Here is a 144,179-nt window from a genome sequence, read left to right as displayed (position 1 = left end):
TGCATTGTGGTAATGATAGTAAAGGCAAAAGTGACAAGTAGGAGATATAGCAAGTGACTCACTGTAGCCCAGGAAATGAGAGAAATGCAGGTCAGCGATTTTTCACAGACCAGTGTTAACAAACAAAGCTCACTCTATATTGAAGAAAATACTTCCAGGCTGAAACTCAACACATAACCTCGATTGATTCTCAGTCATTGAAACATGATTACGCTTTGTCTATGAATCTGGAAACCTGTATTCATATGCTAATTATTGAGTAACAAAATATGCTAATAAAATACTAGAAAGTGAATCAGAACAGTACTTTTCAATTTTGCTTCCTTGGGGGATATTCCTTAAGATCTGGAAATATTTTTGGTTGTGATGAATGGGAAGGTGGGACTGGTATCTGGTGGATAGAGTCCATGGATGATGTTGATCATTCCACAATGCTTAAGGCAGCTTCCTGTGATAAATAACCACCCTTCTAAAGACATCAGTAGTGCCAAGCCAAGAAACTCTGAAGTAGGTGAACTTTCTCCCAAACCACCTGACCCAATGTTCTACTTCACAGGATTGAGCTCTTTTTAATTCCACAGCCCAAGTAGGGCAACTGATAAGGTACTTAAACATCACCCAGGGAGGGGTAATGAAATGACACCCTGAACCTAGTCTCTTAGCTCCCAGTTCAGTGTTCTTCCCTATAGTCCTGCTCCATGTGGTCAACAGGGAAGGACATTAGAACAACTGTAATGATTTTTAAAAACAACATCTGATTCTCTGTTCTTTCTTTGCCACTTGACACTACTGAGTTGTGCAATTAGAATCTTTCTCAGGATAGAAAACCACGTTTCTGCATTTTTTAAACTCCGATATTAATTCACAGAGGCATTTGAGCCCTGGATTAGGCTAAACACTTTCTGTGCACCAAGAATTTTTCATGACACTGGATAGAAGCAATAAATATGTAGAGTAGAATGAGAGTTTCAAAAAGTTTCTTTAATTATGGTCCCTACAAAAAGTTTCAAAATATGGACTCATGAAACAGTAAGTCCTGTGACACAATTATGTTTTATTTGTTCTTTTTAGGTATACATGATAGTAGAGTGTATTTTGACATATTAAACATGCATGGAGTATAACTTATTCTAATTAGGATCCCATTCTTGCAGTTGAGCATCATGTGGAGTTTCACTGGTCATGTGTTCATATGTGAACATAAGAAAGTTATGCCTAATTCATTAACTATTTAATAGTTCAAAAAATGTTAAAAAATAAAATCAATTAAAAAATAAATTAAAATATTTTGAATATCTGAATGTCTAACTGAGAGGCTAAAAGAAAACTGGGAGAAATGTTTAAGGTGGCCAATTGTAAGAATATTTAACTTATAACCATAATCTTTATTTTATTCCCTGGCCCATTAATTAACAGAAAATAATATGATTTCTTGTCATTTGTTTGTAAGTTAATATTAAGACTAAACCAAATGAAAGTAATGGGGGAACGTACTGCTTTGTTTCAATATTACTGCTTTTGCCCCAGTTCTTTTGCAGAGACTCTAATGAACTGCCTGCTTTGAGAATCACTGATTTAGCGGATGGGGGGTAAGAATATTCCATGCCAGGCTAAATAATGTGCAGTTGGCAGTCACTGTATTATTCTTGCAACCTCCCTGTGTGTTTGCAGATTGCCCCTGCTAAGTGGAAAGGGTGCTGAAAGCAAATTGTGTGGTGATTTTTGATGAGTGCACAAACCCTAGAGGCAAACAAGTGAATTTCTTTGGGAATTCTTGTTGTCCAGTGTTTGCAGACTCAAAGATATTCACATTTTCTAAGAACACTGATAACATGCACATATTATAAGATCAGTATAAAACTTGAGTGGGTGAGAAATTCAGATGGTTCAATCTCCTATTAGTTACCCCAGGTTTGTATCCAAGGCAACACCAACATTTCTTACATTTACTTTTGTAATGTGAGAGTGAAAGATTCCTTCCACCTGAAAGTGAAAATTAAAAAGAATGTATTTTAGTTATACAAATATATACTTAAATTACCTGAATTCCATAAAAAATAAAACTCCTTAACTATTTGTCAATACAAACTTCAGTCATAAAATGCAGACAAATCAAGCAGTATTTGGAGTAAGACAAAATTATGTTCATGTTAATTTTGATTTTTTAAAGAGTTATTTGAAGTTTACTTTAAAAAGTAGATTTAAGGTTCAAAGAAAGTCATGTGTTTATACGTGGTGGCTATGATGATCGCTTATCTATAAGGTAGGAGCCCATGAATCAGTGATTCTCAAACCTGTCAGGGAGGAGAATCAGCTGGGAGATTTTACAAAACACCCGTGCCTCTAGCTTTAGCTCCAAGATTTCAGGGTAATTGGTATGTTGTGCTCCCGGTCAGGGGAATTTTAAAAAAAAACCCTTTCCAGGTGATTATAATGTGCAGCTGGGGTTGAAAGTCACTTGTGAACAGAAACTTTTCTAGCTCTGGTATTTTACAGTTATCATGAAGCTGTTAATGGAATGCAAGCTTCTTGCTCTATTAACGATCTTCTGCCAGCCATGCAGGGAAAAAAAATCGGCCTCTGCTTCAATAAGTGTCATCTGTATGGACCAACTTTAAAAAACATTATCTCTTAATTAGATTCTAACCTCTGTCGTTTCATTTCCCTGTGCAACTGGCAATGAATAAAGGGCAAGGGAAAAAGAAAAGTCATGTGGGTGACTAAAAATGCAAGGGTTAAAACTACATAAATCTTTACCTGTGGGTCAATATTTTGATAAGTGGTAAGCAGTATTAAAGAAGGATTTACAAATAAAGATTGTTTGAAGTAGTTGTTTATACTTGGTCTTGGAGAATGTGGTATAAGTGTTGTTTAAGCTGTTTTAAGCCCTCTGTGTGGTGAGGAATGCTTCAGCTGCATGTTTTATGATCCTAGGCTGAATACATTTTAAATTCAAATATATAAAGGCTAGAAAACTCTTCATTTCTTTTATCATCAATACATTGTAATCAATATGGAAACCCCAGTGAACAAAGTACTCATAAGATCAACCCTCTAAGGATTTTAATGAAGAACCCACCCATGATGTGACCCAAAATTCTTATGTGTATTTATTTACACACACACACACACACACACACACACACACAGAGAGAGAGAGGCAAACATGGATCTCCATGAGAGTGCACACTTGATTTACAAGTCTCATAATTGCTTTTTCCTTTTATTTATATTACAAACATATTGGTTTACTGTTTATTACCAAATTGCTTATTTTTACTACTCTAATGAGAATAATTATTTTTGGTCTAAAGGGAATAATATGGATGCAAAGAGCTCAACTTTAAAAGTGTCAGTGGTGTTTGTATGACAGGTAATGAGGCAATTTGGCAGAACATCAGAAACTAATTGAGCTCAGCTCACATCAATGAGGCTTGTTCAGCTGAGGCTGTGCTTCCCAAAAAGAACAGTGGAATTAAATGAGACAATGTGACATGTACAATTTTAATTGGAAGCTCTAATTTAAAATATTTAAAAGCATGTTTAAAATAATTTGTGAATCCATGCAGATGCATCCTTCCCCAACTAATTAAGAATATTCAGTGGGTCATATAATGTCTGAATGTCAAAAATATGAATTATTGAAGTCCCTGCACATATAAGTATACCTGCACATTTAGGCAAGATCAAATTTCGTTTAACAGACGGAAGAGGGAAAGAAACAACCCTCAAGACTGCAGAAGGGTAGGTGATTTTTAGCATGATATTTTTAAAACCATTGAAATATCACACATATTTTGAAAAAAATGAAATTTGTTTTACTATATTTTGACATAAATCATACAGATGAAACAAAATGTAATTTAGAGGTGTTTTGGGGCACTGCTATTTTGATATATGTATTCTTTTTATTTGTTTTGTTTGGTTCTGGATCTACATGGTAAGCCATGATTCTAAAGACAGTCTTAAATAACCCTGAAATTCTTATGGTTTCTATTAGTGCTTAAAATCTGTGATCACTGATTAACTAGCAATTACTTGCTATGCTGATTTTTAAACAATTAAGGGTAAAATTGATAAATAAATTTCAATTTTACTTTTTCATGAATTAGTAAAAAATAAATAAAAATAAATCACTGCTAAGAAAAAGAAAAACTTGTAAAACTGATCCCTGCTAACTGAAAGTATAACAGAAAAATCACAATATATTAATGACTTACAATAGCACTAAAACAACTTTACTGAAATTGTAACAATGTAACACAAGTTACTCCAGCAGGTTTAAAGAGATTTCTTAAAGAGAATATTACAAATTGAAATGTTTAGTCACATTTTTCATACATTAGTAAATGATATTGACAATGAATTATTAGAGAACAAGGTGTTTTGCCATGGATTGTTATTTATTTTGTTATTACTATGGGCTTCCAACTGTTAACTATGTAATGGATCAGTTTCTAAAGCACTAAAAATAGAGGACTTTTTAGAAAGGGAGAAATGCTTAATGAGATAAATGGAAAATTCTCAGGAAAAAAAATGTAAGAAAGTGAAATATAATAAAAGAAGCAGAGCTGGGGTGGATGAGAAAAGGCAATGACTAGAAGTGATTTCATTTTTACTGGGGTCTAGAAAAGTGAATTAAGAAGACTAAAACATACTGGGAGAAAAATAGGACCTAATAACATGAAAACAGACAATTTTAAGTGAAACATTTATCTCAAAGCTGGTATATTCTTGCTCTTAAAACTGCAACAACTTGGAACATTATTTTGTACAGTATATATTATCCAGGGCCTTTCATTTATCTGGCAGAATTGCAGAAGGAAGCCAAAACTGAGGAAAAAATGGCATCTTCAAGGAAAAATAGAATGGAAATTTAATTGATTATAAACATATATACTTACACATATCATACAAAATTCCTACACCAGAGAGACATCAGGTATGCCCACATGCAGTGGACTACATATATATTGCACATATATCTTCCCCATATACACACAGACATACATATATATGGCTACTTCAGTCATGCCTGAATGTTCTGAAGGAAGGTCACACTGACTCCATTTTTTTTTAAGTCAGGGTTTCTACATGGTACCAAAAGATGTTATTACTCTACTGACTTAATATTTATTCTTGATATAAATATAAGAGCTACACTCAGATATAATCCTATATATTCTATTGTGAACAGACGTGAAAACGTTCCCACTTTATTTCTTCATGAAACACAGCTTAATGTTCCCTCATCCCTGAAAGAAAATGATTAATCCCTCCCCCCAGGTTTATATTGTCCTGCCAGGTAAGAAACATAAAGACCAGGCAGCATTAGTACCCACGTGTCTTTGTCATGATGTTTTACAGTTAGCCTAGATTTACATGATTTTGGAAACAAATAGATTGAACCTCAGGAAAAACTTTCCTATATTTAAAAAATTAATGCTTCTTTTATAGCTCAAATGTTTTTCATATAACCACAACTCCATCAGGGAATCATTACCTTTGTCAATCATCTCTAGTGTTACCTGTTGTAAAAGCGAACTCAAAGAATAGCTCTTTTATTTTTGTGAATAAGCTTCTAATGTTCTTCAGTCATCTTTATAAATAATTATTATTGCATATACCAGTACTCATTTAAAAATGATTTATACTTAATCAGCATGTAACAATCCAAGGATTCAGAGGATGTAAATAAATGCTGGAAGTGAACCTCCAAACATATGGACCATTGGTCTATTAAGTTCTGATTCTTTTAGAAAAATCACATATGGTCCCCTAAGACAAAGAAATCCCATCATCATTCTATTACTATATAAATTCTTAGAAACTGTAGGACTCTCAATTTGACATACCTTAGTACATTCTCTGTTCTTTCTGTGTACACATGCAATGTCTAGTTTTACAGATATTATGATATTTCAAAATACTAGCCTTTTGGGTTCTGTGATTCGAAATGTTTCCAGAAAGAGACAGAAAATGTTGTATAGTGTTTTATTGGTAAATTTTGTTTTGTTGTAAACATTTCTATATATTTCAGTGTTTTATCCATAACTGTGCATTGAAAGAGGTTAAACATAATTCCTTTCTATGCTAAAGGGAATGTAATTCTAGGTATAGGGAGAGGAAAAAATATCATAATTGAAAAATTCTCACAAAATTATTTCCTTATGTAGTTCTAGAATTAACTTCCCATTCCTTAGAAGAATCATGTAAGGTGAATTAACAATAGTATCTATTTCCTGCAATTATAATTTTGTGATACCTTATATTTCATGCCTCTTAACAAGTTAGGAAACTAAGTGGTTAAATTTCATAAAGTAAAAATAAATATAGCAAATTTTATCTTGGGTTTTGACACTCCTCAAAACTTTCCTTCTATCTCTTACTTTACACCTCTGCCTAGGCTCAGTATTGCCAATTACATTATTAACTCCTAACATGGCTTGTGTTTTCAGTTTTTCAAAAGATCTGAAGATAGGCAATTGACAGATGAGATGGTTGTTAATATATTTATAAACAGATGAGATTAGTGAAGAGCAAACAAAACATATCAGTCAAAATCAAATCAAATTTTATGTGAAATATTTTTTCTAACATGTCAGGCTACACAATTTTGTGATGTGAATAGATACTGTTACAATCTGTTATAACTCCACCAGATATGCTTAGTGTTTCCTTATTTTGACATTTAAACTACTAGTTTGATTATTCCAAATTGAAGACAAATGTGCTCTTTTAAATGAACAAAAAGAATTTAAAGTTAGCTTTTAGCCAAAAAATTTTCAGGAACCAATGGGAAACGAGTTTAGTTAGCATTTAATTGTAGGATACAATGGTTAAAGCTGAAGTGATTTAGAAATATAATTAAGATATTTTAACTATATTTGCCTGATTTCATTGTAAACTCTCAAAAACTTGTGGTGCCTAGCTGCAGATTTATATCAGTATATAAATGTAACTGCAGCTTGGCAAACACTAACTTTTCCAGAAAAGTCATCTTGTGTTAGAGACTATAAAGTGTGTCCAGTGAAAGATGATTTGTGTCAGCTAAAACTGTAGCCTGGAGCCACACTTGGTGTGTTATTACTTTAATCTAGTTATTGCAGCCTTGAAGTGTATCTTAGCAAGTCCAAGGAAGAATGTCAAAAACACAACCCAGCCTGATCATTAAGAATTTCTAGGAATAACCAAAACCAAAGCCAAAAAATAATAAAGCATCCACCACCAACACCATCATCAACAACAACAAAAATCCCCACTGACATGTATTCTTCATTTGGGGACATGTAAATTCTCTCTCTCTCTCTCTCTCTCTCTCTCTCTCTCTCTCTCTCTTTAAAAAATATTTCTTTAGTTGTTGATAGACCTTTATTTTACTTATTTTTAATTTGTATTGAGAATCAAACCCAGTGCCTCACACATGCTAGGCAAATGCTTTTCCACTGTGCCATAACCCCAGCCCTAAATTCCTATTTAAGATATAATATTCCCTAATATAACAGAATATTTATAGAGTTTAACTTAGTGTAATACAGCCTTCGTGATGAAGCCTGTGAGGATTTATTCTAAGTGAATAAAAACTAAAAATGTAAGCTCAAATGGACCCTTAAATACTGAAATGAGAAGATATATAATGCTATTCTAATGACTTATGCTGTGGATTACTAAATATAAAACAACTTTAATCATCACAAATGTTAGTCCATGTATAATTGCAGATAATTCTAAGAAAATAGTTATAAATACATTAATATCAAAGGCATATCATGGGTTAATATTAAGTCATAAATATTTGAGTGAAAAATAAATTATAACCTGGTATTATTTAAAGATGGATATTCAGCAACAACTTGTGAGTTTTCAGCGATAAATTATGAGTTTTCTTGATGAAAGCAGACATTCAGAATTTTTAGCTTTTTATATAAAAAACTTATAAAATGTACTCATTGAAAACATAATTCACAAAAATAGTAAAATCTTATTTGATATTTGAATTATAAACAGCATAATGTTTGCTATTTGTGTTCTATTTTTGTTCAAGATACTGAAATATCTTTTGTTTTATTTCACAAAAGTGATATTAGCTAGGTTATTTCATAATATTTGAGTTGAATTCTTAAATTTGGAAATTAACTCACTATATTGAAAATGCTCATCAAAATTACCAAAAGAATAAATCAGTTTGCATACTCAAATTCATTACTGTAATATTATATTAATAATTTCATTATATTTATATACACTGGTATAATATTTTATATTATAAGGCATATTAAACATTTTCATAAGAAATACAAAATCAAATATACTATTGGTTAATATGAAGATAAAATTCAAATGTGACTTTATTGACAGTGATAAGCAATTTATTAGCTACTTATAATAATTGTATTAAGTTAGAGATACAATTAAAGATGGTAATTTTATCAGTCTGAGATTATAGTATGATGATAATTATATTATATAAATATATTGTGAACATAGACCTACCATGAAATATTAAACATTTAACAAATAATTCTTTATATGGGACAAATTAAACAATGAATAAATAAGATAAGAAGTCCATGTAAGTTCATTGATATCTAAAAATAAATTGTGATCATTTTCTCTCTTTCTTCATGAATAAAAGGGAAATTATTTATATGTTGAGTTGATAAGGTTAATTAATAATGTCAAAACAAATTTTGTTTCAAATACAGGAGTCTCAAATGAGTGTCTCTTTTATGTTCATTCATACAAGTTTCCAGAACAGCCACATAGGCAACATAAAGACATTCTTAAATAATATTTGCTTAAACTAATCAGACCACATGAATGGATAACATGGAAGCATTTTGGGTTTTATTTTTTTTTATTGGTTGTTCAAAACATTACAAAGCTCTTGACATATCATATTTCATACATTAGATTCAAGTCGGTTATGAACTCCCATTTTTACCCCATATACAGATTGCAGAATCACATTGGTTACACATCCTCATTTTTACATACTGCCATATTAGTAACTGTTGTATTCTGCTACCTTTCCTATCCTCTACTATCCCCCCTCCCCTCCCCTCCCATCTTCTCTCTCTACCCCATCTACATGGAAGCATTTTGAAGTTGACTGTAAAACACTTTAAAATTGCTTTCTGAAATTGAAGAAACTAGAAATTCAGAGAAATTCAGTCATTCAACAGAAAATTTCCCAAACCCTCTCTAGTAAATATACAATGTATGCAAGTGATATGGTGGTAAGAATTTTTTTTCAGTGCAATACTGTATGGACTATTAATTGAATTTGGATTAGATTTATAATAAAAAACTGCTTCAGTTTCAAATATTGTGTCAGAATATTATCTTGTATTCTGTTAAAAATAAAAGAAAATATTTGAAAGAATTCTAATTTCTTTCATCATATTGCATGTTTTAATTATCTGCATATCTGTGAGAAAGTAAAGGAAAAATAGTATGTCTATTTGAAAAATCCCACATGGTACTTTTTAGTTTTATTGTTATATTTAGCATGATGAGTGAATAACACTTTCAGTTAGATTAAGAAAAGAAATTCTCAGTAATAAATATGTTCGTGAGCAATAGAATGACAGAATAATCTTGTACATCACTGCCTACACATTTTTAGTTAATTTCTTCTCACTCCTTCTATTATAGTAATCAAAAAATTTTAAAAGCTTACCTATCAACATCCCCAGGAAGAATTCATTACGTATTTAGCATTACGATGTTCCATATTTTATTTGTAGCAAGTATTCTGAGATACTATAACCTGAGGGGAGACACCTGGTGGGGTTAATTAGATTGCATCTGGTAAACAAAGGATAAAAGTTGAAGCAGCTGTTATAATCTGGGTGACTTCCATTGTATTGAGAGAGTGCAGCAGAAGATTCCTGACCCTGAGAAACGATGAAGAGCTCTTAGAAAGAATTAGAATGGGCTGGGATTGTGGCTCAGTGGTAGAGCACTTGCCTCATTTGTGTGAGGCACTGAGTTTGATCCTCAGCACCACATAAAAAAATAATCAAACAAATAAATAAAATAAAGGCATTGAGTCCATCTACAGCTAAAAAATATTTTTAAAAAAATTTAGAGTACTGAAGGATGTTTGAAAATAGTTTTGTGAGGTTGCATCCTACCTGAGTGGATGGGAGCCAGAATGAAGTAGTGAGCATTTGAAAACTATGTATACATTGGAGTTCTTAGTATTCTGGTGATTTAAATAAGTTCAAAACCCAAGTAAGAATTTAAAGAGGTCAAATTCGCTTGGTTGCCCATCAACCTCAATTGTTCTGTGTGTGTATTATTATTTCATTTTGCATATGTTGACGCAAGGATAGAAATTTCAATGTTATATACATGCAACTATTTGATGCCAGAATCTGTATATATACATTTTATAAAGATCTGGAGTAGTTTGCAGTATTTGGGGAGTTCGGGGTAGATGATGCAGAAAGTTTTAATTTGGGTTTTCATTTTTAAAACAGATGATTTTGTGTATAATCTGCATAATTATAAAATGCCCAAATTTTTCTTCTTCTACTGTACCATTCTTCACTCTTGCCCTTTGCCAAAACTTGATTTGTGTTCAAGTGTGAGTTGTTATTCAAATCAAATGAATCTGTTGAGATGAGCATTGTGATCTAGTTTGTTGTTGCTATTATTGCTTTGTCTTTAAGTAGAAATGTATCAATCATTTGGGTTGAGAAGTTCTGATGTATTGAATGAGAAATAATCATCATCATCAATATTTCCTTTTCTTTTCCTGTCTCTCTTTTACGCACATACTCTCATATACCTACGGTGAAAGACTGCTGTCTATAGAATCTTGTTGACATGTGAGTCATTTCTAAAACTGACAATGTTCATCTAAAATCATTTTTCTATATATGCAGCTGGAATACCGCCCAAAGAAACCCTTACATATATGACTCAACATTTACCTAATTAAATTCGTGACTAAATTATGCCATATGTTATTGCTACAGATTAGTCATATGTAGATCAGATTATCACTTGTTCTGCCTTCTAATTTATTTCCCCTGCAAAAAAAAACACTTAAAATTAATTTTGTAGAAGCAAAGTTAATTTAAGAGATGGAGTGTTTCCATCAATGCAAAACGTGATACAAGGCAAAGAACTCTGGTTCAGCCCTGTTTAAAAAAACTTTCTGCAATAATGGGACTATTCTCTTGCCCTGACCAATAATATGGTAGACACTTATCACAGGTGGCTGTTGAGCACTTGAAATGTAGCAAGGGTGACTGGAGCACAAAAATGTTTATTTTAATTTGATGTTCATTAATTAGAGTTTAAGTAGACTAGTGTGGTTAGTGGCTATCATACTGTCAGGGACCTAATTCTTGACCTGAACTAGACGTGGATACAGGTACCCTATGAGGTAGAACCACAAAGGAAGTCAGAATATCATTGTTTCTTTCATGTTTGCATGTCTTCTGATTTATTTCCATTCTCCATTCCTTGAAAACAGGAGCAATGCCTTATCATTTTTTTATGCATTCAAAAAATAATTTCTAAATTGAATTTAAGGAGTTATATAAAAAAGAGAATGTGAGGAGGACAATGTGTTGTATGGATAATAATGAGTGTAGAGAGAGGCAAATGAAGGAAAAGGAGAATAATTCAGAACAATAGGAAGAAAGGTTTGCAAGTCCAGGGGTTTTTCAGAGTTGTTTCTTTATCACAAAGTAAGAGAAATTACATCCTGTTTATGGCTTTATAATAGAAGAAAGGAGCAGGATTTTGCATAGTGGAGAGATTTAAGTTTGGGACCAGTGTCAGCTACAATAGCAAATTGCAGCTATACCAGGACAGCAGATCAGGGGGATTCTGAGAACACCACTCTGATTCTTCCTGCTGCTCTTAGCCAGACACACCTCCTGAAAAGCCCAGGCTAGTTCCTCTGGCTTTAGAAACTGTGTCTAGTTGACAGACAAGGAAAGGATGTTTTAGTCAGCTTTTTCGCTGCTGGGACTAAAAAACCCAACCACAACAATTTTAAAGGAGAAGAAGGTTATTTAAAGGTTCATGGTTTCAGAGGTCTTAGTCCATAGAAGACCAGCTCCATTCCTGGGGGCTTGAGGTGAGGCAGAACATCATGGCAGAACATTGTAGCAGAGAGAAGCAGCTCACATGGTGATCATAGAGCAGAGAAGAAGATCTCCATTTGCCAGATACAAATATATACCCCAAAGCCATGCTCTGAATTCCCTCCTTCTTCAGCTATATTCTGCCACTTCAATTATCACTCAGTTGATCCCTGTCAGAGGATTAATCCACTGATTGAGCTAAGACTCTCACAACCCAATCATTTCTCCTCTGAAACTTCTTGTATTGTCTCACATGCAAGCTTTGGGGGGACACCTCATATCCAGACCATAACAAAAGGCTAACCCATTCTGGGTAATATTGAGGAGACAAAAGCTAGTATAATTGAGATAATAAGTAGCTATGATGATGATGATGATGATGATGATGGTGGTGGTGATGATGATGATGGTGATGGTCATGACTTTTACAAGTTGGAAGTTATACTTTACAGATTAAAGAAAAGAAAAGAAGAAAATTATACCAGACAGAGTAGCACACGCCTGTAGTCCTAGCAATTTAGAAGACTGAGGTAGGAGGAATTCAAGTTTGAAGCCAGCTTGGGCAATTTAGCAAGACCTTGCCTCAAAATAAAACAAAACAAACTAACTAAAGTAGAAAGGCTGGGAATGTAGCTGAGTAGGAAAGCATCCCTGAGTTCAATCCCCATTGCCAAAAATTAAATAAATAAAAAATAAAAGCTAAGACAGTTTGAGCAGTTATTATCTACCAATCAGTATGTTAAGTCTTTTACAATGATTAGTTCTTGTCATCCACAAAATAATCCAATATGTAGAAATTACGAACCAACCAATGCCCAGTCTATGGGCACAGCTAACATTCTGTTTTGATTTCTTAGGAAAAGAGATTGATTCATATTCCCAAAATACAGAGCAAAATCACAGATTTCACTGTATGTAGGAATAGTTTCTGAATTTGAGAAATAAACTAAAGGGGATGATTTTCCAAATAATCATTTCTTTAAGAAATATTTTGGGTATAGTAACCCATGCTACATCATTTGGCTTGATCCTGTCAATATTCTGTTGAAATTGCTTCATTTCCAATCACAGCTTTGACGTGTCCACAGAATCTTCTGGGACTATGCACACATTTGAAAAGGCAAGTTTGTCATTAAACTGTAGGGAACTGTCATTATTTCTCAAATTTGCTTCAAAAAAATGTTTTGATCTTCTCCATTGCTAAATCTGGAAAGCATATTAAAATGAAGATTGATTTGTTTCATGAAAGGAATTTTAAATTTTAAAAAATTTTGGAATAAAACATAAATTAGAAATATTCTGCCTCTGTTCAATCATGTAGGACAAATGTCTATCACCTCAGAAGAGTAGAGACCACAAGACATTCAGGAGATTACAGGGTTAATACATCACAAATGCACACTGTCTCTCCACTGTCAGAGAAGCTCATTACTTAATTAAACAACTGAACCAAAAGTTGGATTTTTTTTCATATATTTCAATAGCAAGCCTACTACTGAAAAGTTGTTATAAAATAATTTGAGTGTCATGACTATTCTAAGAAATACCTTTGAGATCATCCCCTCTGCTTTTTTTTAAGAGATGTAGAAGTTGAGGCTTAAAAGTTTGAGAAGTCACAGACAAGAGTTAGACTGGCTAGAGTCAGAACCCAAACCAAGTGGTCCAGATTGGCTGGAGGGGTGCTTCTGCCCTCCACTGGAATAATTCATCTTTCCTGAAACATTACTTACGTGCTTTTTCTCTTCTATGGAATACTATTTCCTTAAATAGTTGAGAGAGAGAGAGAAGATTCTCAAGATTTCTGATCATCTAATTATTTATAGAACATATAATATTAGAACTCATCAAATTTCAATATTTAAAATTGAAATGTATTTTTATTTTCAAAAAAATTTCAAACACTGTACTATAATAGTACTAACATTTTGTGATACCTTTCACAAAATTTAATTAGAATATCAGTGTGGATATAACCTCTAATTTGAAAGCATGTTTAAAGTTTGGCCATTTTGATGACTGAAAAAAATATAATGATATTTTATTAAACATATAAATTATTTGCATTTTTGATATGCTGATTTTGAAGTTTTTCATGTAATCTGTATTCAGTTGCCCTAATTTAAGTGGGATTTACTGGGGTAAAAGAATAACTTTTTATTTTACACATTATTGTGAAAATAATTAGAATAATTCTCTTCCTATAATCAGAATTTAGCACAAGGTAATATATTGTAAGCCATCCAATTATGCTGTTTAGTAGATAATTTTGCCCATTAACATGATATACTGCCATTTATTTTCTGCTTGGGCATCTGTGTACCCTCTGCAGAAGCTTCAATATCTAACTTGCCTAGTAAAGATGAGGATCATTTGTGAATAATATATGAGGTAAATAATTGCTGAGCCTGGCACAAAATAGGCACTCGCTTACTGGGACTTATTATTATTAATATTTCTTTTGTTGTTGTTATATGAAGGTGAAAATTTCAAATATATTTAACGAGTTTTTGTTCATTACCAAATTCATGTATGCTATTTTTCCTAAGACAGAGATCAATCAGCAATCTCCAGAATTTAGAAAGACAGGATGGAGAGGAAATGCAGAAATCAATAACTGATTGAGTCTTCCATAATAACTCTTATTTCCTACTTTGGAGATAATTTCCTTTGCAAGTTAGATTTTTTTTTCATGGCAAGACCTAGAGTCTTAAGGCAGGTATTCCCAAAGCATTTCTTTATAGGTAACTGAAAGAGTGGGACCTAGATTTTTATTGTAAGGTACAGAATGGAAAGTCTGCACTCTATGGTGTAGGCAATTGCCTATTTTGCAGGAAATGATAGTAATAATAAAAAAAATTCTTCCTGTGGAAGGGGAAAACCTGGAGATATGGAAAGGAGACACTGAGACAGTCTGTAATGCTTCCACTGAATCCTCTGGAAATTGCATGTAGGCCTAAGTCAGGGTAAGATGCAAGAACCAAGGTTAAGGCAGACATCTGAGTTTTTGCGTCTGTTTACTTGGTTCTTAGGTACAAAGCAAAAGGATAATATAGTTTCAAATACTTGGAAAAAAACAAAAACACTTCTGATATCCTGCCAGAGTGGTCTTCCACTTAGTTTTGGATTGGAGTAAAATAACCTTCACACAATTGGATGAGATGATCATGTATTATTTTTCAGTTTTTTTTTTCATGTGTGAGATTAAAACCAGGGCCTTGCACATAATAATGGTGCTCTATCACTGAACAACACCCCCATCCCACCTCCTGTATACTTTTTAAATGACATTTAAAATAGATTAAAACATAAAATGCTTTTCCAGTGATTTTGCACTATTGCCTGTGTGTGTTAAGCTCGTACCTCCATCACTGGTTCAATTCAGGTGTGATATTAATTGGGAAGAGAATTAAGTACCACTTTACAACCCTTGGCAGAGTGTATGTTGAATTAAGTGGTTAAGTACCATTTTATGTCCTATGGCAGAGTACATGTTTTCACAGATAAAAAGTGCAAATAGATTACTTGGTTTAATGATATAGTCAATACAGATTTTCCAGCAGTCAATATGTAAGATACAGGAGGATGCATTTCCTGCCCACAAGAAACTCACTGTCTGGCAAGGAAGAAAGATACATGAATGCAAACTGCAATGCAAGTAATATGATTTATAACAGATTTAAGTGTGAAATCCTACAGGAGTATAGGAAAGAAATTATTTCCTCTGCCTGGGAAAGAAAAGAACCAACCCAAGGGAAGTAACTTTTCAAATAAGGTTTGAAGATGTGATATGGGTATATCATAGACTTGGCAATGTTTGAAATGTGATTTCACTGTGTATTTAAGGTCTGTCATTGGGAAGACATGAAGGGGTTTGAATTCTGATGACATCAATTTTAAAGGTTCTCTTTAAAACGGGAGTATAGCTCAAGAACTCCTCTTGTCCTTAATTTCCAGGAATGGTTTTGGGACCCACAGGGGAGGTAGGCTCTTGAACTCATGCATGAAAGTATTTCAAAAGACAGATGACATACATATCAAGAGTGATTCTGGAGCCAGACACAGTGGTGCACTCCTGTAATCCCAGTGGCTCTGGAGGCTGAAGCAGGAAGATCTCAAGTTCAAAGCCAGCCTCAGCAAAAGTGAGGTGCTAAGCAACTCAGTAAGTCCCTGTCTCTCAATGAAATACAAAATAGGGCTGGGGATGTGGCTCAGTGGCTGAGTGACCTTGAGTTCAATCCCTAGTACAAAAAAAAGTGATTCTGGAATACATTGTGAAAACAGGGAGAAGAACACTAAAACAATGAAATATAGGCTTGTAAACAGATTAAATTATGCAGTATAAAATAAAGAGAGGGCATAGGAAACAAGATTTACATAAAAATTAGTAAAATACCACAGATTTCTTTTTGTTATTGTATGTTTTATAACACGTGACAATATTGTTTTTATCATGGGGAGATGAACACCTTCACCAAAACTCAGTAAACTGCCCCTACATTAAGAATAGAAGAAAGGTATTCCCCAAACCATGGCAATGTTCTTACAGACTTGACATTGGTAAAAATTTGAAGTTACATGTGTCTAAATGTAAGGCAAACATTCCATTAATATGTTAAATGCAGTAAAAGCAACAGTGGGGTTTCCACGATAATGTTGCCATTTTGGTGTTCATGGAATGATTATTAACATGTCTCCATGCATGTGACATTAGGCTAACAATATATTCAAATACATGGAAAATATCAGATATGTTATTAAAATAAAAACCAAAATCATTCTATAAATAAGATAAATCACATCCTAAATACACAGTAGAATGTATATATAAAGTTTCTATCCTAAATAATTAATTGTCTTATTAATTGTCTTATTGCAATATCAATTATAGCAAAATTGCAAAGTAATCTATTTATCCAGAGTAAATGGAAAGGGGTGGACTGGGCAGCCAGGAGGATCGACAGTTGTCAGTATTCTGTGCATAGTGCCATTTGAGCATCGCAGTTGCTCAAAGGGTAGAGGGAAATTGGGTTTCTGCCAAAGTATGCAACTATCATGGGAATACGGTGATCTGTAAACCCACCTCCTCTGTCCAACTGGTTCAGTAAGACTAAGGGAAGATTGACACATGAGAATGTGAGGCTGTATCTATAAGAGCCATGGAAACCATTCTACTGGTGTCTGAACAGCTGGGACTCCCAAAGCTGCATGGTTTATGAGAACTTTTTGACAAGCTCTAGTCAAGATTCCTTGATTCCTTGGTAAATGAATAGCTTCTTTCTTTTACCTGTAGCACAAAGTAATGCCAGATAGACCTTACCTGACTGAAGGAACATATACTACAATATGGAAACATTGCAATTCATTAGAGCATATCTATTTTCTAGTCCTTTTTAAAAAGAAAAATAAACTAGGAAAATAGTTAGTCTAGAAACTATCTTCAATAAGTCAGTTTCACCATTATATCTAGAAAGATGCAAATTTAAGGTTTTAAGATCCAGTTGAATTAACTACCTGTCACTGAAAATTCTATCAAGGCCCAGTCCATCATTTACTCTCAGTGCAATAAAGAAATATGGTAGTGCTATAAACACTTGTCATATGAGCCATTTTAGTCTCCATACTAGAGGCATTGTCAAAACAGTGGATGTTGGTTAGCATCATGATGATGCATTTGACAGAGAATCACAACAGAAATGATCCATTTGCCTCTTCATGGGAAGGTCCTGCAGATCCTAGTGTAATCCAGCAGTTCCTATGCAGTGAACCAGCAGGGTTTTGAAGAAACTCAGGAGACCAAATGCTACTGGTTGATTTTTCTGCTTACTGTTTCTAATTCTGGATTTGTGCTGTCAACAGAAGTCTGATAAAATCTTCTTGGGCTCTAAAGAACAGTCTTCTCCTGCAGAAGAATTTTATGAAATGTGCAGGAACTGGCCTTTAGTCAGTGGTAGCATTTAGTCAGATGTATTCTTTATTTTCATTGCAATTACACACAACTACAATGGGAAGCTGCCAAGAGCTTTATATTTTTGTAAATTTTCTCTGAAGAAACTGTCTTATGACTATACATGGATATGAGTCATATTTTGACCAAAACCAATATGGGATGTAATGTAGAACTCAAAGAGTCTGACTTCTAAAATCTGTGATTTTTTTTGTATGAAAAAAAAGATGAGAATCAATGACTTTCAAGCTTTAAGAAATAAACATAATAAATCTTATAAAATAGTTCTCCTTAAAGAAATTTTAAATTTTCATTAAAAATGACCCCATAAACTGTTTTTATACATTCTTATATATAATGGGATTTTTCAAAACAATGTTCTTAAGTAAATACAAGTCAGTGTTTTCTAAGAGCATTATCGTGTGTTCGCTTCTCATAAATTAGATTCTGACACTCTATAGGCTGATTTTACAAGACCTAGTAAATTCAGGACTTTATCTTTTAAGTTATCTGCAAGATGTACTTCTTTGAAAGCACATATGCAGTAATACAGGCATATTGTAGGGCAATTTAAGGCTGGAGAAGTAGTTTAGTTATATCACTTTACTGACATCATTTCAGTCATTATCTGGACTCATAGAAGTTTTTAGATATGAAAGGAAAAGGACTCGGCGATCAAGTCAGAACTCCATCATTTTAGAAGTGATAAAATTAGTGCTTCTGCAGTGATTTGCCAAGGCCACACACAGAGCTGTCTAAGGATCTAAATCCAGACCATCGGTCTACAGGTTCCCTGTCCTTTGCTCTAGAAATTATAAATAGATAGTTCCTGTCATGAAAATAGTAGAGTACTTTCACAAAATTATGTATTCAACAAAATAAAAGTTCTTAATTTAGGAACTTAATTTATCTTTGTTAAATATCCTCTTGTCAGTTACTGCCCGTCACTCCATCTGCCAAGATCTTTTTCAATCCTAATATTCTCATCCAATGCATTAATTGACTTGGTGCTTAGAGACACTAAGCTGTTATATTTATCTTCCTTTTTTATCTTTTAGGCATAATTATTGTTACTTTCCTAAGATACTGGCAATTATAGCAGCAGAAACAACAACAGAGATGAATTCTTGTTTTCTAGATTTCTACTCTCTGAATATTATCCCTATTTACTAAACCACCTGCTTAATGGTTCACTTAACCTCATCTCCCTATTAAAATAGATATTTCAAGCTAGAATACTGTCTAAGAAACAGCTCCCTGTTGAGGGAAATAAAGCATGTTTGTGTTGACCTTCACATATTATTAGAATGAGAAGTTGACCCAGAATTATAGTTTATCAGAAATGTCACATAACAGATAAATGAAACAAAGATGGGTCACCTTTGAATTGTTCATGTAAACAAGCTATTCAGGGACACATAGAGTTGCAGAAGGCACTATTGTGTTGATTTTGAATTTATGGCTTATAATGCACGTAAATTATCTCAAGGTTTTAATAATTCCAAGTTAAAAAGAAAACATGCTATAAGAGGAAATATAATTTGAAAGTGACCATATTCTACTCAGAAAAGTGATCTAAATAATGCACTTCAAATGACTCTGTACCTCAAATGCATGCAAAAAGTGAAAAGCTCAAGTATTTGTCAGCGCGTTGAAGGAACACCTGTACTATGCCCTTGGTAAATGCTTCAGTTAACAACCATCCATTCAGAGTGAAGCCAAATAGCTTCCTCATTTAGGGTCAGCCTCTATCAATTGGTAATTGTTGCTAGTCCTCTACTGAGAAGGACTTTGTGCCTGCACTAGAGTTCAAGGAAAGAATGCTATGATTATTGCAAATGACATCAAGAAATACAGGAAAAATACAGGAAATACAGATGTGAAGTCTAATGCTGTCATTGGTCTTTTCCTTAACCACCAGAATGCACAGGGGCAGGGACACAGAGTCAAGACACAGACACCGGGAACTGGTGAGAGCAGGCAAGTGTCAGACCTCCAGCAAACTCCTTTAATATGGAAGAGGTTACAACTGATATAGGGTGTATCCTCCAATCATACATAAGCAAGCAGGTTACCTAACATTTAGAAACCAATCATCTTATGATCAATCTAACCGCACTATGAGGAAGCTCTAGATATTGCTATATAATGGAAGGCTGTCTGGAAGGATCATTGTCCCTATGAAAGGGGGCCTTATGAGTTGGGGGAATCATGCCCTGAGGCCTTTATGGTTTTTATCAAATTGTTCACTAGAGCAAAGTGCCCCATCCTGCAAGTGTGCTTTGTCAGGCCTGTATGAACGTAGGTTGTCCTAGCACTCTGAGCTACTCATAGCTGCTATCTGCAAGCCGAAAGTTACGCCCACAATCTAATAGGTATCTGAAACTCACCGCAGCCAGCTCCTGCCTCCTGTTTCTCCCTGATCTCACCACACACCAAAACTCAGACCCTGCAGATTTCTCTATCACCTATGGGATCATCCTGTTAACTCTAACTAAAAATAAAATACTTCCGACCACTTTGTGCTACATAAACAAAACTATGATCATCTCTTACCAGGATTAACAGAATAACATCCTGACTAGTCTCCATGTTTCCCTTTTTCTTTGTTTTAAAGTCCATTTTGAATAGAGCAGCCAAAGGGATTTGTAGAAAATTATTAGACCATGGCCTTATTAGACTTTGTCATTTCTATACTCAAGCACTCTTGGTGGCTACCATTTCCATTAAAGTAAAAGGCAAATGTCCGTTTGATGGTGCATGGGTCCTTTCATGATTTACCAGCCTCCTCCACCATCTCAGCTCTCTTTTCTTAATCTTCTTTCAACTTGCTGTCTTTAAAGCCTTTTTCCTGGTAACTCTTCACCTGCTGACATCTTCTCTGTTGTATTTACATAATTATCTCCTCACTTCCTTCCAGTCATTGATCAAATGTCTTTTTCTCAATAAAATCTTCCTTGGCAATTCTATTAAAAATTACAGTTACACTCTCATTCTTTTCCCCTAATCTACTGATCTCTTTTAGCTTATTCTGTTTTTCAAAAAACTGATTTCTTTCCAAAATGCTTATACAATTTATTGTTTATTATGTTTATTAAATGTTGTCTTCCCCTATCCAGACTGCAAGCAACAAAAGGGTATTCTCTTTTGTGTTGATATACAGTTGTTTGAAAACATTTAACGAAATGTTTCTAAGAAACATGTACAAAACTTCTTTTCAGGAAAAAAAATTATATGTTTTTTAAAATATAACTGATATTTATTTTTGAAAATATGAGTGGAAATGAATTGATAACATTCAGCTGTGAGGAACAGGAAACACTTAGAATCTTCCTGACACAAAAAAGGTAATGCTTCTCATATGGGAGTATGGGGTGAGCAGAAATGCATCATGCATGAGAGGATGCTCCTATCTAGCTCTTTTGAGGACATCACTGCCTGTCATTCACTCAGGAGCACAATAAACTACCATTGAGCACACAGGTACTGCATGGTGCAGTGGAGCACACCTATAATCACAGTGACTTGGGAGGAGCATCAGCAACTTAGTGAGGCCCTAAGCAACTTAGCAAGACCAGAATCAAAATAAATAAATAAATAAATTTTTAATAATTTTAAAAAAATTTTTGTTGGAGATATGGCTCATTGGTTAAGGGCTCCTGGATTCAATCTCTAGTACAAAAAAAAAAGCAAATTTTCACTAAATAAATTAGACCTTCAAACCCAGACTAATGCTAAGAAGGTATTTTCTAGTTTCTCCAAAATGCAGTAAGATAGTATGTAGCATATCTCAGGAATTTATTAACTATTTCTGCCAAGAATTTGCCATCATTGGTGGAGATTCCTAGAGAGCAGCACACATGCTCTCAATGATTAAGGTATTAAACTTTTTAAGAGTATATTAGATAACAAGTTAAATAGCAAATCACTAAAATATTCATGTCCACCTTAGGAAAATTAGAGAGGGGTTAAGCATATTCAGGGCACCATCTATCCTATACCTGGCCAGATTCAGCAAAGTTAATAAGTAACAGGCTTTTAATTTTCAAAAACTCACTCCATATTGAGCACTTTCTTTTTCTAGAGGTGTTCAGTATCTAGTGGCTAAAACACAAGGTGAAGTTAGTTATATTTCTTTCTCATCACTTACCAATTATACAACTATCTGCAAGTTGACTCATTTACCATGAATCTCTATTTCCTCACTTGTAAAATGGAATTGATCATCTAATTATTATTTAAAAATGAAGATGAGATGAGAAAAAAATTAAGCATTCATAGTATAGTCCCTGACCATAATAAATATTTATTTGAAAACAGCTATTTTCTGGAAGAAATTAAGCCTTTTAGATAAGATTCACAGTGTTGAAGACAATTTATTATATTATCTCCTTTGAATGACTCAATATTACTGTGTGTTTGAGTTTGTCTAAATCTGTTGACTTTAACAGTATTTGTGCCTCCAAGTCAAGTACTTGAGGTAATTTAAAATATATTGAATTAAGTTATGCAAAAGATATTAAAATGGAAACATACAGCATTACATGAAATTCTTCTCAGTGATAAAGTGACAGGATCAAAAGCAGAGTCATGAGACCTGTGGTAACCAACGTGATACATAATTTTCTAAATAAGCATTCAGAAGCTCTTAAATTATTGTATTTTGAAAGTAAACACATTACAATGATTTTCTGTACCACTTTTTAAAGAAAAGAAATTAATACTCATTTAAGAATGTGAACTTTCCAAATGTTTGTGAAATCGGAGAACTTCAGAAACTATTGGTTAAGAGGAACAGTTCCCTAAACCCATCTGTAACGTGTTGAAGGGGGAAATGAAACAGACAAGCCATTGTCATACCATTTGGGGACCAGCATAGCTTTGATTATCAAGCAAGTGAGAAAGTTCAGTCCTGAGTTTGTGTCATTAATTCAGTGAGTGCATTGCATGTAATTTCTTTTAACAAGGAAGGTAGCCTTTGGCTTGGTTATCATGTAAAGAGTGGCACATAAGGTATTCTGTTAGAAAGGTTGATAGACAGTCCTGTCATCTTCCCCTGCCCTCAAGCCCCTCTTACTCAGAGGAACTGCAATAAACAAAGAAGCCCTAGGCAGGCCTTTTCTTTATAGTCATTTCTACTCCTGTTCTTAAGGTAAAATAAACACATCAAAAAGGAAAATGTGAGTGTAGCAAACCATGTTAGTGGAAACTTTCTGATTCCTGATAACAGACCTTCCCAAAACCATTAATACTACATTTTTAAAAATTCTTTCTTACTTTTTCCTATCAACAGTAGTGACAAAATGAGAAATAAGAAAGATCCTAATAGTGTAGGTGTCTTAATAATAGCAAAATAATTCACATTATTATGATGTTTCAATTTTAATATATTGAAAAGCTTGTTTATTTTCTACCTGCCAAATTAGAATTCTTTAATTTTTTTTTTTGGTAACTTCTAGAACACCCATTGTGGTTTTTAAAAGATAACTTTCATTAAAATAAAATTTATTATGTACTAATATTTTGAGTAAGTTTCGAAACATATAGAACCTTAAAGTTTTCAACTTAATATCAGAACATGTAAAAATCAAAGCTATAGGTGAACTTTGAGACAAAATTATTATTAGAAATTTATTATCAGAAGGGTATGTTTATAAATACAGAATTAGTAGGACAAAAGCAAGGAATCTGTCTTTTCCATGATAAAAAATGACATAGATACAAATGTTTTTTCAAAATGCTATCAAACATTATTGGCTTCATCATTAGCATTGAACAGAAAATAGAATGGCTCATTTATGTGACTATTGGTTTCCTTTATTAATAAAATAAAATTGTCCTATTGGTAATTGCTTCATGTAAATCTAGAAATCCGAGTTCTCTTGAAAAATTATACAAAGCAACATTGTACTTCAGCATTTTTATATTTAATCTCTCTATATATGAGACAACAAAATGTTTTAGTTAATTGACTGTTTTCTAAAGTTTTCTATTTTATCTTTAGTCATTTTTAAAGTATTGGGTAGAATGGGCAGTCAACCACTGAGCTAGACCCATAGCCCTTTTTGTGTTGTTTCTCTCCAGAGTAGCTAGGATTACAGGCATGCACTACTGTGCCCAGAAGTCATTTGCTTTTTATTTTGTCCCTTCAACAAATATATATTCACTGTCTGTCAGAAACCAGGTTTTTTTCTAGGCACTAAGGATACTGAAGAGAGAGAGAGAGAGAAGAGAGAGAGAGAGAGAGAGAGAGAGAGAGAGAGAGAGAGAGAGAGACAGGGGTGAGAGGAAACAAAAGAGAAGATTTCTTTTGCTGGACATGGTTGTACATGCCTATAATCCCAGCAGCTCTGGAGGCTGAGGCAGGAGGATATCAAGTTCAAAGCCAGCCTCAGCAACTTAGCACGGCCCTAAGCAACTTGATGAGACCCTGTCTCAAAATAAAACATAAGAAGCGCTGGGGATGTGGTTCCGTGGTTAAGTGCTCCTGGGTTCAATCCCTGGCACTCCCCCAAAAATGTTTTGGTGAAATGTTCATTCTAGTAGGAAAAATAAATAGCAAAAAAAGTATAAATAAATAATAAGACTGAGTTATTAGTGAAGGAAAGAAAGATAAATTTGTTCAAAGAGAAAGAAACATGTTAGGGATGCCTTTTAGAGAGGAAAATCAGAGAATTTCTCTCTGAGAAATTATATGAATGATGTGAAAGGAATAGCTATGGGGAAATATGGAAGAAGGTCCCTGGGAAAGAGGGAGAAACTGAAATACCTGCTGTTTAGAGAAACTGTAGCACAAGGTGGGGTCAAGAGGCTTTCCAGACACCAGTTCACATAGAATCTTGTACCTTATGGTAATGTTTTGGATTTCATTTTCTTATGGTGATGAGAAGCCACTGGAAGATAAAAGACATGTGAGTGACTTAACATGACTCTAAAAATACAGTTTTATTGCCACCTATTGAATAAAGAGTTTGGTTATAAATGCGGGTTTCAAAGCACCGACATAGGGGAGGGAGCATTTTTTGAATTAGAAGAGCTCATGATGCCTAATGATATGGTGGTGGTAGTCATGGCAGTATTTAGGAAAGATTGAAAGCTAAAATGCTTACTGATGGGTTCAGTGTGGAGGCTGAAGAAAAGTCAGGACTAAGGGACAAACTCCTAGTTTTTTAGTGAGAACAACCGAATGCATGGAAGAAGCTCTTAACTAGAAGGTAGTGAGGACAGAAGGCTAGGGGATGAAGGGTATTTTTAACCTATTCAATTGAAATGCCTGTTAAACATCAGAGCGTATAATCGAGATACTATTCGAGACAGGCACTGATAAAAATATGGAAAATCAATTGTGGACAAGAGATATGATGCTGTGTGTATAAATAAGATAACATACTTCTTTGCATTACATCTTAATAAAAAGGTCTATTACTACATTCAAAAATTTTTCTAATTGTGTCACATTCGTTCATATTTTGTGATGAGATTTAGTGCTATTGATGTGTATGATATTTTTCTTGTAAAGTGAAAATCTGTGATTATTAGTAAATATAAAGCTATATAGATGATAGTTTCAGATGAACTATTAGTGAGTTGTTGGTAGAACTGTCAGAAAATAAGAATGATTAGGGAGTAACAGGATATGTGCAGAAGATTTTTTGATTCCTTCTCATTAATTTCTGTGAGTATATTTGTGTTGAATTTCTTAGATATTTGATCATTTTTCATTCTTTCAAATTTTCTAAAATTCTTTAGCAATCAGTATTAAAAGGAATTTTGTTGTTGAACTTTGCAGTCAATTCATTAAAGCAAACACAATGCATGAAGGTAGAGGGGATTTTCTTGCAAGAAATAAGTATTTTGAGTAAGAGTTGCCAGTGTGGGCTAAATGCATACAAGTATGTTTTAGGGTGTATTGCTTCATGATCAAAAATAGCTATGTCAGAACCTTAGCTGAAACTAGGAAACAGTCAAGAAATACTTCTTCATGTTTCTTCTGAGCAATGCTGGACTGGACTTACTATTGTCTGAGTTCTTTCACTACTCTGTAGAGGTAGAAGTTAATTTGTAATTTTTTGTGCAATGGAGATGGAGATAATTTTATCAGATGTAACAGATAACCCCAAATGTTACAGTTTATGCCCTTGTTGGACATCAACACCTTTTATATATAACCCAGACACTTTATACCAACATTGCCTATAAATGCCTAGTTTCTTAAATGCTCTTTTGACCAGTTTTAACATTCCAAGTTCCATCAATAATTTAGTTGCATGAAAATTAAACACTGTTTCCTCTAATAGTCATATGAGAGTTCTGATTTTGTCTTTTTGAAAAATTATATTTTAACTGCTTATAGACATCAAAAAATTTTCTTCCTGCAAAATATTGTAAAACATAATACCTAGTTTCATTATATGTTTGAAAACATAGTTCATCCCTGAGTCCTGACTTTTCATTATATGTTTGAAAACATGTTTTTGGTAATGACTTGTAATTATTCTTTACTATACAAAAGATTTAATACACTAATATAATATTAATGATGGAAAATGCTAAAGCATTTCAAGATAATAAATAGGTTCAACATTGTACCCAAAATATAAACATGCTTAAATTTGTATGCTTCATTTTGAAGGTAAGCCCTGCAAACATTTTAAGTTATAGAAAACTTCTTTTCCAAAGTTACTTCAAAGACATGACTGGAAGCATACCTGACAAAGTATATATGTGGTAAACTTTTATAATTAATATAAAATACATATAAAATTGTTTTGTGAATGACTGAATTATTTACTTGTCCTTTTTGAATATTCTCTCTGCTCTACATATTTAAAAATAGTTCAGGTAAAAAATTAATTTCCCTTCATGGTCCCCTCCTTCCCATGCCTTTTACCTGAGTTTATGCTGTTTTATATTCTTCGAGAAAATTTTATAGGGCTTTGTTGTTTGTTAGATTCTGAATTACTCTTAGACTCAATTTTCATCCAGATATAATGGGATCAGAACAAATTATTTAATGTCCAAAATGATAATATGAATAATATTCATTTTTAAAGAGGGGTATAAATGTTTTATAAGAGAAATGAGGCAAGAAGAATAAAAGGTGAAAAGATTGCAGATAGTTTGCAATTAAAAAACTCTGAGGTCATATGCTAGCTGTATTTAAATCTGGTGTTGCCCCTGTCTTGAAATACTGTCCCTGCAAAGCCTCAGGGAAACCAGAACAGGTCATTGGGCAAAGTGTTTGCTCCCAGGGGCATCACAAGTTGTGAGAGGGTTTCATGGGGCAAACTATCTTATTGTCTTGTCAATTATGTGATAATTAGGAGTCCCAGAAAATGGAGAAAGTGTCTGACAGGGGAATGCTTGGAAGCACTAAAGACTATGTGTTCAGGGGCTGGGTTGTGGCTCAGAGGTAGAGCGCTCGCCTACCATGTGTGAGACACTGAGTTCGATCCTCAGCACCACATAAAAATAAAATAAAGATATGTGTCCACGTATAACTAAAAAGTAAATATTAAAAAAAGAATATGTGTTCAGTATGACTGTTGCTATAGAAACTCTATAGTCAAAAGAGAGCAAAATGTGTATAAGGAAAAATAGAATCCAAGATAGGCTGGGCACAGTAGCCAGCCCAAAAGATCACTTTGAGATCTGAGGCAATGCTGAGGAGCTCTTAGAGCATAAGTTATATTTTTAGGAAGTGTAGTACATCTATATATTCATTCATAGAGGATTCATTTATTGAAGGTCAAGTACCATAGGCAAAGGCCTGTGTTAGAACCCGTCAAAAATAATGGAACACAAGAGCATATCTACAATAAGTTTCTCCTTACAATATTCATTATTATTATGGCTAGCCTTTATTGCGTACCTGCAATATGCCATGTACTTTGCAAGGTACTTTACATTATCTATCACATTTAATTTTATGGGTGAGAAAAATGAAGACTTCAAGAGGTTAAGTAACTTGAACAAGCTGTTATAGTCCACAAATGGCAGATCTATCTTATTTCAAAATCTTGATCTTTACATTATGCCAATTCCCATAATAAGAAAAGGTTTCTGTATGTGTGCATGCACTAGAGAGAAACACACACACACACACACACACACACACACACACAGGGAAACTGTAAAAAGCTATTATTAACACATTGCAAAATATTCTAAGTTTGAAAGTTATGCACACAAAGTTTCTTGGAAATTCATAGAAGAAAACTTATGTTTAGGTAGAAAGATTAGTAAATATTACTTGACAATTAAGGTATGATCAAAACCATGATAACATATAGGTGTTCAATTTTCTGAACCAGAGACCAGAGTAATTCAGAGGGGGGGAAAAAACCCCTAACTCAGAGATAAGACATGTTTTGGAAATGTTATGCAGCCCAATTGATTGAGTGTGGGTGTGTGTTAAGGAGGAATGGAAAATAGGTTGTAGCTCATCGTGGAGAGTCTTTAATAAGTGCTAAGGGAGAAGGAGTGAAAGTGAGATAGAAGGAGAGGAAATTATTGCAGAATTATAAAAAGAACTGAACCTGAAAGGTACAGGCATATAAAGAAAGTGGCTTATCCAAATCATGAAGTAAAACTATAAGAAACTGTCTGATGGTACAATAAAGGATAGATATGAGACTTCCAGTTTGGAGGACTGGAAAAAATAGTGATGCAATGAGAAGCAATGAGGAGAAAATAAGAAGGAACTACTCCAAAAGCCTGTAGAGCTTGCTCTAGTGCATGCCATAGTTTTATCTACGGATATATTTCAAACTTGTGAGTTGTACAAGGACAGAAGCTGTGTCCTGCTTAGCTTTGGATCCTCCAGGAGAGCAGAGCATCTGGCTCATACTGGATTCATTATCCAAGGATGACAGAGCTAGACTGAGGCCCAGGAGTTCAACTTCCCGTAGGATATTCATTCATTCGTGTGTGTGTGTGTGTGTGTGTGTGTGTGTGTGTGTGTAGAGAGAGAGAGAGAAATACTACATGAAATTTGAAATTCATGACTGGTTCATAGAAGAGAAATAGATATCTAGGTGTATATTTTGGAGTCAAACACATAGAGATTATAGCCGAAATTCTAAAGGCAGTAGATGAGCAGGAAGTAGAGCAAGGCAGAAAAAGAAAAGGGATAAAAGTGAGAAGCAGAACCCTAGAGCATGTCCATTGGTTATGGGATGAGATAAAGGTGAGGGGATAAAATCTAACACCATAGAAGGTCCTAAATGAACTCTTCAGTGAGAAGAGAGCAAGTAGAATGTAGTCCAACAGCAACCCATCATAGGAGAATTTTAGATGCTCTAGCTGGTGCCATCGTGTGGACTTTCAGAAGGTATTTGTTTGGATAACCACAAACAAGGTCATTATTCACTACTGAAAAGTCTTCAAAAACCTCAAAATGCAAAGGGTTAAGGAGTAAGTGGAAACTTTTAAAAAGACATACTTTATCTTACTTTCAGTGATAAAAATCAGACACATTAGAACGGTAGCATGACATGTATGGTTGGTATAAAGATGAGAAATTACAGGGTTCAATGATAGGTTGATTTTCACCTTATTCATTTGGTGGGAGAAACTGTTTCACCTCATTGATTTTTCAGTGCTAAACAAGTCATGTTCGCCTGTTCATTAGAGATTGCTTCATTTCTTTTCAATTCGTTTTTTTTTTTCATCAGTTTGGCAGTTCTGTGTGTTAGGGCTCTGCTGCATAGCAAGTGTAATTCCCAACTATTGATGGATGTGACATCCCCACTCTGAAATATGAAAGAGTACAAAATGCAACATCATCACAAGGAACACAGATGCAAATTCACTGGAGTAGACTGAATGGTTATTTGGTTTCACTATATTTATCAAAGCCCTTATAGAATAGTTCTCATGTCAAGATATGAAATAACAATAAATATTAGGGAAATAAAGATCTATACAAGCATTTATTTGAATACAATAAAAAGAATAAGTACAAATCCCTTAGCTTACTATAATTGTTTAGTGGCTAGAACAGATATAAATGAAAGCTTTGCCAAGTAGTCTTAGCAGCCCACGCCACAGTTTCTGTGTTGCTTGTTCTGTTCATTTCTCATAGCTTTGTTCTTTGGCATTTGTATTTGGTCAGGCATAGAACTTGAGGTTAATGCCCAATGGACAGGTCTGAATGCACATTCGATACCATCATTATAAGCATGCTTACTTATGAGACACAGAACAGATGAAAGTTCCACCCTGCCTTTGCCCAGGAGCCCTTAGGAAGATGGAAAAGGATGAATCAGTCCCTTGTTTGCAAAAAGTGTGACATTAATCATCCGACATCGTGAACCACTAGACAGGTGTCATTTGTTTTTTAAAGTTATGCTATGTTGTTTGTGGAGCTGCATAAATCTTCAGGTTCTTTTAAAATAGTCTCCATAGGTACAGCAAATGGGAAGTGAATCTGTCATTCTTGAAAATGTTAAAGATCAGCAAGTGCAGAGTTACTGTAGAGTTGACCTTCCTCCTTCATTACCAACTGCCACAGCTATAAGTGCAGGAAAGATTGAGGACGTTAAGACAATGGAGTGAACTTCATATCATGCCTGGAAAGGGTCACACTCATAAACCACAGCATTTATTTAGGGATTTTTTTTCAGTAGTGTGTTCAGTGTGGATCACCAAAGAATGCAGTAGTGTGTGTTTGTGTGTGTGTGTGTGTGTGTGTGTGTGTGTGTGTTCCCGATGTTTTGTGTAAAGGAATAGATTGAGATGTCACCTCAGAGCAATTTGTTATATAGTAGGGCTTTGTAGTAGAGAAAGGCACCCTTAATAAATGAAAAGAGAACAAGTTTCTAAGAAAGGCTGACTCAGTTGATCATTATTTGTTTTAATCACCCTGTGGTTTCAGGAATGTTTTCAAATAGCCTTGGTTCAAGTCCAGAGCACACAATTGTCATTTGGGCGGCAAGTGTTTCAAATGTTGTCACAGTGACAGCGTTTCAAGCATTCATATACCACAAAATTAAATATGAAATTGATGTTTAGTTATTAAGAAGAGGAACTGAAGGATGGATTCTCAGAGTAAAACCTTAAAGAATTTAAATTAGACTGGGTTGGTGAAAAGCATGCACTGGAGCCCACTAGAGTATATTTTCACAGAATCCTGGGTAGATCTAATTATTAACTTTAAATTGCCAACATACATAAGTGAAAATCATATCTCAATTATCTCATTACAAGATGAAAATAAGCGAATCTATATGTTCATAGAGACAAAGCCTAGCAACCCATTCTTTAGAGTCTAGTTATCAGTGGCAGCTAAGGTTATCATTGCTGAATGAAGTCTAATGTTTTCCTTTCAAGTTTTGTCATGGACATTTTAAGCTCTGTTAATCACATTGCTATGTATCTTTTAGGGTGACAGATATAAAATTTCATTATAGCTTATCTTATACATGGATTAGCAGTTGCTAGGGTTTGAACATCACCTTCAAAACTCTTGTTGAAATTTAATTGTCAACGTTAAAGGTATTAGGAGATGAATCCTTTAAGAGGTGATTAGGTCATGAGGGAGTCTGCCCTCATATTTGAATTAACACTAAAAGGGGTGCCCTATCTTGACTAGAGTCCTGGTAAGAGGATATTTCCAGCCCTGACCTTACTCTCTGTTTTCTGGGTTGGCATGCACTTCCACCATGGTATGATAAATCATGGAGACCCTTCCCAGAGGCAGCCTTTAATTTTCAGCTTTCCAACTCTAGAACCATTAGCCAAATAAACTTCTACTACTTATGATTTATGCAGTCTCAGGTATTCTGTTACAGCAATACAAATTGAACTAAGAGAGCAGCCCAGGGAATTCGGAGTTGTTTAAAACTCTTGTTTTAACTGTTAAAATGCTTTTGACTACAAGTTACGGAAATTCTAATTTCAGGGGGCTCAAGCAATCAGGGGATTTGTTTTATACTTACCAGGAAAACTAGAGGTAAAGCAGGCCAGAGGATTTTCTGTTATTCCCCCAGTGATGCTACCAATGCCGTTTCCCTTTCTCTGCACCCTGCCCTTCTATGTTTTGCCTTTCCTTGGTCTACTAGCAAGATAGTGATGGCAGATGCAAATGTCATTTCCAAACAACTAATCATTTAGGAATAATGAAGAAAAAAACCCCACTTATTCTTGTTTATCTTCTCTAGAGGGAAAGAAATAATTCCTAGACTCCCCCAAAAGAAAACCCTTCACATATCTTTGGCAAACGTTCTATCCCATGTCCATTCTTAAGTGACTGACAAGAGACACAATATTAACCTTAGAAAAATCAGGGGAAAAAATCAGAAACTACCCTGAAGCAAGAGCTGGAGTCAGCTATCACAGGTGCATTTTTTCCCCCTCTGGGGAAAAGAGTAAGGATTAAAGCAAAATCCAAGATTCTGTTTGGACTGATAAAGAAGGGATGGGTAGGAGAAAGGCAGATAATAATGTCCATTATTCAAGGTTAATTTTATTTGTCCATGTTAATGTGTGTGTATATACACAAACAAAAATTGAAGATAATGCAATCAACAAACATATTTGGAATTAATTGCTGAACTCTTTGGGGGCCATTGACTTACCATACTGATTGTGTTTATGTTAATATCACAGTAAGTTTCTTTATGGTAGACTTTATAAAGAAGCCTACCTAAAAGCAGTGGATGGCAGGATGTAGCAGTCTGGGATTAACATATATGTTAAAAATTACCCACAAAGTGAATCTTGCCTATATTGTAATAGCAAGTTAATGTTAACATGTATAAAATCTATGATGGGGGCAATATTTAGGCATGTTTATTTATAACCAGAGTACTCTTTTGCCTTGTTTCTGGTATAAATAGGCTTACGAAATAGTCCACAGAATGCAATAAGCTGGTGATTTTCTATGCTAGTCATATGAAGAAGACTTTTCTCCTTCAGACCCCTCTTCATCCACCATAAATATGGATAACTGAAACCTTACTACTGTCTCAAGGGAGAAAGTTTTATCCGATTGATTTGTTCCCTCATGGTATGCTAATTACAGTAAAGGAAGATTGCTTCTGACCAGATATTGACTTTGGTCCAAAAAGCTCTGGATGTGAAATCTCAGGTATGTCTGACCAGAGTCTGTGAGAGCCAGGGGTTCCAAAAACAGTATGTGGACCCAGTGGCAGAAGCTTCAGAGAGATGGGGTGGGGTGGAGTTGGGGAGATTCTTCCAGATAAGCACAATGATGGTTGCTCCTCATTAGACTAAGCAGCCCTCCAGTCTAGAACACTTCTAGGCCTCATGCAATCACTTTCCTGGAGGACTGGATGACCTGGTGGGGTGGAAATGGAGGATGGAAGACTCCTTGTATGAGGCATACCAAAAGCTGGGAGGTGGAAATTTGACAACTTAGACTAATGCCACGAATAATGAGAGGAGTGGGGGCATGAGCAAAGCTGCTGTCATTGGAGAGGCCAGATTGCTCAAGGTGAGAATTTGTTCCCAGGTTTAAATGTGTCCCAAGTCAGGGAAGACTAAAAATGAGTTCCAGGGTGAATGAACCACCTTATGTCTCCTTGAGATGACTTCTGCCTCCAAAGGGCTGTATTAAGTGCTCTCATACTTTCTGAGGTACATGTAAAAGTACTTGGCTCTCTTTAGCCATGTCTTGAATTTAAGAATGCAATCTCTCCTTCCTGCCTTCCTGGGAGTTCCTTTCTTTTTTCTTTTCTTCCTTCCTTCCTTGATTATTTATCCTTAGCTTTAAAAACATCTTTTTAGTTTGGCTCATTATTTTCATTTACTTACTAGACAAAGGAAGAAACAGGTACTATATTCACTAATAACGGAGGGCCCTACAGCCTCTGGAAATAAAGATTAGATAATCAAAGAAACCCATTCCTACAAAGCCAAAAAATAAAAAAAAAAAAGTTGAATAGGTTTAACAAGATTGTTTTAATGAAATACCTGAGTTTCAAGAAAGAAAGATAGAAATTTCCCAAATAACAAGGAAACTGAAAAGCTGAAAGGAGCCATATGAACTCTGGCTGCCCTGAGGGGCATGCACCAGTCTCCTTAACAAGAGCCATATTTTTTAGGATGATGTAGGAAAAACACACAGGCCTAAGAACCTTGCAAGGTAGAGGGGAGGGACTGAGAACTCCCCAGTGTACAGCTATGATCCTTAAAATTTATACTCTCAAAGGAAGAAAATACTAAAAAAAAAAAAATAACTTGCTGGCCTGCAAAAGAAAATGTATAAGAAATATGCCTGCCTGTACTCTGATTCAGGAGAAAGAATCCCCTATTTTACACAGAAAATTCCTCAATGCTCACTACCTTCACATTGGCCTAGAGTTTAAATTAACCAGTCAGTGTCCATGCTGAGCTGAGAAATGAATTGAAGTGGTCCTATGATAGTAGTGTTACAAGAAGCAGTTGCAAGTACTTTCTGGAGTTGCATGTATTCAATCTAACTTACCCACAGTAAGGCCTAATCAAAGATGAGCCACAATTATAAAATTACAAAATTAAAATAAAGCTAGTGATCATGTATAACACTCAGCTGAAACAAAGAAAAATCCAAGATAATACCCTTAGGATAATTCAAAAATAGATTTATTTGGAATAAAAGACATTTGTTTTTAGTAATAATTAAAGAAGTAAAATATGAAATGGAAAACATAAGAGCAAGATACAATTTTAAAAATCATCAAGAAGGAAAAAAAGCAATGTTAAAAACAAGACCCTGGGCTCAGCATGTGGCTCAAGTGGCAGCACACTCGCCTGGCATGCGTGAGGCACTGGGTTTGATCCTCAGCACCATATAAAAATAAAATGAAGATATATATATATATATATATATATATATATATATATATATATATATATATATATATATATCTCAAGACCCTGAATGAAATAAGTTATGTTTCATAATGTAACTAATAAAATATTAGTATAAAACATGTTTAAAAACTCATTCAAATCAATAATCAAAGGATAAATTATACTTTAGAAAAAAATAAAAAACAAATTTTGATGAGACTCACATGGCCAGTGCACTTAGGAAAAACATATTTAACTTCATTAGTCAACAAGATAATCGAGATAAAAATCATAATAAATTTTTTGGATTTGTGATTTTTTTCAGTATTGGGGAATAAACCCAGTAGCACTCTACAACTGATCTACTTACCAGTCCTATTTTTTCTTTTAAAGAGCTACCTTGCTTAGTTTCCCTAGCTATCCTTAATCTCGCAATCCCCTGTTCCAGTCTCCCAAGTAGACAATGAGTTATTTTACAACAACAAAGTTGGCTAAAAATAAAAACTGAAACAATTTTTTATAAAGGTGCAGAGTAGCATGAACTTACACTGGCATTGTCTGGTAAAGTAGAAGATTATATATATATATATATATATATATATATATATATATATATATATATATATATATATCTCCAATGACTTATCTGTCCTAGGGATGGATATATACATGAGAAAGATTTATACTATAACATTGACAAAACTATAATTTGTAAATATGAGAGAGAGAGAGAAAACACAATTACTGATGAAAAAATATCTTACTGTATTTATAAAATGATATACACCACTAAACTATCACTACATCTGTCAACAGGAATCAAAATGTTTTAGTAAAAGAAGCAAGTTGAAAACAAAGAATAGACTATTATTTCTTTTATATGAAACACAAAATGCAAACTAAAATACTGTACTAATTAGTGAAAAGCACATATATGTGAAAACTATGGAGAAAAGTAAAGGAGTGATGCACATAATTCATGGCAGAGTTAGAGAAAGGAAAAGGAATGAGAAAATTGATTAGGGAGGACACACAGAAAGCTTCAAAAGTATTGGCCATTTTCTGTTTCTTAAGATGTGTGGAAGTGACCTGGTGAAGTGGTGCACACTTGTGATCCCAATGACTTGGGAGGCTGAGGCAGGAGGATGGCAAGTTCAAAGTCAGCCTCAGCAACGTAGCAAGGCCTAGAGCAATTTAGCAAGATCCTGTCTCTAAATAAAATATGAAAAAGGCTGGGAATGTGGCTCGTGGTTAAGTGCCTCTGGGTTCATTCCCTGGTACAAAAAATATATAGATATATGAAAATGAGCATGGATTTTTATTTTATTTCTCTTTAAATAAGAGAAATAAGGCTTACATAGGTTATGACAAATAAATATTTAAAAATCAATGTTTTAAAATGTTAAAAAAATAAAGAGAACCACTGAAACCATATTAAAAATGTGAAGGTGAACTAAAACAAAATCACATGGAACTTTAAAATATGAAAACTAAAATGACTAATTAAAAGATTATTTTAGCCACATATGTTAAAGAATCTGAGAAAACAATAATTTTAACAAAAAATAAAGCTGATGAAATGTAAATATCTTTGCCTTTCTATGGACTAAAATTATTTTCATCACTTTATGTGTCTTGAAGAGATAAGCAATTAGCTTAGGTGGGTAAGGAAACATTTTGAAGGCATTTTTACATAAAGTTTTTATTACACATTTCCTAAGCAAAGAATCTTGTTTTCATACTGTTTAAGTTGCAGTAGGGCTGATTAAAACTTTGGTGTAGTTGCGACCTTAGATAAATGGTTTGATGGTCACCCTGCTCCCTTGTCGCTTACCTGTCTGTGCTCCATTGCTGTGGTATCCATTGGCCAGTAGCACTGTGTGGAGATGGGAAGCCTTTAAAACAGATCTGAGCAAGATTTGCTATGATATTTGTGACTCAGATTTCAGTATAACAGTTCTTACATCTTGAAGGTGTACATTCAAAGGAGTTATTTTGTGATATGTAGTTGGTGGTTTCAATGAAATTTAATAGCAAATGAAGTCTAACACCAAGCATATTATAGCTTATGGGATTATAAATTGATTTTCATCTTGAATAAGACAGATTCAGATTTATATTATCATTTGCTAGAAATTTTATGTTAAAGGTTTTTCTCTTAAGTTGGAGATCCACACATACATTTATAAGCTATTTTAATTTTCTAGTAAGTAGAGAAAAGCTCAGAGGAAAAAAATATTTAGGTAAATATTTTATAATTATATATTTGCATAAATTTTAATACACTTATGACATTTAAAAAATTTTTTAGTTATAACATGGACACAATATCTTTATTTAGTTTATTTATTTTTCATGTGGTGCTGAGGATTGAACTCAGTGCCTCACATGTGCAAGTCAAGTGCTCTGCCACTGAGCTACAACCCCAGCCCTACAGATAACGTTTTCATGATATTTATTTAAAATAATTGCATGGCAATGATTTTGCATGTAAGCTTTTCAATCATTTTAGAAGTACAATATCCCAGAGGACACATTTCATGTTTCCTAAGCCCAGTGAAGAATAGATTCAATAATACAATTGTCCTTGAATTGTCTGTTTGAAACTCAACCATCCTCATTAATTTAGTTCCAGTATTTGTCCAAATGTATATAGTAGGGGGTACTTCTAAGTGGGAAGAAATCCATGTTGATGTTTTCTACTCTTGTATATAAACCTCAAATGAAAACATCTTTCAGGTATGTTAGACAGTTAGTAATAGACATTAGATTACAATTTTTTAGATTAAGTATAAAGGAATTAGATGACTTTCGCCTAAATTACAAACAGAAATAGAGTAGAACTCTGAAATTTTTGTAGTCTCAGAAATTTGTAAGGGAAACCTAGAAATTGAAAAGCATTAGGTCATGATGTTTATTAGTTATGTGACTTTTGTGAATGTTCACAGTGATTTTATCAGCATTAATTTTTACTTAAAGGTGGTTACAAAGCTAAGACTATTGAGTAGATTTTACTTTACATGACTGTGGATTTAGTCCTTCTCATACTTTTTTATTTAGGATGAAGGTTGGGGATTATATGTTTCATGAGGACCTTCACGCATGAGAAAAAGCAGCAAACAGCCTAGCCTCTGTCAAATGTGCATGGTGCTCAGTGGGCTGGGTACCTCTAAAAGACACATCTGTTCCTCTGTTCACAGTACTTTCTCAGTTCTCTGCAGACACCAATTGAGTGTCCCACAGCTTAATTCAGTTCTGACACTGATGACCCAGAATTAGGAGATTAAGGGCTCAGTCTCACAAGACCTCCCCACCTCCAGTTTCAGACACCAACGGTGAGTACTGGATGCCTGTTGTACCCAACTACCGCCCCACATGGCTACAAACAGGCGTATCCCACAATACCTTTCCTGTTTTTTTTTTTTTTTTTTTTTTGCTTTGCAATAATGATGCACAGAACTTGAGGAAATACTTCACTTAGATTTACTAGTTTCTTATAAAGGATTTAAAAGTTATAGATGCACAGCCAGATGAGCAGACATGTAAGACAAAATGTGAGGAAGGAGCACTCCTTTGTCCCAGCACAAGGGTTTGTTTGCCACCTGGGAATCTCTGAACCCTATCATTTAGGATTTTTATGGAGGACCTATTATGTAGGAATGACTGACAAAACATTGGGTATTGGTGATTAACTTGATCTTGGCTTGCTCCCCTTCTAGGAGGTTGGGAAGTAAGGCTGAAAAGTTCTAATCCTCTAATTGTGTCTTGTTTTTTCCTGGCCACTAATTCCCTCACTGAAGCTATCCAGCAAACCCACCCACCACCAGTCATTCTATTAACATACACAAAGACATTGTTATCACTCTTGAGATTACAAAGGTTTTGGTTCCTTTCTTCTGTGGGGAATGGGATTAAGTCCAAATATTGTAACAAATTATGCTTCTATCACCCTATAATTCAAGAAATTATAAGGCTTTTAGGAACTTTGTGTCAGGGACCAGGAAAGAGACCAAATATAAATTTCTTATTATGTCTACACACTTCCTAACCTGGAAATTTGCTTTTGTATGCTGCTTTATATTGTTGTCAATCTGATGTATGCCATGGCAAAATGACCAATTATTACTTAACCTGCACCTTTAGGTGGGGACAAAAATATTTGACACAGGTTAACTAACAAATACTATACATGACAATATCACGAGTATACAAATGTGTTACTAGGACAATTGTTCAATTAAACAAGTTAAAAACATAGAAGGGCCCAAATTATCTTTAAACCACTTCATCCTGGAAACAAAAATAATTTTTACCAATAGATACATTTCTTATTTGCTTAAATTTTCCTTGTTGAGTTCTACAACTAGTTTTTCTAGTTTTGTAATTTTTTCTTTTTTCTTTCTTTCTTTTTTTTTTTTTTGTGTGTGTTGGTACTGGGGATTGAACCCAGGGCCTTGTGTATGCTAGGCAAGTGTTCTACTAACTGAGCTATATATCCAGCCCTAGTTTTGTAAATTTTGGAGTTAAAAAGATGCTAAAGCATCACAAGGGAGAGGTGAAAGTGAATACCCAGATTTGTAAACTTGGGAAGTCTTGAAGTTTTGTAGCAGACTAGCATCATATCATTCCCATCCTTGTTAGAACACAACATAGTACAAGCTTCTGCTTCACCTCTCTCTGGATGCCTTCAGCTCCCTACCTGACATTTTTTTTTAAATCAGAGGAAGCAATTAATTTAATAAAATCATTGATAATATGAGTAAAATTTTACTTAATAAATAAGCAAAAGTAAATGGACACTTTGGCTAAAATGGAAGGAGGTTTGTCCTTTTCCATTGTTAAGAATGCTATGACCCATTCAAACCATTTATCTCTCAGGGTCTGGACACATTTCCATTCTCAATGCCTAGTAAGGCCCTTGGCACAGAAGCAGAAAGGTGGTGAAATACTTACCATGTATTTCGCCTATAAATTCTTCCCTTGTTAAATCCTTGACCAGAGAAAGAAATACATTTTGCAGTGTGGAAACTGCTTTCTGGCAGTTGGAAGGAGGAAAACTGAAAGAAGGAAGAGACCTGGGATCCCAGGAATGGATGATTGTATGCTTCTGTCTGGCAAAGGAAAGATGTAAGACTTCAATCTATTCAGCAATAAACTCCACTTAGCTGGGTCCTGCAACCAGGCAGCAAGAAGAAGAGATTCCTTTTTCATCCAGTGAAACCAGATAATGATTGATTTACAGCTAAACCAGATAAATAACTGATGTAAACTGAGGATTTGGTCATGTGGTTCAACCGCCTGCCCTCCAGGTTAATGTTTGAAAATGGAATCACTCACAGAAGTGCTATACTGAGGAAGGAACCAAAGAGAACTCATCCACACCATTATGCACAGACTTCCCCTACTCAAGAATGATTCAGATAAGGATACACAGATGTTCTGAGAACACTGAGCACAGGACTTGTACTAAACAGATGTTTATGAAACAATTTATTGAAGAATGGAAATTAAGAAACATTTAATTTTCATTTTTTAATCCATTAAAAAATAAAATAATATGTCTGCATGTGAACAAATTCTACAGTAAAAATGGAAGGAAAGCTAGGAGATCATGCTCCTTCATTCTTTTCCCCACCCCACATCCCAGAGACAAATTTGAGTCTGATTTTCTGTTATTCCTTGTGTCTAGGTTCACTTTTATAGCTCTACACATTCTAGAGTTTCTGTTTCAATTATCTATTGATTCCCATTTATGAAAGATCAGGGTTTGGTTCACTCATTACCTGCCCCCCCAATGTTTAATATTTATATTGGTTCTATCAATAATCATTATAATTTTAATAATCTACTTAAAATATATTATTTTTCCTTAAATGAGTATTTATGGTGAGGAGTTTCTGGCTATATTGAGTTATTGTTAAATCAAACGCAGTGGATGAAATATCAAGGGTGGTCAGATACAAAGAGTAGAGAGTCTTCAATAAACTGAATTAGTAGGATTCTTGCTCAAACTGGATTCCATAAGGAAAGAGAAGAAAGCCCAAATTTAGGCCTAGGCAGAAAGGACCAGGAGCTTGACTGAAAGTTTGGTCAAAGGAAAGAGTCTGACACAGGGAAGGATTTTTCAAACTGAGGAAATAGTGATATAGGGCCCAAGATGGAAGAAAAAAATGTAGAGGAAAATAAAGATGACATATCTTGAGTAATGGCCAGGGTATTTGCAAATATGAGAAAGACTTAGAAAAAGCAGATTTAGAATTAATGAGAGACATGTAAGATTGAAATAAACTTAGATATCAAATAGAGATACAATATAGGCAGTTAAATATATCAGTTTAACAAGAGGGCAAAAAAGTGGAGACACAGTGTGTTCAGTTGGTGCCATGGACTAGATAGGACAATGCAGGGGAAGAATATAAAGAAAAAGAGGGGTCTAGGTCCACATCTGAGGAACTGCAATATTTAGAAGTATGGTGGACAGAAATGACTCTACCAATAATAAGAATGAGCTATGAGTAAGAATTCTTGAGGATTTAAAAAATCCTATCTGTTCTACAAAGTAGCTATTCAGGTGCCTTGCTTGGTGATGTGCACAGATTTATCTTTTTCCTTTCCTGATTCTGGTTGTCCACATGCCCAGTGATCTTTGGTTGTATTTTCATATTTAAGAGAATAAAACTGGGTAGCTGACCTGCATTTGCTCTAATGTCATAGAAAGAGTTCTGTTGTCCTCTTGAGGGAAAGATATTCAGGGATTCAGAATAATTGCACTTTGGGCTGGGGCTGTAGCTCAGAGGCAGAGTGCTTGCCTTGCACATGGGGGGCCCTGGGTTCGATCATCAGCACCACATAAAAATAAACAAATAAAATAAAGACATGCTGACCATCTACAACTACAAAAAAAATTTAAAAACAGAATAATGGCATTTTATTTTAGCTGCTGTCTCTTTGATTTTTAGCCCCTCTCTAAATGTTTACACTGCTCAATCACAAATCACGTGCAGTTATAATTTCTAAGCAGGCTCAGGTAGCACATGCATTGAGGGAGAAATAAAAACTTAATTTCATCTATTGTCTATAAGCATTATGACCAAAATAACTAATTTATTAAAAGCCACAAATTGAGTAGAACAGTAAATAAAACATCACAGTTGCAGCTCATTTCATATGCTGATATTTTTATACTATCACTGATAAAAATGCAATTTGAATGATTTTAAGCACTTTTCTTTGATTCTGAAGGTAAATCTAAAAATACAAATGGGGAGAACAGTATGTAGAGAGAATTGACTTACTGCTGTTGACTTGCTCTATTTGCTTATCAATGGATTGTCATTTTATGGAAAAATTCATATGTGTTTAAAGCAAGTGACAGAAAAGCACAACAGGGATTTTCAAAACAGTCAATCTGAATGTATTCCATTAGTGCAATTCTTGATAGAAACATACATTCCAATGTTGATCTTGCCCACTATTTTTATTTTGCTGTGTTAAAATTTTATTTTGTCAAAGTGTACTTTTTATTTTTTCCTAGAAAAACTACTCAACCAAAACAAGTCCAAGTCTTAGACGCCACAATTATGAACTCCAGCAATTATTGATCTCAGATGTATTTAAAATATGAGCTAATTTTGTTATTAACAAAGTTCAGGTTCAAAATGACAGCCTCAATCATCAAAGCAAACTTGTTTCCATCCTGAAGTAGTACTTATCTACATTAAGAGAATAAGAAATAGGGAAACATTTCCCCTTATAAATTGAAATCTCTCTAATTTTAAAATTTATTGTTCTGTTGGGTTTTTATTTTTGGTTTGAAGCCATATTGTTTAAAAATAATAATAATAAAAATAAAAACACAAATACGCCTTTATCCTTGACCCCAGAGCACACATGACACACCAAATCAAAGAAGGCTTTTCTTTGAGGTCTATTTGAATTTGTGAAATATTGGTATGTGGGATTACTATTAGAATTACTATCCTCATTTAGCAAACTCTTTGCCATTCTTCCAATTGTCTTGAAGAGGTTCTTCTTACCTGCTCGTACAGTGTCTTGATGAGATGCTGCCTGGGCACTTTGGGAGGAATTGGAAAGTGTGTATTCTTTGTAGCCTCTGGGAGTTTGTTCCTTGTTTTTATTTTCCACAAGGAAAATTTGTTGGGTACTATATCCTCTTCCCAGGTTTATAGCTTTCACATTTTTTCCTCTTTGTATAAGAAGCCCTGAAGATAGGATTAAATTCAAAGGCTGTGCTGGCTTGGACTTGTGGTTTCTTTGGTAATGTAATTACCTTAGCATCCAATAGACTCCTCTGCTTCCAATAGTTTCTATGTATCATTGACCATGCACAGAGTTCAAGACAATTCTCATGACAGATTTTTCCTTTTGGCCTCCGCTTCCCCCCAGCTTTCCTCATTTGGCAGTCAAAGGAGAGATAATAGACTTGGTAGAAATCTACACATTTTAGTCTGATTGGAGTCCTGTTAAGGTCTTAATGGACTTTGTCTTTCAAAGCCTCTTTAATCTTTACTACTTATTATTTGAGTTCTGAAACAATTGGCTTTTCGAGATCTTAAAGCTTCCATATTTCTAGACTCTGAAGTTCTTTACATTCTGCTTAGAATTCATGCCTCAAATCATTCTTTTCTTGAGATACTTGGCTAAAAACCGAAGTGATGCCTACACACTGCCACTATGAGTTTTTCCATTCATTTCAATGGAGCTATCTTTATTTTGCTTTCCCAGTTATCATATTAGCCACTCTGACACATGGCTGTATATATTTCCCACTTCCTGTCTTCATTTCCTGTTAAGATAATATCATATATTTGAAGTTTAGCACAGTACTTTAAAGTACCTATTTCTGTTTTACTTAAGATATTACTAGCTGCTGTGCATGGCAGTGCACGCACATAATCCCAACAGTTTTGGAAGCTGAGGCAGGAGGATCACCAGTTGAAAGCCAGCCTTAGCAATTTAGTGAGGTCTTAGCAAGACACTATCTCAGAATGAAAAATAAAGAAGATTGGGGTTGTGGCTCAGTGGCTAAGTATCCTTGCATTCAAATCACTAGCTGCTGGAAAAGATAAATTCCAAAATTTCAGAGTCTTAAGAAAATAAAGGTATAACTTTTTCCTCACATAAAATCCAAAAATTACTGTTCCTGGTCATGGACGGACCCTCCTCCACATTATAAATTTGGGGGTCCATCACTTTCCACCTTTCAGCTCAGTTACACTCAGCATTTAAGGAATAACACAGAATGTACTCCTTTTAATAGGTCAGGGCTGTGAGTGCTGTACCTTACTTCCACTTACAATCTAATACTATACCTTATTGAGAAGGAAATTGTAAGTTAGGCTGTGTGTTCAGGAAGAAGAGGTGACAGCTTTGGAGATCAGTTAGCATTCTGGTCCACACACTCTGTGTCTCAGTCTGTGTAATTTATAATAGAAATGTATCAATCATATTTCTAGAAGCTGGGAAGTCTTAGGCTAAGGAGCCAGCATTCTGGTGAAAGCTGTCTCTGCTTCATAGATGGAGACTTATTGCTTCATCCTTGCAAGGGACAAAAATTGTGTCCTTATGTAGCAGAAGGCAAGAAGGACAAATGGCACTAGTGTACTCCCTTCAGCCTCTTTATAAGTGGTTTATAATCCTTCATGTGAGTGGCATTCTCATGACTGAGTCACTGCTACAAAGACCCTACCGTCCAATACTTTGAATAGCATGTTCCACCCTATACATTTAGAAGGAATGTATTCAAACGTATTCAAACCACAGCTTTCTGCATTTCAAGTCACTGAACTAGGGGCAGAATAATGGCAAGATAATTGCAATAATGTTACCAATTGAATTTCTTCATATTTACGTTTATCCTGATGAGCATTTAACTACAAATGCTGCAGTTATATATTCAAATAGCAAGCTGGTATTCCCTCGTTGAATTAGATTTCAGATTCCATAGTAAAGTTTATATATTTAAATATGTTCTCTGTTTTGAACCTCTAATTTTAATGGAGCTTAAGGCATCTTTTAAGGGTGAGTCATGATAATAAACATTATTATTTTGATTTAATTGTGTGATGGTATCTACCTTTAGTCTGTATTATAGAAACCCAGGTTTATTGCTAAGGAATCATCTGAGTAGATTGACAACTAGATTCCAAATGTACTTAAAACAATTTTTGTATGTGTGTCTGTGGTGCTGGGGATTAAACCCAGGGTTTCTCTGCCACTAGACTATATCCCTATCTCTTTTTATCTTTCTATTTTGAAACAGGATCTATATAAAGTTGCCAGACCCTGCTAAAGCTAGCAATCCTTCTGTCTCAGACTCTGAAGTCACTGGGATTATAGGTGTACACCACCATGCCCAGATAACATGTACTTTAAATTGATATAAAATTTATTAATATAATATATTTTTGATGAGTCTTAGTTCATGAAGACGTAGAATTGGCCCCCTTTTTAGGCTGTTTTCTTTTGCTCTGTTTTAGAACAAAGACTCAGAATTCTCAAAAGTTTAAGATATCTCCTGTTTTTAAATTACTTTCATACCACCAATGCACTATGACAATGATTGTTTCAAAACATTATCTTTGATTTAAAGTAGTTATTGTGATTTTTACCTAAATTTTTAATCTGTACTTTCTAGTAAAGAAGGGAACATTCTAGAAAGATGTATTGACCTAGAAACATGTATTGATTCTAGTAAGCAAATGAGTTCCAGAGAAATATGGAAGAAGACAGGAAAGACAAAACAAAGAAGGAAGGAGAAAAATTTATACTATCTTACACTAAGTATAATCATGCTTGATGAAAGAGAATTAAGAAAAAGCTGGCTGAGTAGCATCTTGGGATTTCTTCCTTACTGTCTACCACTTTTCTTGTGAGCTAATAGTCAATAGTCATGGGAATATTGACAATTAATAAATATGTGAAAAACTGAGAAGTCATCTAACCTAAATCTTACATTTTCGAAGACCTAAAGATGTTACTTATCTTGTGAAAGCCCAAATGTATTCTTACTTAGTACCAAATTGCATATTTTTTTAAAAAATATTTTCTTTGTAAACTAAAGTCAAAATGACCTTACAATATATACATTTTAAATGATTTATTAGGGTAATACCATTATGCATGATATTGAAATTCATTTTGATATAATCATAATGCATGAAATACAATCAATCCCTAGTATTTACTTTTCCCATCCCTTTTTTTACCTTCTCTTCCTCTTCCTCTACTTCACTGGTATTCTTTCCATTTATTTGTATATTTTTAAAATTAGTGCTTTATATAAAGGTGAAATCCACTGTGGTATATTCTTATATATCTGTAGAATAATTTGGTCAATTTCATTTCACCATTCCTCTCTTTCCCCATGCTTCCTCCTTTGCCATCAATCACCTTCTTCTGCTTCACTGATCTTCCTTATTTTCATGGGATTCCCCCCTCCAACATTTTTGCCCCTATTTTGGTCTAGCTTCTACATATGAACAAAAAATTCAACCCTTGACTTTCTGCCATATGACCCAGATATCTCACTCCTTGATTTATCTCATTCTTTGATTTATCCTAAAGATAAATCAACATTCTAAAATCATCATCCTATAGTGATACAGGCACATCGGGGTTTATACTAGCACAACTCATAATAGCGAAGCTCTAGAACCAGCCTAAGTATGTATCAAGAGATGAATGGATAAAGGAAATGTGGTATATATACATGGTGAAATTTCACTCAGCCACAAAGAAGAATGAAATGATGACATTTGCTGGTAAATAGATGAAACTAGAGAAATACTTTTTTGTTAGTGGATATAAAATGCCTATACTTGCATATTTATATTGTCATTAATTTTCTCTTACTGTAATTTTGCTAAAATTTCAGAAATTACACAATTCCTTGTGTACAATATTTTGCTTCTTTAAAGAAATGTTGCATGAGAGCAGATTTGTGGCTGGTCACCAGAGTCACTAAAGTGTAGCCACGGCCCAGACACACAACGAAATGACTCTCAGTCAACAAGGAAGCCAGAGGAGCAAAGCTGCAGTGGGAAAGTTCCAAGGATATCCTCATGAGGTGACAATCTCAGACTGGTAATGGCAGCAGTGTGATAAAGGGTCATGAGGCTGCACAGGAGGGATGGCTCTCCTTTGCTTGCAGAAATGCTCTCACTCTGAATTTCCAAAGAAAAGAAGACATCATCAACACATCCTTCTTTCTGAGTTGATGTTTCTAGAAATCTTCCCTCATACTCTTTGTCAAATGTTTAGTGCATCTTCTCTTCAAAGCTACTCTGATAGGAGCACCCTTGACTAGTGACTAGTGCTGGCAATTGTTTCCCAAATACCTTCAGTAGAGAAAGGAAGGCTGGTGAGCTGGGAGGAAGTCTCCAGTTGGAAGGACTCTGTCCATGTGAGTAGATAGGGTCAGGTTCATGAGCTGTGCTGCAGTTTTCTGTTTCTTCATTCTGGAATTGCTTGAACTGGAAGCCAGTAACATCAGAGGTGAGGGCTTTGTTATACACCCAGCCCTGCTTATGCCTTCCCTGTGCTGCTGAGAACTTGTCTGAACATTGGAATCCCTTGTTGCCTTGAGCCTAACTGCTCCAGGCATCTCTCTTACCTCTGAGTTCCCAACCCCTCACTCCAGCTGGCTTCAGAGAAACTCCCAGGCCTGTTTCCTTGATGAAGCTGTTTGATATTACTGATAACTGACAACTGAGTTCATCCTGCCTTACAGAACCAACTACGTCAGGCATGTGTCACAGTGACTGGGTCTCCAGTCACCTTCCATTATTTCTCAGGCTGAGTAAAAAATACAGGCCATTAACTATGTGTAATGTATTCTAGGATTAACATTTAATTCTTACCCAGAGTGTGATAAAATGTATTATTTCACCTTTGGAAATATTCCATATACTGTCTTAACTTTAATAGAAAGCATATGTCTACTTTATGAAGCTTGATTCTCTGGCACATTTGGTATCATATAAGTCATATATGCTGATGTGGCAGATATGCTAAATAATGCAGATACTAGCAAAATTAAAGCGAATCATTGAAAATTTGTATGAGAAGTTTGCTAACCCTCTTGTATAAATAAAATCAACATGCAGCATATCTACCTTATACTGAACCTTGAATTTATCACTTTTATCACTTGCAGAAGATGAGCATTTGTTAAAATAAATAAAAGACTATGTCAACAGTAAGAAAAATCTAAATTTTGAAGTCTTTCTTATCATAGCGTAATTCCTTTTAAGAATAAATAAGTAGCACATTGTATTTGTACAACTAGGTGGCACTGGTGCATTATCCTTTCAATCCTAGAAAAGTAAATTCAAAACTCATCTTCTGGATTTCAGTACAGTGGTCAAACATGCATATGATTTTCAGCTGTACATTTCAGTGGTAATTTAGAAGAGACTCATGAGTGAATACTGGAAGTACTGTCAGTCTACAGAGAGCACTAAGAACTCTCTAGTCTACCATTGGTGTGTTGTGGATATGGACCTTGAATTCCATATTTATTTTTAAATTTTCTATAAAGACTAGCATTCCTCTTACAGTAAGAAGGATTTTGAATTTTAAAAAAGTCATCTTTGGAAATGAAGTCACTTTCAGACACCAGAATATTAAAAATAGGTTATTTAATGCAATTTTGTTACCAGCAGAGGGATAAAAATAAAAATTTACAGTCTGTAGCCAAAGGAAGAAGTTTAACTCTTCATATCCTACACAAAAGTAATATTTAACTTTTGAACATAGACATGAAAAGTTAATAACACCAAAGAGTTGTGTAATTCTTATGGCATCAGGCACTGATCTAAGTGCTTTGGATATATTAACTCACTTATTCTCTTCAACAACTTTTGGAGTAGACACAATGACCAACTCCTGTTTTTGCGTGAGATTACTAAGAAACAGAGAGAAGTAGTAACTTACCCAAGTCATGCATCTACTAGTTGTGGCGCAGAGTTTCAAGTTCAAAAAACTTGATTGCTGTGCTAAATTGCTCCCCAAAGAGCTGTCATAAATACTACTTAAATAGATTTGAATATGATGCAGATGCTTAAAGTACAAATTTAAACATAAAAGGGAAATTAGATGAATCTCATTATTTGTTTTATATTAACATGATAGCTACAAAATCAATAATTTACTTCATTGAAGTACTATAGAATTTACAATTTACTTGTATATAATTTAGATATATTAGGAAGAGTGTGTGAGACACATCAGGAAGTTTATTAAGGTATCTTTGAACTGGGTTATTTAAAATCTGAATAGCCAAAAGAAACCAGCAGTGGTGCCCCCAGACTGTGATGTCGAAATGTATTTCTTGGAAGTTTTGCTTATCCTTATTTTCTTCAGTGGGATCCATGACAAATAATGTAAAGGAAGCTTTTCTTAAAAGATAGGTAATGACTTTTAAGAAGTAGTGCAACATTTCAAGGACAGGCATTGAGCACTTATAGTAACTCAGGGACTGTACCATGGAGTGCACCAGCATTAAAAAGAAAAAGGCTGTATTAGTTTTCCTGTTGTAGCATAGCATCTTATCATACATTCAGAAGCTTAAAACAAAAACTGTTTCTTAGCTCACAGTTCTAAAAATCAGAAGTCCAAAAGTTCTGGATCCTCTGCTTAGGATCTCACAAAGCCAAACTCAAGATTTTGACTAGCCTGGTTATCACATGTCAGTTTGGGAAGAATGGCTTAATCAGGTTGGTAATTCCTTACAATTGTAGTAGTGAGGTCCCTGTTTCTTGCCCAGTGTTAGCCTGTGTTGTTGCCAAATCTAGGAACTTCTCACATCCCCTGGCTTGTGGCCCCTTCCATCTCTACAATCAGCAGTAGCACATCAAATCTTTCTTTTATTTGAAATTCTGTCATTTCCTGTTATGCCTATCTTGTCTCCCTTTCTAAAGACAGTGTGCTTGTATCAGGCATGCGATACTTAATTGCTGTATTTAAGGCCAGCTGTCTTGGGACTTTAATTACAACCACAAAACTTTTCCAGCCCATTGGTAATAGTTTGATTGAGTATCCAGAAGAGGAGAATCTTGGGGAGATATTTGTAGAATTTTGCCTTGTATGTTGACCTGTATCATCAGTTTGTTCCTCTTATGAATTCTTGTCAGCGAATATACTTTGCCTAATGCCAAGGTGAATTTTAACACAAATAATAAATTTAGAAATTAAACAAACAAAAACACAATGGTAAGCACCTGGAATTCAGAGCAGAGAAGATGCCTGGCAGTGGTAAGACATTTCCCCCTTTGATCCTCACACACCACTTCAAGTACAAACTGAGCTTCATAGACTTTCTGCAGCTTGCTAACATCAGACAACCAGTAAATGAGAGAGCCAAACTTCAAGATGAGAGCTGTCTTGCATCTGTGCTTTTTGCAGCCCAGCATGAAGGAAAAGGAATCTAAGAGTCTTGTCCTTGAGAAGAAAGTTATGCTTCAAGCCGAAAGATTAAATAAAATTTGTTATGCAACATCAATATGATTAATGATTCATTACAGATAGTCATAGATGATATTCATATGTATGTACCTGTGATTCTGTAACCACTTTCCCACAATAATTAAAGTCTTCTGTATCTAGGCTTATGTAGTACATATAGGAAATTAATTCAAGGATGACAGATTTATGTAATAATTATTGAGATGGGACTTTATCAGAAATGGGGAAACATGAGGAGGGCCTAAAACATTAACTTCTGGATATAGCGGCTTTATATTTATTCATTCTATCTTCAAACACTATTTTTTTTTAAGGGAACCACTTTAAACCGAAGTGTCATTTACAGCACTTTTTTTTAGAAAAAGAAAGTAGCACCTCAGCCAATTGCTAAAAAATGTTTGGTGTAATTCCTCTCATACTGATGGAAAAAACTTTTTTCTATCAAATGTATGAATTACAGAACCATAAATCTCCTGCCAAAAGATTCTTTTTTAGATTGATGCTAATGATTGATCTTATTCTTCAGGGAATGGTTCTTAACTAGTAATGATAAGACAACCTTAGAAGATGTGGAACATGAAGAAGTCCAATTGGGAATCTAAGTTCTAGGAAAATAGAAATATTGGTCATTATGACTGCTGCTACTGGTGTTTATTAAGTACTTATCTAGGCTATTTGACTGGGTTAGACAATATTTACAAATCATTATGTGAAAAATAACACTAACCGTATTTTAGACATAAGGAGGCATGAGATGGAGGAACAGTCTCTTGAGCTCTGACAGCTACTGAGGGACAAAGCTGGCCTTTAAGCCCTAGCAAGGTGTTCGAGTTCTCCAAAAAGTTGTTGGTCTTTCTCCCAGGCTGTCAGGACATTCCATAGTTCATCTATATCCAAGAACATCTAACATCTGGTTACTGTTGTGTGGTTAGTGTATGTCTCACCTAAAAATTACTCAGTTGTTTTCCTCTACTATGAGCCACCTGGTGGAAAATGTCATGCATTGGTGACACCAGAGAACAGAATCAGAACTTGGTTGTGGAAAATAATATTTTGGGTGAAACCAAGTGATCAAACTGATTATGATCTTATGAACCCAAAGCGTCTTCCTATATAATTAAATAGCCCCACGTGATTGAAAATCATTTGTTTCATTTTAAACTAGCAGTGATTAAAAACAGTGTGGTGAAATTATTTCTTATTAATCATTCCAAATATCCAGTTGGGATATGAAGGAAAACATGTCTAGAAAAACTTGTGTGAAGTAAGAAGAAAGAGTCTCATTAGGGACACAGCAGAGGTGGGACACCAGCAACCCAAATCTCTCAGGTGAGGAAGAGAAACAAATATTACTGTAGGACAGCTTAAAGGTGAGGCAATGATCCATCGTTTAGAAACACTCTAAGAAAATTAGTTATAAATTATGCAGTGGAATGAATTAGTCTAAGGTTTAATAAACTTGTGACATAATGGTCTCAGGAAAGAAACCTTTATGTTCTTATTTTCTAAATATCCTTGCCATCAGCAATAAGAAGTTATAAAATAAAGAGCTAAATGTAGTTTAAAACTTTAAAGCATTAAGGAGGAGAAAATTAAAAAGAAGCAGTGAAGTGCTGATTAACAAAACGATCATGCTTGGCACTGGTGTTCTGCCATTGTCTACATTGCCTGGCCTCTGGGAACCATTTGATAGCTCAGTAAGTGCTTTGAAGAAGAATTTTGGTACGTGAAGTAACTTCAAGAGGAATATCTTAAGGAGATCTGGAGGCTTGGGAAAAGCAGGTCTATGTTAAAGAGATATGTATATATATATTTTCTCTACAAAGAGAATGAGGTATCATTCATATGTCAGTGAGGGTAGAAGAGGGAACCCCCAAAGTGGAGAAATGTCCCCCTTTTGCAAATATCATGGTTACCTGTATGTTTTCTATTCTAGAGGAAATGCTGTTATTTCATGGGGTTTTATTGCATATTAATCTGAATATGGAATATTTTAAAATTTGTAGAGCTTATTTCTTAGAGCCATGTTAGGTTTATAGAAAAGTTTAACAAGAAGTTAAAAGATTTCCCATAAGTTCCTTATATACTTCTTTCCCTATGCTTTCCCCTATTATGATCAACTTATGTTGGCACAATACATTTGCTATGACAAATGCACTAATTTGATAATTATTTTCAAGTTGATAGTCTACATTAGGATTCACTCTTTGTATTGTAGAGTTCTATGTTTTTGTCCAAATGCATACTATTACACCGCTACCATTATGGTAACATCCAGAATATTTTCAGTATCCTGAAAATCCCCTGTATTCTACCTATTCGTTCTGTACCTCCTCTCTTAATCCGTAGCAACCAATGATCTTTTTACTCTTTATAGTTTTGCCTTTCCTAGAGCATCATTTAGTTAGCATAATATAGTATATAAAATTTTCAGACTGACTCTTTTCATTTAGCGTTGTGCATTTAAGACCCCTTCATGTCTTTTCCATGGCTTGATAGCTCATTTCTTTTAATCACTGAACAGTTATTCCATTGTTGAATATATATGATTTGTTTATCCATTTACCTTCTGTAAGAATCCTGGTCTCTTTCCATTTGGGGAAATTGCAAAATGTACTATAATCCTTCATGTGCAGGATTTTGTATGAACCTCAGTTTTCAACTCATTGAAGTAAATCCTTGGAGTTAAGTTGCTGAATCATGTAGTAAGATTGTCTTTCAAAGAGGCTACACCATTTTACATGGCACAGCAATGAATAAGAATTCTTGTTCTACTGTGGATCATTTTTAACAGTGACAAATATAAGCTCTATATTTTTATAAGTTTCAATCTGCCTATTTGTATCAGTAGTGAAGAAAAAGTCATAATTATACTTTGTGATACTATGTCATATCTAAAAATTATAGCAATCTCACAGATTATATTGTTTTTCTTCCCAGAGTCTTTTATATGAGAATAAACTTACCAATGAAGAAGAATAATAAAACAATTGATTCTACAAACATATCTAAATTTAAACACATTATCTAAAATAAACCAACTGATTTGATAAATATTCAAGTATTGTAAGAAATGTCACATAAATTTGAGTAATACATAGACTCTCGATATGAGTGTCACATCCTAGTGACAAAAAATATAGATGTCACACATGTATAATTGGGACAATTTAGATAAGTTACATAAATTTTGGCTATAAAGCTAGTTATGATAAGATACTGTTTAAACATAAAATCCTGACATCAAGAAAATACTGGGTATATTTGGTTCAAGAGTGAGAAGTTGGCTGTGTATGGAAAATATCATTCTTAAAGGACAATATTATGGATTAGTTACTCTGAAGAGTCTAACTTTCATTAGTTTAAGGAAATCTACTAAAGAATTTTAAAATAGTGGTTTGAAATAGTGGCCTAATCAGAGTTTTACTTGAAGATTGTTTTGAGAAGGAAATCAAGCAAAATTTTGAAAGAACAAATATGACTTGGCAACTCGTTAGAGCTGAATAATTGCCAGACTTTTACTCCTGTAAATTAGAAAGAGGGTTCATTTTTCAAGACATCATTATCATCTTCTGGAGAATTTAAGATTACTATAGTGTACCCAGTGCCTCGCATACAGAACAGTGCAATTGTGTGCAAAGCTCTTCTCCTTAAAATCTTTTTATTCCCTCTACTGTTAAATAAGTAAAACTGGACCACCAAGTTTCTCTGTCTATAGGTTCTCTTTTGAATTTTTTTCTACTCCATTGCTTTAATTATTATCTGATGTAGGTATATCCAAAATCCCTGCCTATACCCTTGTCATTTTTTCCCTCTTTGAAGTTTAATTCACCAGACTGAATTTTCCTATCCAAATATCTCCAAGCTTAACTTATCCAAAACTGAATGCATCATCTTTCTAACTTCCAAGTAGCTCTCAGTGACTACTGCATCTGTTAGTAGCTGCACCTTTCTTCGGGTCACTCTGTTTTCAGGCCAGAGTTTCCTCCATTTAACATCACTCTTCATATTTGTGTAGTGTGTGAGGTGCTCAAATTGAGTAATACACACTACACAATGGGTACCAACAACATCATAGCACTGCAAATTTTCATAACTGTCTGACAGTGTCCTGGTAGAGGGTGGCATATGTTGTCATGGAGACCACTGATTTTCACTGGCATAAAGGTCTTAGTGACACTATTGTGGGTAGATTCCAAGAAAGTGGAAGCAATGAGTGCATAGGTTATGGCACAAATGTGTGGTCACTAGTGAGTCTAAGCCACAGCTATTAGAGAAGATTGAGGCATCTAAGTGGAGTACACATACAATGAGAGACAAAAACCTAATTAAATGTGTAAGAATCTGAGATAGAGACAAGAAACGATTTAACAACACACTTAATGCATAGGCATTGATCATGTTTTATATTAGTGAAGAAAACAATATGATAAGCTGTATCAATAGTAGTCCTGATTTTCTGCTTATCCTTCTCCCTGAAATATTCTGACAAGAGTTCTCAAGGACAAATGTGTACTCAGAGTCCCAGGACCATGGATCATTGAGATGGTCAAAGACCCTCCTTCCAGTTTTGTTCCACTAAATGAATTTTGCAGAAAATTTGCCAGAGGCCAAATGGGGAAAACATTCACTTACTACAGTGTCTCAAATCAAAATGGTAAATGATTGGAGTTGATTGACAGCTATCATCATATCAGTACACAGGCTGATGACACTGAAAATAACATCACCAGAACTCATAAGATGCAAAGTGTTTCTCTGCACACCCCATTAGTTTCTCTACATGGTGTTCATGGGGAAATTTTTATGCGGATTTAGTTCTTTGAGTGGTAGGTGCTGGCAGTGGCTGCTGTCTCACAGTAAGCACAGATTGTCTCAGGTTGCAGAAGCAGAAGTTGCTACTATGACTATAAAGACAGGGTCATGGTTCATCAGTATTCCAGCAAATAGAATTATGTGAAAAAAGGGTGAGAATATCAATGGAAAGTGATTAGGTCCTCAGAATTTTAAACATATTGAAAACAATAGTTATTATATGTATAAACCAACAATTTTTGCTACTTCTCTATGTTCAGGCCTCTATCAAAATAATTCTTATTTGTTCATTACTTTATACACATGAAAACAATCAGAAGCAGTCCCATGTTTGATTTTAGAACAGTGCCATGTAGAAAAGGCAAATTGTATTATTCTCATTTGAGAAAAGAGGCAAATGGCAGGGAGATAAAATTATGGAAGCACACAGATTTTTGCCCCATTTCGAGATTCTTTCAACAAAGACACACTGCCTCTTTAAAGGGGACCCTGTAAGTTTTCTTTGAAATAAATAGAGAGCAACTCCTACCACATGGGTCTAAAAATCTCCATGTCACACCATGGCAACTTGCTCAGCTAATATCAGGCTGCTGCATAGTGGATCTGATCTAGTAAGCCAATTTCTATTTCTCTCCTACTTTGTTGTCACTACTCATAGATTTCAGCACACAAAAAATTCTTATTCAATAGTGTCATGTGGATACTGAGACTTGACATCATTAAACATAGCACATTATATGTAATAAACTGAAAAAAAACCCTTTAACTTGTTCTATATGAAGAACTTGTTGAAATGAGTATCTTTGAGGTTTCCTTCTTCTCCTTTGGGAATGCCAAAGCTAGTAAAATTTTACTGTTCTTTGAGAGGTACACTGGAATCCCACTTTAAACCACCATATAGGTTAAACCATGCAAGTAATTCCATACAACAATAGTCTTTTTTATTCTTCTATAATTGGATATATTTGAATAGAGTCCAAGGCACTCATCCCTTCCCCTACCCCTCTCTTTCCCATGATTCTAGTTTTAAAGTGAACTGTTTTTCAGTGAGTTTTTCGTATATATCTCCTTTGACATAAAATATGCATACTATAAAAGATTTTCAATTATATTCTAATCTGAATTAACCAGACTCTGGTAGATATTTAATAAAAAGACAGTTACATAAAAGTTTAATGTGTTCATGTTCCAGGTTCCTATTGGGATGTAGGTTAAATCTATATTTGCAAATGGGACCAGACAGAGCCAATCTATTTTGTAATACCATGAAATCATATTTATCATGAGGTTCTTAAACTACACACTGATTCTTTTATTTACATGTGGACCATTTGTTATGCATTATAATGATGAATTTTTTTTACTTTGAGTGTATCTTAGAACACATGTATATATTGCACATATGTAAATATAGCCTCAGTATTTTGAAATGTAAAAAAAATATTATTTGCCTGTCACCTTATTTTATACCAATTAATGATTCCTTTGCTGCTGATTTGGTTTATAAGCCCTGAGAAAACAAAACGTAGACTTCCTTTCCTCTTTTATTTGTATCTAAGTATTTATAATTTTTTAACTTAAGAGATAGTTAGCTATGATATAGTATTGGTTTAAACCAGATTGAGAGACAGAGACATAAAATTAATAGGTGTGGGCATAACATATACTAAGGCGTATTTAATCTGAAGCTCATGACTGTAATTCATTATCTGATGGAAATACATCTAGGCTATTGATTTCCATAAGATGAAGACTTTTGGTTTCTCTAATCTTGTCCATTAGTTTCCTCCAGACAGATTAATAATTTTTCACAATTGCTAATGGCAATTGTAGGCATTTAATTTTGCTTCTATCCTGTGTACTTGCTACTTGGCAGCATATTTGTGCAGTAGTAGATAAAAAATTATCCTAAGGCAATAAAAGTCTTCATTTTTTATAGTACTTTGTTTACAAAAGCATCGTTAGAAGCACTTCAAAGTACAAAACCTTTCTACCTACTATCTTTTAAATGAGAAATTTACTTTAGACTTTAAGACAATTTCGCTACCCAGGGGACCAAACACTGATTTGCAAAACCGATGCTACCAGAGAATATTAGCTGTTTTAGTTTTCTTCTGTTGGTAAGTCTGAACAATGTTGCATTTGAAGAGAATTATAGTTCTTTTTAAATCCATAGGTAAAATTTTATAGATGTATATGATTATATGAAAAATATATGTATCTGTGAATTATATAAGTGATATGTGTATATTAATTTCTTTGGGATTATTTTAAAATTTAGCTTTATAATTATTTTAAATCAGGTATGTCTATTCTCAGATCCACTTAATGGTGTTTAATTGCTGAAAGATTATTTTAGAGAATTTCTGTTGTGGTGCATAATTCCATATAGACTTCTACAGAGAAAGATGGTCAAAAGTCCCCAACCTCATGGTAAAAGTGACTGCAAATTGATTTTCAGCTCTAAACATGAGCTTTCATCCAAATAAGATCTCTGATTGTTAAAAGTAGCTCCAACATTTTTCATACATAACTGTACATCATTCCTATACCCTATATATATTTTTCTGAAATTAAGGAGCCTATTAGATAATATGTCTGTAATAGCTATGAACATATATCAACATATCTATTGCCATGGCATTATAACAAGCTTTTCAATATGGTCAATATGATATTAAAGAGTTAGGTTAGGATACAAAATTTCAAGTATCCTGATGTAGAAAAATAGTATAATATATAACATTGAGTCTATTTAAATATTTAGAAACAACTTTATGAAAATTCTGAGAATTTAAAGAGAGCAAATTAGTTTCACCATTTTTTTCATGTCTTGGGCTTATTTTACTCACAATTATTTAAGAGTATATCTAGTTAATAAGTATTTTGAAAATTTATATTGGAAAGAATTCACATAAGATTGAGGGTAAAGACAGGATCATAAGAAAAACAACATTCAACAGGAAGAAGATCTATTCATTAAAGAAGTTGAAACATGTAAAATAAATTCCATTTTACGGAATTTAAGGAATAGATTGAATGTGGGATGCAAAATATGGATTTTAGCACAGATGAAGCCAACTGAGAGTTCTTGGGAGAAATTCAAATTTGCAGGATGAGGAAATGGAAGGAAGTGGAGTCAACAGAGAAAAGGGCAGGAAAAAGTACTCTCAATATTTCCATAGGAGAAAAAATTATTCCTGAAACTCTAAAGTACCAGTACTTGAGAGAAGTGATAAGGTGGGAAAATTGAAAGGTTGTAGGACACAAAGACTGAGTGAAGGAGAAAATGCCAGTGTTTTAGTTCTTTGTTGTATTTGTTTTCTTGTCTGCTTTAGAAATATATATATATATATATATATATATATATATATATATATATATTTTTTTTTTTTTTTTTGGTGGGATGCTATGGGAGAAAAGTCTGAAACCTTTTCCATAATTTCCCTCTAAATTTGTTTGAGTACACAAAAAGTTAAATAACCTTGCATATAAGTTATATGGCATGTTTACCATCAAAATGCTTTCATTCATTCATTCAGCTGGTAGATTAAATATGTAGTATTAAGCATGGGCTTGTGCTAGATTTTGATTATTTAATGGAAATCAAGAGAGTTTCTGAGCTCAAACAACTTCCAATTTACAGGATAAAGACGCGACTCTCATTATCTTATCAATGTGTTATTATAAACTGAGTTCATCACACTCAATGAAAGTAAAATAGTTCCTAAAAGTATATAGCAAATAGTCTGGAGTGTCATAACAAACTTCCATGGGGGACTAATGTTTGTCTTGGGATTTAAAAGATTAAGAAATAGTCTAAATTTTGAAGAAGAGACTTCCAAAGGGAGGAAACAGCAGGTACTAAGACCCTGTAACAGAAAAGAGAATGAATCCTACAGCAAGCTAAGGGATACCCATGCCTACCAGGGGAGATACAGGCATGATCCAAACTATGCTCAGAAAGTCATTAGAGGGTATTTAGAAAAAAAAGGACTGTTTTCATATTGGATTGGATATGATGCATAATGGATTTTGTCAAAATTCATTAAAATGAAGACAGAAGGAGACAAAGCTGAAGTGGTTATTTTTTTTCAACATTTTTTTTGTAAACAAAATTTTGACTAGTAAAAGCTCCCAGGTGTGTGTCAGATCTCTTGTAGAAACTGTGTTAACAAGACCCACACAAAGAGACCTAAGGATTTCAACTAACATGATTTTCTATTCTGCTTTTGCAACTGCCACACAGGCCCATGGCTTAACTACTCTAGATGGAAGAATGAAAATTGTGGGTAGCTCTAGGCAGCTACACATTTGTTACAGGGAAAGAATCAAGAGGACTCTCCATGATGATGTGGTTTACCAATAAAGACTGAAGCAGAAGAAAGACATATTCAAGGAAATCTATTTCTTATAGCTTTAAGAGAATGATATAGATGACTGTTTTAGCACAGATTTTGAAATAAAGTTAGAAGACTAGATGGTCAAACTGGTCCTTTGTTCATGAGATGAATGATCTCCTTCTAGTGATTATAATCAGAGATAATTGCAAATGTATAAAGAAAGGAAAACCATCAATGCAATAAGAAGTGAGAAAGAAGGCAGAAGGGAGTGAACTAAAAGGAAGATCACAGCCACTACAGGTGATGAGAGAGGTTTATGACTCTTGGAGAAAGTTGTGAACAAGCTATGAAGTTAAGGCTATTGGGTACAAGGATCCAAAAACAAAAGGGAGCAATACAAATTTGTAAACAAGGCAAAAAAAAGAGGGAAAATACTGATTTAGTGACAAGCAGTTTGTTTTGATTAAAACTTAAATTCATTCATTTTAGGAAAGACAGGTATAGTCTGTGAAAACAAGGCTGATCCTACTCCTCTCAGGAAACCTCCAAGAAAATAGCGCTCAATTACTGATGAATAAAAATCCCCACTTGACTGACACATAGCATTATTCTTTGCTAACGGATACTTGGAAGAGATTTGTGATCTATCCATAGGAAATTGTCAACTCTATCCTACATATTTTAATTTGCAGATACATGCATTTGAAGAAGATTAGCTATGTTGTGAGATTTGAGTCATAAATATTGGGTATTAAGGAAATCACAACCAATTCATTTATCAAGAGAGGAACTATAGAAATACGAAAGGGCAAAAAGAAAAGACTCAAGTACAGGAACTTGCATCAGAAAAACATTCACAACATCCCACAGAACAGTAGACGAGCAGAAACTATAGAAGAAAACTTTGATAAAAATGCCATTTTAGCCATGTTTGGATTTTTTTTACCAGTCTTTAGCATAGGGATTATACCTATCATAGTGCCATTACACATGTAGAATGATTCCAACTCAAAATGGTGTTAATAAAAATTACTGAAATGTCTATTTTAAATATAACATATTATCAAAAAGTAAATCTTTTTCCTTCTAACCAACAAGACTGACCACAGGTTTCCATAAATTCACTGCCATTGAATAGAAAGTTTTGGAGGCAGAGTTCATTTTGGAAATTTTTTTTACTATATCTCCACTTTTAAAAATTAGAAAATAAGTCACACTTCATGATAAAGTAACATATATGCAAAATACTCATATGTATTAAGATAAGCAACCATTTTAAAAGAGAGCTGCTGTAGCATTTTTATAATTTATCTTCATTCTTTCCAGGAATGATACTGCTCTATAACAATCCTAGATAATCATTATCTGATAATCATTTGTTGAATATAGATTTTTTAAAAGGTAATCAAAAAATTTTTTAGTTGCAGATGGACACAATACATTTATTTATTTATTTATTCATTTATTTATTTATATGGTGCTGAGGATAGAACCCAGTGCCTCACACATGCTAAGCATTAGTGAAGACAGATTTTTGAGAATCCATTTGTTGTTAAAATATTAGTCACTTGATAACTTATTCAAATATCTTCCTCTTTCTTCTCTTCCCATCTTGGCTTTATTTGAATTTTTATAGGAAATAAATTACTAAATTAAGGATGTGTGGTTAAATTTATCATATTTTTTTCTCATATTTTTCATCATGTGATTTTTAGATGGATCAGAGTATCTAAGAATTAATTTAGAAGCACTAAGTTAGGATTATTTTTATTTTGCTTTGCTTTTTAGTTTTTAATATAAAAATGAGTAACAAATGAAATGTATGTAAATATACAAATTGAAAAGGGCATGGAAATGTACTTTTTGCAATATTGCTTTATTTTGTATAACTCTTTTTGTTATAAAAATGTCTTTATGTGAACAACATAAAATAAAACACTTATTATAATATTTACCTTCTGTTTATTTCCACTTTCTATGCTAATGACTGTGTACTATGTACTTTTTACATTCTCTAAGAGAGACAACTTGTTCAAATTTATTTCTTTACTGAGAACTTCACTCTAAAGCCTCTATTAAAGTTGTTTATTTTTCTTACCCTAGAGAATTGATGTTTGGCATTTAATCCCCTTTTCCCCCTCCCTTTTTGGTGGTGGTTTAACTGATTATGCATCTTTCATTTAACTTTGAAGGATAAATGAGGTGATTAAATTTTAACTTACATATTGGATCCAAAACTGTAAAGTCACATTTACAGTATGTTTCATGGGTTTCAACATTGGAGATCCTGATTATTACTCTGGCTTAGTTTGCTCCTTGGCCTTAGGGTTCTCTGGAGAAATGGAACCAACAGGGAGAGAAAGAGAGAGAGACCTAAGTAATAAAATCATGATTGTGGAAGCAATTAAACTACAAAATCTGATGGGATAGGTTGATAAGTCAGAGTTTCAGTTTGAGTCCAAAGACATTCTGCTGACAGAATTCTTTTTGTTTCAGGGAAATTAGTCTTTATTTCACTAAGGCCTTCAGCTGTTGGATGAAGCTCACATACATTATGAAAGACAATCTACTTTACTCAAAGTCCATTGATTTAAATGTTAATCCAATGAAAACCACCTTTACAGAAATATCCTGAGTAATTTTGACCAATTATCTGGGCAACATGGCCTAGACACATTGACACATAAAATTAACCATCACATTGACCATCTTTCCTATGCCTATGTCCCTACTAGCAGGCATGCATTCCATTTATAGGACTGTGCTCTTTTGGGTTTTCTCAGATGACTGGAGGGCATTTGTCTTCCCTGACAAATTACCAAAATTAGTTCTTCTAATAATCACTACCATTCTAAATCAGTCTTGCATTGACTCTTGTTACTACTAGTAATAGAGTTAACTGTTGAACACTTTCTATATTACTGGCAGTGAAACATTGGTCTCAACATATTTTATCTATAAAACATACAACAAACAGGAAAGTAGCTATAAATATTCATTTTGCAGGTAAAAGACCTGCAAGTCAGTCAGATTAAGGACCCTGTCTAAGTCCTCAGGTTTATGAAGTAGCCAAGATGAGACCGGATCCCATGATTATTTATTTGTACTACACTACTTCCTTTAATTAAAGACATTATTGTCATCTGCACTGTAGCAGGGTCATCTAGCTATTACGACTTCACAGTGACAAGAAGGACTTTAAATTAGATTTAGAGCCATTATGTGAGACATATGAACAGGTTTTATCACTAACTGCCAATTTATCATAAGATTACTGGGAGATTTTATGTAATATTTCATTGAGAATTTTAAAACATCTCTTTATTTTGGGTTATATTTAGAGCATTTCTGGCTAGAGAGAAGGAAATTGAATGTATGAATCATTTCCTTTCCATTTTCCCACTTTTGCCTCAACTTCCTTTAATTGATTGGAAATGATGCTGTAGATCTTGATTGGAACTGCTTGCTAAACACTACCAAGATTGTAGCTGAAGAATTTGAATTTGGTTTCATAAGAAATAGATAATGCCATAGATTCAAGGAAGAGATTATGCTAGGCCCAACTGGACCAGAAATCCTCTACGATGCCATAATGATACTATTTGTAAGACAATCTCTTTCTACTGCTTGCATTATTATCCACTCACCTGGTAAAAATAATGTTTTATGTTGCAATGTTTATGTCTAAGCAGTGTTTCTTTATCAGGGTAAGTATTTCGTTGGACCCTGGAGTGTTATCCTTCTCTAAAAGTTACATTGGCTTTGAGAATGATATTACCTTTTTGAGATCACAATTTAGAATATCCTACAATCTGTCAGTTTCTATTGACAATGTTAGATAAGAAACAGATTCCTTTCTTGTAGTCAGAACAATCCCAGTGGAGCCTTAAAAGAAGCAATGTTTGCATTTTGGTGCTGTGTAGACTCAGAAAATCTAAGTGTAGAATACACAGGTGTTAGAAATGATATGCATAGAATCGTCAATATTTATACAACATGGTCCTATTCTTTTTAAAGTTGACTTTCTTACAATCTCACAGAATCTTACAGACTAGTTCCATATCTTCAGTAGGATCATTCACATTTTTCTGAATTTTATATAGCATTGACTTTTTAATTTTAAATCAAATCTGTTTGGGTTTGAAGAATTAATTGCCTGATTTTGATATGATTGTCATAATCTATTTATATATGACTATCACAAGTCATGTACAAAACTTGCAAATTTCTGTAAAAGCATTCTTATTTTAAAATATTTTGCTATCATTTTGTTATCATTTTTCTTTTAAATAGACCTACATGTTCCAAAAATATTAAATTAGCTTTCTTTAGTTTTTTAAAAAATTAATAAAATTATATATTAAGTCTAGAGATTTCCTTAGATGGCACCTCTGATCTTGTTTGAAAAATTCGGTAAAATAACACAATTTTAGGCCTGGGAAATATTTTGGAGGGCCTGACTCCAGTTCCAACTGGTTGCTGTTTGGTTCACTATCGCAAGATTAAGGCTTAAGTAGGTAGCCAGAACCTGCCTATCACATAAGGGATGCCAAATAGTTATTTCTATTATGTTTTTTAAAAAGTCAGCTCTATTATTGGGAATGTAGTATTGAGTCAGAGAACTGTGAAACAGTGTCTGACTCTAGTGGGGTTTACAATCCCGTAAAGGAGATAAACTCTAATAGCCAAAGAATAATTTGACTCTCACTGAGTTTTAAAAAAACATAATTGATTAGTCGAATAACCACAATTTAAGAATGATATGCTTGAATTTCAGGAAGTGTGAGTGAATCTGCTTGAAGTCTGAGAAAAAAACCCTTGAATTTGTTGGATGACATATATCTACAGGGCAATAAATAAACTATTCACAACACTGTTGCTTTACATATGGTGACACTGCTTAGGTTTAATTTTTGAAGAAACATTTTCATGATTTCTTTATATCTCATTTTTTTTATTAAAGCTTTATAGTAATTGGGTTCCCCAACATAATCATACATGCATAGAATTTGATATCAGTTCAACTTATCCCTTCTGTCCTCCCTCTCCTCTTCTGTTCTCCTTCTTTTACTCTGCTAGACCTCTTTTTAGTCTTCCATTTATTTATATTCGATTGTTTCTTTTTACTTATACATAAAGGTAAAATTCCTAGTGGTATATTTATATATGCACATAACATGATTTTTCAGAACTAATTCTTCATTTTCTCCCATTTCCCACCCCTCCACTCCACCTCTCAATCTCCTTCTACAATACTGATCTTCAATTTATCTTGATTTTACCCTACCCTTCCCTCCTCCTTTCCCTTTACTCTAGCTTCCCCATATGAGGAATAATGTTTGATCTTTGTTTTTCTGAGTCTGGCTTATTTAACTTAGAATTATATTATCTATTTCCATCTACTTATAAGCAAATGCCATAATTTCATTCTTAATGGCTGAACAGAAATAGATCATGTATATATTCCATAATTTCTTAATCTATTCATCTATTGATGGGCACCTGGGTTGATCCCATAATTTAGCTATTGTGAATTGTGAATTGTGCTTCTATAAACATTGAGGTGGCTGTATTGCTACAATATGCTGATTTTAGTTTGGGGGAAAATACCACTGGGTCATACGGTGGTTTCACTCCTAATTCTTTTTAAAATTCTTTTTAGTTTTACACTACAGTAGAATTTGTTTTGATAAAAATATACATACTTAATTTTGAGAAATCTCCATACAGTTTTCCAGAGTGGTTTTACTTGTCTGCAGTCCAACCAACATGGTACAAGTGTACCTTTGTCCCAATAAATTTGGTGCCAGAATTTATTGTTGTTTGTATTCTTGATCGTTGCCACTCTGACTGGAGTAAGATGAAATCCAAGTAGTTTTGTTTTCATTTCTCAGATTGCTAAAGATGTTGAACATTTTTCATATATCTGTGAACTATTTGTGCTTCTTCTTTTAAGAAGTTTCTTTTTAGTTCTTTTACCCATTTATTGTTTGTTTTTTATTTGGTCATTAGCTTTTTGGGGGGTTACTTTTTTTTTAGTTCTTTATGTATACTGGATATGAATCCACTAACAGGGGAATAGCTGGAAAATATTTATCTCCCATTCTGTAGTCTGTCTCTTTATATTCTTAATAGTTTCCTTTGATATGCAACTTTTTGGTTTCATGGCATCCCACTGATAGACTCTTGGTTTTACTTCTTGCACTTTGGATGTCTTGTTAAGGAAGTCAGTGCCAGTACAAATACAATGGAGTGTTAACCCTATGTTTTCTTCTAGCAGTTTAAAGGCTTCTGGTCTAATTTCTGAGCCCTTGATTTATTTCAGTTTGATTTTTGTGTAAGTTAAGAAATAGGAATCCAGTTTCCTTTTTCTATATACAATGATCTAGGTTTTCCAGCACCATTTGTTAAAAAGGCTGTCTTTTCTTTAAGATATAGTTTTTGGCACCTCTGTCAAGTATCCAATGGTCGTAAGTATGTGGGTTTGTCTCTGTGTCTTGTATTCTATTCCATTGACATTCATGTCAATTTTGATGTTGTTTTTGTTACTAAAGCTCTGTAGTATAACTCCAAAATAGGTATTGTGATGCCTCCATCTTCAATTTTTTTTTCTCAGTATTGCATTGGCTTTTCTGGAGCTCTTATTCGTCAAAATCAATATAAGGGCTTTTTATTTTTTTGTAATTCTGTGAAGAAAGTCATTAATAGTATGATGGGAATGGCATTGATCTGTATATTGCTTTTGATACTAAGGTCATTTTTGCAATATTAATTTTGCCTTTCCCAGAACATGGGAGACCTTTTCACTTTCTAAGTTCCTCTTCAATTTCTTTCTTCAGTGTTCTGTAATATTCACTGTGGAACTCATTCACCTCCTTGGCCAAATTAATTCTCAAGTTATTTATTTGTTTATTTATTTAAATTAATTCTCAAGTTATTTATTTATTTGTTTATTTATTTTATGTTGTTGTGAATGTGATTTTTTTTCTTATTTTTTTTTCCTGACTGAATCACTGTTGGAGTATAGAAAGATTATTAATTTATGGGTGTTGATCTTGTAGACTACTATATTGTTGAACTCATTTATAAACCCCAAAGTCTTCTGATGGAATTTTTAGGGTCTTCTAGATAGATAATCATATCATAAGCAAATAGAGATAGTTAGATTCTTTTTTCTCCAAATATCTTTAGCCCTTTGATTTTATCTCTTCAATTTTCATCTCTTGCCTAGTCTTTCTGGCTAATGTCTCAAGGACTATATTCTGTATTTAATAGTAGTGGTGAGAATGGACAGCCTATCTTGTTCCTTGTTCCTCTTTTTTTTTTTTTTTTGGTACCAGGGATTGAACTCAGCAGTACTTAACCACCACGCCATATCCCTAGCCCTTTTTTAAATTTTATTAGAGACAGGGTCTTGTTGACTTGCTGAGGCTAAGTTTGAACTCATGATCCTTCTGCCTCAGCCTCCCAAGTCCCTGGATTTACAGGTGTGCACCAATGCACCTGGCTTTGTTCCTGCTTTTAGATGAAATGTTTATAGTTTTTCTCCATTCAGTGTGATGTTGGCTTTGAATTTGTCATAAACAGCATTTACAATGTTGAGGTAAGTTTTTTTCCATCTCTAGCTTCTCTGATGTTTTTACCATGATTGGACATTGGATTTTATCAAAGGTCTTTTCTGTACCAGTTGACATGATCCTGTGATTTTTAAACTTAATTCGGTTTAAGTGGGGAATTGCATTTTTTGATTTGTGTATGTTGAAACAAACTTGCATCCCTGGAATGTAACACACTTGATCATGGTGAATTATCTTCTTTATGCTTTTTTGAATGCAGTTAGATAATATTTTATTAAGGACTTTTGTATCTATATATTCATCATGGATATTGATCTGTAATTTTTTTTCCTTGATGCATCTTTGTCTAGTTTAGGTATCAGAGTTATACTGACTTCATAGAATGTATCTGTATGTGTTCCCTCCGGTTCAGTTTCACAGAAAAATTTGAGAAAGACTTATATCAGTTCTTTAAAAATCTGGTTGAAGTCAGCCAAGAATCCATCTGGTCCTGGGCTTTTCTTTTTGGAAGATGTTTATTTGCTGTTTCAGTTTTACTACTTTATATTCATCTGTTTAGGTTTTCTATATCTTCCTCCACTGAGTTTGGGTTGGTCATATATGTCTAGAAATTTGCCAATGTTTTCTATATTTTCTAGTTTATTTGAATCTAAATTTTCAAAAATAGTTTCTAATGATCCTCTGGATTACACAAGAGTCTGTGTTGATATCTGTAATTTTATCAATCTGGATCTTCTCTCTTTTGGTTAGTTTAGTTAAGGGTTCATCAACCTTATTTATCATTTCAAAGAATCAGTATTTCATTGCATTGATCCTGGGCATTATGTTTTTTATTCTTTGATCTTAATTATTTTCAGTCTTCTGATGCTTTTGAAATAAGTTTGCTCTTCCTTTCCTAAGACCTTAAGGTAGACCAGCATAAACTTATTTTGGGATGATCTTTTTTTTTTTTTTTTAATGTGGGCACTTTTTGTGTGCTATAAAATTTCCTCTTAGGTCTAATTTGATAATATCCCAGAGATTTTGGTATGTTGTATCTCTGTTTTCACTTGTTTCTAAGAATTTCTTGATTTCTACTTCCATATCTTCTTTGACATACTCTTGATTTAAAAGTATATTGTTCAATCCTATGTGTTTGTTTTTGGTTTGGTTGTTTTCTTTTTGCCATTGATTTCTAGTTTCATTCATCATGATCTGGTAGGATGCATCAGATTATATTGATTTTTTGTTGTTGTTTTATTGTGTATTTTCTTAGATTTACTTTTTGACCTAGAATCATGTCTGTTTTTCAAAAAGTTCCATGAGCTTCCGAGAAGAAGGTAAATTTGACGGTCTTGAGGTGAAATATTCTGTATATATCTGTTAGGTCCATTTGACTTATAGTTTACTTAGGTTGGAATTATCTATATTAATTTTTTATTTTGATGACCTGTCTATTGGTGATAAAAGTATGTTGAAATCATCTATTATTATTGTGTTGGGCCTGAGAGTTAATATCATGGATTTTTTTAAATGTAATTGGGTGTGCTGATATTTGGGGCATAACTATTTACTATCATTATATCTTCTTGTTGTTTTTTTTTTCCCTTTACCAAAATATATTGACCTATTTTGTCTCTTCTGGTTAATTTTTGCTTGCAATCTGCCAGGTATGAGAATAGCTACACCTGCTAGTTGGGGGAGTCCATTTACATTTTATGTTTTTTTTGCATATTTTTCCATCCTTTTATCTTCAATCTGTGGGTGTCTTTGTCTATAAAACAAGTCTCTTATAAACAGCATATAGTTAGATCTTGTTTTTTGATCCATCCTGAAAATCTGTATCTTTTAATTGAGGAGTTGAGACCATTAATGTTCAATGTTGGCATGTATGTGTGTATATGGTTTCCCGTTATTTTGATTTTTTGCTATATTTAATACTGTCTTGATTCTCATTTAGTAGATTATTTTAGTAGATTATTTGTCTGTTGATCTTCCTGCATTTGTTGAAATTTGATTTTGAGTTCCTCTGTGAAATTTGAGAATTCTTTGTAGTGCTGGATTTTTGGTCATAAATTATTTCATTTCTTGTCATGGGAAGTTTTTATTTCCACCTTGAACTTGAAACTGACCTTTGCTTGGCATAGTAAATTTGACTGGCACTTGTTTTCTTTTAGAGATAGGAATGTCACATTTCAGTTCTTTCTTTATTTTAGGGTCTGAAATGATAAATAAGCCTTATTGCTTTCCTCTAAATGTAACCTAATGTTTTCTGCAGATTTTAATATTCTTTCCCAATTTTTTTGTGTTAGGCATTTTGACTACCACCACACTCAATTCAAGTGATTTTCTTTTCCAAGTGAATTTTTAATTTGATAGATTTTTATCTTTTATTTCTAGGATGTTATGATTGGTTTCTTTTCACTGTTTTTATTTCTTTGTTGATAGCCTTTAATCCCTTGTATTTGCTCTCTTCATTTATTCCTTTAGGTCTTCTTTTAGTTCATTAAACATTTTAACAGTTTTTTTATCATCTTTGTCTATGATTTCATCTACTTCAATATCATTGAGATCCTTTTATTGAGGATTGTAATTTGGGAGGAAGAATTTTTGGCCTGTTTTCTTATGTTTTCAGAGGTCTTGGATTTGCTGCACATCAATTAAGATGGATTACCATCTCTCTGTCTCTCTCTCTCTTTTTTTGGGGGGGAGAGGGGGACCAGGGATTGAACTCAGGGACACTGAACCACTAAGCCACATCCCCAGCCCTATTTTGTATTTTATTTAGAGACAGGGTCTCACTGAGTTGCTTATGCCTCACTTTTGCTGAGGCTGGCTTTGAACTTGCTGTCTTCCTGCCTCAGCCTTCAGCCTCTGGGATTACAGGCATGCACCACTAGGCCTACAATCATTTCTTTTTTAAAGTGTTTTCTTTCATGTGTAATTACTTTATTTGTTCTGGGACTTCTCTTTTTGGTTGATATATTGATGTCAAGGAATGGGACCTGAGATCCTTCTGTGATTGTTCCTCCTCAGATCCTGGCTACTGTTTACAGGCTTTTATCTCCTCAATTCTTTGAGTTGGAGTAATGTTAAGGTTAAGGTTGGGCTAGATTTTGTGTGGGATGAGATTCACTGATACTTAAGATGTGAGTATTTCTCGGCAGCAGGATCTCTACTTTGTTATCTTTAAGTATTTTAATCTCCTTTCCATCCTCTATTAGAGACAGGAGGAGCCAAGAATAGCACTAATATCAGTGGCAGATGTACAGCCTTAAGACAAATGTGATATAGAAGTCTATTTTGACTTCTATATCACTAATTATCATCTCTATAGGAATGGGGGGGAAGCATTTATCAACAATATGACCAATAATAACCATGAAGGAGATAAGGAGTTTGACAGAAGTTTTCTACTATGTCATCTACTGTATTAATAATCACAACAACTTCAATGGGGTATGAATTACATAATGTACATAATTTCTATTATTTAGTGGGATTAAGTTTCTCAAGTAAGAGAAAATAGGGTAGGAAGACAAGAGAAATTTTGAAGTGTTTGAAAAACTGATCAGAGGAGAGTCTGGAGATAGGAAGCAGATGTTCGATATAAAGAAGAAGGAATAAAAAGTTAACTGAAAGTAATGAAAAACACAAAGAATAGAGGAGAAAACAAGAAATTTTGGCTGATACTGGCAGGAGAGTAAAGAAGGGGAGAAAGGAGGGCCCAGATCGTAGGTACAAACAAACAAGCAAAAGTCAAAACAACTTGAACCCCTGGATTGGACAGGGGTAATGGAGCGAAGGGAAAGGGGATGAGAATGGGAAACACAGTAGAATTAATCAGATATAACTTTCCTATGTTCATATATAATTATACGACCAGTGTAACTCCACATCATGTACGACTACAAGAATGTGATGTTATACTTCATGTCTGTATGATATGTCAAAACACATTCTACTGTGCATATAACTAAAAAGAACAAATTAAAAAAGGAAACTTGAAACCATGTATAATAGTATCCTACCTAAATCTAATATAGGCTAAATAATTAACACATGCAAGAGAAAGATATTTATGTGTAAGTGAAATCATATGATCATACACACACACACACACACACACACACACACACACACACATATATACACTCGAACAGGTATGTACTCAAACATGTTCACAAATTGGGGGGGCAGGCACAAGCACACATGTACTCACATACACACAAAGTCATGCATCATGAAAAAATGTGAAGCATAATACAATACAATGAAATTTATTTCATTTGTTTCATTTCATTTTTAAAATGTTAACATTTAAAAAAAGAAAAAAAATGTGAATATGGAGAAAAAGATAAGAAGAAAAAAGAAAAGTCTTAATGAGAGATGGACGGCTTTTTTTTTTTCTGCTGGAGTAGTTAAATCTTTTGGCAGGGATGGATTTTCTGTCTTTGTATTTACTTCTGGTTCTGTATTTTGGCTGCTGTCCTTGTATTCATCACCTACCTGCTAGCTGGGTAGCTCTCAGCTTTCAATCTCTCAGCATTGGATGTGATTGCCTGGGAGAGCTGATGAATTCTGAAATCCTGTAGCAGTGGTAATGTCGAATTCTAGATTGCCATTTCCAGTTGCTTGGGTTTGGATTTAAGTGAGTTTGGGAACTATGTTGGTGGGTATTTGAGATTTGGTCCACATCCCCTTTTGGTGTGGAACTTCCTATCTTTCCTTGGCTTTTGAATTTCTGGGGCTTTCAGGAAAATCCACTTTAGGGCATAGGGACTAAGCCTCCACAGGTTTTGCCTTTACCACTATGGATGGGAATTACCAGGATGGGGTCCCCCTTGTAGTGCAGAAGATGTGCTTGTGTAGCTGTGAGCGTCTTTGCAATAGTACTCTGGGATGCCAGCTACTAGAGATTTTTTCCCTTGACATGGAGAGGCTGAATGGTCAAGGTAAAATGTTCTTTGTGCTTCTTTTAGTCTCTCTGATTCAGGACCCTCTGGGATTCTTTTTTTTTTTTTTTGGCTACTGGTGACTTCCTTTTTGAGTTCCCAGCAGCATAAGCTGTGTGGGGACAGCTTTTAGTGCCTGGGAATGTTTTCCTCTCCTGCCAAAGTGTTCTGCACTTGCAGCACTTTCTGCACCAGGCCTGCCTATGGCTCACTGCCCCCCATGAAATGCTTTCACCCAGCAGAACACTTTGGCTTTGTTTTCAACGAGTTTCTTAACCTCCTAACTCTGTGTCCTTTAGAACCTGCCTTTCTTGGTAACCCTTAGATTTCTCCATGTTTATTTTTCTCTGTATTTTTAAATTTCTTTATCTCCTTCTCTTGAGGCCAGAGCTGGTGCCTCTCTAAGGTATTATTTCTTATGCTCAAGTTACTGACTTTCTGTAGCACTAGCAATTTTTTTTTTTTACAGTTCAGTATTGTGTTTCAGAGAGGTTCTTTGGTAACCCACCTTGTTGAGGAGCAGTCTTCCTGCTTTCTAAGTATGGTGCTGAGGGTGATGGGCCTGATCCCCTTTTATATTTTTCTATTTTTCCCCTCCATATTTTCATGATTAAAAAATTTATTTTAAAAAATATTGAATTCATCACATGCTGACTCTGTGATGAGACCTGTTCAAAGTGATTTACTTTTATTTTCTTATTTAATCTCCAGAACAACTATATTAACCTGCCAACAACATTTTATTAATTTAATTATATATATTTATTAATATTAATTTAAGAATGTGGAGAACCAAATCAAATGAGGCTTGACTGGTCCATGCTATTTGGTGATCATCATCAGTGTTCATCAGGAAGATATGATGGTGATACACTAATTATTAGATTCCAGATTAATACTCAGGTTTTCCTTCCTATTCTGATGCTTCCCACCTTTACAAATTTAGGCAAAATAACCTCTAACTTCTCCAGTGTACACAAGACTATAATATAGAAATTAAACAAACACCCTACTATATGGTCCAGGAAGATGAGGAGATAAGACCTGGTTTCCACATCACAAGAGCAGACTCCAAAGGAGATTCTTGAAGTGCAGTCTCCCAATGGGACCCATGGGTGCCATACCCTACTTCCTGGTGCCCTGCACTTAAGACCAACCCTCATGCTCTGGTAACCTTCACCATCCTAAGGGCAGAGATACCAACTAAGAACAGACAACCCCACTGATTGGATGAGAAGAGAAGCAGGAAAGAAAGTAAAGAGTCCTGAATATTTAATGTATTTGGTGTCCAATCTGCTTCACATGTTGTATCCATCACACTTGGTTATCCTCTGTGCAGTGCCTTTTCAAATATTTTGCTTACCTTCTTAAACTGGGTTGCACATTTTCTTAAAAATTGATTTGTAGGGTTTACCATGTGTATTTTGGAAATGGTCCTTTGTCAGATTCTGTTTGGAAGAGAAGAAAATATAACAGGGAAAGAAAGAAGCTGTGAGACAGAAGGGGAAGACTTTTAACTTACTTGTCCGTATCAGTACAGACCCAAAGCCAAATTGTGCAGGCATCCTTTCCAATAGTTACTGATAACCTGTTTCGCCTGTTAATCCTGTCTCAAGCAACTCCCAAGAGCTGAAGCTTGTGTGATGTGTAGGTGAGGAGGTAAAGTGAAATCCTGGATCCTGAGGGAGAGTTTTAGAGCAATGTCTGTGTTTAATGTGACTTACATTACCCCAGTTATTTTCTATTTGTGAGCAATTCTTCTAAATGATTCACATAGCAGAAGGTTCTATATGTACGTTAAATTTAGGAGAACCCTGAAACTTCATTCGCCTAATGAATGGGGATTCAATTGGTGAAGGTTTTCAACCTGATAATTTAAAAATAGCTGTATTATGCTCAAATATTTCATTATAGCATGACATTAATGATCTTGTAAGTAGGCTAATTGTAGATTCCATTGCCAGAATGAGAAGAGCTCTACTCTAGAGTGTAATAATCCCTATGGATGCCTTCGCTCTCCCCCAAATTATTTTTAGATAAAAGCTATTGCTTTTTCCTTTATGGGCTGCCTGGTGGTTAAATCTTTGGAATACAGAGGAATCAATATTTCTATATAAAGAACTGTGATAGTTTCCTTCATTTCTACTCAATATCTCTTTTTCTATCATAATTATTTTGTAAGAGTTTTCCATGTTTGTAGTAATGGCTCAGTTCTCCTTGCTCCCTGAGTCTACTCTAGAATACAGTTTATAATCTAATCCCTTCTCTCCATTTTATTGAGTAATATTCTCCTATCTTCCAACTTCCAGAATATGTTGAAATACCAATTTCTAAAATAATGTCCCTTTAAAATTCTTTTCCTTGCATTTGGTTTACATTTGTATATCTTTATTTCAGTGGGCTCTCCAAATGAATTCAAAGTGAAAAGTTCTCTGTTACCCTAAACTAAAACTTCTTACTCAGTTTAAATACTACTTTGCTTAAATTAGATTTCATCTTTTTTTCTATAAATTAGAAGCCATATATAGTAAATGGTCACAATATTACTCTCCAGAAAATCAGCAAAGGGGTAAATTCTTGTTCATATTTCAAATAATTAACTATATGGCATTGGGCCAGTAGCTTCACTGAGTCTTTTTTTCTTTCCCAAATTGTTTGTGCAAGGATAGCTATTTAAAATGCAGGTTATGTTCTTAAATATATGGAATGACTCCAAATACAGAATCAGAGTAATAGTGAAAAGAACTAAGAGAAAAGACAAAGTTTATGATTTTTTTAACTGCAGAAGACTAGAATTCTATGTCAGTGCTCATTATGGATTCCAGAATTGAGTAGCACTTAGATGCCCATAGGAGAATTTAATAGTAACAGCATTAGTATAGAAATTGTAATTGGCCAAATTTTCTGGGGAAATCACTCATATGTGTTGGTCCTTTAAATTATCTCTTCAGTTTTCTGCTTCTCATTTGTTCATAAGCCAGTTACTGATGTATCCCTGGGAACTGTAACTTTCTCTAGTGGCATCTCTGTTTTTCATTCACGAATGAATTTATGAATTCATGTATTGTTGGTGCAGAAGAAAGGCATTCCATAAGCATCATTTGCTCTGAATTTGGGCATCTCAAAAATGTCCTGGCCAGATTTTTTCTAATACATGCAAAGTAAGCTTATTCTAATGAATATGAGTCATGTGTAATTTATTGAACATAGCAGGGAAACAAATTTTCTTTTAAAATGAACAAAATTGGGTCACAGGTCAGACTTGAATTACATCTGTATTGTCTTTCTTGGAATAGTTTTGTCATTTAATAATTGAAGTTTTTAATACATTTCCAGTCTTTTAAATGTTAGTCATCTATATTGGATTTGGGGGTGGAAAAATAATGCAAATTTTCTACTTCAGTATTTTTGCTGTCAATATTAAGACTTCAGACTTTTGTCATGTATAGATAGGATTTCCCCTAACTAGAAACAGATGATATTATAGAATTCCATCAGAGAGAACTCATTTATGAACTGATAGGGACTAATAATGACCTCTAACTGTGCAAAAGCATTAAGCTTTTTGGACTTTCAAATTTACTTCACAGAAACATCTCTGTATAGTCATTTTAATTGAGTGTGATAAATATTTTTCTAAAATAGCCAAGTAGGAAATATGTAGAAACAGTAAATGCTTTAATTTAAGGACAGTGTAAAATATGAATCATCATAAATTTGTTGAACTGAATGATATTTTCTACATAACTACTTTAAAACCTCCTACCAAGGGTCTGTAATATGTCCTACAAATGATTGTAACACCTGAAAACTTTGACATTTAAAAGAAAAATTTATATATAAATAGAATTTGTATTGTTATAATTTATTTACGTTCATTCTCAGTTAAGGCATCTGTGTAATGGAGATAATGATTTCTACTTTACAAGGTTGACATAGGCATTAAAAATGATTGTAGAAATGAGGTACTCACAAAATATCTGATATAGGGTCAACATAAAATATATGATTGCTATAACAATATTAATTACTACTATTATGCCAAATAAGAAGCAGTTTATTTTCACTTTTATTTGTTTATTAAATCACCTTGACCTATTTTGGTTATAATACTCTGGTATCTGAAACTTTTCATAAATCCTCATAATTTTAAAATAATTATCTATTGAGGATTTCATACCTATAACATTCATTTAGTGTATGGTATATGCCAAAACTTACACAAAAAAATATGGGGAAGGTAATGATTAATATGTAGCTTCTTGTCCTGAAGGAATTAGGAGACTGCTATTCACATAAACACAGCCAGATGGAGAGCATCAATGGTTCTGTACCTCAGAGAAAGAAGAGGAAAAAATCCCTTAAAGTGGTGAGAAAAGAAAGATGGGATTTGAGATGGGCCCTGAAGAGTATGTAAGATTTCATGAGATGGAGATAACAGGAAGGTTATTAAGGTAGAACTAAAAAGAAATAAGAAAACCCATAAAATAGAATACAAGTGTATTGTGAGCTAATCAAACTTGAATCCAGAAATTTCTAAAAGGAAAAAAAATCTCAGTCACAGATTAATTCTTATTATTTTAATAGAATGTATATATGTATATCATAAAACCAGCTTGAATTCCATTTATTATGATTCTTATGCAAATATGTGCTTTAAAAAATTCATAAATTAAAACAAAATTTACAAAACCAGTGAAACTCCTATCAAGATCATCACTGAAGTGCAATGAACAGTGTATGCATAACTAAATCACTGAGAAAAATTTTAAGTGAAAGCCTAGGTCCTTTTGGACATTTCTGGCTGTACATTACCACATTCCCTGTAAAGCTCAGTTTTACCTTTATTGGGTACCAGAACAATCTGGATAACCCTGTTTGTAGTGCACATGAAGATATCACAGAGCAGTATATCACAGATGCTATAACATTCTATTCATATTATCCAAGTTTCCAATTTCCTCTCATATTTCAAGTAGTCCCACATGGTGTCAATATAATCATAAAAACAAATGAAAATAATGCAATGGGTGATCCTAAGAGTGATTGCACATACACATACATAGAGAGGAAAAGCAAGGACAAAGAAGCCCAACAGCCATCAGCTGGGAGTTGACCTGGCTTTCACAGGGGACCACGGCTCTTTCTATTAAACAGAAACAGTTTCAAACAGCACCACCATTATAAAAGACAATCTGTGAACATGGTGGAACAAGGCAAAAATGAGGCCATTTTATAACCATCTGTGAGCACAGATTAAACAAGACAGAGGTATGCAGATAAACCACCAGAAACTGATCCCACATGATTTTCTTACAGCTAAAGTCAGACACTACATCTTCCTTGCCCAGTAGAGTTTCATTCCTCTCTATGTTCCTTTCATATCCCAGATGAAACTTAAGACATCAAGTCACAGAACTGTCCGCATATTCTAGAAGCATCCAATCCAAAGCTTTGATATGCCCTACTCAAAATTTCAAACACAGATCTAAGTCTATAATTAGCCCATCTAAATATCCCTTTACCAGTCTCCATGTTGTATGGTCTCTCTTATTGTAAGAAACACCAATAAACACAATTTTGTTTATAGTTGTGTTTTTTTTCCAGTTATTTTTAGCTAGTATGAATTAGATAGGAAAGCTAAACATGCATATATATATATATATATATGTAAACATACATGCATAACTACCTATATACAAATGTTTTCATTCAAAGATTGTAATTCTCTCAAAATCCCAAATAATATAGGTCAAAAATATGAATGCTTAGAGAAATTAGTTGACCATCCTAACATGATGGCCTGAAAGTTCTGGTCAAAAACTGTAGCCTGGAAAATAAAATACCACCTTGACTGAGGTCATCCCTATCCAGAGGCAGCCTACACCTGTGACTGAGAGAAGTGAGGATATTAAGGTCCAGCCATAGGCTCTGGAGCTTAATCTAGTTGATGGAGAGTTTGTTAAATTTGTCTGACTTCTCCTTCTGCTCAGTTTTGCTTCCTTTCCCCACCTTTCACACATATTGATCTCTAATAACTTTTCATCTTCTATCTTAAGCTCCATTCTCAGCCTCCTCTTCTGGAGAACTCAATCTATGACAAAAGACAATAAAACGTGCTCACAGATGGTAGTGCAGATGTTTTGATTTGCCTGCCCCCTCACTATTTCTCTTCATGCTTAAACATGTGAACTTTTGAATTAAAATGCCTCGACTTGTATCCCACTTCTCTGTGACATTGGTACCACTTTTTGAGAAACTGGTTTATTCTATATATCTATACATCACACACATTCATATACATGTAAAACTTTACTAGGATCAGGATATAAATATCTTTCAGAAGTAGGCACTGTGTATTGCCTCACTTTGGCAGTTATCCATGTACACTGAGGAACAGACTTTAAGGTAAAGTGGTTTGTAGAAACTTGGGCTAGAGAAACATAGAGAAATTGTGACACGTTAATTCTTACATCTTCCCTACACTATCACAACACTGTATAGGTATGAAAAATAAGTTTTAGTGCCTGAAATACAAGAGACACAATGCCTATTAACTGGTAACTATTTAAAACTAAAGATAAAGATTTTGGGGGATTGAATTAAAATTTAATTTGTTCCTAAAGAACTTCCAATAATAAACCACTTTTGTGGCCATATTCTTGGAACACAGCATTTATTAAGTGTTAATACGTTAAGAACGTATTTTCCAACCTTCATTACACTATAGTAAAATCACATTGAGCCTCCTAACCAGTTGCTTTATATGATCCTACATAAAATATTTAGTTTTTTTGCTCTTTGTCACAGCCAACATCAATTAGCTTTGTAATACAAGACATTTAAATTTAAGCTTTATGTTCCTAATTGCCTATAGCTAGGTTGAGGTTTTTAAAGGGTCACATAATTTCAAAATGGGAAGAATTTTGAATCCCAGGGGACATTTAGAAATGTTTGGAGACATTTTTGATAGTCAACTAGGAAGCAATAAGATGCTGTCATCTGAGGTCAGGGATGCTGCTAAACATCCTAAAATACACAGGAAACCTGCCTGAAATAAGAGTTATATGGTCAAAAGTGTCAGCAGTGCTCAGGTTCAGAATCACTGGGTTACAATTAGGAAGAATATATAGTAATTGTGCTGTTATAAGATGGAAAATATTTCTTAGTGTGGTGATTTGACCCCTTCCCATATTTAATCTTTTCTTCTGTGTTCTTAGACTTGCTATGTTGATTTCTATTTAGTTCTAAGATTGATTTTTGCATACAAATTCAGATTAACCAAGTCTGACTCCATGGAATTAAAATATTAGGAAGTCAAAGCCAACCTTTAAATAAAAAATAAAAAAATAATTTTCAATATGAAACATTAGATTTAATGCTTCAGCTTTGATAGAGGAAAAAGAAAGAGAGGGGCCACATAGTATGACCAATTATTAGAGAAAGGCATGCTCTTTTTGTCACTAGAGAATGAAATAGGTCTACTGAACAAATAATCTGAAGAATAAAACACATTAAATAAATCAATTATTGTGATACATGGTACCATTCAATTCATCAGAGAACCCAGTGAGATATATTAGGTGTTTATATTAATCAGTATTGCCATACAAAGAAGAGTAAACCAAATGGCATTTTCAAATTTGTGTCTGTGTCCAAATGCATATGGTCAGCATGCAGAAAAGTTTACCCTCATACTATGGATATTTGCATGAATTTAAACCACAGTTTAATATTCTAGTTTTCCATTCTTTAACTAGGCCAGGCTGAATAACAATATAATATGCAAATAAGTATGTATTATCAGAAAAACTGATTGAGTCCATAGGATTAATATATTGCACAATAACAGAAACCCAAATGTCCATATTCATTAATGAACCAAATGAGCTGGGCACAGTGGTGAACCCCTATGATACCAGCAGCTTGGAAGACTAAAGCAGGAGGATCATGAGTTCAAAGCCAGCCTCAGCAAAAGCAAGGTGCTAAGCAACTCAGTGAGACCCTGTCTCTAGATAAAATGCAAAATAGGGCTGGGGATGTGGCTCAGTATTCAAGTGCCTGGAGTTCAATCCTGGTACCAAAAAAAAATAGAAAGAAAGAAAGAAAAAGAAAAAGAACCAAATAAGTTTTATTAGACATTATTTCTGTGATTAAAAATGTTTGAATGATCACATAGTTTGAGTTAACCTTAACAGCTATCGTCCAAGTTAAGGTTAAATATGTAGTACACTTTTCTCATTAGGCCCCCACACCCAACCCTCTCTGTTAAAGAGAAGGACAAAATTTGATCTGGATTCAGAAGTTATGAATGTGGAGCCTTGGATACACAATATGAGGCTTTTAAAATAGATTCTGTTAAGTCAAATCACTTCATAGTCAAACACCTCATTTAGAGATGTCTTTTTAGAGTTCTTATTCTGGTTAGCAAACATTTATTAGAATAAACCCTGTGAAACTGCTAATCTATAGGCATAACTGTCCAATATCAATATACTCAAATGATTCAATATATTCTCCACTTTAATAACAACTCTGCTTCTGTCTTTGCTTTCTATACATTCAATGTAAACAGAGAAGTTATTTATTTAAAAGATGAATATTGTATGTTCTCATATTTTGGCCAGGCATTTTATTTTGCCAGTATAAGGAGGCATGTTGTATTAAGGATCATGGAGTATGAGAAAAGAGGAGAAGAGGCCTGTTTTGTGTTTTGACATTTGCATATATAAAAGCTTTTCTGAGCTACTACAGTCTACTGTTTTAGACAACATATCACGATTTATTATGTATTATCAAAAATTGGTCTAACTGAAATCTTTCATTATTCCTAATGTGACCTATATTTTACTCATTTGTACTTAAAAAATTTCAAAGATATATTTATTTGATTCTTTTTCTGAAGGCCTATAATGGTCTTCATCTTCTACTCTGTATTTCCTTGTGTAATTATATCCTGTATGTTTATTCACACACCTTTTTTCCTCTACTCATAACTATACTAAGACAGAAGAACATAGTACTTTCATTTTCATATTGTCCTCTACTAACATATAACAAAATACATAGTCAATAATACTTTTAACAGTGAAGGACTATGTAAAATAATCTTTCCGAAGACAAGAAAACTAAGGTTTTTAGATTCTGTTGTTTGAAGGAAGTTTAAAAAAATGAAAGAGTTTTGATTTGTGGACTTATTTGGAGAAAACATAATGGACAAGAGTGTGAAGCAGCACCTCAGCATGTGTCATTTTAAAGGGTGCTTCTAGAAGCCATCAAAAGACTACCAACCAAGAAAAGCCCAGGACCGGATGGGTATACAGCGGAGTTTTACAAAACCTTTAAAGAAGAATTAATACCAATACTTTTCAAGTTATTTCAGGAAATAGAAAAAGAGGGAGCTCTTCCAAATTCATTCTATGAGGCCAACGTCACCCTGATTCCGAAACCAGACAAAGACACCTCAAAGAAAGAAAACTACAGACCAATATCTCTAATGAACCTAGATGCAAAAATCCTCAATAAAATTCTGGCGAATCGAATACAAAAACACATCAAAAAAATTGTGCACCATGATCAAGTAGGATTCATCCCTGGGATGCAAGGATGGTTCAATATACGGAAATCAATAAATGTTATTCACCACATCAATAGACTTAAAGATAAGAACCATATGATCATCTCGATAGACGCAGAGAAAGCATTCAACAAAGTACAGCATCCCTTTATGTTCAAAACATTAGAAAAACTAGGGATAACAGGAACTTACCTCAACATTGTAAACGCTATCTATGCTAAGCCTCAGGCTAGCATCATTCTGAATGGACAAAAGTTAAAGGCATTCCCTCTAAAATCTGGAACAAGACAGGGATGCCCTCTATCACCACTTCTATTCAATATAGTTCTGGAAACACTGGCCAGAGCAATTAGACAGACGAAAGAAATTAAAGGCATAAAAATAGGAAAAGAAGAACTTAAATTATCACTATTTGCTGATGACATGATTCTATACCTAGAAGACCCAAAAGGGTCTACAAAGAAACTACTAGAACTAATAAATGAATTCAGCAAAGTGGCAGGATATAAAATCAACATGCATAAATCAAAGGCATTTCTGTATATCAGCGACAAAACTTCTGAAACGGAAATGAGGAAAAACACTCCATTCACAATATTCTCAAAAAAAAAATAAAATACTTGGGAATCAACCTAACAAAAGAGGTGAAAGATTTATACAATGAAAACTACAGAACCCTAAAGAGAGAAGTAGAAGAAGATCTTAGAAGATGGAAAAATATACCCTGTTCATGGATAGGCAGAACTAACATTATCAAAATGGCGATATTACCAAAAGTTCTCTATAGGTTTAATGCAATGCCAATCAAAATCCCAACGGCATTTCTTGTAGAAATAGATAAAGCAATCATGAAATTCATATGGAAAAATAAAAGACCCAGAATAGCAAAAGCAATTCTAAGCAGGAAGTGTGAATCAGGGGTATAGCGATACCAGATTTCAAACTATATTACAGAGCAATAGTAACAAAAACAGCATGGTACTGGTACCAAAACAGGCGGGTGGACCAATTGTATAGAATAGAGGACACAGAGACTAATCCACAAAACTACAACTATCTTATATTTGATAAAGGGGCTAAAAGCATGCAATGGAGGAAGGATAGCATCTTCAACAAATGGTGTTGGGAAAACTGGAAATCCATATGTAACAAAATGAAACTGAATCCCTTTCTCTCGCCATGCACAAAAGTTAACTCAAAATGGATCAAGGAGCTTGATATCAAATCAGAGACTCTGCGTCTGATAGAAGAAAAAGTTGGCTCCGATCTACATATTGTGGGGTCGGGCTCCAAATTCCTTAATAGGACACCCATAGCACAAGAGTTAATAACAAGAATCAACAAATGGGACTTACTTAAACTAAAAAGTTTTTTCTCAGCAAGAGAAACAATAAGAGAGGTAAATAAGGAGCCTACATCCTGGGAACAAATTTTTACTCCTCACACTTCAGATAGAGCCCTAATATCCAGAGTATACAAAGAACTCAAAAAATTAGACAATAAGATAACAAATAACCCAATCAATAAATGGGCCAAGGACCTGAACAGACACTTCTCAGAGGAGGATATACAATCAATCAACAAGTACATGAAAAAATGCTCACCATCTCTAGCAGTCAGAGAAATGCAAATCAAAACCACCCTAAGATACCATCTCACTCCAGTAAGATTGGCAGCCACTATGAAGTCAAACAACAACAAGTGCTGGCGAGGATGTGGAGGAAAGGGTACTCTTGTACATTGCTGGTGGGACTGCAAATTGGTGTGGCCAATTTGGAAAGCAGTTTGGAGATTCCTGGGAAAGCTGGGAATGGAACCACCATTTGACCCTGCTATTGCCCTTCTTGGACTATTCCCTGAAGACCTTAAAAGAGCATGCTACAGGGATGCTGCCACATCGATGTTCATAGCAGCACAATTCACAATAGCTAGACTGTGGAACCAACCCAGATGTCCTTCAATAGATGAATGGATAAAAAAAAATGTGGCATCTATACACAATGGAGTACTATGCAGCAATAAAAAATGACAAAATCATAGAATTTGCAGGGAAATGGATGGCACTAGAGCAGATTATGCTTAGTGAAGCTAGCCAATCCCTAAAAAACAAATACCAAATGTCTTCTTTGATATAATGAGAGCAACTATGAACAGAGCAGGGAGGAAGAGCAAGAAGAAAAGATTAACATTAAACAGAGACATGAGATGGGAGGGAAAGGGAGAGAAAAGAGAAATTGCATGGAAATGAAGGGAGACCCTCATTGCTATACAAAATTACATATAAGAGGTTGTGAGGGGAATGGGAAAATAAACAAGGAGAGAAATGAATTACAGTAGATGGGGTAGAGAGAGAAGATGGGAGGGGAGGGAAGGGGGGATAGTAGGGGATAGGAAAGGTAGCAGAATAAAACAATTACTAATTGGGCATTATGTAAAATTGTGGATGTGTAACCGATGTGATTCTACAATCTGCATTTGGGGTAAAATTGGGAGTTCATAACCCACTTCAATCTAATGTATGAAATATGATATGTCAAGAGCTTTGTAATGTTGTGAACAACCAATAAAAAAAGGAAAAAAAAATAAAGGGTGCTTCTATTATGGGTTTTATCAGAATATTTTTAAAACTTGATGGAGAGAATGTTATATCAAGGACAAGCTTTTCTCACTATGCCCCCACCCCCAACCCAGCCTTAAAACCTGAGAGAAGAGCAATGTTATGTTAGCAGGAATGCTCTTATGTAGCGCAGTACAAAGTCAAGAATTTGTCCACTGACTAAAATTTATTATTTCTCCAGGAGACAGGGCAACTGTAGATGACTGATAAGCTACTTCCTGTCATGTGTGCAGAATCTCTTAAATCATGACTCTTGTTGAATTTAAGATTATTTACTTGATGCCTGCTCATTAAATGAAATTAAGACAACAAAAATTATAATAAAAGAAAATGACGTGAGCTCTTACTTTCCAACCACAAACACCTCTAATGCCTTGTGGTAATTCCTTTTCTCTCATGTGTGTGCAGATAGGTGCACAAATAGCTATGAAAACTCTGTAGAGAAATAGGTACAGAGAGGAAGAGTTTGAAAGTGTTATCACAATGGATTAAAAATAAAAGAGCAAAGAATCAGAAAAAAATCCTACCAACCCATGTTTTGTTTTTCCCCAACATACTTTGAATACATCATATGTTAAATATTTCCTTTGCTATGAAAATTTTTTAACAGTTTCAAGTTATTCCTTTCTGCATGTAGTTGTCTATTGTTCCTAATAATAGGTTGCTTCATATACTTTACTAATGAAACTCATGGTACAGAAAATAGCATATTCAAAAAATTATGTTTGCATAATGATTATTTACATAATATAGCTTCTAAAAAACACAGTTTTTGTAATTATTTTGAATTAATGGATTGGATTCCTTCAAATTATTACATAAGTGTACAAATTCTTTTTACAAAAATGATAGATGCCCATTTATACTTCTAGAAATAATGACAATCTCACTATACTCTTTCCAGCATTGAACATTATTAGACTTAAAGAATACATGTGCCAACTTGATCAACATAAAGATATGTTTAGAGTTCTGTGATGTTAATGTCTTTGATTAGAGCTCTGTGCATTTAAGATCTCCTGCACTCCCTCTTTATATGGAAGAAAAAACAGATTTCTTTCTACACAAACCTTCAGCATCATGTCACTGGCTGTCTCAGAGCTTTCTGGAAGTTGTAATTTTTTTCTACTAGATGTACAAGTTGTGAGTCTATGTGATTCTAGGTGAGAAAAAGCAGAGAGAGAAAACAAACCATCACAGGAAAAATATCCATGCTATAAAAATGTAATTGTCCCATTTGATGAATTACTTATATTACTGATACAAGGGACAAAAAGAACAAAATATCTTTATCTCTTCCTAGGAGATGAGGTTGCTATTTTATTTAATGCATGACTTGGACACCATTTGTTTAACATCATCGTTGGAAAGGTTACTTTTAATTTTTTATGCTATGAATTTCAACTTTTCTTATCTTCACAAAATCTCCAGAGTAAAACTGAGATACTGCAGATAAGCTTTTGATCACAGGCATATTCAGCTACAAGTATGAAACCCGAACTATAACAGCTTCAACAAAAACAGCTTTATTTTTTCTCCAACAATAAGAATTCTAGACATCTGCAGTCACTGACACATGGTCAGCTGCTGAATGATGTAAAGCAGAAGTTGGAAAATCGCATTTCTTTGTAACCAAGTGTTGTCTTCTTTTCCTGCTGGATACAGTGGTTGTGTGTCCATGTGTTTTAGCTGGTTTGTCATGTGTTTTGGCAAATAAAGTTTTATTACATCATAACTATACCCAATCTTCCAACTATTGTGTGTGAATGCTTACTATAATATAGCAGAATAGAGTATTTGTGATCTACGGCATGGACAACAAATTGTAAAATGCATATCACCTGGACTTAAAAACAAAAAAGTTGTCACCTGCTAATACAAGGTATGCAATGTATGACCTCTCTGTGGTCTCTTGTCTTTTCCTCCCAGGTTCAAGGTGGAAGCTATGGCCAGCCAACAGCATCATGGAGGAAAATAAAGGATGAGGAATCCCAGGAGATCCCATCAGTTCTCTTCTTATTTCACATTACCAAGACCATGTCATATGGTATCACTAATATGGGAAAAGCCTTCAAAATGGGCATCTTTATTTCAAGCAAGAGGAGTTGAAAATTTCTGATGTTCTGCTCTGTAAATAATGCCTACAATAGGCTTCAATAATTTTAAGCCAAAAAGCTCAGTGGCTATTTTATTATGGCTTCAGCTCACTTGTTTTTCCTCCTCTGCATGTAGTTATTTGAACAACATCATTAGCAAACAAAAGAAATACTTAAAATATTTTAAGAGACAGGAATTATTATTACTGTTTTTTTCTGTAATTTTCTGGATTGTTAATGATTCATGTAGATATCAGCTTCCTTCTGAACAGAGCTAAAGTCCTTGGACATTATATGTTTTCAAATGCAAGAAACCTGGAAGATGGAGAGAAGAAGGCATTTTGACCACTAAAATCTGGGGGCTCATGAAAGAACATATCAGTGAGTGCTTTAGTTTTTTCACCCTATAACTGAAGCTGGGTGATGGAGACTTAGGAACAAGAAATAACATCAGGTATAGACAAAAAGAGTGAAAGGAAAGTCTGCTGTCTTATTCAAAGAACCATAAAAAGGCAGTGGAATGCAAAAGAAAACTTAAGACAATAAATATTCTAATTCAAATAAATGTCAAAAAACATGGGTCTCACATCACCACCACTCACACATCATATGGCAAGAGAGAACCTGGACTTCCACTTCAATTCACTACACATTAAAAATAAAGCCACACAATCCCTCTGCCACGCTGGTGTCAGAGGCCAGGTAAGGTTCTGGGGTCTTTCATCTCAACTGAGCAATAATGAAGTACCAACCCTCATCATCAGCCTGAACTTCCACTCTTACTTATGAATCTGAGCTGTTCCTCCCCCTTCAGAGTGGAGTGGAAATAGAGAAGCATGGCTTTAATCAATACCCTTTGAATAAGAAGCCAACTTCAAGTAGTGTCATGGGAAGCCACAGGGGTAGCCAAAACAAGATGTCCATGCTTCTGCCAGCATATCAGCAGAGACACAGTGAAGATGATGCACAACCAGACCCATCCAGAATAACCACATACCACCCCACCCAGTATGTAAATGGAGACCAAGTGGGAAATCTGGATTTCCACCCTCCTGTGACAATAATGAATAATATACTTCTCCTAGTGGAGACATGCAGAGAAAGTCTCTAGAACAGGGTCCATCACACAGCATAATCTCCCAAATGTTCAATCATTAAATATTGGTTTGTCACACCACACACCAAGAAAATCAATATCTGAATGAAAAAAAACATTCGACAGATACCAACACCAAAGATAACACAGATCTCTGATTATTTAAAAGATACTTTTACTATACTGATTCCATCTCATTTCAGTCAAAATGGCAATTATCAAGAAAATGAGTAACAGTATATATTGGCCAGGATATGGGGGAAAAGGTACACTCATTCATTTTTGGTGGAACTGCAAATTGGTGCAACCACTCTGGAAAGCAGTATGGAGGTTCCTCAAAAAAGTAAGAATGGAACCACCACTTGACCAAGTTATCCCACTCCTTGGGATACATCCAAAAATTTTAAATCAGCATTCCCCAGTGACAGAGTCACATCAGTGTTTATAGCAGCTTAATTCATAGTAGCTGAGCTATGAAACCAAGATGCCGTTCAACAGATGAATGGAAAAAGAAATACTGATATATATATATATATATATATATATATATATATATATATATATATATGCATATATGTGTGTGTGTGTATATATATATATCAATATATCCATATATATATATATATATATATGCATATATGTGTGTGTGTGTATATATATATATATATCAATATATCCATATATATATATATATATATATATATACACACACACACACACACATATACATATACACAAACCTCTATTTCTTCATCCATATATATATGTATATATATACATATATACATATACACACTTACATATATGAGTGTGTACACACACACACACAGAATGGAATAGTACTCAGCCATTAAAAAATAATTTTTTTTTACTTTTGTCAATAAATGAATGAATCTGGAGACTATCATTTTAAGTGAAATAAGCCAATCCCAAAAAGCCAAAGGAAGAATGTTTTCTCTGATGTTTGGAAGCTAACCAAAAATAACCAAGAGGGGAGGGGAAGAACAGAAGTTCAATAGATTAGACAAAAGATAATAAAGGAATATAAAAATAGAAAAGACAATAAGATGAATCTGACAGAACTTTCCTATGGACATATGTGAATAGGCCACAGTGAATCCCACCATCATGTACATCCACCACACATGGGCACTAACTAAAATAAGTTATATTCCATGAGTGTATAATTTTATCAAAATGGACTTTACTGCCATATACAGTTAAAAAGAACCAATCAAAAAAATCACACACACAAAAAGAAATAAAGTGATAACCTATTGTTTAAAAAAGAAAAAAGGGTGTTTTTGAAACGTCCATCATAAAAGGCTTAACCATCAAGTACAAACATGCTTGGAACAAATAAAAGATTGGACTCTCTGAATTATTTAAAACACATAAAAGAAAGGAGAACCAAACAGAAATTTCAGAACATAGAAATACAATAATTAAATAAAGACTCAATGAATTTACTTAGGACACAGAAAAGAATTAGTTAACTTGAAGGGAGAAGAGTAGAAATGTTCCAAACTGAGCAACAGAGGAAAAAAGTATAGGAAAAATCTTGAACATTAGGAAACTGAGATATATAACAGAAGATCTGATATTTATATCATTGGATTCTCAGGAGAAAAGAGAATGGGTTGAAAAAACATCTTCAAGTAAATAATGGATGAAGTTTTCCTGTCTTTGGCAAAAACAAATACTTACAAATTGAGAATTCAATTGAACCCCTATCACAATAAACCAGAAGAAATACACAGCAAGCTACTTCATAGTTGAATTGCTGAAAACTAAAGAATATAAATAATCTTGAAAATAGCTAGGGAAATGATTCATTAACTAACTGGGGGATGGACGACTCAAATTACAGCATATTTCTCATCAGAAAACTGGGGATCAGGAGAAAATGATAAAAAATATTTTCAAGTACTGAAATAAATCAACTTTCAACTCCGGATTTTACATCTAGCAAAATAAACTTGAGGAATGAAGGAGTAATAAAACATTCTCAGATGAAGGAAAGATAAGATTAAAGGGGATTTGTCAACAGCAGATCTACCTGGCAAGAGAAGCTAAAGAAAGTTCTCTAATCAGAAACAAATAATAAAAGGAAAATTCTCAGAACAACAGGAAGCAAAAAATAAAAATAAATAAAATAAAACAAAGAATAGAAGAGCCAATAGATAATTAAATACAATGAACTTTCCTTGTCTCCTTTCATTTACAAATTGATGTTTGATAGGGGAAACAAATATAATGCAACTGAGTAAACTGATTGTCAATACATGGAGAAAAAATACTAGAGGCAACTGCATTATAAATGCAGAAAGGTAATGTGAGATGAAGTTTTAAAACTTCATTTGAACAGTGACAGTCACAGTAGACTGTAATGTTATGTATGTATAGTTGCAATACCTATAGTAACCACAAAATGATGAGACAGAATGTGAAAACACTACAGAAAAATCAAAAGGAAATTCTAAAAAAAAAAATTCAAATACTCCTCAGAAAGGAAGAGAAAAAATAAAATGGGGGAATATAAAATAGAAAACAATAAATTGCCAAATGTAAGCACCAAAATATCAATAATTACATTTATAAATGGCCTAAATAAATATCACCAGAAAGTTATTAGAATAGCAGCTTTTGTCGAATTACCTAACTTTATGCTATCTATAAGAATTTCACCTCAAATAAAGCAATATGGGTAGGTTAAGACAAAAAGACAGAAAATAAATAACATGCAAAAATTCAAAAGAAACCAGGAGTGTCTATGTAAATATCAGATCAAATAAGCTCCAGAGCAAAATAACAAAAATAATGAACAAATACACTACGAGGAATGCAGGGATATTATAAAATAATAAAATAGTACACCAGGAAAACAACCATCCTACATACACATGCACCAAAGAAGAATGCTCAATGTATGTGAAACTAATTCTGATATATAAAACTAATACATAAAATTAAAAGAGGGAAATTAAGTCCACAATTGTGATTGGCAACATCAAATCTTCTGGCTCAAAACTTGACAAAAATAACCAGGCATTAAATCAACAAGGATATAGAAGAATTAACAACTACCCATTGACCAACGTGATGTTATCAACCTCTGTAAAACACTCCACCTAACAATAGAAGACACATCCAAATACCCTCAGGACACAAAACTATTGTCATAAACCCTTTAGTTAACCCACGCCATGACAAACCATACCCTAACCACAAAATAAACCTGCCAAAATTTAAAATGATGGAAATCATTCAGAGAGTTCTCTAAATCAACTATAATTAAACTAGAAATCACTAACAGAAAGGTAACAGCAAAATCTCCAAACACATGAAAGCAAAACATTTTCAATAGTTCCTAATTCAAAGGTCTCAAGGGAAACTTGAAAATATGCTAAACTGAAACAAGATGAAAATATAACATAAAAATTGGGGGGAAGAAATGAAAGGGGTTTTGAAATTTATAGCAGTATACATTTACACATGAAAATTAGAAATATCTTGAAATAATCTAAGCTCATACTACAAAAATTAGAAAGTAAAAATTAAATAAACCCAATGTAAGCAGAGGAAGGAAATAACAGAGAAAAATTAGAAATAAATGAAATTGAAAACAGAAAACCATAGAAAAGAGAAATCTGCTCCTTTAAAAAGGACAATAAAATTGACAAACTTGTAGAGAAAGTGACAAACAGATAAGAAATACATTACCAATTTCTGAAATGACACAGATTTTATCACTGCAGACCATGTGGACAATAAAAGGATAATAAGAAAATAATGTGAACAATTCTACAAACATAAATTTGACAACTTGGATGCAATAGAACAATCCCTCCTACAGCACAGACTACCACAATATTCCCAACATGAAGTCTTTCATTTGGATTGCTCTATAATTACAAATTAAATTTAATTTCAAAAATCCCCAATCAAATAGCCTTGATCCCCAGATGGTTTCACTGGTGATTTTTGTGAAATGTTCAAAGTAGTTTCAAGGTCTGTTCTACACAATTACTTCCAGAAATCATAAGAAGAGGGAGTAATTTTCCAGTTCCTTTTATGAATATAGTATTTCCTTGATACTAAAACCAAAGACACTAAAAAGACTTCCAAATAACATCCCTCATTGACATAGGAATAAACATTGTTTAAAATATTTGCAAATGAAATTCAATAACATACAGGGAACATTACACCGTAATCAATGCGGGGGTTTGTTCTAGAAACACAATGTTGACTCATCACTTGAAATTCAATCAATATAAGGTATCACAACACTAGGCTAAAGAAGAAAGCATGTGATCATCTCCGTCAACATAGAAAAAGCAATAAAATAATTCAACAATGATTCATGCCTAAAGATTTCAAAAACAGTAATTCAGGGAACATTTCTCTGTCCCCATAATCAGGAAAAAGGCAAAGATGTCCACTATCATCATTGCTGTCCATCAGGTACTATGTAGATTTTAGTGAGTTCAATAAGGCCAGTAAATGAAGTAAAGATATTGCAGATCAGAAAAGAATAAATTAAATTGCCTCTTTCACTGATGATTTTAGCAATGTAAAAAATCCCAAAGAAGTGGGGTGGGGGGAAGAAGAAAGCAAAACATCATAAAACTAAGTACAGTATTACAGATTACAAAATGAACATATAAATGTCAATTTTGTCTATTTACTAGTAGTGAACTTGTTGAAACCAAAATTTTTAAAATAAATTTTTATAATTTTTAAAAAGTGTAAATCTAGCAAAACACATATAGGACATGAATGTTAAAAATTATGGGAAAGATGTCACTTCTTCCCAAATAAACATGTAGTTAATGCCTATCAATATCACAGCAAGATCTCTCTGAAGATATATTCATAACTATTCTAAAATTTATGTGAAAGGCAAAGGAAGTATATAACTAAAGCCATTTTGAAAAAGAAAAATAAAATGGGAAGAATTATTTCCACCCAATTTCAAGACCTGTTATTTAGTGGTACTAATCAATGCCATGTGGAATTAGCAGAGGAAGAAGCAGCACAAGTTGAGAGAACTTAATAGAGGACCCAGAAATAGTTGAAAGAGCACAAACAAATGATTTTTACAAAATTGCAAAGTGAATCAATGTAAGTTAGTCTTTTCAACAAAAAAAAAGAAGTTGGGTATTCAAAGCTAAAAACCTGAATCCTAATCTAAACCTTACACCTTACACCTTATACCAAAGTTAAACTAAATAGACCTTAGGTCTAAATGTCAAGCATAAAACTTTTGGATATAAATGTATTATGCATAAAAGGAACCATTTGTAAACTGGAGATCCTCAAGACTAAATTACTTTGCTCCATAAAACACTGTTAAAAGAATGAAATGACAAGCCATAAATTGAGAGAAAACATTAACAACCACATGTTTATTTAAAAGACTCACACCTAGAATATTTAACATATAAAAGTCAACAGTAAAAAACAAAAAATATAATTACAAAATGGACAAAGAGCGAAGGTCAGGGACAAGATGGTGCCGGCGGTCCAGGTCTCTCCGCTCATCAAGCTCGGCCGCTACTCTGCCCTGGTCCTCGGTGTGGCCTGCAGAGCCAAGCGTTACAGTTACCTAAAACCCCGGGCAGAAGAGGAGAGGAGGGTAGCCGCGGAGAAGAAGAAGAGGCAGGATGAGCTGAAGCGGATCGAGAGAGAACGGGCCGAAGCCCAAGATGACAGCATACTGAAGTGAGCCTCCCCAGCCTGCCTCTCCCCAGCCCAGCAGATGAATAAAGCTTCCCCCTGCGTGATAAAAAAAAAAAAAACCATGGACAAAGATATAAAGAATATATCCTAGAAGAGAATCTATGTGTGGCAAATTAGTACTCACACACATTGAAAATAAAAAACAAATTTCACATGATTAGCCACCACAGAAATGCAAAGTATACCACCGGATATGCCAACACACCTATCTGAAAAGTTAAAATCAGAGTAGTGACAATACCAAATGCAGACAAAAATTCTGAGAAACTGAGTCGCCCTTGCTTTTCTTACAAGTATGTAAAATGGAAAAACAAGGAAGTTTCTATAAATACTGTACGTACACTTAACATATACCATTGCATTCTCATTCCTGGGTGTTTATCTTGGAGAAATGAAAATTTATACCCATAAAATTTGTACATTATTGTTTACAGGAGCTTTATTTACAATAGCCAAAAGGTACAATGACCAAAACCTCCTTCAATGGGTGAGTGATTAAGCTGTAGTGCATCTACACCAGAGGATAAAAAGGATAAACCATTGCAAGCAATAAAAAAGAAAAGTAAATATTGGTATGTACAACAACTAGGATGCATCACAAGTGTATTATGCTGATTGAGAAAAAAAATATTCAAAAGGTCACATACTGCATGATTCCATGTGAATAACATGCTCAAAATGATAAAATTCTAAGTATAGCAAACAAATTAGTGGTTTCTGATTTGAAAGATTGATAGAGAAAGAAAGAAGACATAAGGAAAAATAGTGAAAAATCTTTATACTAATGGAATAATTTGTATGTTGATTGAAGTAGTCATGAAAATTTGAATGTATTATAAAATGTCATAAAAGTATGCATACACTATGTAGCAATACTAATTTCCTAATTTTGATATTGAATTATACTTATATAAAGTGCAATCATTATAGAAAACTATTTACGGAATAATAGGGACCATTCCAAATCATCTTTTTAACTTCTTTTAAATGTGCAATATCAAAATTAAAAAGGTTTTCAAAAATCATATAACCTAAATTTTTCTGTGCCCTTTTTCTATCTAATGAAACTCCATTCTTTTTAGGTTTTTTGTTTGTTTATTTGTTTGTTTGTTTGTTTCTATTGTTTTTTTTTTCTTGTTTGTTTGTTTTTGGTACAAGGTATGGAACCCAAGGGCACTCTACCACTGAGCCATAACCCAAACCTTTTTTTAAAAAATATTTTATTTGCAGACAGTGTCTTTCTAAATTACTTAGGGACTCTCTAATTGCAGAGGCTGATGTTGAATTAAAGATACTCCTGCTTCATCCTCTCATGCCACTGGGATTACAGGTGTGCATCAGAACATCCTGTTAACAAAATTCCATCCTAGTACGAGAGAGAGAGAGAGAGAGAGAGAGAGAGAGAGAGAGAGAGAGAGAGGAAAAAAAAGAAACAAGAAAGGCATTTCTATATCTCTGGATAAAGCAAAATAACAAGTTTTTTTATTTAAAATTTTTTCTGAATTAGAAAATGAGGTCTCTATAAAAGGTCTATATGTGAAATCTGGGGAAAATCCTTTGCTACCAAGGTCATAAGGTTGATATATTTTAAAAGAAGGATTTTAATTATTAGGAACATAAAATATTTAAAGATGAATCACTTAGCTATCTATTTTAATGTAGGTCATATTAACTTATATTATGTTGAACTTAGCATAGACATATACAATTACACATTCAATCAAATTCAATTAAAAATTCAATTAAAACAAAATAACCTATGTAATAATATTTCTTACTATTTAATTCTATGTGCCAACAAACAATTTTTAAATGATCTATATAAGTTGATAGTTACAAACTATTAGCCTACCAGAACATATATTCTAATTTGTATATTTTTAAAATGGAAATTCTCAAAGGAGATTCAAGAAGCATGCATAGGCTAATTTGATCAGCCAGCCATACATTGGACTTCTAGGGACTCAGTCATCTCTTAGGACCTTCCAGCTTAGAAATTCTGTGTAAAAGACAATGCAATACCAGGTGACATTTTTGTTTCAACAAGACAATTGAAAATAGCTTAATTAGTGAATAGATATCTTCACAGTTTAATAAAATTGTACGTGTTGGAGATGCTGAAATTAGATTTTTTTAATACAGCTCTATTCTGTTAACAAGAGCTTTAGCTAATGCAAAATTTAAAATATTATGGATTCAAATGGCAGATTAAATGTGCATCTATCTCCACTGTCCACCCAGGATCAAACTGCAATACAAAGATGAGGTATACAAAAGGATAAATTTGTCACAGCACTGAAAATGAGACAGAGGCTGTAGAAAACATGGCATTTTGGCAAGTATCTGGATGATAGAATGGTTTTATATATGAGACCTAGGGAAAATTATTTGTTCTTGAGTTTACAAGATTAATATATTTTAAATGAAGAACTTTGATTGAAGTGAAACCACAAATGAAATGACATTGATAAAAAAAGAGCAAAGACTGCAAAATACACAAAAGAAAGTTGAAATTAAAGAAAATGGTGTTTTCTAATACTTTATTTTTTCATTGTTTTTATTTTTTTTTGTTTGTTTGTTTGTTTTGTCAATTCTGTTTATATGTAGAGATATCTTTGCACACCTGCACAGCCAATTTGTGAACACCATTTATGGTACGATCCATCTAGCTTAGTCTGGGTTATTCCCAAAAGCAGAACCTGGGACAGAGGTTCTATATTCTTTAAGAATGTGTTCTCAGAGAACAGGAGGGAGGGACACACATCAACAGATAAGTTAATGAAAGCCAATTCAAGCATTATCTAGTGTGTGACCGTTACAGTCAACTAGTTACCCAATGTGGGACATTCTGAGTTGCTTACAACATGTGGCTCAGAACCAGTCATGCAAGTCTCAAAAGAGAGAAGCATTCAGCCATTAGCTTCTGTTCCCATTCACTGGCATGTATCAGGGTCAGGTGGACTTCTGTGAGTCAGAGAGGTCCCAGGGCAGAAATCAAGAGATACTCAGCACACAATTTTGATAAGGAATTCTGAACAAGGCAGTCAAAACCTTCTGGAACTGTGAAACAAGGTGAGAGTGGATCAGAGATTAGGACAGAGAATGGTACAAGTTAGATACAACTCACTTCCTTTACCACTGATTTGAAGTACTCACTTAACCAAACAGTGTATTTCCATAGATAGTACTAAGTCTCTTTCCAGAGCCTTTACTATGTTCCACTGATTGATTTTTTTTATTTCTATGCCAATAAATCCTGTTTTTATTACAGTAGCTTTATAGTATAAGTTGATATCTGGTAGCAGAACATCCCTCATAATTATATTCTTTCAAAGATGTTATTGCTATTTTTCATAGCTTCCAATTCCACTGAACTTCAGAATCACTTTGTTATAAAAAATCTGTTAGGAGTTGAAATTGGATGGTTTTGAACGAATAGATGAATCTAAAGGAATTTGAGAACTTTATATCACTATGCTTTCCTGTCCACGAATATAGTATTTTTGCCCCACTTATTCTAATGTTCTTTTATTTCCTTTAGTTAAGTTTTGGATATCTCTTTGTGTAGGTATTGCACATTTCTTGTTGGATTCATTTCTATGTATTTCATAATTATTAGTGGATTTTTTCATTAAATTTTCCAATCATTTCTTGTTAAAGCTGTGGAATTTTGTATGGTGATTTTATGTGTGACCACATTATTAACAAGAACAAGAGATTATCTGTTTTCATCATTTCTCATCTGATATCCAACTGTTAAATCCACAACTTATGGACACATAAACACATTTTAACTTCTAGTATTCCAAAGAAATCATTTAAAAGCAAGATTAGTAGCACTGGATTTCCCATTTTCATTGGAATATATTGTTATTAAAAGGAAATGAAGGAAGGAGAGGGGACATGGGAATAGGAAGGATGGTAGAAAATAACAGACATTATTACCTTATGTACATATAGGACTGTATGACTGATGTGATTCTACAACATGTATAATCAGAAAAATGAGAAATTATACCTCATTTATGTATATCAAAGTGAATAAAACATTCTAATGTCTTTCATTAATTAGAACAATTTAAAAAAATATTTTAAAATAGAGTGGTTGTGAAATTTGTGTCAAGCTGACTGGGCCAAAGAATAGCTAGATGGCAGATGAAACATTATTTCTGATATAACATTGTTTCTGAAAGAGTGTAGCATGTAAATTGGCAGAGTGAAGAAAGTTACCTGTCCTTACCAGCATGGGCTGCCATAGTACAATCCATGGAGGGCCTGAGGAGTAGAGGAGGGAGGGCCCATACATTTGTTTCTTATTTCAACTGGGATATCCTTCTTCTCCTCTTCTCCGCAGGGTTCTCTCTCACCCATGAGGGGTTCTCAGGCTTTTGACTTAGTTAGATCACTGTGGCTTTCCTGGTTCTCTGGCCTGCAGACACAAAATTATGGGACTTCTCAGCCTCCAGAATTGACTGACCCAATTTCTATAATAAAGTTTTCTTGATTCTGTTTCTCAGGGGAATCTCATACAAATGATATGAATTATAATGTACAAATCTAAAGCTTATGTATCATTTTTGAATTTTTTTAGGGAGAAGTGTTTTATCTGATATTGCTCAAAACTTTCAGCAGATGATGAGGAGGAGGAGAAGGAGGAGGAGGAGGAGGAAGAGGAGGAGCAGAATGGCTTTCATTCTATTTCATTATTTTAAATTATCCACAGGTGTTGCTGTACCTGATCTCTTCACTGCCACACACTTGCTTTGACACTGGGTCACTGAGACAAATTAAGGAGTTGTACTTAAACTCATGAAAGCAACAGAAAATTCAAAATGAAGAAGATCATAAAACAGAAGGAGTCCCCTGCAGAACCATGAGACTCTCCAGCTTTAGTAGAAATATAGAATAAAGAAGAAAAAGCAGAAAGAATAACACAAACATGAGGTATGACAAATTGTCGGAAAAAAATCCATAATATTGTTGTGGGAAAGTAAACATTTTTTTATTTATTTGTTTGTTTTGGTTTGGTTTCATTTTAGAACTAATGATTTTTGCAAGTGCTTTGCACATCAGGGCTAAGTATGTCATACAACTTCAGAGCACTTAACCTGTAGGTGCTTGCTTTACTGTTATATCCTTATAAATTAAGAAAAAAGACAGCATTATTAACACCCTTGTGTTTTGGTGAATCAAAGCAATACAATACTATTAATTTATCTCACAAATACCTTATGTTTAACCAGTTGCAAGCATCAGTTCAGGCTGAGCTTTTTATTTTCATGTATTTTGGTTCTGCTTAGTATTTAACCTCATAAAGCTCCACTGGACTGAAACCAGGTTGTGAGTGTTGATAATGAGTCTCTCTGAAAACTCGTGTGCAATTACCAAAACTAACTTTGTTATATTTCTGACCCTGACATTAAGCTGAGGGCTGAATTTGAGGGATCTGTGATGGCTTTCAGAAGCTTTGTGTGTTTATCCACCTTTCCCTGAGGACCGTCACTCAGAAAGAGCAGCTGCATCAAATTCCAGAAAACAAACTTCTGAACCATGAAACCAATAGACACTGGGTGAGTTGGGCCAACAGTCTATTGGAAAGAGAATTATAAATTCAGACAGCATTGCTTTGGCACTATTCAAATTTGAAGCATATTCTATGGATCGTAATTAAAAGCACAAATATATTTGCATCACTAGGGAGCACACGTTCAATTGTTAGTAAATGTTGAGTCAATCCTAGAACCTGGGTCTAATGAAAGGTTTATTAAAACAGTGATGACCTAGCAAAGAAAATGTTTCATTATTTTATTAGAGTGTTTAAGGACAATGGAATACTGGGTTTCTTTTCTGTTTCTGCTAAAAGTTTGCTGGACCTCTCTACTAATATGCAAAGAAATGGCTCACTTCTTTACCTTCTGGTGTAACCATGACCTTCTCCAAAGGCACTGTAGGGACCTCCTACTCTGACTCTGAGTTAGCCATGTGGCTTGATTTGGCCAATGGGATTTTAGCAGTTATAACACAAGCAGAGGGCTGGAAAGTGGTTGCATGGCTGTGGTTTTTCACTCTCCATCTTCTAAGATTTTCATGAGAACTTCCCAGGCTAATCTGCTAGATATTGAGAGATGTGGCAGATCCCCAAGTTAGCACAATCATTCCAGCTGAGACTATGGAGGTCTGCCAGCAGCCAGTGAATATCCTGTCTCGTGAACAAGCCCAGTCTCAATGAGCAGAGCTTCTGCTTACATGCCCCAAAGCTACTTCAGGCAAGTGAGCCAACCCAGCCCAGATCAGCTGAACTTCTCCAATTCATCATGAGCCAAATAAACATTCATTGCATGTGTCACCTAAGGTAGTATTTGAGTGTTACACAGCATTATTGTGGCATTAGATAACTAATACAACCTTCTCATCTTTTAAACAGATTTCAAAGAGCCTTTGTACTTTCTACAAAGTTAGTAGGATGTAATAAGGATGTTGATATCATAGAAGAATTCACAGTATCTCAAGTGAGAAGACTGACTCTGAAAGCTAAATCTGTTACTTACTGGTTTTGTGACACATGGAAAATTATTTAAATTCTTTACATTAGCCAACTGGGTAATTGTGTGGATTAAAAGATATGTTATGTCAAACTTGCTGTGACCTTGGGCGAGTTACTTAATCACTTTAATCTTGACTTTCATTAGCAAAATGAGATTTACAATGGTTGTTACCCCTCCAGAGTGATTGTGAAGGTTAAAAGAAAAAAGAAGAAAGAATATAAAGCATTTCACAGAGAGTTTGACAGTAAGAAAAGGCTAAATGTTAAAATTATTATTATATGCTAAAAATTATTTTTAGTATTAGTTACGCTTGTACTTTTGACAACAAAAGTGAGGCATTGTGGCTAAAAGATCATTAGTAAAATTCACTTGTTCCTCAAGGACTTCTTCAGGGTCCTGGGTGAATGAATTCATGTCCTGTGGCTTTCTTTTATTAGTTCAAGCAAGCTGCTTGATTGCAAATTAGCTAATTGTCACTTTGGAAGGTGAAAGTCTTCATAAGGGAATGAATTTAAAAATCTGGAGGTTTAAATGGAAAAAGGTAAAGAAAATAGAGAGGTAAAGAACCTCTGCTATCCAGAAGAGCCATTAAAAACTCCAAGCAGGAGGCTTTAAGATATTGTAAGGATGAGACTCAGAGAGGAAAAGACCATCCTAAGCCTTAAGATGCTGAAAAATGTGGGATAATTTTATATGATCCTGGTGATTTATTCTAATTAAAGTTTTATAGTTGGGATCTCTGAAATGGTGTAACTTTCTTCTATCTCCAATAAAATAAAACAATTTGAACAATGTGTAGTGCTTCGAAGTATCACATGGATACTCAAAATGGACATCCGTTTGACAGACAATTGGTATTACAAATAACACAGGATATCAGCCTCCAGAAAGCCTGCACTGGTAGCAATTTAAGTTACAAGGACGAGTATCCAGAATTGACTGTAATAGGAAAGGAGGAATAAGAAGACACACAGAGCTCAGCAGAACAGATACAGGGGAGAAATTCTTTTTCACTAAAAAAGTGTCAACAACTCAAGTTGCTGAAGGAAGAACAGAATCACAACAGTCAATCAGCAAACAAGTGGCAATAGCTAACCAGGAATCAATGAACCTTTAGATAGGATTTTTCCATTTTTCTTATCTAGAGATAATAAATATCAGTATCTTGTTTTTTTTTTAAGAATTTGCTTGTGATAATAAAAGTTATAATACCTTCTATGGGTTGAATCTGGAGTATCCTCCAATAGTCCATAGCCTGAGTCACCATTGAGTGGTGGTGGGACTTTTAAGATGTGGAAACTAATGGGAAGTTTTCAGGTTCCTGGAGGCATGCCTTTAAAGGGGATATTGGGCCTCTGGCCTTCTAATTTCTCTTTTTTACTTTCCAGCTATGAAGTGGTCACTTTTCTCTGCCATTCACTGCAGCCATGATGGGCCTAAGAGGACCAAAACAATGGTGCCAACCAATTATGGACTAAAACCTCTAAAATTTTGAGCCAAAATAAATCTCCTCTCTTTCTAATTTAATTATCTCATGTTTATTATAGTAACAGAAAACTGACCAACACAGGTCATTTGTAAGAAATCAATACCTAACTGGAACATCTTTTATACAACTGAAAATTAGCCCAACATACCCCAATTCCTCCAAACAATGGTACCATGAACATCAAGACCTCTTAAGATTGAATATATATATATATATATATATATATATATATATATATATATAATTGCTTCAGAGAGTAAGAGACTGATTCTGAATCAAAGTACATAAGTAAGAATAGTCTAGAAGGTGAAGAGAATAACTAGGCTAATGAGAAAAATTCTGTGAAAAAGAGAATAAATTATAAGAAAAGTGTCACAGGGAGGCAGATGATTTAAGGAAGTATAATCTCCATGTTTCATAAGTTCTGTATAGCTTGGTTAATAAAAAGAGACTTACTCTGTTACTACTGTGATGTTGTATCCGAATAATATCACCCCTCCAGATAGACATACTACCTTCACCTAATCACACACAAAGAATTGATTTTCTATGTCTACCTTTAGAATTTTTTGCTGAACAGGTCTAACCTTTCCCTACATTTGATAGAGTAGTTACATTCAAAGCACCTAAAAGTAAACACAAAAGAGTCGTCCATCCTAGTCCCAGAGCTGCCAACAGCAAGAACTTGGGCATTCAATTCTTCCTTGGAAAAGGCAAGGGAGTTCAACTAAAGAGAGATTATTTGTTAGCAGGTTTCTGACTGGAAATATTGCTATATAAAAAGTTTGCAGAAACAAAAGCAACAATAAAACTGACTTCAACAGAGCACAACCATTCTTTTTTTAAAAAATACAGACACCCTAGAAGTTTTTTTAACCTTAAAAAATTTACCATATATGTCCATTTATGGGTGCTGTAGACCTAAAAAACCCTTTTTTACAGAAATGCTATAATACTTACACTCTCATTTTTCTCCAGAAAATATGCAAACAGATGTAAGCAGTAAGCCCACTAATGCATTAAATGTTTAACTCAGTCAACATATTTTTGACACTTGCTATATACCAGGTCTTGGTCTGGAGTAGAGAAAACTAACTAATACACCAAAAACAAAATATCAACCCTCATCAACTTAAATTCTAATGAGAACTGAACAAATATTAAAATTTTAATAAATATGTGTATCTGTATGTGCATATATATGTATTAGGAGATACAAGTGTTTAGAGAAAAACAGAAAAACAGAAAGTCAGAAGTGTTGGAAGAAGGCTCCAATTTTCTCAGCTATCATTGAGACATGACCTATGAGAAAAAAAATCTACAAGAGGTGATAGAATGGAGATTTTCTCAGCAGGAGGAGGAGTGAGAGGCAGGTACAGGCCCATTTGTTACAGAATCAGCAAGTCAGTTGGTATGGCTAGAATAATATGAGTGAGGGAGAGAGATGTAGGAGATGAGGCAAAGAAGAAATGGAAGGCATATCAGGTTGAAACTATCAGACATAAAAACATCTTTGGCTTTTAGCATGATCTAATTAGGAAGACTCTCTCTAGTTGATAAGGAAAACAACATATTATAAACCATGATTTTTTTGCAGGCTTTTTCTGGCGACTGTTGTGAACATAGACCAGACTGGCTTGGCAAAGATGTTAGAAGGTTATTGCCACAATACAGACAAGATATTAGAGCAGAATAGACTGGTATGAAAGTTGTAGCTATAGGAATAAGTGATATTTTCTGGATATATTAGGAAGGTAGAACTGACAGTATTAGCAGAAAGGTGAGATATAGGGATATGATAGCAAAACAAGATTTAAGATTGACTATGAATTTTTGACATAAAAAACTAAAAGGATGATTTTCTGTTCATTAAAATGGGGTATACAGGGATAAGAACATTTTTGTCTGGCTGGGAGGATGAGCAGTCAATCAAATGTCTGGGTTTTAATAGAGTAAATTTGGCAAACCTGTCATATGTTCAAGAGAATAATCCAAGGTAAGCAATCAGACACAAATACACACCAAGCCTGGGGTACTAGGAATCATCTAGACTACAATAGCAAATGTAGGACTCCTAAGTCCAGTGTGAATTGGTGTTTATAGCCATGAGACTAGATGACATCAATAAAGAATGAAAGGAGGAAGGAGAAGGAGGTCCCTGCCCTGAGCCCTGCGACTACCAACAGTAAAAGGCTCAGAGGAGAGGAGCAGTTATTCATCAAGAGGATTGAGGAGGAGTGGTCAGTGAGGAATGTGGCATCCTAGAAGCCAAGTAAAGAAAGTGTTTCAAGAAGAAGAAAGCTTCCAATTATGTCAATGAGAAATGACCATCAGATTTAGCAACAAGAGGGTACAGTATTGATGGAGAGTGATTTTGTCAATTAAGTTAGATGTGGTCTCTATTAAAAAAGAAATTGAAGAGGTGTTTGGGGTTGGAGAAGATGACAAGGGAGGCAGTTGCCACCTAGGAGAACTGAACGGGGAAAGGATGAGAGATGTACAGGGTGACTCCTATTTCCATATTTCCACTTTTGTTCATGTGAAGAATTTCAAGTGGGATTTGTCAGCCAAGTTGCGTCTTTCTCCCTAGACATATTAATTGATGTCAGGTAGCAGGTGATGCCACAAAATAAGCAGAGAGTAGGATTTCACCAGGATTGAAGTGAGGTTTTCCTGATTGAGTAAGAGAAAATGAGAATAGGCCAACAAAGTAGATCCGATGTGCAGAAGAAGTGATTAAGACTGGTCATGGGATTTAAACTAGAAAGAGGGAAATGAGGACATAAGAGAATGAAATCAAATTAAAATCAAACTATTTAAAATCCTGGTGGTAGAAAAGAAGTCTATTGAAGAAAGACTCCAGTAGAAATGAGCTGTCAAAATAGCGATACTGTAAGAGTGAAATACTTACAATTGAAATAATGGAAAAGTCACACTCATGGGAAGTGACCAGACCTAGTGTGTGCTCCTGAGTGTGACAGGATGAAAGAGATTGTTGGACAAGAGAGGAAGTCAAAGAAATGAGAAGACAGGATATTGAAAGGAATATTGACAGGGATTTTGAAATCATGTTGAAATATGCCAAGAGCAGTGTTGGAGAGCTTCAACTCTGTTTGGAGGAAGAAAAGCACCTGAAGATCTCAAAATTTGCTTTTTGCTGCATCAGAGAATTAAAAAAAAAAACAGAACAGACCAACAAGGAATATGTACTGTTCATCATCTGCATTGATTTATGGAAGAAGCTCTAAGTCTAAGTCGTGGTCATATTCCTCACATTATTAAGCATTTGAATCTCTCTTGTGCTTCTCTTTGTGTGCTCTGGGCAGCATGTTTTATGTTATTGACCACAATATCATTTACAGTTCAATTAATGCAGTGGAGAAAACATGGTACATGCCAAGCACTTCTGTTCTTTATGGCCTGCACTGTGACTCTGGCAAGCCAAAACCAATTAATTCAAATGAGAGAGTGAAGGAGATTTAGTTCATTCTTATTAAGAGTCAGTAATTCCTCCTGCTCATATAAAAATCTATGAAAATTCTGGTACCAAAATAATTTTATCTTATCATGCATGACCCTTCTGAAATATCAGTATTATCTTTTGACTTCTTTTGAGGTTTATGGGAAAAAATGCCAATCACAACATTGAAACTCACAGAAATGTATTCAAACACATGCAAAGAGCAAAATGTTTACTAGTCATAATGTCATATTTTATAAATGATTTTGTTTATTTTCCATCTATTTGTTAGTATTTCCTTTCAGAGTCATTTTGGCAATTTGCTGTGCCATCTTTTTGCAAGCAGGAACACACACCTGAATCAAACCGACAGAGGAAATGCTAAGTGTGGATGCCAAATAGGATGCTTGACATGATTCTGCAATATAGTATCACTTGAGGATTGTTTGGCTTTATTCATAGTTCCTTCACTAGAGATTACAATCTACTATCCACACTGTGCTGTCAACTCTGGTGCAATATTTCTTGTCAAAAGACATTTTACAAACTGACATTGTAATATGACTGATCTGTTTTCCCTTCACTAACAACTATCTAAAATAATAGATTGCTTTGCTTCTCTTTTGTATAAATGAGAAAGATATGATTTGGCATTAAAAATAGTTATCTTTTATTAATGCATATCCACTTAAAGTAAAATCAACATAGACTGTGGATAAATAAATATGCTAGAGCTACATATCCTTGAACTTTAAAATCATCTTTGGCATCCTATAATAAAATCTTATTTTCAAGTGTTCCTTTGCGACATGGATAACATCACACAAAATTCTTTTTAAAATGACTTAAGTGATAGTATATCAAGCTTAGGGTCAAGTTATAAGATCTTTTCTTGATTTATGTTTGTCAAAAGAGCTACCTAATATCTAGATGAATTGATATAAAAGGCTAGGAAATTATTTAAAAATTGTCAGAAATTAAGAAAAGAAAATAATCGCTTTAGTTTTAATATATGACATAGTGGTACAAATTTAAACAAACATTAGAGGAAAATAAATTTTCTTTAACAGATAAGAGGGTTTGGTAATATATAAAATTTAAAGGTAATAGCCACTAATGATCTGAAATACTAATTTTAAAATATGGCTGTTTTTACTTTGTTTCCTATCCTAAGCTTTTATTCATGTGCATTTTTTATATTTAATGGATTTGATCAGATTTTGATTCAATTCTTTATTAGATGGAAAATCCTCAGCTTTAGATATCCTTTTCTGTTTTGTTGTCAATTATCCAAACTTGAACAATAAAATCCACCAAAGGGCACCTAAATTCTCAGAAGTCTCAATCATCCACAGTTTTCCAACCACCTTTTTACTTTCCCTGGTTCAGAGCTCCATGAAGTCCTTGCCAAATAGATGTTTAATTCATGCATGTTTGGCAAAGACTACCGCATCTGCAGCCTGAATAATGCATTCCCCCACAATTCAAATTGTGTTCCTACTACCAATACAAAAATAATATAAGTCCAACATCTGGTATATGAAGTTGAAAAGCTTTAACAAGGAAAAAAGGAAAAACAAAATATTAAGTAAAAAGATTGTTACCCTTTCCTGAAATCTCTGCCAGGTTTAAGGCAGCTGCCAGCCTCTCCTGCTTTTGAAGATCCACAGCACTTATCTATTTTTACTTCTGGTGATAAATTCTGTTCCATCTTGCAGCTCCCCAAAACAGGAGTAAACCAAATATGAAGCATCTTTATCTCCCTCCAAAGCTTAGTATCTGTTTTGAGCTATAGAGCAAAAAGTCCTTATGGAGTCCTGTGTTGTACAGGGTACTGTTAGTGAAACTCATGACTAACTGAAAATATTGATCAAACTTTTTAAAGTTTGCTATCACTTTCCACCATAACTAAGAATTAGATGAAGCTAGTAGGTGGCCACAAATGCAAAATGAAAACACATTTTATATTGGCACCCAAACCAATAAGGATGTTCATTCTCTCTTCCACCAAATAATTAGCCCCTGACAAGAAACACTGATTCCAGTTTTCAATACATACATATTTCAAGTGAATCATTGTTGATGTGGAGGCTGGACTCCCCAGTTCTGGTCTTTGCTAAGAATTATTTAAATGGGAGGAAAAAAAATCTTACTCAAAGTGAAGGACCTTCCATAGAAGGCAGAAGAAATATGTAACATGAGTAGTCATAGGATAACAATCCTCTGCTTCTTAGATAGAAATGAGACTTCCAAATACTAGTTGATCTCATGAATACCCAAAGTAAAACTTCATAGATCAGCTCATTGTGGGTTTATTATAGCTATGTTCTGGCCAATGAACTATATCCAGAAGCAGCAGCTAAACTTCAGAAGGTATACAATGCCTGGTATAGACAAGAAACAGCTAGAGTCTACTAGAAAATATAAGTTGAACATTGAAGATCATGGAGAAACTAGGTAGAGGAAACCTGATCTTTGATGTTTATGAAGGTCCTGAATCTCTTATGCAGACTTTGACAGAAGGGAAAAATAAACCGATATGGGGCACTGAGAATTAAGCTCAGGGCCTCATATATGCTAGGGAAGCACTGTACCATTGAGCCACACCTTTAGCTCTTTCCTGGTACTTTTTAAATACCCGTTTTACATAAATTTTAATTAGTAGCTTTAACCCTTTTCCAATATTTGTTTGGATTAAATCAATAACCTATAAATCAGTGAAGTAAAGTCTAGTTTTATCTCAAACTCTCATTTTACTTCCTCTTTCTTCCTCAGACCAGACACCTTATCACAGTGTCTGAATTAAGATTCCTCCTTGAGGAATTTACTGTATGTTGTCCACATTTCAAACTCCAAAATTTACCTATTCCTTAGTTTTGGAAAAGTCTTACAGAATTTGTCCAGAGGTACCAAAATTTCTTGGAGTACTCAGAAGAATCCATATCTGAGTCTTGCCTTTTAGGGGGTAGTTTGAATTATAAGTATGCAGACTTTAAGGCAAGTAGATGGATGATCTGCAGCTGGAAGTAACTTTTTCATCAATACCTTGCATCTAAAAGGCACTTCATTTGATTCCTTTTATTAGATACTGTGAATAAACCTACAATAAAAATGGAAGTGAAGTAATATCTTTAACAAATGTGTTCCAATTTCTTTAGATATTTATCCAGAATTATAATTCCTGGGTTATAGGGCATTTTTTAAACCAAGAATTGTTATTGTTATTTATTTGTACTTATTTAGGCACTTTACCACTTTGTTACATCCCTATTTTTTTAATAAGACAGGATATCACTGAGTCACTTAAGCCATTGCCAAGTTTCTGAGGCTGTTTTTAAGTTCCTCCTGTTTCATCCTCCCAAGCCACTGAGAGTACAGACATTCACAATGATACCCTGCAGATTATAAAAGCTACAGATATTCCAGTCCAAATATGGGGGAGATGGAAGGTAAAAGGGAGTCACCTGTCCAAATCAGTTTCAAAAACCAGTTGGGCAAAGTTGAGAAGGTTTCAGGGCCTAAGAATCTCTATATGGGTAGCTCTAGGCTTTCGTCTTCAATTTATGGTTTCTTGATTCAGATCTTACAGTCACACTTCAGTTTTCACAAAAGAATAATGGGTTTGATGATGAACAATTTTATCTTTTAGTTTTCTGATTAGAATGAAACCAGATAGAAAATAATCCTGTATATACACTATGTTTACTCCTAGGAACATACATCTATGATAAAGGTTAATTTATAAATTAGGCACAATAGAAGATGAATACCACCAGTTAATAACAATCTAGAACAAGTGTAACTGTATACTACACTAAAAGTTATTTGAATATGGCCTCTCTGCCTCTCTCAGTGTCTTGTTATCTCTAAAACATCTTACTCTTTCACTTAAAAGAGGCAATTCACCACTCTTATTTAGCATATCTGAAGGTTCAGCATTGCTACCTTTGCATTCAGGGCCATTATAAAATAAAATAAGGTTTACTTGAACTACCCTTGCATTCATGGCCATTATAAAATAAGGGTTACTTGAACATAAGGATTAGATCACATGTCATATTATCTAATAAGAGACATGGTTACCGAGTGACTAATGGATGGGTAGCATATACAGCATGTACCCTCTGAACAAAGAGATGATTATCACCCTGTAGGACAGAGTGAGACATTTCATCATGCCATTGAGAATGGTGCATGATTTAACATTTATGAATTGCTTATTTTGAAATCTTTCATTTACTATTTTGGGATTGCAGTTTACTTTGAGTAACTGAAACCATAAACAGCAAAAACCACAGATATGGAAGAATTAGTGTATATATTCCATTTATTACAAGATGGGGCAGTATTTCTGCTAATAAATTCTTTTAAGAGGTTTATGGGTCTGAAGTGCATTTTTACTGGATTTCACTCCATTAGACAACAGTTTGCACACAACAATCTTTTACTCATAATCCCTTCTATCTTTGGCTTCTGCAAAAGGGCTGAAAGACAATGTCCTCAAGCTTCCCAGAGGTCCTCTTGCTTGATCTGTGAGTTACAATTTAATCTCTTGGAGAGTTGTTTACATAGACTTTTAAGCTTTCCAGGGTTTCAACAAAGAGGTAAACAGCCACATCCTCTATGCCACACTTCTACCATCAAATTCTGATTGCCACATTTTCTTTTATCATCTGGAAAGGCTGAGATCTTGAATAATTCTTCTTTCTTCTATAACATTATACCACAAATAGAAGAAATCAAGCTGTGCCTTTAACACTTTCTTGGAAATGTCCTTAGCTATATATATCCAGGTGTGTGGCTTATGAATTCTGCTTTACACATGACTGTGGAACACAATTTCACTAAATTTTCTGCAATACTTTCTTCTTTTCTCTCACCAGGGGTATCCTCAATGTCCAGGATCCCAACAATCAGTCCAAAATGTTTGAGCTTTCTCTAAGTTGATTCAGGAAGCCTCTTTCTTCTGTAACTTTATTGAATGTTATTTAACATCCATGTTTCAATCAACCATTCAAAATATTAAAGTCCTTTAGCCCAAATAAAGAATTAGTCCTCCTCTCATTGTGTCTTATTTGGGGTGATAGTAATGTCAAGGCATTGTGGTGGATGACAGTGGAAGATTTTTATGTGGCACGTGTTCGCATATATATTAGACTCATTTTCCGTTTTGCCATTTGAAATATTGAATCTCTGACACTAACCCATAACCTACTAGACTCTGACTACTTATCGTAACATAGATAAAAATAATCCTAAAGGAATAGAAGTAGAGGCATTTGATAGACTTGCTTTTGCTTCATCATAGATACATAGTATACAACCTCTCACACATTTTTCTCCTTTTATTTCTCCAAGAATTTTCAAAATTAACAAATATGTAACTTCCTGACTCCCTGTCTCTGTCGCCTGGGTCACAATGTATATTTTTATATACACATATATAATCCTACTGCCATCACATTTATATTCTTGAGAGTACTCTGATTTTCGAAAATACAAATTTCATGAAGAGATCACTGCCCCCAATACACTGAGGTACCTGAAAATTCAAGCTGTGGTGAGCTTATACTTCAACAAGTTTTTACATGAAACAATGTAGAAAACAATGAATATTTTGGGTACATATGTGAAGGATATATATCCCCTTAGGAATTTCAATTGGCATACGTACTATTACATTGTAATATATTAAATATATAGTATGGATTTGCAAACATGAAATATATGTGTCATATACTTATACTACCTTGATTCTTTCATGTACAACTGTGTGGATTTATAATCAACTTTTCACAAGATATTTCTCAGAAATATTCATTTTCTTGACACACATATTCATTTCTGAATACTCAAAATGAGTATCCAAGTCAAGGGCCCAACACCATTGTGTGCTTCAGATCCTACCTAGTTTTCTATTTTCATACTTACATTTCACCTTACATTCTTATAAATATCCCAGTTGCCCAATACCCGTATTCATCCAGCAGAATGACTCCTAACCCAAATTGAACCTGATATGACCCTGAACCAGACTCTGTTCCCTCCATCTACTTTCACAGAACAGCAGGTCCTGAGTTGATCTTGCCTTACAGGTATGTAGGGAATCCTACAGCTGCTGAGAAGCTCAAAGGTAGATGCAGAAATGATCCCTGGAGCAAATGTAGGCAGCTAGGTAGGACCTGTGAGGTCTAAAGTCATCTTCCATGGCCAACAACCCAGTCAGGATGAAGGGCTGTGGCTGAATCAGCCTCTCTCTTCTCAATGCAGGGAAGATGGACACAATCAGGCCTGTGTGGGTTGCTGATCCCGGGCTCCTAGGGTATGTAGACCTTTATGTCTTGTGAAAATGTCACAGGAAGGTGGGGCAGCCTCCATCTCCTGGGACCCTTGGAAACAACTGTTAGGACAAAGTGGTTGCCAAGGCAGTGACCTCACCTCACTTCCTTGGTGATGAAACCTTCTGAACTTGGGATCCAGGAGGCGAGGCACCCAGAGGCAGTTCCAGGCCCAGTGGGCTCACTTGTTTGTCTGTACCAAGTCCAGAGTCATTCTTTCGTGGCACCTAGTGATGTGTGGATAGCCAAATGCCTTGAATGGTCTGAACAGGGGCCTTTCCTGAGAAAGAAGTGTTGGCTCATTGCTGGCTCCTGACAACTACACAGAGATGGCCAAGGAGACCAGAGCTGAGACAGGACAGGCCACTGCTGGGGAACATATTTTCACCCACCAGTCAGAGGACAGAGTAGATAGATGCAGACCAAATACAGGGGTGGTTTGTGTGTCTTAGTGGGTATGTGTTTCAATTTGTTGTTTTGTCTCATGTTCTGAGAACATGAAGGAAAAACGTTATTTTGTTGTTGTTCTTGTTGGTTTGAAATGGACTGTTTACTAGTGAGTCTTATTTGTCAGTGGATCCCACTGGGTTTGTGGTTAAAGAGAGTAGAGAGAAGAATGCAGCCGTGAATGTGTCCTGTCTAGTGGAAATCTTTGCAGGACTCCTCATGGCCAATTGATGAATGGACTGCTGCTTGCCTTGCAGATGGGCAACACCTACCAAGATCCTAAGTTCCTGTATTCTTCCTGAATTTTGGCCACTCTCTGAAGGGGTTCGTGGTTTTGTGTCCAAGATGGGTACCACCATCAAGCTCTGTGACATGGCCATGGACTGGATTGTTGAAGGGAATGCCAAGCATCTCAGAAAAGTCAAAAATTAGCATGACTGGTAAGGATCTCTCTGGAGAATCCCTGCTTGGATAGATAGCCACCCAAGTTGCATGATTAGGAGCTGTCAGTGCCACAGTGTTCAATTCAAGAAAAGTTTTTCTCCAGGCTTCTTTCCCCCCTATTGTTCTGTTCCCCTGAATGTCAGGGAGGTGTTTGCCTTAGAGCACTCCTTTGGGAATCCTCAAGAAAACAGTTTCAAGTGGAAATGAAGAGGCCCAATCTGTGCCTTTTATTTAAAGTGCTTTGTAAATGCTGGGTCTGAATCAGACTCTTGGCCCTCTGTGTGGCTGTGAATGACATTCTCAGCACCCCAGGAAACTCAAGAAAAATCCCATGTGTCCATCCAAATCTAAAAGGATGAAAAAGAAGTGTAATATTGGATGAAGTCTCTTGCCTTCCTCTGGTCAGGCTCCTGACCCCGATGAAGTAAGAACAGGGATCCTCTGGGTCAAATGAGTTGTTGCAAGCCCTCCAGTAACTAGCACACAGGTGTTTGGGTGTTTTCATGAGTCCAGTACACATAAAGAATCTACCCCTGGCAGACAGGAGGCCTCTAATTGGAGAAGCAGAGCAGTGTGAACTACAGGCCCATTTTATCTATCCTGTTTCTCAGGAAGGGTGTCCAGGCCACCATGACATTTGGCATATGATGGGCATGAGAGCTTACTTTGCACACCATCTTAGACTGCTCCCCCTATGAAAACCCCCAGCCAGAATGTTATGATGAGTGTCTGTAATCATAAAAGATTTTCAGAATTGTTCTTAGACTAGAACTGAGAAATGAGTACTTATATTAAATTGTATAGACTTGAAGTTCTGTGTATACATGTGTACATGTGCATGTGTGTGTGTCTTTGAGGAACTGTGGGGCATGGTTTAGGAGAAGCTTGGAGCCAGCCTAGTATCTATTTGTAAAGTAGAAATGGAAACAAGTTCAGAGGAAGTAAAGGTCGCATACCTATTCCTGGAGTTACCAGGACTGTTAGTTTTGAATCTTCTAAATGGTCAGAGGGAAGCATATATTGCATCCTCATAAAACCAAAGCCTGAATTATCTATAAAGATCCTGAAAAGATCTTTAAAGAGAAATTAATTAGAATAGAATAATATATTACCAGGAAAAGAAAACACAGCCCAGGGAGGGATAATCATTATATAACATAGTTAACTGGCACTGTTCTTGTAAACTGCCATAGAGATCCCAGGTATTCTATGATATACAGGAGCTAAAGTCCTGATAGAAAGAACTGATTAATCAGAGAACTCCAAGTAGACACAACAAAGTGTAGTGTTTTTCAACTGGTGAAAACCTTTACTACTGAACACACTCAAGCATAAGCAGTCATGTGTCCAGTTTTCCAAGATCATCTTGATTTCATGTGATTCTTTTACAAAAAAAAATATATGTATTTATTTATTTTTATGTGGTGCTGAGGATCAAACTCAGTGCCTCTCATGTGCAAGGCAGGTGCTCTACCACTGAGCTGATTCTTAAGGGTATCTGTTAAATATAAAGCCAATTGTAAAATCTTGTATAATTATGTGTCTTTGTCTGCTTAGGTTGCTGCAACAAAATATTATAGATGAAACTTTATTTCCCACAGTTCTAGAGACGGGGATATTTAAGATCGGGGTGCCAGAATGACTGGGTTCCTGTGAGGGCCCCTTCCCACTTTGCAGACAGCTGTCTTATTGCTGTGTCTCACATGATGAAAAGAGAGAGGAAGCAAGCTTATGCTTTTTCTTATAAGGACACTAAATCCGTGATGAAGGCTTCTCCTCTACAACCTAACCATCCCTAAATGCCTCATCTCTGAGTACCACCGCAATGGGGTTGTAACATATAATTTGGGGTGGGTAGTGAGGAGACATACCTTCTCTTCATAGTGCCAAAGTTTTCTCAAATAATTGCTTTTTTTTTTTTTTTTTTGGTAATGGGGTTTTAACCCCACAGGCACTTCACCACTGAGCCATATCTCCAACCCTTATTTATTTATTTATTTATTTGGTACCAGGGATTGAATTGATCCCAGGGCCACTTAACCACTGAGCCACATCCCCAGCCCTTTTTGTATTTTATTTAGAGACAGCGTCTCATTAAATTGTTTATGGCCTTGCTAAATTATTGAGGCTGGTTTTGAACTAGCTGCTAGGATTAAAAGCGTGTGCCACAGTGCCAGGCTATTTATTTATTTTTGAGACAGGTTGCTTGGGGCTTTGCTAAGTTGGTGAGGTTGGTCTCAAACCCGCAATCCTCCTGCCTTTGCCTTCTGAGTCTCTGAGATTACAGGAGTCAGCACCACACCCAGCAATAATCACTTTTCAAATTAAGAAAAATCCTTTTTTTTTTGCACAGGATTTTTTTTAATAAAGAAAGGAAAGTTAAACCACGTGTTATTTTGGCTCAGCTAATATTTTAATTTGAATAAGGAGACAAGCCAGTATCTTTTTAAAATGCCCAAGATCTGGAGGTTAGTAGACCAGACAGAAATCTGGCTATCCACATTCCCCACTAGACTCCAAAGAACAAAAGGAAATGGAGCACTAGAAAAACATCATTTTGGATACAGTGAAATCTGAGCTCAGTGTCAAGTTACACAAGGAATTACTGGTTCTCTAAGTTTGGAACCCCAGCCAAGCACTGGGTAGTACTTTTTGAATTGGGAATTCTGGGTCTCAGCCCAGTCGATATGACCATTTTCTCCATATTCTGTGCAGAGCTTAGAGGATGGAGAAGCACTTTGTTAAATAGTCCTGAAATCTATGGGCACAGGCAACATTGCCTGAAGTCCCTCTAACCCTCTAATGGTGACTAAGAACTAAAAGGAAGCCCTTCTTTATCACTTCCCCATGGACTAGCTGGGCAACCTGGTGTCTCTTCCAGACTCTAGGCTCTCCCCCAATGCAGAGAATATCAGAATCCATTGCAGTAAGAGATATAGTCAGCAGCAACCTCCAGTAGAAATGGAATTTTTCATGGAAACTCTCACCAATGCTCTCTGAAGGAGGAGCTGTGCTTCCTAGGATGCAGGGAGACTGTGACCCAGAGCCAGTTTAATAGTGATGGTTGGCAGAGCGGAGTGTGAGAAAAGGGGACATGTAGGCTAGAACTTTCAGGTTCAATAACAGTTTGTGATTTAACTGATTCATTGATAGACCCTTCCAATTACATCAGTGCTTATTTGGTAAAATACTAGCCTTCATGTAAGTTTGTCTGAAAAGAATTCTGAAAGAGCTACTCCTGGTGTTTGGTTAGAGCTGTTAGAAATCAACAATATCCTCAAACATCCAGTGGAAAGGAAGCAGAGGCTTTAACAATAAGGCATTTAGATGAGAAGAAAATGCTCTCTTCAGAACAACCACTAACTTCGATGTGGTTTGTGAGGCTGTTCTGGAAGAATCTTTATCCATCAATCTGAGTTTTGTGTTTACAAGATTTCCAATCAGTGCCTGTCCTTTCTTTGCAGCCTCTTTCTGCTGGAAGGCCACATTTTCCCTAAGGGATGCTTTGGGATTGCTTGCATGCCATACGAGGGGCCACCCTATTTAACATCTTCACCCTCACAGTCATCCCGTGCTAGTTAATGTAGGATAAGAACACAAAAGCCAAGCCCAATCATTTCTTTACATGTTCTCTGTGTCTTCCTGGATTTGTAATCTCAATGATGCCTTTGGGTTTCTTTTTTTTTTTTTTTTTTTTATTGGACGTTCATAACATTACATAGTTCTTAATACATCATATTACACGGTTGATTCACGTGGATTATGAACTCCCGCTTTTACCCCGTATACAAATTGCTGTATCACATCAGTTTCCCTTCCATTGATTGACATATTGCCTTTCTAGTTTCTGATGTATTCTGCTGTCTGTCCAATTCTCCACTATCCCCCCTCCCTTCCCCTCCCCTCCCCTCCCCTCCCCTTTTCTCTCTCTACCCCTTCTACTGTAAATCATTTCTTCCATTTGTATTATCTTGTCTTGCCCCTCCTTTCCTCTTATATGACATTTTGTATAACCCTGAGGATCGCCTTCCATTTCCATGCAATTTCCCTTCTCACTCCCTTTCCCTCCCACCTCTCATCCCTATTTAATGTAAATCTTATTCTCAAGCTCTTCGTCCCTGCCCTGTCCTTGTTTACTCCCCTTATATCAAAGGAGTCATTTGGTATTTGTTTTTTAAAGATTGACTAGCTTCACTTAGCATAATATGCTCTAATGCCATCCATTTCCCTCCAAATTCTATGATTTTGTCGTTTCTTAATGCAGAGTAATACTCCATAGTATATAAATGCCACATTTTTTTTTATCCATTCATCTATTGAAGGGCATCTAGGCTGGTTCCACAGTCTTGCTATCGTGAATTGAGCTGCTATCATTAAGGAGGAAATTAAAAAATTCCTAGAGTCAAATGAAAACACAGACACAACTTATCGGAATCTATGGGACACATTGAAAGCAGTTCTAAGAGGAAAATTCATTGCTTGGAGTTCATTCCTCAAAAAAAGAAAAAACCAACAAATAAATGATCTCATACTTCATCTCAAAATCCTAGAAAAAGAAGAGCAAATCAACAGCAAAAGAAGTAGAAGGCAAGAAATAATTAAAATCAGAGCTGAAATTAATGATATTGAAACAAAAGAAACAATTGAAAAAATCGACAAAACTAAAAGTTGGTTTTTTGAAAAAATAAATAAAATTGACAGACCCTTAGCCATGCTAACGAAGAGAAGAAGAGAGAGAACCCAAATTACTAGCATACGGGATGAAAAAGGCAATATCACAACAGACACTTCAGAAATACAGATGATAATCAGAAATTATTTTGAATCCTTATACTCCAATAAAATAGAAGATAGTGAAGGCATAGATAAATTCCTTAAGTCTTATGATCTGCCAAGACTGAGTCAGGAGGACGTAGACAACCTAAACAGACCAATAACAATAGAGGAAATAGAAGAAACCATCAAAAGACTACCAACTAAGAAAAGCCCAGGACCGGATGGGTATACAGCAGAGTTTTACAAAACCTTTAAAGAGGAACTAACACCAATACTTTTCAAGCTATTTCAGGAAATAGAAAAGGAGGGAGAACTTCCAAATTCGTTCTACGAGGCCAACATCACCCTGATTCCGAAACCAGACAAAGACACTTCAAAGAAAGAAAACTACAGACCAATATCTCTAATGAACCTTGATGCAAAAATCCTCAATAAAATTCTGGCGAATCGGATTCAAATACATATCAAAAAAATTATACACCATGATCAAGTAGGATTCATCCCTGGTATGCAAGGTTGGTTCAATATACGGAAATCAATAAATGTTATCCACCACATCAATAGACTTAAAAATAAGAACCATATGATCATCTCGATAGATGCAGAAAAAGCTTTCGACAAAGTACAGCATCCCTTTATGTTCAAAACTCTAGAAAAATTAGGGATAACTGGATCATGCCTTTGGGTTTCTAAAGGAATGTTCTATTAATTTCCTGTTCCCAGGAATAACTGGTTGGATGGGCAGTTCTCTGAAAAAGGTGGGAAGGGAAACTTTGGCAAATTGGCTCTCATCCAGGTGTTTCACCACCACCAGTACAAGAATTTTCTTGGTCAGTGCAGTTAGTCCTGCTGCTGATGCACCCCGAAGAAGTAAAATGTAAGCCCATGGCTGTGGGAACTGCTATGCTAGCATTGCACAATCTCCCTGGGCTGGATGTAGGGCCCAGAAGCAGAGAGGGAGAATCTTAGAGGGTTGGTTTCACAGAGTTTCAATCACACATTGTTGAGTTTCAATTCTTGCTCTGTAAGTAAAGAACCAGGTTTGCTCCCAGTGCTCAGATTCTTGGCCTCCCACATGGAAACGGAATCACAAAGACATGTGTGTGTGTGTGTGCATATAGACGTATGCTTGTATTCCAAACTCAAGAGAAAGAAAAAAAAAAAAAAACTTCCTCAGATTTTTCAATTCCTATAAGGATTGTAGTTTACTATTTCTGGATTTGGATCATTGAGTTCCCTGGATTATTAAACATAGCAAAAAGCCATCTGCAATGAATCGGGCTTGCTCCTCTAATTGAGTCATGCTGTGAAACCCTTTGCTGTTTCCCTCACTTAATTGCTGAATAATTTTTCAAGAATGATAGGAAATACATTTTTACTACTAATGCCACCTGCAGGTTAAAGAGAAACTGTTGCAAGATTCTTGAAATCCTCACAGCACACTGTTATAACTCTTTCAAAATATTCCCTAAACCTTGCCAATCAGCAGGAATTGAATCTCATTTCATTGACAATGTTCTTTATCAAAAATATGCCTTTGCCATCACCATCACAGCCAGCCTTCTCTCCTTACATGACGCTCAGGCCAGCTGATACTTACATTTAGGAAAATACAAGGAGTCATTTCCTAGGAAATAATTGCTTTGGGCTACTTCGTGCAACTGCATCCGCCTTACTGTCCTAAAATGTCTCATGTCACAGGTAAAGGTGGTTTGAGAGTTACCCTCAATCAATTAGTTTCCACGTGAATTATTTCCTAGGTCAATCAATCATTCTGTGCAAGTACTGTTCTTTGGGTTCACTATGCTAAATAAATTAGTACACGTTGTGCCAACTCTACATCTTATTTTCTCTATGAGGTGAGGTTTCTTAAAGAGAGATATTGTTTTCTACTCTAATTAGTTCCTTCTTATTATGACTGACATTACCATTACTACATTATGATTATTAGTCATAGTAGATAAACTTTGCTATCAGTTCATTATAAATTATGGTTCAGCTTCCAGCCACAGTGATGCTATATTCCCAATTATCTGAGGAGCACAAATCAAAGAGGATGTGAAAGACGTGCTCATCAATATTTTTACAGGTACTCTAGGCTGGCTGATGTTGCCAAACAGGACAGCTGCCCCCCCATCACGCCACCACCAGATGGAAGCAACTTTCAGTGTGAGCACCACTTCTGACACAATGTCATGTGGAATGTGATGATGTAATGTGGGTGACAAGGGACAACAGGAATAATGTGAGGAAATCCTTCTTGACCAGAACAAGCAGCTGGTGACAACTTTAACACCTACTCTGATTCCTAAAGAAAGTACTTCACCTGAGCACTGAGATGAAGGAATAGAGCCAATTACCTTAGTGCATCTGACAGACTACTTAAACAAATACCAGGCTCCCTAATGTGGGCCATTTTTATCCCTAGGAGCAATAATCAAAGGACATAAAAGTGATGACTGAGGAAATTCCACCCCTTCTAGAAGGGCCTGAATAATGTTAATAAGAAAGTCTCCTCATGACTGGGAAATAATGTATTGCAGATGCATGGAGCTGTATGCTTTTCTTTCTCTTGTCTAAATTTAAAAAAATTATCCCTAACCTCAGACAGCTAAAACCCTAAAATGACAAAAAATAAAAAGTGACACTTCGGACTTTTGGAGCAGGGAGCCAAATGTTGGTGAAGACTAGAGATGAAGAATGAGTGGAGAATATGAAAATCGAAGGATTAAGTATTAGGCTTTATACCTTAACCACTCTCTCCCCTCAACTTTGTCATCTTGGAAATAGTAATCATTATAGCACCTGTTCTATGTATTTTGTAATATTACCGAGACAAATAATTTACAGAAAATACTCCGTCCAAAAAAACCCATAAAATGGTGTGCACACATAAGGGTAGCCGGTAGCTGATTCTCTGCTTCTTAAAACATCTCGACTCTCTACAGGATGCTCAGCAATTCCCAGGAGTCCCCCCCAGCATGGAACTGGCAGAACAGGCACATTTGTGAAGGCAAACTCGTATTCCTAGGAGGCACTTCTCTGCAGATTTGAACTCTTATGGGCAGCAGTATGTTAGGATTTGTCTCATTCTTTATGAAAACTCTCCTTCACCCATTCATTCGACAGAGCAAATAAAAACATGTGAGAAGGGATGATTGTTCCAGAAAAGTAGGGTGTTCAGAGTGGGTTATGTGTTGAGAGATGCCTCTGTTAGAAGTGAGGGCACAGGGAGAGAACGTGGAAAGCACTTGCAATTCTGCAACCAGAAGATTCAGTGAAAGGAAATAAGGAGGAATCTTTTTTTTTTTTAAGTGTGCCAGACTCTTAAAAAGGGGAACACTGACCCAGCATTTCTCAGGCATTGTTATGAAGGACTTGAGACCCATTTGTTTTGACTTAGGTGTAGATATTTCTAAATTTTTGCCCCTTTACAAACACATTTGTTCTAACCATATTGCAACATATCTGCATTGCTAGCCAATTCCCTTGAATTCTTAATTCTTGTTAACAACTCTGGCAATTAACCAATTACTCCTACTACTGAAGGGCTCGGGGAGGAAGGGACTGATGATTTATAGCAGCACAGCGTCTGTGCTTGTTGACTTGAACTCAATTGCTCAAGTACTTCATTTAGAGAATGGATGGGCAGGTGAGTAGCCAACAGGCTGAAGCCCCTCAAAAGACTAAACCTGCCAACAGGTGACAGGTTGATGGTGCTATCTTCTCTAGCTCTTTTGGGCTGTTATTTGCTTCCTTTTCCTATTCCCAGAACCCACAAGAAACCCTGATGCTCCCTGTGTGGGTCAGTCAACTAATCTAGTATGGATGGTTTTCCAGAATGGTAGAATCAGAGTGTTTAAGAAACCTTCTAGGTTGTCTAACTCGTAAGTGCAGGAAGCTGTCCTGCAAGGTCCTGGTGAAAACTATTTAGACTCTTCAAACATGACCAATAATGACTTTGGAAGATAGTTCATTCCTTGTTGGACAACTCCTCTTGTTAGAAAGTCTCCTTTAAAGCCAAATCCTATCTGCCCATCTGTAATTTATACTCATTGATTCTACTTTGTCCTGGGAAGCAATCCAAATAACTCCACTCTCTCTTCTCATGGATAATGTGCCTTTAAAACTTAACATCAGCTTGAGTGTCTCCATCCTCTTTTTCATTACATTCTTCTAATGCTTGTGGGGCCTGGTTTTCCTGTCTCTTTCCAGCACCTCCTCAAGGCACCCTTTTATTTCTCAAGGTTCTTCTTTAATTGTGGCACCAATATTTTTAATCTAATTGCTTCTATTGCATTCCGGGCGAGGCCCATCCCTGCCATTTTACATCCCCATATTATCTTTGGTCCTAGTGAAACCACAGATTCTGGAGGACTCATTCAATTAAAGTCAATAAAATGACCAGGAACACTCTGATGACATTTGCTAGTCCTTCCCTGAAATAACTTTGGATTTATCTGTTCTGTTTCAAGAACTATTTCTAGGGCTATGTGGCATGGCTTGAACTTTTGATGTGCTCTTTAGGAGAATCTAAATTTACTGAGTTAATAAAATTATAGGCACTGATAAAGGCAATAATAGAGCAAGGGGAGGTGAGGAATGCTATCAGGCAGAGAGAGAAAAGGGAAGGTCACTCACGGAAGAGAAGGGCAAACAGTGTCTGCAGAGAAGAAAGCTCTCTGGTAGTGGACATGGAATCACCCCAAAGGGCAGGGCCCATCAGATGTGCAGATAGAATATGTGTAGCACACGATGTGAATCATGGGGTGACAACACACTCCTGTCCCCCGAATATTCCTCAAGCTCTTTCTACCATCAATAATCCCCATGCAACAAACTTTTCCCCCTTAAGGTGACAGTAAAACCATAAATGTTCTCTGGGAAAGCAAAATATTAAGCCACTACCAACAAGTGACATCTCAGCTGTCCTTGACCACATTCAAACTAGCTGGTCACTGAGAAGACCCCCAAAGGAATGGGCTATAAAATGTTTTAATTGGGGGAGAATTATAACACAACAAGCTAGAATTTCAGGACTTTTATGCATGAGCTGAAGAGGATGGATAGAGGGAAGGATGCAGGGGGTAGCAAGGTGTCTGAGACAAGAAGATGCCTCGGTGGAGGCCGATGGAGGCCTGTGGAGCCTTTGGAGTCTGTGTGGATACTGGAAAGTGGATGGATAAAGAGAGGATGCTATTTTTTTTTTTTTTTGCTAAAACATTAATCAGTCTCTTAGGGTGAAACACTATGTGGGAGACCATGAGGAAATATCTGTGGTGCTTAAGCTCACTATCTATGAATTACCTGGATAGACAGGATGCCCTAGTTCTTTTAATTTCAATTTTAATTTTCTACTTCTGAATGGACTTACTTAAATTGCTTCAGAGCTGTAAACTGTAAGGGAAAAAATTCATTCATTTGGTTCTTTGCTCATTTTTTTTTTGCTTTTTTTCCTTTTCTCCTTTTTATTCCTGACCAAGTCCCCAAAACGTGGTGTATTAGCAAGTGGAAGGCAGATGGGAGCCAGCAAGTAGAGCATGAGTTGAGAGAAAAGATGAGGAAGAATAATTCTCATATTCTTTCTAATCATGAACTAGGCAGACACCTTGACTTCCAATGTCAGAGAGGCAAGGTAAAGTAGAAAAGGAGAGTGGATGAATCATAAATACATCTGTAAGTAAATAAAGAGTGGAAGAAGAGGGTAAACAATGGTGTCAGTCCCTGGGACTTCAGTGCTAGAGTCTCTCTTTCCCTCTTTCACCTTTCTCTTATGTGAGCACCCTTCTGCCTGTTGGGTTTATTCCTTCTTACCATAGAATAGATCCTTTCATTTAATTCTTTCTGCTTTATTCTTAATTTTAGTTCTGTTTAGAAAAAAAGTATAAAAAGACTCTGATTTGTTTGACATGGGTCATGTGCTTATGTACAGAATGATCTCCAATCATGGTGACCCAGGCAGCAATTGGTTTATTTTGGACTCCATGTTATACATGGGACTTCCTTTAGCTATATCTACTTCCTCCTTAAGTGCTCTACGTCAAAATGCAGTCACATTGGGGTTAGGAATTCCATATGAATTTTTAGGTGGGACTCAAAATTCAGTAAATAGCATATTTGAATATAGGTTTCACAAAGGAGAAAGGACCTAGCTGTGAAACAGCAGTTTAGTGGATTTTTTTTGTTCCCTCTAATTTTTATAGGACAATATAAATCAGGAAGGTGAAGCCACTTTAAATAAATACACAGAATATTTGCAATGTGAGAGTTGAGGGAATTAAGATCATATGGTTATGACTGATAAGGCTACTGAAGACCAGATATATCAAACAGGCTAAAGACATTTTCCTAGCTGAGCTGGGAATTCTGCCTAACAGAAAGACTGATTTTATTCTCGAAGAAGGGCCTTCCCCAAAAGGGGAACCCTCATCTTTGGAGAGGCACATGCATCTGAGCCTAGTCGAAGACTAATGTGTCTCTGGTACTATTTGATGCAGAAGTTGGCTATATCATTTGTCAGTGTCATCATTTAAGAGCTAAGTTTGGAAAAAATGTCTAGGAAAATAGAATACTTATTGGCAAATGTGAACAGCAATGAAACCCTACCACTGGCTCTTTTCCATCAGAGGAAATAGCTACACATTCAAAATATCTATGATTGAACTCTTAAACTCATCATTGCTATTAAAAAGCAGTTTACACCAGAGCCCTTGCTTCAACTAAAGAGGAAATACCACCTCTGTACTGAGAGAACAATATGTTTGGTAGACCTCATTATTTAATAGGAAGAAATGAGGTTTGGGAAAACAGAAATAAACAGCATTTTTTAAGAAATCCCAAAGGTCAGGAGAATAATTACTACTTTGATCCATTGAGAAGCTCTTTGGCTTGTGTATTCACGTGGTGTGTAGCTCATTACAATCCCTCTATCTGTGCACACAGGATATATTTGGGGTGTGCATGAGAGAGAGAAGGGGGGTGCACCTGTGCAATGGGAAAGAACACATGTAAAAGAATAAAATCAATGTATACAAAGCATAAGTTAGATTTTTTTGGGGGGGCAATATAGTTTGAAAAGTAAGCAAGTTTGATGAGCTTTCTTTCTTATAACCAGGTTTGTGTATAAAGAAAAAGACTTTCTCTTATACAAATAGAAACCCATGTACCATGCAAGGTACATGGGTTTCTATTTGTATAAGCAAGGATGTACACATATGTCCTAAATTAATTCTGAAGCAATTTCAGACCCAGATTTCTGTTAATGCATTTAGCAAGTAATTAGTTGTCCATTCATTCATTAACAGCATATTTCAAAACTTCTTGCAAAAATCCCACCTCCCCCTCTTTAACAAAGTGGCACTTCTAGGAAGACAGAAGGGATATAAAATATGTCGGGTAAGATGGGAAAACAAATCTGAAAAAGAAAATTACACATTTAGTTGTAGAAGAGTATTACTAATATAAATGAGCTTTATAAAGACAATACTCCTCTTTCCTTACCTTTTCACAGGAAAAAAAAAAGGATGAAGTTGTGAATTGGCACTGCATCAGTGGGTACTTTAGCATTTTATGATTCCAGTTTAGTATAATGTTATTCTCTCTTGGACATTATAATTTTTCTTCCATTTGTAAAGTGCTTTATAGTTTTCTAAGGAGTTTCATACAGAGTAGTTCATTTGTGGAACTAATAGCATTTACATGGGATAACAATATCCTAATAGAATGGTGCAATTCATGTAATGAGTTTAACTTGTTATTAAAATGAATGCCACTTGGATAAGATTGAGGGGAAATCAGACTGGTCAAGAATCTTAGGGTAAGTTCTGACCATTCTTGATGTATAAAAAGCAGGGGTCCACATATCTGGTCTCTCTACAGGCCTCTTGATTTTTCTTTACTTATATATTGCCTACCCTCTGTCAGTCTCCATTTTCAGTTAGCACAGAGGATGAATTAGGGGAAAATGGGAATCACTGGGTTTAATATCCTGCTCTGTACCTGCTAAGAATATGAGAAATGCATATGTCTACTTTTTATTTGTTTCCATGTATTTTGCAAAAAATATACTGAAACTGAGATCCAAATGAGCACAACTGGCCTCTTCTTAATAGTGGACAAGATTGGGAGCATTTTGTGCGGAGGTTAACAAAAACCCAAAGCAGTGTTTAGGATGATCTAATAGCACTTTGCTCCATTCATAGGCCACTCTGATCTTAGCACAGAGAGAATAGTTAATAACTAGTGTTTAATCACTCTATTCTTTTTTAATCTTTTTTTTCTTCTGCTCAAACATCCATGGGCTGGATTTTTCATCCTCAGAGTTTCCTACTCTCCTTAAAATATCATTTTTTTTGTAGAAATAAAAAAAATCATCTAAAATTTGTTGAATGGTTATCACTTTTCAGGCATTTTGGGGATAAGAAATTTTAGGGTCTTGGACAATAAGAAGAAATATGGGAATGGGAATGAGAAATAAATATGACCATGGATAATATATTTTAAAGTCCAAACATGAAGGCTGAAGTCACAAGAATACCCTGTCCGCACTTCATATTTTTCCTCAAGAATTGTGAGAAACATTGGTGGTTTCCATTCTTCCTCACTTTTTTTCCTATGTGTATGTGTCCCTTACAATACTGGATGTGGCAATCTGTCCAGTTGAAAATCTGTAGGACTCAGCCTCTGATTCCTCATCTTGCATCCATCGACGATACAACTAGACCTTCTAATTCAAAGAAGATCTAGAGAATGGAAACTATATAAAAGAGAAGACAAAAAGATGTAAGGAATTTAAGATATGGATGCTAAACTAAAGACCACTCTTCTATACACCAGCTGTTGTAAGGTGACCAGCTTCATACAGGTCCCATGTAATGCAATCTTTCCCTTCCCATTCTATAGAATTTTTAATCACTGCCTCCTTTGTATGGGACTCTAATAAGAACTTCTTCAACATTAAAGGAAGTGCACTCCAAAAGTGTTTGTGGTGTCATATAAGGGGAGTTTTGTCTCAGGAGTAGCAGCGAGTGCCCTTTCTAATGAGAGATGGGGTCTAAGAGATTCATCTTTCCTCTTGTCAGAGAGTCCTGGGGAATATTTCCAAAAGCTTCTCTGATGGCCCATGGAACACTGCAACAGTGTTTGCCTGAACTGTCAAATTCACTTCAGACAACTAGGATGTTAAACAGTTACTACTAATTGTTTTCAACAAATGCCTCAAGGAGGGGGAAAGTATATTTTAAAGATTAAGCTTTGAGTATAGTCAAATAAAATGCCATGTAAGTTGAGATTTCCAGAGAACTTCCAGACAAGTCAGATAATGGCCATTCTGAGGCTGTGGGGATTTTGAGGGGAGCCAAACCCCAAATCTACCCACCCCTGCCAGTGGCTATAAATTTTTATGCCTAACTTGATTGTGAGACCTGTTATTTGCAAACGTTCTGCAGATACTGAAGGAAATAGAGCACTAGGAAAGTTTCAAGTTAAAAAAGCCACAAAGTTCCTTCTTCTTCCCATGTTTCAACTGTTTCTCTTGAATAAATACTTCTTGGATTTGGTTAATTTCCAGAGTTCTGAAAACATTTATTTGACTCTCTTTGCCAATGTTCATATTACTTTTATAAAATAATGGAATTTTAAGAGGTTCTTACTTTTATTCCTGCAGATGTTACTCCCAGAAGTCAAGCTTAACTCAAAAACAAGGGGAAGTTTAAGATATTCTCAGAAAAAGAACAATTAATAGAGTTTGTCATCAGCTAACTTACCCTAAGTGAGCAGCTCAATAAAGCACTTTTAGGTAAAAGAAATACAACTAAAACAGACTCGTAGAACTGAGAGAAAAAAGCAAATATATGGGTAAATAAAATGGTCATTTTTTTTCTTTAGTTTTCTAAATTATATTGATCTAATGTGTTCCTTTATGTATATAGAGAAAATATTTGAGATAATTATATAATGCATGTGTAAGAGTGAATACATGTAAAGAGAACTTCTATACATTGCTCAAATTGGTAAAATATTGACACCAATTGTCCCTGATAAGTTATATGTTATGTATATATAATATTTTACTTAGAACCAACACTAAATTATAAATAGGTACAAACTCAAACCCATTATATACAAATGAAAACTTAACTATAAAAATATGAAGTTAACCCCCAAAAATATAAGAAAAATAAATGAAAGAAAAGCACAGGTAACAAACAGAAAGCAAAAAAGAGGCAGACATAGCCTAAAATATCATTACATTAAATATGAAATGTCTAAATATATAGACTAAAAGACTGTAATTGACAGGGTGGATGAAAGTCATGGCCAAATTACATGTTGTCTAAAAATGTTTATACTCAATATAGTAGCAGGATTGTAATTGGAAAATCACCAACACCATACTACTTAGAAACTATACAATGCACTTCAAAATTATTCATAAATCAATGCTAAAGTCTCAAGATGTGTTCAAGAAATACATTTAACTACATGAAAATGAAAACATAACACATTAAAATTTTTGAGAAACAATGAAGTAGTTCTGAGAGGAAAATGTGTGACATTAAATGACATAAAGACAAAAACTTAGATTATTGACAATCTTAAGAATGTTGTAAAAGAAAGACAAAATAAACCAAAGCAGGAATTCCGAAGATGGCAGCGAAGGGAGTGCATCACCCCAGTGCGCCGCATCACTGAGGGGGAGAAAGACGAGGTGAAACGGCTGAAGGCTATCTTGTTGGGAATTTCCAGTGAAATTGAGGTGCTCCAGAATCTAGTGGACGGATTTCCATCGCGCGAGGTTCGGCTGCAAGAGCCCGGTTGAGGGCGATTTCTCCGCACGGAGGGTCGCATTGCCTGATTGGGGGAACGCCCCACAGCTGGAGTCTGTGGCATGTGCGGGGACAGCGGCGAGGTGCCGGAGCGGGGGTGCAGCAATATTCAGCGGATTCTGGGGGCTCCCGCCAGTGGTACAATGGCCGCGCTTAGTGCTGAGTTCCGGCTTTGAGACACAGAAGAGAAGCGGACCAGTTCGGTTCCTGACACCAGTCGGACAACGGAGGAGGACAGCAGCCGCCATCTTGAAGAGATGATGTAATCATCTCTGTTTTCTACTGATCTCAGCGCATTCAGCTATGGAACAGGTGATTTCAGGCTGGTATTTGCCTGTGTCTAGCAGACAGATCGCTCAGGCTCGGGAATTGAGAACCGGTGGAGAATACTCCTGGGGGCTTGTTCCTGGCAAGGCGGGCACCGGGATCTGAGCGGCCGGATTCTGGTCCCCGGGGCTGCCTTGGCCCAGGGCTGGGGAACCTGCGGAGAATGCGTGTGGAGGCCAGCTCCAAGTGGAGCGTGCGCTAAGCTCGGGGCGGCTGGGTTCTGACACCCGGAACAGTTTTGGCCCAGGGCTGAGGAGCCCGTGGGGACTGCGTCTTTGAGCCTGCGCTCAGAGGAGCGTGCACCGAGTTTGGAGAGCTTGGAGCGGCCGGGCTCTGGCTCCCGGAACAGCTTTGGCCTTAGGCTGGGGAACCCTCGGGGGGGGGGGCGCTCCTTGGAGCTAGCCCCCAGCGGAGCGTGCACTGGGATCGGAGAGGCTGGGTTCTGGCTCCCGAAACTGCCTTGGCCCAGGGCTGGGGAACCTGTGGTGACTGCTTCTCGGTTAGGGTCCTGCTGGGTGCTGTGGGGGCCGAGGGGGCAGAGTGGAGCTGCTGCCTGCGCCCAGAGCAGGCCAAGTGACCCGCAGGCGTGGTATCACGACACCCCAACTGCAGCTGGGGCCGAAGTGAGTAGCCGCCCATGCCTAGAATAGGACCAGCGACCTGACTGCGCAGTAGCCAAGTAACTCCATTTGGAGTAGGGGCTGTGCAGAGCCGCCGTCTGAGCCTGCAAGGTAGGCAGACCTGCGACTCACTGGCAGGACAGGCCCGGTAGCCTGCCAGCGTGGGGGACACGTAGCACGGAGGCAGTCACATCACACTGGTTGGAGTGGAGGCGGAGCAGGGCCGCCGCCCGTGTCCGAAGGGGCTCAGCGACCCATTGGAGAGGCAGTCAGGTACCCCCATTGGGAGTGGGGGCTGTGCAGAAGTGCCGCCCAAGCCCGCAGGGTGGGCAGACCTGCGCCTCACTGGCGGAACAGGTCTAGAGGCCTGCCAGCGTGGTAGACAAGTCACACCAATTGGAGTGGGGATTGAGCAGAGCCGCCGCCCACATCCGGATCAGGACCAACCACCCGAGGGCGTGGTAGTTACGTCACCAAAATTGGAGGGGGGCAGAGCAGAGCCGCCAACCGCGCACGCAGGGGGGGGCAGACCTGCGACCGACCAGCATGGTAGACAGACCACCCTAATTAGAGGAGGAGCACAGCCACTACTCGCCCTGCAAGGGAGACTTCCCAACTATACAAGAGCAATATAAATAAATAGGGGGTAAATTTCAAAAACACAACAGTTTCACCAAGCAGAAAGAAACGCGCGCAGTATGAAAAGACAAGGAAAGAAAGGACCACAAGCAATGCAGGTCAACTCAACTTTAGAAGAATTAATAGCTGCAACAGATGGAATGTCAGATAAAGAGTTCAGGATATACATGCTTCAGATGATCTGGAGTCTCAAGGAAGACATGAGACAGCATAATCAGACAATGAAAGATCACATTGACAAGGAACTAAATAAAGAAATCCAGGAAGTAAAAGATCAATTTCACAGGGAGATAGAGGTAATAAAAAACAAACAAATAGAAATCCTAGAAATGCAGGAAGCAATAAACCAACTTAAAAACTCAATTGAGAATACTACCAGCAGAGTAGATCACTTAGAAGATAGAACATCAGACAATGAAGACAAAGTATTTCAACTAGAAAAGAACATAGACAGATCAGCAAGTCTGCTAAGAAACCATGAGCAGAACATCCAAGAATTATGGGATAATATCAAAAGACCAAACTTAAGAGTCATTGGGATACAGGAAGGCACAGAGCTCCAAACCAAAGGAATAAATAATCTATTCAGTGAAATAATAAGAGAAAACTTCTCAGACTTGAAGAATGAGACAGAATCCCAAATCCTAGAAGCCTACAGGACGCCGAATGTGCAAAATCATAAGAGATCCACACCTAGACACATTATAATGAAGATGTCCAACATACAGAATAAGGAGCGAATATTAAAAGCTACAAGAGAAAGGAAGCACATTACATTTAGGGGTAAACCAATCAGGATAACAGCTGATCTCTCAACACAGACTCTGAAAGCTAGAAGATCCTGGAATAACATATTTCAAACACTGAAAGAAAATGGGTTCCAACCAAGAATCGTGTATCCGGTGAAATTAAGCTTCAGGATGGAAGATGAAATTAAAACCTTCCAAGATAAACAAAAGTTAAAAGAATTCGCAGCTAGAAAACCATCTCTTCAAAAAATCCTTGGCAAAACATTACAGGAAGAGGAAATGGAAAATAACATTGAAAACCAACAGTGGGAGGTAGGACAATAAAGGGGGGAAAGTAATCAAAGAGGAAAACTAATCAGGTTTAGTAACATTAATAAACAAATATGGCTGGAAGAACAAACCATATCTCAATAATAACCCTAAATGTGAATGGCTTAAACTCAACAATTAAGAGACACAGGCTAGTTGAATGGATCACAAAACAAGACCCAACAATATGCTGCCTACAGGAGACGCATCTGATAGGAAAAAATATACATAGACTGAAGGTGAAAGGTTGGGAAAAATCATACCACTCATATGGACTGCAGAAACAAGCAGGAGTGTCCATACTCATATCTAATAAAATAGATTTCAAGCCAAAGTTAATCAAAAGGGATAAAGAAGGACACGTCATACTGCTCAAGGGAACCATACACCAACAAGACATAACAATCATAAATATATATGCCCCAAATAATGGTGCAGCTGTGTTCATCAAGCAAACTCTTCTCAAGTTCAAGAGTCTAATAGACCACCATACAATAATCATGGGAGACTTCAACACACCTCGCTCACCACTGGACAGATCTTCCAAACAAAAGTTAAATAAGGAAACTATAGAACTCAATAACACAATTAATAACCTAGACTTAATTGACATATATAGACTATACCACCCAACATCAAGTAGCTACACTTTTTTCTCAGCTGCACATGGAACCTTCTCAAAAATAGATCATATATTATGTCACAGGGCAACTCTTAGACAATATAAAGGAGTAGAGATAATACCATGCATCTTATCTGATCATAATGGAGTGAAACTTAAAATCAATGATAAAAGAAGGAAGGAAAAATCATGCGTCACTTGGAGAATGAACAATAGGTTACTGAATGATCAATGGGTTCTAGAAGACATCAAGGAGGAAATTAAAAACTTCTTAGAGTTAAATGAAAACACAGACACAACATGTTGGAATCTATGGTACACATTGAAAGCAGTTCTAAGAGGAAAATTCATTGCTTGGAGTTCATTCCTTAAAAAAAGAAAAAAAAACAACAAATAAATGATCTCATACTTCATCTCAAAATCCTAGAAAAAGAAGAGCAAAACAACAGCAAAAGAAGTAGAAGGCAAGAAATAATTAAAATCAGAGCTGAAATTAATGAAATTGAAACAAAAGAAACAATTGAAAAAATTGACAAAACTAAAAGTTGGTTCTTTGAAAAAATAAATAAAATCGACAGACCCTTAGCCATGCTAACAAAGAGAAGAAGAGAGAGAACCCAAATTACTAGCATACGGGATGAAAAAGACAATATCACAACAGACACTTCAGAAATACAGAAGATAATCAGAAATTATTTTGAATCCTTATACTCCAATAAAATAGAAGATAGTGAAGGCATAGATAAATTTCTTAAGTCTTATGATCTGCCCAGATTGAGTCAGGAGGATATAGACAACCTAAACAGACCAATAACAATAGAGGAAATAGAAGAAACCATCAAAAGACTACCAAGTAAGAAAAGCCCAGGACCGGATGGGTACACAGCAGAGTTTTACAAAACCTTTAATGAGGAACTAACACCAATACTTTTCAAGCTATTTCAGGAAATAGAAAAAGAGGGAGAACTTCCAAATACATTCTACGAGGCCAACATCACCCTGATGCCTAAACCAGACAAAGACACTTCAAAGAAAGAAAACTACAGACCAATATCTCTAATGAACCTAGATGCAAAAATCCTCAATAAAATTCTGGCGAATCAGATTCAAAAACATATCAAAAAAATTATACACCATGATCAAGTAGGATTCATCCCTGGGATGCAAGGCTGGTTCAATATACGGAAATCAATAAATGTTATTCACCACATTAATAGACTTAAAAATAAGAACCATATGATCATCTCAATAGATGCAGAAAAAGCATTCGACAAAGTACAGCATCACTTTATGTTTAAAACTCTAGAAAAATTAGGGATAACAGGATCATACCTCAACATTGTAAAAGCAATCTACGATAAGCCACAGGCCAGCATCATTCTGAATGGAGAAAAATTGAAGGCATTCCCTCTAAGATCTGGTACAAGACAGGGATGCCCTCTCTCACCACTTCTGTTCAACATAGTCCTCGAAACACTGGCCAGAGCAATTAGACAGTCAAAAGAAATTAAAGGCATAAAAATAGGAAAAGAAGAACTTAAATTATCACTATTTGCAGATGACATGATTCTATACCTAGCAGACCCAAAAGGGTCTACAAAGAAACTATTAGAGCTAATAAATGAATTCAGCAAAGTGGCAGGATATAAGATCAATATGCATAAATCAAATGCATTACTGTATATCAGCGACAAATCCTCTGAAATGGAAATGAGGACAACTACTCCATTCACAATATCCCCCCCAAAAATAAAATACTTGGGAATCAACCTAACAAAAGAGGTGAAAGACTTATACAATGAAAACTACAGAATCCTAAAGAGACATATTGAAGAAGACCTTAGAAGATGGAAAAATATACCCTGTTCATGGATAGGCAGAACTAACATCATCAAAATGGCGATATTACCAAAAGTCCTCTATAAGTTCAATGCAATGCCAATCAAAATCCCAACAGCATTTCTTGTAGAAATAGATAAAACAATCATGAAATTCATATGGAATAATAAAAGACCCAGAATAGCAAAAACAATGCTAAGCAGGAAGTGTGAATCAGGCGGTATAATGATACCAGACTTCAAAGTATACTACAGAGCAATAGTTACAAAAACAGCATGGTACTGGTACCAAAACAGGCAGGTGGACCAATGGTACAGAATAGAGGACACAGTAACCAATCCACAAAACTACAACTATCTTATATTTGATAAAGGGGCTAAAAGCATGCAATGGAGGAAGGATAGCATCTTCAACAAATGGTGCTGGGAAAACTGGAAATCCATTTGCATCAAAATGAATCTGAATCCCTTTCTCTCGCCATGCACAAAAGTTAACTCAAAATGGATCAAGGAGCTTGATATTAAATCAGAGACATGGAGTCTGATAGAAGAAAAAGTTGGCTATGATCTACATACTGTGGGGTCGGGCTCCAAATTCCTCAATAGGACACCCATAGCGCAAGAATTAACAACTAGAATCAACAAATGGGACTTACTCAAATTAAAATGTTTTTTCTCAGCAAAAGAAACAATAAGAGAGATAAACAGGGAGCCTACATCCTGGGAACAAATCTTTACTCCACACACTTCAGATAGAGCCCTAATATCCAGAGTATACAAAGAACTCAAAAAATTAGACAATAAGATAACAAATAACCCAATCAATAAATGGGCCAAGGACCTGAACAGACACTTCTCAGAGGAGGACATACAATCAATCAATAAGTACATGAAAAAATGCTCACCATCGCTAGCAGTCAGAGAAATGCAAATCAAAACCACCCTAAGATACCATCTCACTCCAGTAAGATTGGCAGCCATCATGAAGTCCAACAACAACAAGTGCTGGAGAGGATGAGGGGAAAAGGGTACACTTGTTCATTGTTGGTGGGACTGCAAATTGGTGCAGCCAATTTGGAAAGCAGTATGGAGATTTCTTGGAAAGCTGGGAATGGAACCACCATTTGACCCAGCTATTCCCCTTCTGGGTCTATTCCCTAAAGACCTAATAAGAGCATGCTACAGGGACACTGCTACATTGATGTTCATAGCAGCACAATTCATGATAGCAAGATTGTGGAACCAACCTAGATGCCCTTCAATAGATGAATGGATAAAAAAAATGTGGCATTTATACAAAATGGAGTATTACTCTGCATTAAAAAATGACAAAATCATAGAATTTGGAGGGAAATGGGTGGCATTAGAGCAGATTATGCTAAGTGAAGCTAGCCAATCTTTAAAAAACAAATGCCAAATGACTCCTTTGATATAAGGGGAGTAACCAAGGACAGGGTAGGGACGAAGAGCTGGAGAAGAAGATTAACATTAAACCGGGATGAGAGGTGGGAGGGAAAGGGAGTGAGAAGGGAAATCGCATGGAAATGGAAGGTGATCCTCAGGGATATACAAAATTACATATAAGAGGAAAGGAGGGGTAAGACAAGATAATACAAGTGGAAGAAATGATTTACAGTAGAAGGGGTAGAGAGAGAAAAGGGGAGGGGAGGGGAGGGGAGGGGAGGGGAGGGGAAGGGGGATAGTAAAGAATAGGATAGACAGCAGAATACATCAGTCACTAGAATGGCAATATGTAAATCAATGGAAGGGTAACTGATGCGATACAACAATCTGTATATGGGGTAAAATTGGGAGTTCATAACTCACTTGAATCAAACTGTGAAATATGATATATTAAGAACTAAAAAAAATAAATCAAAGCAAGCAAAAGGAAGAAAATACTAAAGGCAAGATCAAAGATCAAGTAAACTAAAAATATTAAAACTATAAACAAATCAATGAAATAAAAATCTTGTTATTGGAAAGAAGGAATGGAATTGACAATTCTTCAGCAAAATTGACAAAGAAAGGAAAATAAAGATGCACATCATTAATATCAAGAATATAAAACAAGACATTATGGTGGTGCATGCCCCTAAACCCAGAAACCCAGGAGTCAGAGGTAGGAGAATCGCAAATTCAAGGCCAGCTTGGGCAGCTTAGCAAAATCCTGTCTTAAAATTAAAAAAAAAAAATACAAAGGCTTGGGACATAGCTTAGTGGTGAAGCACCCCTGGGTTCAATCCACAGTATCAAAAAAGAAAAAAATAGAATAAACAAAACAGACACACAGACTTTTAAAGGATAATATAAGGAAAAAACATGAGCAACTTTACATAGGTAAATTTGACAATGTAGAGGAACTGGACCAATTTCTCAAAAAAATATATATATATAAACTCTTCAGCTCACAGAACATGAAATAGATAATTTAAATGCTCTTATAACTACGATTAAATTTGTATCATAACTTCCATATTGGAATCCCAGACCCAGATGATTCCACTAGAGGAGTCAAACAAACCTTCAATGAAGAATTAGCACCAATTCTACACATCTTCCAGGAAGAAGAAAAGAAAGCATCTTTCAGCTCTTTTTTGAAGTTGGCATGTGCCTAATACCAAACATAGAGAGTGCAAACAACAACAAATTAAAAGCATAATTTCTCAGTGATACCAATGATTATTTCTTTAAAAATACATATATGTATATCTAAATTATCTACATATCATAATTTGGTAAGTTTGATTAAGGAAAAAGATAACAGCATTCACACTTGATTTGTGAAAGAGATTATAACTGAAGCCCTGAAAGACATTTTAAAAATAGCAATAAAATTTTATGTGTGTCTTTATTGAACAGTTACTTGATATTTTAATAAAACACATATAATATTGGATTGATCTAAGAAAGATAATTTACTAAATGAATAATATGAAAAAGCATTGAAAGCTATTCAACTCTGGATTTTTAATTCTGTTAATGACAAATAGGTAGTTTAATTCAACCAGCCAGCTTAAAAAAAAATACAAAAAAACAAAAAAACCCGAAAATTGTAGAAAGATTTTAAAACATATTTGCTTGGAGATACTGGAGAGCTGGTAAGACATTGAGAACTGAGATCAAAACATAGGATTATGAATACTGAGGGCCTCCTTTACTACAGTGCCTTTGCTACTATCTGACCCAGTCAACTGGAATTGAATCAAAGAATGGCAAAGAACTGGAGCTATAAGAAAATGTACCCAAAAATTTCGTGTCAATTCTAGAATTGAACAATATAATTAAAATTAAGAAATTAATGTGCAGATTTAATAGCATTTAGATGCAGTTGAAAAAATGTTAGCAAATAAGTTAATAATGATGTCAGATGAAAACTATCTGAAATACAACACAGTGAAACAAACTGAACAAAACTACACAAGACCTGACAAATGAGAAAATCTAACACATGTGTTGAAACATATCTAGATGAAGAGTAGAAAAGATATTAGAGAAAACTGTAAAATTAGTAGATGCAATGCCTGAAATAAAAATGTGAATTACCAATGAATACCTATGAGTCCCAAGTAAAACAGGTAAAGAGAATCTTATGTCTATCACAGTAAAATAACCGAAGGCTGAGGACAAAAAAGGAATTAAGAGAGTTTGAGCAAAGAAAAATTACTTTCAAAGAAGCCATGCTTAGCTCATGATAGATAACTCCACAGAAATAATGAGAGCTAGAAAACATTGAAATGATATTTTCAAAGGACTGAAGACAAAATAGTTAACTTTAATTTAATAATAATGGAAATATCCAGGCTAGGGATATAGCTCAGTTGGTAGAGTGCTTGCCTTGCATGCACGAGGCCCTGGGTTCAATCCCCTGCACCACAAAGAGAAAAAAGAAAAGAAAGAAAATATTCTTCTAAAATAAAAATATTTTTACAAAGGAAGTAAAAGATTTCATTAATAACACTAACTCAGTGAAAAAATCTAGAGTATTCTTCAAAATAATCTAATCAATGCAGAAAGAGGAAAAATAAATGTGGGGTAAATCTAAATAAACACTGACTGTAAAAAGTAAAATGAATAATGCATTTTGTGCTTTTACCTACACTCATACACAAATACACAGAATTAAAATATAACAGTAACTTACATGAGACTGATAAATGGAGTAAGGTGTTTTAAGGCCATTAGAAAACTTGAAAGGCCCTTGGAAAAAGGTGAACATACTTTATATACCAACAACAAAGGTATGAAAAATTGAGGTTTATATATGTAATAAGAATTGCAATGCAAAAAAAATTACATGTATAAAGGCATGAATTGGCGTGAACATACTCTATATATAAAGATATGAAAAACTGTACTCTATATGTGTAATAAGAATTGTAATGCATTCCACTGTCATGTATTTTAAAAAAATTTAAAAAACTGAAATTTCCATCTTTTATTAGTTGTTTTGAATCAAGAATATATGTTCTAATTTCTAGTGTATCTACTTAAAAAAAAACAAAAACAGACAACTTAATAAAAGAAATAAATGAAATAGTTTTAAAAAAACACAAATAAAACATAAAAGCAAAAATTCAATGAATCAAAACTAGACAAAAAGGGAATAAAATAAAAAAGAAGGTAAATTTATAGAAAAAAGGATATTAAGTTTAAGAACAAGTTGCATTGACTCTTATATTAAATATAAGTAAAGTAAGTGCTCAAAGAAAGACGAAAATTTTCAGACTCAGTAAAAGCATATACTCATCTCAATGCAAATTAAAATAGGCTCTGAAATATGAGGACAAGCCAGGTAGAAAGAAAAGGAATGAGCAATACATGATCTGCAAACAGTAACCAAAAGTCAGGTTGTATAACCACATTATTATGAGACAATTACTGACAGGTGAAAATTATTAGTGGAGATTAAGGCAGTCACCTTATAATGCCAAAATTCTCAATACACTAGGAAGTAAAATAATTTCAAATTTTCATATTCACTAAAACCATAACTTCAAATAAAAAGGAAAAATAAACTGACAAAAATGCAAGGAAATCTATCACCATAGTGGTGCATCTTAAAAGATTCCTCTCATTAACTAATAAAACAATGCAGAGAATAGAACAGTAATAATATAGACATTTGAACGACACAATTAACAAACAAGATGTGATTGATATAGAACATTGCAACCAACATCTGCAGAATATGAATTTGTATGAAGTACACATGAAACAGTAACCAAAATAGATCATCTGCTGATTCATATAAAAGTCTAAACAAATTTCAAAGGATTGTAGTCATGCTGAGTATGTTCTCTGACCACAGAGCAAATTAAGCTAGAAAACAAAAGCAAAACGATAACTAGAAAATCCCCATATGTTTGGAAATTAAGAAGTATATTCTAAATAGACTTTGAGTCAAAAAAGAAATTATAGAGGAAATTAGAAATTTCTTTGAAATGAGTGATAATGAAAATACTACAACTTGCAGATTGCCGCTAAAGAAATTTAGAGGAATAATTATAGATTTAGATGCATATATAACATAAAGATGAAAAATAATCTGAGCATCAATCTAGAAGAAATTGGGGGAAGAATTCTGCGTGAAACCCAAATGAAAGAGAAGGAAAAAAAATATAAATAGGACAGAATTTAAAGAAGTAGAAACATATGCAACAAAGCCTAATGTTGGCTATTTGGAAACTAACAAGACAGAAAGTGGGAAAGAAACTGAGAAAAGAGACACATAATCAAAGTCAAGGATGAAAGCAAAAAGGGATACCGATCTTACAAATAATGTTTTCATATTCTGTACAACTTTATATCTGAAATTTGAAAACGTAATATGAAATGAGCAAATTTTAAGGAAAATTCCTCTTACAAAAAGGGAAATAAGAATAGAATATTTGAATGTAAGTAACTGTTAAATAAAACGGAGTTTTTTTTTAACTAAAAGACTTCTATGAAAAAGAAAATTCACCCCATCACTAGATGACTTCCTGAGTGAATTCTACCAGATTTTAAAGGAAAAAAATTATGACAGGTTTACATCCTAGCCTACAAAACAGAAAAAAATAAAATAAGGGAATAATTGCAAATTCAATTTATATGGCTTGCATAACTTCTATACCAAACTTTGACAAGGAATTACAAAAAGAGCAATTCTAGGTCAATTTCTTTGATCATAAATGCAAACCTTCTGAGCAAAATAACAAGAAACTGAATGAAAACCAATAAGTAAAATAATCATATTTTCATGTATAATTTGGTTTTATTCCAAAAATGCATAAGTTTGTTTGACATTAAAAATTAGTTAATATATTTCGCTATATCAACAGAGTAAAGGAATTAAAAAATATTTTCAATAAATATAGAAAATGCAGTTTTAGAAATATTTGCTATTTATAGTTAATGCAAACACATAAACAAAACATCTTAGCAAACAAGAATAAAGAGAACTTCCTTCATTTGATGAAATATAAAAACAAACAAACCTGAAGTGATTATCATACTTAACAGTAAAATGTTGAAAGTTATTCAAGATTGGGAATGATTCAAGAATGCTTCCTACATCAGTATTATTCAATACTTTTTTTTTTTTACTGGAAATCATTTTCAGGGCAGTAAGATTTAAAAAGAAACAAAAAATATAAGAATAAAGTAAAAGTACTAAAATTTTTATTAAGAATGATAAAATTATAATCATAAAAATCTGAAAGACTCTTTCAGATAACTTACTAAAATTGACATATGGGTGTAGCAAGTTTTTGGCAAAAGATTAATTAAAAAATAATCAATTACATTTCTGTTTACTAACCTTCCTTCAAAATTTACGAGGGAATGATATATGTCAGGATTAACCATTACAATGGCATGAAAATAACAAATTATTTAGAGCAGGTTTTATAAAAGATGTATATGTGTCTACACAGAAATATATAAAACAATATTGGGAGAATATAAAGCAGATTTAAATACATGGAGCAAGAACTATGTTCGTTCATTGATAGAATGCTTCAAGATTGTAAAATATCTTTTTGGGGGTGGGTGTTTGTTATTGATATTTAGGTTTAATATAATCCCAAATTCTCTACTAGATTTCATTGTGGAAATTGGCAATCTAATTCTAAAATAAATATACTTAAGAAAAAAAAAACAAAGAGCAGGAACAACAAAAGCAAGTTTCAAGAACGTGTTATTAGGTTATTAGACATATTAAAGAAACAGTGTTTTAAATAGTATGGTATGAAAATATATTCATGGAATAGAGCAGACACACATATATGGAGACTGGTATATGCCAGGTTCCTTTAGTTGAGGAGAAACGGACAACCTTTTCACCAAACTTTGCTGGGTTAGCTGTATACGCATATAGTGGGAAAAATGTGTTGAACCCTACTTCACACCAATAACAAAATCAGTCGCATCTGGGTAGAAAATTTTAAAGACTCTATTGCATCTGGGTAGAAAATTTTAAAGACTCTAGAAAACAAAAAAACCCCTACATTCAAATATCTTGGAGGCTTGAGTAGACACTTTGAAAGAATATCTAAATGACCAATAAACACCTAAAAATATGTTCAAAAGTAAAATGCAAATTTAATTATGGGGAGACACCCAGTATTCATTCTCAAGTCTAGTTAAAATCAAAAAGACAGACAATGGGCATCTACAGCACAACCAGAGGATTGCTGTTGAGATACCATTTGACTGAGATACTATTGCTGAGGATGTCGATCAACCATTACTGTTTGGCATCAGCTACTAAAACAATTTTATTCTTTGGGATTTTCAATAGAAATAATGCACAGGTGTACCCAAAAATGTAAAATAAAAATAAAAAGTCAATAGAATCGTGGCTCATAGTAGCCAAAACCTTAAGAAAATAAATTTTGATAAGTAAATTGGTAAAGAGCGTATATCTGTGCAAAGGAACATTGTACAACAGTGAAATAGATACATTATTGTTACATGCTGAAACTTGAATAAATTCACAAACATCATATTGAGCAAAGGGAGTGGGACCTAGAAGGTAACATGCATTATATTTTTCACTTACACTAAACTCAAGAGCAGGGGAAACTAAACTATAATATTCAAAATCAAGATACTTATTGACTTGTTGAAGAGAAAGAGCATAGTTATCAGGAGGCATGCCAGGCATCACTTTAAGTACTGGTGATGACCTGTCTCATGAGGTGGAGAATGATTCTGGTAAGGTTCACTTGTGATAACTATTTTTTGTGCTTCTCTGTATTTTTCTGATATATGAATTATTACAAATGTTCACAGTGTTAATTATATTTCCCAAAGTTCCAAGCAAATAATACATTAGAAAAGTATTCTAGAACCTATACAAAAAAAAGTGAAGGAAATTTTCCCAGTTTGTAATATATGCAATCTCCAAACAGGGTGAAAAAAACTATAAAAAACAAGAAAGAAAAGAAAACAAAACAAAACAAAATAAAAACTGAAAGACAATCTTGTTGATAAGCATAGACACAAAAGATCTAAATCTCAAATGTGTCAAATATAAACAAAAATCACAGTTACAAATTTTATCCATTAGTATATAATTTATTTAAATAATGTTAAATCCTAACAAAGTAAAATATATCTCAGAAATTTAAGAATAGTTTAGACTTAAAAGATCTATTATTAATTCACTAATCAATAAATTTAAGAAGAAATAATATATGATCATCTTAATAAAAAATTGTTTTTCATCTAAATCTAAATCTATTCTTGAGAAATATTTGAATGAAATAATGGAAGCCTAAGTTTGTTGTTGTTGTTTGTTTTTAAGCAAATAAAAAGAAAGGCAACAAATATTTTGAAGGAAATGATTTCCTTGGGATTGAGAAAGCTTCCTAAAGCAAGAAAAAGATAAAGTTTAGAATCTATAAAGGAAATATATTTGTAGATTTTGTGACATAAAAAATTAAATTTGATGTATGATAAAGATTCCATTGACTAAGATAGAGGGAAAATATCATGCTGAAAGAAAATAGTCTAAACAAACCTAAAAGAGCAAGCATCATTGTTCAGATATATCTGTAGGTATGTTTCTCTCTCTCTCTCTCTCTCTCTCTCTCTCTCTCTCTCTCTCTCTGTAGATATATATATATATATATATATATAAATGTATAATAAATATCAAACAACTCAACAACAACAACAAAAACCCATATCTTAATACAAAATTGTCCAAAAAGTTAGCAGGCAATTCAACACAAGAAAAAATAGAAATAAGAAAGAAATTTATAGAGACACTGAACCCAAAAAAGGCATTTTAAATGATTATAAGTACTTGTCTAAATTTAGGGAAACGAGAATCATAACACACTGTTGGTGGCCATGCAAGCTTGCTGTGTCTTTCTAAAGGGCAATTTGCCAGTTTCTATCAAAGTTATAATTCCCATAGGCTTTGATCTAGAAATTCCACTTTTCAGTATTTATTCTTGAGTAATTCTTACAAAGCACACAAAAAAGCAAATAAGGAGATGCTCATTGTGGTGATTTTTTTTTCATAATAGAGAAAAAAACTGAGGCTAAGAGATTCTAATAAGCAAGTCTCAATAATCAAATATTTAAATAAATTGAGTTCATCTGTGTATGGAAAAATATTTGGAAATATAAAAGTATAGATGGACTTGCAAGTATTGAAATAGAAAAATCTTCAAAGGAGTTATTAGGTGGTAAATATTACAAAACAATATTAAAAACTTTGCCATTTGTGCAAAAGTAAGCAACTTTTTCTATTTTACACACATGTGAATATGCATTTGTTTTGTCAAGGAATAGATCAAAGGCAGGAAAATATACTTAACTGGGAACAGTTATAGTGATCAGCTCCATGAGAAAAATGAGAGCAGGAATATGAGTAGTGAGATTTCTACCTTCAGTCTATCTAGCTACATATTGCTTCAGTTTCTAAAACAAATTTGCATTGGAGCATTGCTTGTGTAACTAAAATACATATTGCAAATGTTGGTGGCAATATTACTATAATAGGCATACAGACTTGTGGTTTATCAGCCCCTCTGTAAGATTTTTTTTAAAAAAATCCAAAGCTACACTTTGGATTCCCCTACTAATCCTTTTTGAAACCAAATTATGAAATTCCATCCTGAAATATCAGTTGCAAGTAAAGCATGTAATAGGAAAAAGCAATAATAAAAAGTAATATTGAAAAGTAGGAAAGAGATAGGGAAACATAGTAAAGTATGTATCAAGTAGGTGATTCCTTTCCGCTGATTTTGGCATTTTAGAATCCTTAGAATATCTACTCGCAGGTAGATTCCCACCTCATATTGGAATGCAAAAATGTCCCTCTGTCCCATCCTGAATTTGTCGTAGAACTGGGGACCTACATAGCAACAGTCCATCCTCCTCTTCTTCCTTCCCTACTTCCCTTATTATTCTGGCTACTTTCAAAATCAAGTGAAGCACTCTATGAGAATGTGTTACTGAAGCACCACCTGTATGAAAAGTGGCACTGTTAATATTAAAGCTGACACTTTCTTCCATGATGGGCCCCAGCACGCTTCCCTCTCCTCTTCTCTCTTCTAGTCCACCTGAGCAAAGGGTTTCAACCTCTGAGGTCTCTGTTGCTTTAAAATTGTTTTTTATTTTTCAAGCTTTTCTCCAGTCTTTCAATCCACATTATAGACTAGCTTCCTAGAGGAAGTGGGATTCTAATCCTATTGACTAGGAAGCTAGTCAATAATGTAGCTTACAAGCTGATTCATGGATGTGAAAGCTCAAAAAATGTAAAGCCAAATGACTTCCAGAAAGGCTTATTTGTAAGTGAGGCAATGCAATGCAGAGTACTGGATCTCGTGGTAAATATGATCATGAAAGAGCTGCTAGAACCAGGGTCCGTGGAGAGAGCATGTAGAGGCAGGAGACCAGATGCCATAGCTGTGGTGGCACATCAAGGATGCCTTGCTGCCTACCATTCAGGCACTGGCACAAAGTGGGGATTCATGTGAGTGTATGCAAATATATTTTTTACTTTATTAAGTTATTAATGGGAACAGCTGGGACAGTTTCTGTGCACATTGGAAAATAAGTCTCATAGTTCTAGACAGACTTTAAAACTGTGATTATAATAGATAATAAATTATATCCTGGGCAATGAGTACATTTTATTTTTCAATGGGAAACTTGAGTGTTCCTATACATACAGGAAAGGGCAGGTTATTGAAAAGTCCTCAACATTCAATTTCAAAGACTTTGTTAGTTACAGTGAATATCTTCTGGGTAGAGGCAGGTGACAGAGGAGCTAGAATGGGACAGTTAAGGACCAGATGAGGGGAACTGAAGGCTGTCCCAGTTCCCCAGATGATTCAATTCTGGGAGAATGAGCCCCAACCATGAAAGTCACAGCCCAGAGGACAGGACAAGAGGGTGCACTCACTGAACAGCAACATGGAAGCCTGCATGGCTGGGGAAATGGAAGAGGCCTGTGTCTTCTCTTCCCCTTGGTCAGAGGCTTGAGTCAGGTGGGGTGAAGGGGAAAAAATGTGAGGGTCAAGGACACTTGGCTCAGGCATCTCTCTCCCAGGGACACCTGCTCTGTCTCCCAAGTCTGCTGGCTGGACTGCCATACTTCCCAGCACCAGA

General features: G+C 35.0%; 1 pseudogene; it reads left to right on the top strand.

Annotated features, from left to right (window-relative positions):
- The first annotated feature begins 92,895 nt into the window (after nt 1–92,895).
- On the top strand, nt 92,896–93,183 carry LOC113178155 (ATP synthase F(0) complex subunit e, mitochondrial pseudogene; annotated as a pseudogene).
- The last annotated feature ends 50,996 nt before the right edge of the window (nt 93,184–144,179 follow it).

Source organism: Urocitellus parryii, unplaced genomic scaffold (assembly GCF_045843805.1).
Source record: "Urocitellus parryii isolate mUroPar1 unplaced genomic scaffold, mUroPar1.hap1 Scaffold_140, whole genome shotgun sequence".
NCBI lineage: Eukaryota > Metazoa > Chordata > Mammalia > Rodentia > Sciuridae > Urocitellus > Urocitellus parryii.
The sequence above is the reverse complement of the archived record's forward strand: the minus strand, read 5'-3'. Positions and strand labels throughout refer to the sequence as shown.